This window comes from Porites lutea, chromosome 4, assembly GCF_958299795.1.
Source record: "Porites lutea chromosome 4, jaPorLute2.1, whole genome shotgun sequence".
Taxonomy (NCBI): domain Eukaryota; kingdom Metazoa; phylum Cnidaria; class Anthozoa; order Scleractinia; family Poritidae; genus Porites; species Porites lutea.
The window spans coordinates 376,539-520,717 of record NC_133204.1 but is presented as its reverse complement, the minus strand read 5'-3'; the positions used below and the strand labels follow the sequence as shown (position 1 = coordinate 520,717).

Below are 144,179 nucleotides of genomic sequence, written 5' to 3'. Positions count from 1 at the left end.
TTCATTCAAGGGAACTTTCTCTACAATGCCAACATTCTCCATACGATCTAACTCTTTCTTCAGTGGGACTCGCTTGGAGTGAGGAACTCGTCTGGGTGGGTGGACCACAGGAGGAACAGAGGCGTCAACACTAATGTGATATTTTCCTGGGAGGCACCCAAGTCCTTGGAATACTTCAGGGAACTCATCAAGAATACTGACACTTTCAATAGCATTTATGCGCTGGATTAGGCCCATACTCTCACAGGATGATCTACCCAGGAGGGGCATGTAATTTCCATCAACCACTTGAAAACATACTTGATACCTTTCCCCACGCACCCAACAAGGCAACTCACACTTTCCAACAGGTCTAATACAAGTTTTGGAGCAACTTTCTAATCTTGCCGAGGAAGGTTGCAAAGGGTTTGTTGTAATTTTGTCATATGCGGCTTTGGGCAAGACATTGCACTGGGCCCCAGTATCTAGTTTAAATACTTCTTGAACAGTTCCAAAATTGACAGTTTCAACCCAGTCTTTGTCTCCTGCATTGACTGCTCCAATGAACATAACTTCAGAGTCAGAGTCACAATCATCAAGAGTGTTTACCTGTTTCTTTTGTCTATCTGGGGTACGACACATCCTTGAAAAATGGTTCATTTTCTGGCACTTGTGGCAGCGTCGCCCGGCAGCAGGACATGAATCTCGGGCATGTCGAATACCACAACTCCTACAGGGCATTCCCCATTGAGGCTTCTGTCCTTTGCCGTCTACTACATCCACTTTCTCAACTTTGCTACCCTCTTCTTTTATGCTCTTCATGTGCTGCTTGCTTGTTTCGGCGATGCGAGCTGCTTGTAATGTTTTCTCTAAACTCTGTTCTCTCTCCATCAGTCTTTCTTTGGAAAGCGGATCCTTAAGCCCCAGGACTAACATGGATGTAATCCAAGATTCTTCTTTATCACCGAGGTCGCTGTTCTTAGCTAGTGTTTTCAATGCGCTACAGAATTCATCGACTGTCTCTCCGTCTTGCTGTTTCCGTTCGATAAACAAATAACGATTGAAGTGCCTCGAGGTTAGTGGTGCACAATGAGCTTTGAACTTTCCCTCGACGGCTTCAATTTTACCCCGATCATCCTCAGAATCCCACACAAAATTTGAAAAAATTTCCACACATTCCTTGCCAAGCACGTGGAGCAACGTAGCGACTTGAATCTTTTCATCCTTTTGATCGAGTCCGCTCGCAACTTTGTACAGGTCCCATGACATTTTCCAACGCCGCCATGCTTCGGCTTTATTTGTCGCTGTAGACAATATCAGAGCTTCAGGCGGTTTCAGGTGCTCCATCCCACTTCTGACACCATGAAGTGTTCTCCGAGAAGACACAGCATACACTCAAGATGGCGGATGCAAATGAACACACTTTATTCCAGTAGGCATGCGCTAATTATAACCGCTGACCTGATGCTACAACAAGTTATTCTTGTAGGGCGCGTAGTCAATGGAAAGAACATGGTTTACTGATGAGAAGTACAGAAGTTTTTCATTTGGTGCCTAAACCTTTACCGCATTAAGAATTTCACGGAGACAGGGATCCGAGACATCATCGACAACCAGATACTCCAAGACTGTGTCTCTGGTACCACTGATTATGTAACTTATGACAGCTGGTGATAAACCTGCTAAACCTCTGCACTGATGTAAGAAAGAATGTACAATCATCTTCCCGACCATCCCAAAAAAGCAGCTGGAAACCAGGTCGTAATCAACTGATGGAACTAGGTGGCCAGCCTCTCCTTGAAACAATTTAATGGAAATGAAACTACCTCTCATTAAATCCTGCATTAGATAGAAGAAGTAGGCTGTTGTTGGGCCACCAGCATCAACTCCTAATTCTAATGCATTGGAGCTCAGGAACTGAACATTAAGGGGACTCTGCAGCTTAAAGCTTGGATTTTTGTATTTCCTTAACACTTGGGCTATGACACTTTTCTCTCTAGAGATCACCAGATGTTCTTCAGGTGCATTTGACTGTACAGGACTGGTAAAAAACTGTGCCAGGGCCTCTTGATAGTTCCATTTTCTCATTCTCCAGGCTGATAAGGGTACATTCCAGTCTGTGCCGTCTTCATCTTCGTCTTACATGTAAAACAATTTGCATGAATCAAAAGTACATGTCAACACTATTAATAGTGTCATCTTGAAAAGTATGTTAATGTACCATAAAGTTACAATATTTTCATTATTAAAACAGATAATTAAATCAACAAAACTGTAAAGCAGCAGACTGAGCTGATATTTGTTATTTGTGCTGTTATTCGGTTGGTGTTAACTATATCAATATTTTTTGACAAATGCAAAATTGTTTTTCTCTCCCAATGCAGATTTCTTTGAGGAATACACTGAACAAGGCCCCGAGTGACCAATTCAGTGAAATGTTAAGCCAGATTTCAATCTGAATTCCCTCTTTGTATCTAAAAAATTGTCAGGTAGATTAAACACATAATTGTCACTAAGTATGAAAAAATTCAAACTCACACTTGTAAAGGAAACTATCATAATTTTCAAAATGGCACTTAAGACTCTCCAACAAGAAATATTAGTTTATTAACAAAAATGGCCTAAAGTGCAAGCTGCAACCTTTGATATTTTTAACCTGTAGTGGGGAAAGTCTGCTCTGGATAGGGTAGATGTTCTATAATTTTGACAACTCCTGTAAGCAGGTATGTGTTGTCTTACTAACTAATAGGCTAACATACTTCTACAATTCTCTTACTCTGATCTTTGTTCCCTTCCGTCAAGAGATAATCTATAGCCCCTGCCAGATCACCTTTAACCATAAGAGCACGCTCCATGTTTTCAATTGTCTGCTCAGGGAACATTTCCTTCAGCTGCCCTATAAAGGTTGCATTCCCTTCATGGCTTGATGTGCTTGTAGTGCCATCCTGCATAAAAGAGCTAGTTGACTCCTTTAAAAGTGAAAAGATGTATCAATATTATTAACAGTTTTAACTTTCACAGAAATTTTCAAATGATGGAAAAATATTGATTGTTAATTAGCTCAAACTGTAAAAATGCTGAATCTGATGTTTCTTTCTGTCATCTACTCTTTTAGGTGAAATACTTACAAGAGGTCCCTCCATGTTTTGTGCACTACTGACACTTGCCTCATGTCAAAATAAAAGTAAATAAAAATGTCCGTGAATAGAGAAGAAAATAGCTTTTTGCATGAAGAGCATTCAACTGGTAGCAGTTAAGCATGTATGTTTGGATACATTATCCTCTGCAGAATCAGACCAAAAAATTATCAGTAATGGATTTGATGCTACTGATGTCAGACAACATTTAAACAAGATAAATAAAGACTTAATTCTCGCCATCAACATTTTCGTTTAAATATTCCAAATGGTTGCATCACTTTCAAAAACTCTAGTGCACAGTGGCACAGAGAGTTGAACTTACTTAAGGATGTACTGAAACTTCACTGAGCATAGTGTTACACTTGACTGTAATACAGTTGCATGCAGAATCCACAGCTGAAAGAATTTATTATACCCTCTTACAGCAAAATACTGTAAAAAATTTTCACTGTTACTTACACAATTCAGACTGCATGTAACAGATTGACAAATGTTCTTCACATATTCGAGGCCAATATCTATTGGTCCCTTAAATGTTAACATCTTACCCTTTACATCTGTATCCCCCATATCATCCTATAAAAGCAGCAAAAGTGAAGGAATCAGTATAATTCATAGAATAAAAAAGTTTTTTTCTTAATTATCATTAGAAGAAATGCCTTAGCATTTTGGAACACTGAAGTAAATTATAGTCTGCACCAACCTGTCACTATGTTGATGACATTAATTTACATTAACAACATTATAAAGTGAACCTGCATTTTTTAAATTGTGTTCTGCTCCTTTGAGGTTGCAGCATTACTCATCAAAGAGCTACTACTTATAACAGGAAGGTACAACTTCATGAAAGTGTTGTACTCACGTTTTTTTTTTCCACTTACAAGCATATTATTGACCAAAACACTAGTTTGATGTATATTAATTTTGTTCATGAAATCATTGCTACAATAATTATTGTGATAAAGGTGAAACTCCCATATACCGGTAGGCCTTTGACAGTAGATATCTGTTAAGCAAATTGCAACTCACCTTTCGTCCTTGAGAATTGTTGGACTTTGTTTCTGATGTGCTATCACATCAAATGAAAAAAGTGTCAGTGTGGCATGCAACATAATTCTCAAATATCTTGACATCACTGTCATTTTTATCTTTTTAATAGATATCTTCCAAATTCAGGGAATGTCCAGTGACCAAAAAGGGCCAGAAAATTAGAAAATGGTAATAGGTAACAGACAGCACATATTGAAATTTGCTGCAAACAGTTTGTTTGTTTGTTATATATATATAGGAAGTCTGTGTTTCGATTTTTCCGTAGTAGAGTGCTCGATACGTTAAAGTAGAGCGTGATATAAATATTGGAAGTAGGAAAAAAACTACACTTTCATCCCGACAAGCCTGTTTCGTGATCTCTCACTCTTCAGGGGATTTTAATGATAAGAATATTCATAACCATCGACTATGAGGCGCCGGCGGAATTATAGATCATTATACGGTGCAAATAGCGACCAAAAATTCTGCATGACTCTCTGGTCTCTCTGTTGAACTTGCGGGACCAGTGACGATGTACTAGCTTGGGGTTCGCTTTGAGTTCCGCTGCTTTCATTTTTTTGGGCCTCGATAAGATCTTTAACTTCTTCAAGTAATGAAATGCACCTAGCAGGAAGATCGTCGCCCTCACGCCGAGCAGCCATGTTGAAAGTGGAATATATTTTCTTGGAGCGGGAACCTGTATGTCGAATAATCATACATTTATAATGACCAGAGCTGAACAACGTCTGCGCATGTGCAGAGACGGGAGAGGTCTGGGATGTAACCTAGTATCCTTTTCAAAGGGATTTTCAAAACATTATTAAGGTGGATTCTCATACTTTATTGAATTCTCGTTTCCACCTTCGCAATTTTTCTTCCGTTTTTTGCCATGAACAAAAGAAGATGCACGGACGAAGCCGAAAACAGTTCATTCGAATGTGTACATTCTCAAGCGTAAACAGAAATGAAAGTACAGACTGTCAGTATGTTATTAGTTCTAAGAAATCGTCCGGACATCATATCAGTGTCAGCGTTAAAAGGTACATTTCATTTATCTTCGTTTTTCCTTGAATGATGGTCTTTTAGTTATTTCTCTTGTTATATCTCGTTTGGTTTCACTATAAAAACTGTAAGAACACAAAACAATCACTGAGGTTTCGAATTCAATCAAGTTCTTTCTTCCAAACTTGTTTCCCTTTATGACTCATTCTTAGCTCAGTTCAACAGAGCTATTATAAATTTTTGTATATGACAACAGGCAAAATTAATGTTGAAAAGAGTAAATGCGTAAGTAATACAGCCGATGCTTGCTGGTAAAAGTATCAATAGTATCAATGACTTGAAGTTCTCTAAAAGGCTTCATTACAGGGAGAAGAACTTTCATTTATTTTTCTCTTCGAGGTCTAGATCTTCATTCCTTGATTCTTCTGCTTCATTCAATCCTGTCATAAATGGAAAACCTATAGTTAATACGAAAACTCACATAGAGCTGAGCCAACTTGTGATTGTTTCTCAAAACTTCAACAGCTTTAAACTTTAAAAGTTTATTCATTAATAAGCTTAAAGGTGCAAATTAAATTTTAAACAAACTTAACTGAATAAATACTGATTCTACAGCTCGACCAGTGACTCTAAGCCGGCTAGAGGTACGAAAAAGCTTCTTTCATCGCACTAAGATTTGTAACTAAGTTTATGACTTTCATGACTTCTTGTCCTTCTTGTGTCTGATGGTATCATCGCGCTCAAAGCCGGCTTTCTTGCCACCAAGAAACGGTCAACAACTGCTATCGCTCGGCCTACATTTCAAAGATTTGCTCCTCCTTAACCAGAATAAAGTAATGTTTAGGTAAATCGTTTACGTACCATCGAAGAAAAGTCGCCCAAACTCCAGCATTGCTCTTTTTTATTTTCTCAGTCATGGAGACTGGGGCTGGCATGCGTAGCGAGTAGACGTGTTTTCGAGAGCTCCGCTCTGGTTATTGAGTTAATTTTCTGGCAGCCTGCATTTCTTGTATATGGAAACCATCCTTTCTTCTTTGAAACGTACAATATCAGAGAGAAGCAATTCAGATTCGTCTGAGTCAAGTTCTCCGCAGGAAAAGCGTTCAAAGAGTTTAGCCGAGGAAGACGAGGTTCTCCAAGCCTTAAACATGGCCGGTAACGTTAGTGAAAAACTCGATAAAATTCTTGGGGAACTTAAGAAACTGGAGAAACTCGATGCAATTGAGGCAACGTTGAAGGATTTAACAAGCAGATTGGGGAACGTCGAATCAACTATCGACAAGATGAAAGAAGACGCACGTGCTGTGGAAAGTTCGATCAAAGGTATGGATAAGAGTCTTACATATCTCAACAAAGAAGTTGAAGAGCTTCGTGGAACGGTAGAAGACAAGGATAAGCAAATAGAATATTTGCACACGCAACACCTTTATCTCGAATCGTACAGCAGGAGAGAAAATCTGAAATTTTTTGGCATACCGGAAAACGAAGCCAGCGCTTCGCAGGGGAAAGATGCGGTTGGCACAATTGATGTTTTGTGTGAGTTTCTTCATGATGTCCTTGGCTTTGGGGATCCAAAGAGGAATATGGAGTTTCAACGAGTGCATCGGATCGGTAAATCCTTACGTGGAAAGCCCAGGCCGATATTAGCCCGTTTTTTACGCTATCAAGATCGCGAGACAGTGCTTCGTGCTGGGTTTGAATTGAAAGGCACTGAGTATATGATTTTGCAAGACTTCCCTCAGGAAATCATAGAGAGAAGGCGCAAACAAATGCCTAAATTAAAGGAAGCCAAAAAAGGGGCCAAAAAGTATCCTTTAGTAAATCGGAACCGGATAAACTCTTTATTGATGGCAAGTTCATTTCTGCGTAAGGGTTATATTATCTGTGACCTTTATTTGTTATAGCAAGGCTGTAAGGTGTTATCGTTTGGTTATTGTATATTATAACCATGCAGCAAAAGCTCTCTAGGAGAGATGTCGAATTATTTAATTAGTTCCATCCTCAAGGGCAGCGTTAAGCATATTTATCTTGCTGCTCTTTTAAGTTTTGTATTTTTCAGTATCTCGTTGAAATGTAATTTTTTCGTTTCTGCTTTTGTAGATGTTCTGCTTTGCTTTTACTATGTTTTTCAAAGCTATTCTGGCGCGTTAATGAGGATATATTCTTTAAAGTTTGAAGGTGCCCAACTGACGCTTAACTTTTCCCACCTAATGAAGTTGTTTTTCCCTTTGGCGAAGTAGGGCGTAGTAACGTTGATTTTAGCCTTTTTGTCACTAAATGCTCGAGGGATTCGAACTTTTGAAAAGCGGAAAGCAATTTTTAGCTGGCTTTTAAATTCTGGAGCCGATATTTGTTTTCTGCAAGAAACCTACAGTACTCAAGAAGTCGAAAATATCTGGAGAAAACAGTGGAAAGGAAACATGTTCTTTTCGCACGGTAGTAGCCATAGTCGAGGTGTACTTGTACTGGTAAGGGATAACTTAGACTTTCAAATGCGATCTATCAAGGTTGATTCTCAAGGTCGCTATGTTTTCTTGGAGGTTTCCATTCAGGATTCACCATACTTTCTTTTAAATATATACGCTCCAAACAAATGTAGTGAACAATGTACCTTTTTTAAAGAAATATCAGAAATTTTGAAAGCGGCTAGAACAGAACAGGATTACCCAATTATCGTCGGAGGCGATTTTAACGTCATACTTGACCCTGACTTAGATGGACGGGGCGGAAACAACAGAAAGAAAGACTCCGCAATATTAGTTGAAGATATGCACCTCGATTTTGATCTGGTTGATATCTGGCGTATTAGGAACCCCACTACATCACGATTTACTTGGCGTCAAAAAACTCCGGTTGTGCAGAGGCGTTTAGATTTTTGGCTTATAAGCGACAGTTTGCAAGATGAGATAATTTCAGCGGAGATTAAAACATCAATAAAAACTGACCATTCGGCAATAACCCTTTCAATTTGCGGCTTAGATGAAACTGAGAGAGGACCGAATTTCTGGAAATTCAATTCGAACTTAGTAAATGACTCGGACTACTGTGAACTTTTAACCACTTAATATGTGAATTGGTTAGAGGAATTTAAAGAGGTTCAGGATAAGCGTGTTTTATGGGATTTAATTAAATACAAAATAAGACAGCAAACAATTACATACAGTAAAGGTAAAGCCCGTGAAAGAAGAGCAAAACTACAAAAGGTGGAAGATAAGCTGAAGGAATGTACAGAAAAATGTGATATTGATCCAAATAGTGGAAATCTCGAGGAACTGGATTGCCTTCAAACAGAATATGATCAATTGTACGATTACATTACACAAGGGGCAATCATTCGCTCTAGGGCAACCTGGTATGAAATGGGTGAAAAAAACAACAAATATTTTTTGAATTTAGAAAATTCAAACAAAACTAAAAGCAGTGTCCGCAAAGTCTTAACAACTGTTGGAGAATTAACTAGCGACCCAAAAAAGATTATGAATGAATTGGAATCATATTATTCTAATCTCTATGATGGTAGAAATTCCGCAGACACGCAGACAATTTCTTCGTTTATAAATGATCTCACCGATGTTCCATTTTTAGCCGAGGAGAAGAGGAACGTTTGCGAGGGTATCCTTAGATATGATGAATGCTATAATGTATTACAGACCTTCCAAAAGAATAAATCGCCAGGGAACGACGATTTAACAGCCGAGTTTTACTTAGCCTTTTGGCCCTTGCTTGGAAAGTTGGTAGTTGATAGTTTGAACTATGCTTTCCAATACGGTGAACTATCGAACTCACAGAAACAGGCCGTTATCACCTTAATTGAAAAGAAAGGAAAAGACTCAAAGGTTGGTGAAGAATTGGCGTCCAATATCTCTTGTAAATGTTGATGCTAAATTGGCGTCTAAAACTTTGGCAAAGCGTTTGGAAAAGGTGCTTCCTGAAGTAATTCATTTTAATCAAAACGCGTTTGTAAAGGGGAGAACAATTTTTGATGCCGTCAGAACGATCGATGATGTGATTGAATATGCTAGGTACAAAGATATACCTGGGATTCTAGTAGCTATAGACTTTGAAAAAGCTTTCGACTCGCTCAATTTAAATTTTCTTTTAAGAGTATTACATGCATTTAACTTTGGTCCTTCTTTTATTCAGTGGATACGGGTCTTATATAACAACGCCTCTAGCTGTGTAATGAACAATGGTTTTACAACAGGACCTTTTGCACTAAGTAGGGGAGTAAGGCAGGGAGATCCCCTCTCTCCCTACCTGTTCATAATAGCTTTGGAGACCTTAGCTATAAAGATAAGAGAAGATGATGGCATTAAGGGCATTACGATACGAGATGAACCTGTTAAACTTTCCCTTTTCGCTGATGACATGACCTGCTTTATCAAAGACAGTAGTTCTTATACCAACCTATTCGTTACGCTGAAGACTTTTGGTGAATGTTCTGGTTTAAAAATAAATAATGAAAAAACCGAAGCCTTAGCTTTAGGAAATAGTAGTTCTCTTTGGGAGGGGTATTCTGATATGCCAAATCTTTGTGACACTATTAAAATTCTAGGCGTCTACTTTGGCTATGACGCTAAACAAAGAGATGAATTGAATTTTAGGAATACTTTGAAATCACTTAAGAAGACGATCAATTTGTGGAAATGGCGTGGTCTTTCTCTCTTAGGTAGAATACAAATTGTAAAAACCTTTGCCATCCCTAAGTTTATGTTTAGAGCGTCGGTGTTGCCAATTTCTAAAGACCTTATCAAAGAGGCCGACTCGCTTTTTTACTATTTTATTTGGAATGGGAAAGATAAAGTAAAACGAAATGTAATGATTTCGGAAGTTGAGAAGGGTGGCTTAAATATGCTCGATATTGATTCTATGGTTCGTACCAGACGAGTGATATGTATGAAAAAATATTTGGAAGACTATAAAAGTCCGTGGAAAGCTTTTTTAAATGAGAGGTTCTTATCCCCGTTGGTGGGAAGCTCATATTGCATTGTAATTTTGATACTTCTAAATTAAGAATTTATTTACCAAGTTTCTACAAGCAATGTCTCGATGCGTGGTCAGAAGTAAATGCAAAAACACCCAGCTTGCTACATGAAATTGCAAATGAAGTTATTTGGAATAACAAGCTTCTCTGCATTAATAAGAAATCTGTGTATCGTAGAGATATTGCAGATTTAGGGTTTTTAAAAATTTGCGATTTATTTTCAACTAAAGAAAATCTCAATCCTGAGCAAGGTTTCTTCATTATGGGTATTATTAACTCTATGCCTGCCAGTTGGCGCTTGACAATTAAAAGGGCAACTACTGCACCGGTGATTGATCCACTTCGGGATTCACCTGCTATCCTAATAAGTAACAATTTGGTTCCAATTCTTGATGCTTCCTCAAAGCAAATCTACCGGCTTTTCCTGGAGAAAAAACAAACAACGCCTACTGCTAAAGTAAAGTTAGCTGCAAAGTATTCAAACATTGATATTGATTGGAAAAGTGTTTATTCGCTACCTTTTCGCACAACATTAGAATCTAAACTTAGAGAATTTCAGTTTAAAATTTTAAACCGTATTGTCTTTACAAACGAAAAACTGTTTCGTTTCGGCTTGGCTGAGTCGCCATCCTGTACTTTCTGCCAAACAGAGGTTGAATCCGTAGAGCATTTACTCTTTTCCTGTAGAGTATCATCTAGTTTTTGGAAACATGTCTTGTCCTGGTTGCGCGATAATAACATCTCTGTTGATAACCTTAAAGAGGAGGACGTCATTTTTGGTAAGTTCGATATTGCAGAAGATTTTCTCCTGTTTAACCATATGTTGCTTCTGGGTAAGTTTTATATTTACTCTCGGAAATACCAGAATGGTATACCTTCTCTTCAAGGTTTTATAGCCAGGACAAGGCGTATTTATAACATCGAACTCCATATTGCCAGGAAAAGAGACAAATTAAACAATCATTTTAGAAAGTGGGAAAAGTTAATAAGCGTTTTTACGTAAAAGTGATGTTATGATTAATTTCAACAATTAGTTTAAAGTGATGTCATTGTAATTTACATGCTAAGTAACTGTATTGCTGTAATAGCTTTGTTTAGCTTTGTATTTTGTTGTTGTTGTTTGTTTGTACTATATATATGCGTGTGTGTGTTTGTGCGTGTGTGTGTGTGTGTGTGTGTTTTTTTTTTTCTCTTTCTTAATTTCTAATTTGTATGTAAACGTAAGAAATGCTTGAATTAAAAAATATTAAAAAAAAAAAAAAAAAAATTCTCAGTCATCTTTCTGCAAACTTACTGACGATCTGCATCAAAACAATGAAAAACCTTCGCCGGGACGGTCAAAAACATTTTCCTTGATCCCTGGATTACGTAACATTTTTTTCCATGAGTTGCATTTCTAACGTATTCGTAGAACTTCTCCTTCGTTGGCATTCACCAATATGAGTTTAGATGGTCGAAGATAAAATGGTCTCAGATGCAAGAATTCCACTTTGCCCGAGTGTTTCGCGCACGGGCTGGACAAGTAATTAAGGACAAGTAAACAAGTGATGTCACGGACATGCGTAGTACGTTATTCAGCCCTGTCTTTATAATGTGCAACTAGTTCCTACCCAGGCTCCACTCGGTTCGTTAATCAGAAGAACCGAAATTGTAAATTTTGACATTTTTGTTCTGTTGCTCCAATTTCCGTGCTGTCCTAAATTCCGTTCTGTCGCTTCAATTGCGGTTCTGTTGTTGCAATCTCTGTTCTATTGCTTCAATTTCTGTTCTGTTGCTCCAATTTCTGTTGCTTTAATTTTCTATTCTGTTGCTTCAATTTCTGTTCTTGTTTCCTTAATTCTGTTCCATTAAATGAATAAAATATACAGGATCTTCAAAACAGAATTTGAAATAGGATTTTGGCGCATATGACCCCTCATACTGCTCCGTTACATTTGCCCAACTATTTTATTCAACAATCTAACTTATCTATAAACAAACTATGTTTAGTGAAAACGGCTTACTCTAACTCGATGTGGCATTGGTGATATTGGCCTTCCAATTTCTACAAAATTTGTGTACCTTTTAAGTACCGAAAAAGTGCTTCGAGAAGTTATAGCCGTTCGTGGCTCAGGCTAAACTATTTTCGGATAGAAAAAAGGTAAATGAAAAGAGGAAGGATAATTCTTTGCAACTGTATGAGTCACGATTACGTTATTTTAATGATGAAGCTAGTAGTAATTAGTTGAAATGGTGATTTGAACTTCAACATCCGCGATATCGAGTTTTCCCTTTATAGTTTCAACTTGTTCAAAGTAACTTCAAGCTCGAATGATGCTATTTCGACTGCGTTCATTGGGATTTCAAATTCATATGACGAGATTTCGACATGGTTAGTCTAATTTTTGAACTTCAAATTGCATTTTATTTTCAATTATTTTTGTCCGCAAATGTACGCCATATAATTTAGCATGTACAATAATCACTTCAGCAACCACAACAAATTTAAAATCCTGGCATAATTATTCCAACCATTAATGTTCTCTTCCTCTTCATATAAGGTGTTATTTCAAAGATTTTTCCCTCAAAATATTGGTTTATTACCTAAGATTGTGACTGAAGCTCATGCTTATTTAAAGAAAAAGAAAACTACTGCAACACTACTTTGAAGCATTATGCAGTCATGGTCAAGTAAACCCCTTTGGAACGTTCGAGTCTTTCCAATCTCATTTGCTAGCCGGCAGTATGTTCCATTTATTCATCATCAAAGTTCATATGGGCTGTAGTGCATTATTACATAGTGCACATTTCCCCCCAGCGCTCTATCATTTTATGAACCGTAAAAGAAGGCCGGGTTCACGCACTCGTGCGTCTCGTCTCTCATAACCTGGCACCTATCGAGCGCATGTCCGATATCTTTCGCCAAATCATTCCTTTTCGTTTCCGCGTGTAGAAAATCTTGAAAACAGTTTTCGAAAACAGTTAGTTTAGGAATGCGGGTAAAACGGAATGAGAATCTTCTACATGTTTTTCTTCGTTTAAACGAACTCTAGCATAGCATTTTCTGGCTGTAATTCTAATTTTTGAAATAGTAAACAGTAGGTTCACTTTTGTGCTCTTTTTTTCACAATATTTTGGGCGTGCCGTCTTAAACTAGAGAATTGAAATTTGATTTGCACCCCACTCTGGTGTTCTGGTGTTTCCTCAGTCCTCTCCACTCCAGATATTTGTGGTTAAAAGATGTCATCCCTGATAACGATGCCATTGATTTGGTTACCACAGCATGCAAGGTCACGGACAAAAAGAATAAACAAAGAGAAACAACCTAAAGACAGGCGAGATTTATGAACAAAGCAATATATGCTAAATGAAAAATAAAGACTGCTGTGGTGCTTATTTTCTAATTTCTTTTAAAGGGAAAGTAACTTGAAAGGAATCTGAAAGTTGGAACATAATCCAGTTATTGACAACTCATTCTTACGAACGCTTCAGCAAAACTGGCAGTTTTTGCTTCAGCTAGAAACAAACATCCTTTCTTTACAGGGTACACGTTAGAGTGTATTATTAATCACATGACATGAAGGAAGGCGGCACGCGGAAATTATGAATGTCAACTGTGTAGAAGAAATTTTTCTTCCATGATAGTATCAATATTTTTAGCCTCGGCTCAATTTGACTGCTCAGTACATTCAGCTGAACATTTTCAAAGTTAAAAAGCTAAAATAGATCCTTTTAAAAGGAACCGGGTCATACCGTCTTCCAAAAAAATTGTCTTAGCTAGAAAATACCCTCTGGTTACTTGTCCAGATGCTCTGCCACTAGGCTACAGGAGCTAGACTAGTGGGAGCTTTCTTAGGCCACAAAACTATGGTATGTACGTACACGCAACAAACATCCTGCATGCATACTGCTAGGACTGAAATGTCATGTACTTATGAGAGGGTCGAGAGTCTTAGGTTGTCCGGAGGAGTAGCGTCGCCTTCTCTTCCTCGCCGCCATCTTTGAACCACGTGACGAGCATTGAACGCTCTGCAAAGCAAACATACGTTAGTTCAAAGGAGTTCTGACACTGGCTATTGACTTTTGAAGATTTAAAAAAGAGTGGTGGACACAGTGAGAGTAAGCCCCGTTGAGTTAAACACAGCCACGATGTCAGCTTGCATAACTTTGCTTCGATAAACCGTCCTTCCCTCGTCCAGCCCTGCAAGACGCTTCTTCGCCAAAAGACTCGAGAAAAGCTCGCGTCTTCACGACTGGCATTCTCTGCCTCTGGTCCGGGGACTTTCCCCAAAGCCAACAAAGCGTTGTTGAGAAGAAGGCTTGAGTTTCCACACGCAGAACATGTGTTTTCAAAAGCGCTATCTCCTCCGTGTGTACCGAAAGAAAAAGGAAATCGTTGTGCAGTGTTGGCGTGGCGTCACTTCATTTTATAGTGAGCTGCGAACCAATCCGAGAGGCTGTTACTAGTATGTTAGCAATGTCAAGAGTGACCAATCAAATGCGACGTTCTATCTGAGCCACTCATGGAAAGGCTGTACTGTGGGCTGCGGGATATATGGATTGAGGCAATTTCAAAATTGCTATGTCGTAAGTAGACAGACTGCAAATTATAATAGTTGCTAAAAAATATATCTACGTGTCCCAACTGTTTATCAGTAGGATGCCTAAAATGCGTGCAATTCCACAGTTGGTTTCGGCTCCATTAAGTCCTAATCCTATATCAGTTATCACCCTAGTTTGACCTAGTTTGCTTGTTCTTTCTTGTTAATTCACGCTATTGGCCAAAGATTAAGAATGGTTACGATGAAGAGTACAAAGAAATAAACAGACGACTGCGAACGAACTACTAAGAGAAAAAATACTGAGGATTGAAAAAAATAACCCGCGTGCAGACGTCTCCTACGTCGAAAAACCGGATAAAATATTGAGTATTTTTTGCCTATTTTTGCCCAATAGAGAACAGCAGCAAGGGAAAGCCGGATCTTGGTGTAGATCAGGATCATTTATATAAAATAACACTTAAAATTGAAGACAAGGCTGATCAGTTTTTACCCCCTTTGGACAAGCACGTGTTCAAAGGGATTAATGGCGTAACACACACCCTTTAGTATCAGGTGATAGGAGTTTCGTGTTTTATTTCGAGTCAGTTTTTACTTAGAGCGTAGCCTGGGACCAAGTTCCGCAGTAGGAAAAGGCAAAAAAAGAGGTGAAATAGGAAAAATATTGGCGAGAGAAGCAAGCCGAGCGGTAGTCTGGGGAGGGGAAATGGGCGGCGCTACCTTTTCCCTCCCCAGACTACCGCTAAGCTCGCTTCGCTCGCCGATTTTTTTTGCGCCCGCCGTTTTTTTCCTCCTTTTCCCCCCAATGCGGAGCCTTGTCCCAGGCTGCTGTTAACAAAACGTGCTGCGCGGCGTTGAACGGATTCGATCAGTCAATCTCTTTATTTGTGTGCGGAGACCAAGCAACCGTGGCGTATTCAACAATCGGACGCACTAAGGATAGGTATGCACGTGCCTTAACCGGTCGATCGCACGATAAGAGATTCCTTTCAGGAGGATCCTCAAAACTCTCATAGCCTTCTTTTTAGCTTCGTCACACTGCAATTGTCAACTCAACGTACATGTTATATAAACACCGAGATACTTTTGGTGGCAAGCACCGTCGAGCTGCGCATTACAAAGGGAGTAACTAAACTGGGAAGGAGAATTCTTCAAAGTGAGGGACATAACAAAACATTTTGTAGGAGCAAATTTCATCTCCTATGTGTAGGCCCACTTCTCTAGTTGATCGAGGTCTCACTGGAGGACAAAATGGTCGCTTACGGAATTAATCGGGCGATAAAGAACACAATCGTCGGCGAAGAGCTTAATACCAGATGTGGTGTTGGTAGATCGTTAATAAACATCAAAAAGAGAATGGGACCCAATACGGTTCCCTGAGGCACCGCGGAAACTACAGGCGACCACGAAGAGGCAGAACCATTAGTCACAACTCGTTGGCTACGCCCAGTTAAAAAGCTTCGAAGCCAGATGTTAGTCTTATTACGAATTCCGTAGTAGTCAACCTTAAGTAAAAGCCATTCATGGGGGAAGGAGGTCAAATGCTTTTGCGAAGTCTAGGAACACAACATTGACCTGACCGTGGACGTTTAGGACTGACGCCCATTCGTAAATGACGGTAATGATTTGAGTGTCACGTGACAGACCCCCCTGGAAACCATGCTGGTGCGGAGAGATGATGCGATTTGTTGAAAGGTGTCGTGATACTTGTCAGGATACTATATGTTCCATGACTTTAGATGCAAGGGATGTTAGAGACAGCAGTTTGTAGTTTTTGGGATCTGCTTTGCGGCCCTTTTTAAAGATGGCGCAAATATTGGCTAGCTTCCAAGCATATGGCAGAGTTCCCGAATCGTAAGATTGTTGAAAAAGGGAGGAGAATACAACGGCGAGCTCTGAAGCGGCGTCGCGAAGGATTCTAGCCGGAATCAAGTCTGGTCCACTAGCTTTATCGATCTTAATTTTCAGAAGTTGTTTCTTGACGCCCTCTGCCGAGAATTTTATATCAGGCTTACACTCGTAAGGCGAGGCGGGGGGTGGGGAGGGGGCATTAGGGGTAAGTTGCTGAGATCTTCTTCTATGAACGCACTATCATATTGTTCTCGTACAGCCTCAGCATTGGCGCTGTCCGAAGAGCATACGCGGTTGTTAGTTACTAAGGCCGGGATTACCAGGGATTCTGTTCTAAGCAACTTTAGGTACGACCAAGCACGTTTGATTTCATTAGAACCAGCATTCTCAGGCTCAGTCTCCAGAGACTCTGGGGTTAAGCCACCCATAACATTATTGACGTACTTATGGGCAACACGTAGCCGTTTGGTTGTGATATTGCGAAGTCGCTTGTATTTGGTAACGTGAACGGCTTTGCCGCTACGACAAGCCTTCTTGTACGCTCGATTACGTTTGTTCATTAAACGTTTCACAGAGGAGCTGACCCAGGGGAGGTGACGCTTTCCCTTAGACATTTTATGTGGTATGAAGTTGTCGGTGGCTTCTAGGATCTTTTGAGAAATGTAGGACCAGTTGTCGTCCACAGTGTTACACTCTGGGTGGGGGGATAGATAATCAGAAAAAAGGGTAGTTAAGCTTGCCTTTAAACCAACAAAGTCGTCCTTGTGAAACTGATAGATTTTCCGGGGGGGTTTCGGCTTGAACTTCTGGGAAATGTCAATCTCGAATATCGTGGCGTCATGATCAGAGATGCCGCAGGTGACATGACAGGCCTGAATGATACCAGGATTGGAGGAGAACACAAGGTCTAATGTACGGCAGGAAGCGGGGCGCGTCGGCGAAGACACATGCTGAGTTAAACCGTATTTGTCTGAAAAATCTAAGAGAGCTTGGTCGCAAGCTTGAGCAATATGAAGCGTAAGGTTTCGAGTCGACCAATCTATTCCCCCTCAGTTGAAGTCACCAGTAAGATGACCAAGGTGGGGAGGGGGGGGGGGGGGGATAGAGCTATAAATCCTGCTCAAGACATCGTCGAAAAAGTCCAACACGTATTTTTACGTATTTTCACAAGTTAATTATTTAACATGTTATTCACTGACTGTCCCAACTGGCACACAATTTATGTCAGTAGACAGTGAGTAGACAACCGAAGAGTCAGTTACTACTCCCATGAGAAAATTGTAAGCTAACGCTCATCTAGTGGCCTGTTAATATTTACTGCACAGCATCTCAAAATGGTGCGATCCCTCACATTAATCCAAGCACTGAAGCTACTTCTGATGTTATCTGTAGCAATGTTCCTATTTTTGCTTAGAAAAAACAAAAATGGTGGAGCCATATGAAGAAACATGCTATCCAAGGACCCGGTCTGAGATTCGTTTCTGTTTTACATGAGAACGGTATGGTCACCGGTACGGCCGGAAAGTATCTCGTGTGGGGTAAGCGACGGCAGGACTTTTCTGCGACCGGTCTGAATTCATTTTTAGGCCGGTCCCATGTAAACGCATGAAAAGAAATGTACATGATGTATGGACCGATACGAACTGATACCGGTCTGAGTTCGTCCCGGTCTCATGTGAATACCCCCTTAGTTTTAATTCCATCAGCTATTCGTAATCGACGTTTCTAAAGGAGGATGACACACTTGTCTTTTAATGGTGCCCTGTTCTTTTGGATAATTTTGGCATGGGCGGCCGGCGGATGTAGGGTAGGACAAGCCCTCCCACCCCTGGCCCAACTTTGGCTGGTAATAAAAATAAGTATCACAAAAAAATTCTTCCAACTGGAGAGCCGGCTAATCATGAGTTTTGAAAATACACGATAGCGGAAATAAAATAACCGAGTGAAATAAATCATATTTATGAACTGCAGATAATTAAAGTAGCCTGCGAAGCGCAGACGTATTTCCGGTCGTCGCTTCTCTCCCTCCAAAAAAGTTAATATTCGGAGGGAGATAAGCGACTACCGGAAATACGTCTGCGCTTCGCGGGCTACGGATAAAGATATGGACCTCGCAATTGAGTGGCAACCTAAGCGGTCACGTGACATCAGTATTTCACAATTTAGAAAATATATAAGGCCGGGCAGTGAAGCTTTGGGGTGCCGTGGCGGGGTAGGAGGGGGGGGGGGGGGGGGCGGCAAAACTCGATGACGCAGTTCCATTCTCTTTGACAAAGTGAAAAATTATAATTGGCAAAATTCTTCAATCGATGAACCCCCAACGGCGTATGAAATGCACAGCTGAAAGAGGGGTAAGCCAGGAGGCCAAGCAAAAGTGATTTAGGCAAACGGTCATACAGAACAAATCCTTTTTATTTTATTACTCTTTGTGATTGATTACCAGTTTGTTTGAGATAAGTGGTAATTTGTTGTAGTTGCATACACTTACACTGTATATAGTACTCAAGAGAATTTGAAAAAAAGCTTGATTTCATCTCACTTAGCTTCTTCGAATGACATTCAGTTGTAAACAACGTACCATATATAGGTACTGCTGTGGGTAAAGTGACCATGCTTTCAAACTTTTGGAAACAATGTAATTAGTGAACGTATTCTTGCGTTTCGAGAAAACGTGAATACTAACGGAATTAGCACTATTTGTGGCTGAGCTCACTGGAAAATACTGGAGATTATGGGATTGATGCCAAAAAATGTGAGTGGGTGAGATTCTCTCAAGCTATTTCAGCTATTTGACAAACGACTTCAGTGTCAATTCCTCAGCTTTCTTGCTAACATAGGCGTTTTCTTTTTTTTCGCCGAAAAAATGAAAACAGTTTTACATTCCTGAACTACTGAGCTATCGACCTCCAAACAGCAGAAACCATCATATATACAAAGCTGCTGGAAAGCCAATCGGCTATTAACTTCGTCGAACTCGCTGCAATATCGTTGCAATCGTCTCCAAAGCAGCATTCCACATTACAGTAGGTATTTGTTGTTGTATTTAGATCCTTTGGCTTTACAAAGCTTCTGCGGCACCTCTCTTTATCACACAATTCCTTAAAAAAATAAACGTGATATATATTTAGCATTTATTGAAAGAGGCTGCGTGGGATGTGAAGAATTATGCAGATTGAGGAGAATGTTATTCACCTCGGCCTTCAACCTTGGATAGCTGCGAACGCCTTTTTTTGGTTCACTCTACATGCTCTAGGCGGGCGCGCCTGGAAAAGACCTTGACTGATGGTCTATTGCCCTCCCATGCAGCGAGTTCCTCACCCACGTGGAGGGGGAACGCGCGTGTGATGAAGCCCTACGAACCTTCTGAGTGGGAGGATAATGAACCCGCAGCAAAACCTCAAACCACTCTCGTCATCAGACTCCCCCGCTTCTTTTGCTCACTTATCTCTATCCTTACAAAAAGGCGAGTGGCTCTGGGGACAAAAACATCTTTTCCTTTACTGCGCATGAGCAGACCATTGTCCGCAAAGTTATCTGTTAAAAGTTATCTGCGACGCGACGATAATGAGTTATCTGCAGATGACGTCATGACCTCCAATCTATCAAACGTCGGGAAAAAATAATTTGAATAAAAACACCGCAAAGCAGGAAGAAAAGGTAAAACCCTTTGGGCTTAAAGCACTGTTTGTCCTCTCTACGACTGAGGAAAGAGATGCATGTTGTCACACAGTTAAAAACTGGTTGTATGCATTCAGATTCTTACCAGAGTTACGCAGCTCTTCGCAAAGGTGTCAAACTGTTGGTTGTTCTTTCCCAGTCTAGAAGTGTGCGTTGTTTGACAAGCCCAGGTGGAATCTTCAACACCTTTATCACGGCAGGTGAAATGCCAGCTATTCTTCACGCAGTCATCCCAGGATTTTCTCGAAAAGCACGTGTGGCATCTCAAAGAAAAGCCTGAAAGAATTTATGCGTAATTAGCTAGAGGATGGGTTACTGGGGTGCCCGTCCCTCCCCACCGTCCCTCCTTCCATTGTGAGAGGTATCCCCTTCCTCTTTCCCGCAAAGCGCTTACTAGGTTGATAATGATAAACCGGGTGATAAACCAAAGTCTAAGGCGACTAAAACCGTTTTGCCTTGCTACACACAGCAGCCAGCACGACTTGGTTTTAAACCTCGTGCTGCTGCCGTGCTGAACTCATTACATAAATTATAAATACAATAGAATACAGTATAAAAGATCACTAACCACTTTTTATATTCAAGTTTTGTTTTCCGCAACAGATTTTTCATTCGACTGAGTCCTTAAATTTTACGTCTGAAACCAAGTAGTACGTTACAGTAGTGCTAGCTGGAGTCGTGCTGAATTCGAACCAGCTTAGAACAGCCGGCAATAGCACGACGTTTGAAACAGGCCTACTTTCATCCAGAGATTCGCCAACAGTCGGGACAACCTGTGTTCGGTGGCTCCCTCCCTCCCCTCAAAATTAAATCGAGTTTTTGTTAGGGGAGTAGCTACCATGGCTTGTACAGGCGGCTTGCAATTGGCATGCATAATGGTTGTTTACCGTTTACCACAAATTGGGATGTAAATGGGATGTAAATGTAAATGGGATATAAATGGTAAACGTTTTTTTGGTTCGTCCCACTGAAAAATTCCCGGGACAAATGGAAATTCTGAAAAGGTAGTCCCGTTTTCCCGATTGGGACGTTCCGAATGGAAATTTGTTTACCATTTACAAGTTGCTTGATATCCAGTGTACAGACGTTTCCCCTCCCTAGCACAGGCTAGTTGCTTGATTTCATGTTGTAACTAGAATCCAGTCTAGCGCGGCGCGACAATCCGGAAATTTTAGGCAAATGGTAAAAGACACGTACCGTTCTTACCGACCGAAAATTCCCGACCAAAATTTCCGGAATTTTTTTTGTAAATGGTAAACAACCAATTTTTCCATATTTTCTTTCGCGTCAAATGAAAACACTTAAATAAATGAATGAATGGATGAATGAATGAATGAATGAATGAAGGAAGGAAGGAAGGAAGGAAGGAATAAGAATGAGAGGAACAGCTAGTTTGCCGCTGGTGTCTCTCAAAGAGTAATAGGTGACACTGCTACGATGGGTAAATTTAGAGCGAAGACTAGATCATTCTCTCTTGGCGAAGATAATCAGGACCAACCCATTGAGTGATTTATATACGTTTGTAGCCTTTTTTATTTGTCTTTGCGGATCTTTGCGTGTCAAGTTTTCTCCACCCAAGATTTTCGATAAGAGAGTCGGAATTGGTGTCATAGATTGCCCTTTAACGGAATCCGTGCCGCTCGATTTTTAAGTTTCTAAAGTTTCATAGAAGTGGCAAAGAAATAGTGACAAATCGCATTAACGCCGCACCTATGAAAACTTCCCTGTTGTACCTACTTCTCGCTTTCTGTAGCCTGCGGGGCAGGCGCAAAAAGGGGAGGGGGGAGGGGGGAAGGGGGAGGGAGAAAGGGATCCCCTTCCCCTTTTTCCCTTCCTCCCTATCCCCTACCCCTATCCCCTACCCCTTTCGACGCCTGCTACGCAGTCTAGCTTTCTGTAGAGGTAAATAAGAGAATACGATTCAATTTTCTGCTGTGAAAATAGCCTCACCCTTTCCCTTCCCTCTCCTCGCCATTTTTTCACCCAAAACAGAGAGCCTGTTCACAGGCTACTGTGAATAAAGAAAAAACCCGTTTTTTAAGATCCTGACTGCATTTTAATTTTCCCAAATCAGCCTAAACAGGTTCCTACATATATAGTAATTAGCAGAAATCTAGGCTATTTAGTTTCATATAGAGGTTCTCATTTTCTGAAGAAAAAATGCATTATTTAGCTTTGAAATAAGGTGTTGACAGGCCAAACACAGCTCATGAGGACGTCACAGTGTAGAACGTGACCTCAGCGTTTGCTCAGTCAAACAACAGAGATTTTCCTTTGTAGATTATGCAGTACATGGATTATCATCAACTTTGAGAATTTGTCCAAGCGTACATAATTTTGTTTTATAGATTTTAGAAAACGCGAACCTTTTTCAAGCTTTCGGACCTACAGGTTCTTGTATAGCTGGAGCGGACCGGCCTAACTGGCAAATTTCCCCGGGGGGGGGGGGTACTCCCATACATTACCTATACGGGTATGTGCCGCCCAACGGGGTCGTGATTTTGAAGCTCCTGATTTAGAACGGGGTTTGTGGGTCACGGCTTTATCTTCTGCTTAAAAATGTTGCTGATTATGAAGAAGCATTTATTTGATGTATAAGTCGAACAAATAAAGAAATATCTTTTTAAAAAAAAGGGCTATTTCAATTTTCAAACTTTCTAGAACGGAGTATAAATAACTGGCCCATTTCTAGAACGGGGTATCAGTTTTAGGGCGAATTCTAGAACGGGGTGTAAAAAATGGCCCATTTCTAGAACGGGGTATCAATTTTAGGGAAAATTTTTTTTTTCAGAACGGGGTGCCAATTTGGAGTCCTGGGCGGCACATACCCACCCAAAAAATACCCAAGTGCCCCCCCGGGCAAATTTTAGCCTAAAAGGTTGCTAACAATCATGTTCTCAGGGGTTAGAGTTTTTACTGTACGTTCTTTGGGTGTTTTCACGCAATCGTGGGGAAGGACCGCGTGACGAAGCCTCCAAATCGTCTGAAACCCTTTACTCGAAAAAAGAAACTGGGTCAGCTGTTTATTTTGCTATTAGGAGCCAAATTAGCCAAAACAATTACATTTTACAACTTGTGAGGCATATTTTTTGAGTACAAGCCTTTAATTCTGAAAGAAAAAAATAAAACAAGCAAACAACAAAAACAAGTGGGCGACAGACGACCGGAAGACATCAGCTAAAGTGGCTGAAGTGAGACCGGGACAAGAGAAATATGAGAATCTCGTCTAAGCGGTTTTTATTGTTAATCAGATCTTCCAAGGATCAGTTTTTTGGTGAGGCAAAAATCGAAAATAAAATAGACGAATGCGAGCGCTGAAACAAATATAACAAAATCGTACAAGAAACGGTTCCTGGGGGTGGAGGTAGTCCCTGTAATGGCCTATACAGGGGAGCTCTGGCCGAAAGGGGGACCTTTGTGTGGATTCAGGTATATGAAAGGGTAGGGATTTTACTCGTTGAAGTATATGAAAGGGTAGGAAAATCTGTCATTAGGGTCTGTGAAAGGGCTCAAAGGGCTAACAGATGAAGTTTATGGCTTCATAAAGTCTTGAAAACGTTCTATTTTTGTGATTGATTCCTATTTAAATGACAATGCATTTACAGCAGTTAAAAGGGATGCAAAGCTCTAAACGAGGTATTTGAAAGGGGTACCATTTCTCAACAGAAGGTACACGAAAGGAGTACCTTTTTCGTGAAAAATGGTATATAAAAGGGTAAGGGATTGGACCTCGAGGCGGAGCCTCCCCGTATAAAAATTTGTTGAGTATCCCCCCGGGAATGAAGCCGCAGTACAGTTTGCAGTCGTCAAATGAAAAATGCCAAAAAATGTAAAAGAGTAAGACATTAATTATTGATACTGAATTACAGGAAAACGAATCAATCAGTTTTTAGGAAATCAATCAGTGTTTAGGAAACCGAAACGAGCCATAACGTAAAACCGTAAAAAATAACATAAACTGCACTAGAAAATAAGAACATATCAGAATACTTTAACGTGGATAGAAAGGGTAAAAGACACAGAAAAATGCCATTTACCTTCTTGAAACAGTGAAATTAAGACAGCGACGCAGATTAAAGCTAAGGAAAAGGTGTTCCTCATCTTGTTAACTCAGGCTCTTGATGAATAATGCTCTTTCTTCGATTACAGGAAAAGTGTTCACGCTGACAATTGTAGCCGCACTGACTTCTATAAAACGTGCCTTCGTTTATATAGCTTTTTTCTCATGACCTGGCACCTATCGAGCGCGTGTCCGATATCATTCGCCAAATCATTCCTTTTCGTTTCCGCGTGTAGAAAATATTGAAAACAGTGGCCGAAAATTAGGAATGCGGGAAAAACGGAATGAGAATTTTCTACATGTTTTTCTTCGTTTAAACTGACTCCAGCATAGCATTTTCTGGCTGTAATTCTAATTTTTGAAAATAGTAAATAGTAGGTTCACTTTTGTGCTCTTTTTTCACAATATTTTGGGCGTGCCGTCTTAAACTAAAGAATTGAAATTTGATTTGCACCCCACTCTAGTAATCTCCTTCATTTCCTCAGTCCTCTCCACTCCAGATATTTGTGGTTAGCAGATGTCATCCCGGATAACGATCCTATTGATTTGGTTACTTGGGCGAGGCCGGTAGTGAAAGCACTGTCTCAGCATGCAAGGTCACGGACAAAAAAATAAACAAAGAGAAACAACCAAAAGACAGGCGAGATTTATGAACAAAGCAATATATGCTAAATGGAAAATAAAGAATACTGTGGTGCTTATTTTCTAATTTCTTTTAAAGGGAAAGTAACTTGAAAGGAATCTGAAAGTTGGAACATAATCCAGTTATTGACAACTCATTCTTACGAACGCTTCAGCAAAACTGGCAGTTTTTTGCTTCAGATAGGAACAAACTTCCTTTCTTTCTTTACAGGGTACACGTTAGAGTGTATTATTGTCATTGTGAAATTTATAATCAGTACGTGAAGGAAGGCGGCACGCGGAAAAATATGAGTGTCAACTGTGTAGAAGAAATTTTACTTGGATATATTTAACTTTATACTTTGCTTCCATGATAGTATCAATATTTTTAGCCTCGGCTCAATTTGATTGCTCAACACTCAGCTGAACATTTTCAATGTTAAAAAGCTAAAATAGATCCTTTTAAAAGGAACCGGGTCACACCGTCTTCGGAAAAATTGCCTTAGCTAGAAAATATTTTACGAAAAGATAGTCAAACAAAAGCACTTGTTATCTAGGATATAAATAGTGAAAGGTTGACCATGTGTTCTCGCTAAACATTTTTTATTTTGCCGAGCAATCTAAGCAACGTTTTTGGATACACCTGTTTATAGTAATGGCATACTTGGTTATGATTAGTAAATTTAAAATCAAATAATCAACTGGAAGAAAATAAGAAGCAATGTAGTGGTTTCCATGCTTGGCACGTGTTAATATGATAAATACAAAAAGAACCACGAGGACTTCGCAAAACAACATCACCCTCTGCCGCTCTGAACTGAGCCAAACTCGGAGATTTTTGAAGAGTTTGGGCTGAGACAAAACAAAACTGAAAGAATCCTAATGAGATAAAAGGAGAGCTTGATTTAAAAAAAAGCAAAAAACAAAAACAAAAACCGGTGAATTAGACACCCCAGCGGTGAAAATTCTCCTTGGCACTTTCTCCCGCTTATAAACGGTGGAAACAGTTTAAATATTGCTTATGGTTTATTAACGCAGAAATTGGCCAAGCCTCGAAAGTGAAAGTGTACGTTTTTCTGTGAAGAAGTTTAATACTAAAAACCTTCCAAACTGATACTTATCCGTCCAATTTACGAGTGTGTTCGGCTTCTAATGTCAAATGTATTGTGTTGTGGCGGTCGTCGTCCTTTTATGTCATCTCGAGTAACTCATGTTTTCTTAACTCATAGTGCTGACTAACGCTCTAATCAAACTGGGTGGCTGCGGCAAAGCTTTTTTTGGAAAATGAACAAGTGCTGTTTCGTTTTATTAATATATGCTAAAGAAGGTTATCCCTCGCATACCATGTGCTGCCGCACTTCACTGTTAGCATTCGAGAACACGGTGAACAAAAGCGTTTTAATACCTCGTGCTCTTCTGAATACCTGTTCGTTGTGAAGCTATCTCCCAGGACACTCAAATTATTTTAACACACGCTTCAAATGATAATACTGAAGCGTGTGTTGACGGCGTGTATTGTGTATAAAAGGAAATTTTTTAGTCATCACTTAGTGGTGAAAGCATCTAACTATTAGTCTATTAGCAAGAGAGAATCCCCAATAGAGGTTTTGCGGGATTCGGGATTCCTTTATTTGAAGCTCGGGATTGGGAATTGTAAAGCTAAATCTTAGTGAGATTCGTGATTGCAAGTATGTGCGGGAGGTAGGATGCCAAAATTAACGCTCGGGATTATGGGATTGCACAAAATTTTGGATTACCAGACCCTCCTATTAATTAACGGTTGTCGCTGTTACGTTGTCAGAATTTTACCTTCTTCACCAAGTGTCAGGGATAGCATGGTTCGTGATTTTTAGGCAACCATTTTGCTCTTGCTAGCTGGCCATAAAGCCAATGAGCTCGATCATACTGCACTCAGTCGTTCAAATTGTCCTTTTGATTTTACATTCAATCGGCGCGTGCATACTCTAGCCTAAATTATTTTTTTGTTAGCTCTGCTTTGAATCTTACCATTACAAAAAAAAAAATAAACAAAACATGAGCAATAGAGTAACTGCCAAAAACATTAAATGAATGACTGGAACAGTTTTTCCTATTTTGCTTCCTGGAAGAATTCTCGTCCGGCTACTGCCCTTCAGGAAGCCGTCAGTAACTTTTTGGGTTAAAATCAAATATTGAAATAAAAATTTAAAGAGTAAGAGAGAAGGTTCAAGCTAACAAACCCGTCCATTTTGTTTTGTTAACTTTTATTGTTATCATGTTACCTGCAAAACCTTTGAAGTCTCTATCTTAAATGTAAATGGGTCCTTTAATTATCGGAACTTCGAGGAATGGGCTCCTGGCCTGGTAATCCAGCCACTAATGGAGCCGGCCGGCACATAGTTAGTGGCAGAACCTTTCCCTTTTTCTTAATACTTGCTGGCAGCGCGATATAACCGTCGGAAATGGATTGACAGTCACTAATTCCTGTTTCAGTTCCAGCATTCTCTTTCAGTTGCTGGGGAATGTTTTCTCCGTAGCTTTGAAGACGAAAACTCAAAAATATGTCCAGTCTGGTCAAACAAGAGTGAACTATAATAAATAACCCAAACCCAACGCTGAAGGAGTGACATCAGCCATGCCACGGAGTCTAGTTACAGTTCTAAAGAGAACGGAATGAGTCTCTGGCCTTTGATCAGAACGCTGTCTTATGCCGGGTGATAGGATGAACTGACAGGCTTGGCAGTGGATTAGGGTGACTGAGTAGCGTGGCAACGCAGTTAGTCTTAGCGCGCCCCAGACTTGCGATCCGAAGTTCCGTGTTCATCGAAGACCTGTCCTGCTGAGCACTAGCTAGTTTTGTTTCTCGGTAGCTTTGAGTGATCAATTCCATGGCCACGCTTTAAAAATAAAAACCAACTGGTTTACCTTCTAAAAGTATGGATTTTTACAAAGGTTGTATTTTATTTGAATATTATTAGTTATTTTAGGAATTCACTCAGCACCAACCCAGCAGCATTTGCGTTTTGAACACTGCCGAGGGTAAATATAGGTAGGAAGGGATACATTTTTTGTGATCACTTTTACATTTTTTGACTCTGGAAGCCTCTTAAGGCTGGCCAACTACAGAGTGCATGTTGGCGACAATGTACTTGTAGCCCGGGGGGGGGGGGGGGGGAGTTCTTTCTTATATAAGCCATAAATGTGTGTGCCGCCCAAAAGGGAAGGGTTTTGGCGCCGTTTTGGTCTGAAAAAGGGAATAAAATTTGCCCATTTGGGTCTGGACTCTGGTACAGTTCTCGAGTGAACTTGTAGGAGCGTATGAACGTATTCATCGTTTCAATAGGCCACTTCCGACTTCCAAAAACCCTCCTTTTCAAAGTGAGGCCAAGGGCACAACCTTTCTAGTGAAAATGAGTTTTATTTGCATGAGAATGGAGAGTCATTTTCATATCAAAGGCTGAGCACTTAACCTCGTTTTGATACAGAGGCCCGGGGGAACTCGGAAAAATGAAATTTTTTGGTCTGAAATAGGGTAAGGATTTGGAGAACAAGGCGGCACATCCCCACCAATCATTCCCAGGGGTACCCCCCGGCCAATCTAGCGAGCAAGCATCTGCACTTAAGTGTACTTTAGTATTACTTTGGCTTGCAAATAAAAGGAGAAAAATAGCTCTGCGCCACATAATAAAGCGTTCCCTGTGTAATAACTGATCCGGCGTACCAAAAATAAACCACAACTAAAATAAGGCGGGCATGTCGCTTTATTCACATATAATACTGAGGGTCTACACAGTAGTAGCAAGCTTACAGTAATCTTCAAATATAGAAGGACAATTTTTGCATTTGCATACATGTAACTAGCACTGAACAAGGCAGACGTTTCTGTCGAAAAAATGTATGCTAAGTTAAAAACCGTTATATTTTTGAAAATTCATGTAAATTAATAAATAATAATTTTAGTCATATATTAAGCACCTCTGCTATGTAACATTTTCAAGGATTGAAAAGTTTGGGCACTAAGGCCAGTTTCATGGTCTTCTCTCGTACCTTATTGTTGCTAAGGTTGCAATTTGCGGTCTCCTCGAGTCGGGAGTTTTTCGACGCGAGAAGATGGCTGACATTCATTGCCGTACATCTTCTCCTCTTCAAGATGGGCAAACTCGGGCAATTATCCTTTTCACATGATTTGTATGTCAGCGTTTGACCGTAGAGTAGCACTAATCAGAATCAATGAGTGCTATCGTAAAAGGAGCGTTTTACAACCACTTGCATTGCAATTTCTCTGTTTTCTTAACCCGTGAAGGGTACAGCGTTTTAAACACCATGATTTATAATAAAAGTGATCTTCATTTGTAATAGACCCTTCCACGGTTTTTCCAACTTTAAACATGGCGGACCAGTTGGGGAAAATCCGTCGACACCACTGGAAAGAACGCTTTAGAAAGAATAAACTTGCCAAGTTTGTGCAAGTTTGTCTCCCCCCCACCACCATACAAACGTCTGTAACATTTCGAGACTTAAAGGAGCTGTATCTTTGTTAGCGTTCAACTAATCGCTTTCAAACTTGGCACTTATACTAATTTAAAGGCGCTCTTTCAGCAAAGTCGACGGATTTCCCCTAACTTGTCCATATAAAAAGTTGAAAAAAACCGTGGAAAGGCCTATCGGCTCCTCCTTTGCTTTCCATCTGGAGGGCTATGATCTTTGACCCATCCCATACGAACTATCAATCAAAGATTCGAACCATCTTTTAAAGATACTAGTAACTACGTGCTGTTTCTTCTATAACTTTGATAAAAGTGCACTTTTTCTGACTTTTCTTGAAAGCACGAGAGGATTACTTGGAAGGTATCATTCATTTCCGCGCCTGATGGTTCACAGATCTCAAGGAGTTACTTTACCTGGCTTATCTTTACACTCGGTAAAACGTGATACCAGGTTGCCCAGACGATATAAATTTACAAGCCAAAAATGTTCAACTCACTGCGGCTCAACCTATTATGTGATATCTTTCAATTCCACGATTTTCCAGTTTCATGGTGTACTTAAACGTCTCAAATGTTCCGACTGCAGGGCAAAACACAAATCTGGCCCATCCCACTACAACTAGGATCTCTGCTAACTCAGCTTTTCGGCTGGCAGAGATTATGTGCTGTTGCAGTTCTTTACTGTATCATTACTCTAAATGAGTATTACTTAAAAAGCAAGGCCTCATCGAGTTCAAGTTGGTGAAACTTTAGGGACTCCTCAATATTTACTTCCGTTTCAGTGGGTAACCTCAATGATCTCATTCCTGCCAAGAGCACCCCCACCAATGTTAAGATGAACACAGAGGTCCGTCCGTTACCAAAGCAAAACATGGCCATGGTCCAACAACAACAGTCAAACATCAGACTCAATCGATCGTAAAGTTCTTCCAGGTGGAGCTACTCGAGCAACCTTGGAGGAAACCCAAGGATTATCAAGATCACCAGTGTTGTTATCACCACTTTGCACTCTATTTGGTTCTAGACTTGTCTGTACATCTCCTGTATTATCCAAAACTGCGGCACGTGTGTCACATGGTCTCCTTTGACCACCCACTGTCCTGTTATCATTACTGTCAGATGAATTACTACTGTCACTTAATGAAGGATTTGACGTTTGCCTTGTAGCAAGTCTACTAAGTTCTAAAGTTTCTCTCACTTGATTTAACACCGATGCAACATTCACTGTTCCTGGGTATGGTGGCAGCTCTTCATCATCCTCATCTCCATCTTGCTCATCTGAAGACAGATGATCTGCAGGTCGGGAATGCTGCGGTGTCAACTCTGCTCTTGCTAAGGGTGAAATACCCCGCTGTAATGACACTCTGGATGTACTTGGTGGTGTACTACTCCCTCGCCATGTGTTTAAAAGAGGCATGCCAATGGGTGTTCCAACCTTTGGAATCACAGCTGGTGATCGAGGTGGATTGAGTAAGCGGTGGGGCAGTGTGGGTGTTGAAACTGGTGATCCTCTTCGAGGTGTTGCAGCAGGAGTGTTGGCTAATGATCCTTGACAGGGAGTTGGAGGATAAAGCTCTGGAAACCGCATGACTGTAATGTTATACAAAAAAACAAAATTTAACAGAGGTTTAAACATTACAAAAAAGTTACACTCCAATGCAGCACTATTTTTCAGAAAAAAAGTGTTAAGACGAGATACACCTTTTCCATGTACGCGTGTACTAGTAGCCACGATACGGGTAGATTGCTTCCTACCCCGGAGAAACGTGTAGACTACCGGGTGGAAAGGTAACACCGTTACCTCATCTGCGAAATAATGGTTGCCTTTTATATAACTAAAAGGCAAATGTGGTAACCTACCCGTGATGGTAGCCAGAAACTGTGTATCTTAAGGTCTTTCAGTAGTGATCGCCCTTGAGCAATCAACAGACAGGGTAGAAAAGCTCGGCAAAGGAAAAAATAATGTCTACTTTCCTTGCCTACTGAGTGCACATGGCATATGACAAAAATTCTAGATTTCATTTTGTACAATATAGTCGAACCCCAGACACAGGGACGGACACCCGCTTAATATGGACACCTCGTTATTGCAGACAGTTTGCTTTGTCCCAGGGGAGAGAAAGCCCTTACATTTTCTCGAAATTCAACTCGCTTAGTACCGACACCTGTTAATGCAGACAACAGACAGTTATTTCTTGGCCAATCAACAAATTCTCATAGAAAGCCAACCTCATTAATGTGGTCACTTCATTATAACAAGGTAACATCAACGCTTGGCTGGTAAAAATGTTTTTTAGCTAGTAACATCTTACTTGTCACTAGCCACTAAAGTAGTAAGTGTTAAGTTGAAAAGTTAGTGTTAAGCCCCGCTGAAACCACGTAATGTTGGCTTTGTGAAGGTTGGAGAAGTTTAATTTGACGATTAAGCTTATGTCCTCTTTTATTTCCCGCTTAATATGAACACACCCCGTTAAAATGGACACTTTCTGTGGTCCCTTTGGGGTTTGACTGTAGTACCATGAGACAGTAGTGCTGAAGAGGTTTCAACTGAATAGTCACACACTCAAAATTTAGAAATAAATACAGTAGAACTGGGTTAATAGGGACACCAAACAGGACATGTCATAGTGTCCATAATGTGTCCGTATCGAGCAGGTTAATATTAGAGACTATATTTAACAATTATTCCTCGAGCCCGAATGGGCTCTGAGTCAATAGCTAGCCCACGAGGCTGAAGGCCGAATGGGCCATTGACTCAGAGGCCATTCGGGCTTGAGGAATAATTGTTTTACTAAAATCCAACTAGTTGGTCAAAACTAACTTTAACTAGCAAAACGCAATTCAGCCGCCATTGTTTTGGTTTTCAAAGCCGGCACTTTTCGCTACTTGTGGGCTATAACATATAACCTAGTAGTAGCTCAACCAGTCAGAATGTAGCATTGATAATAGACCACTAGTTGGATTTTACTACATATAATATTATATATACGGGTCTCCATAGAGTGGGGTTCCACTGTACTAAATAACTTGTACCATGTGAAAGTACTGCTGAGATGTGGTTTCATTTAAATGGTCACACTGCAGGATTTTGTCCACAGACTCAAAATTTAGAACCACCTTATGAAATGAAAGCTTACCATCATCATATGTTGGTGGTGCATTCTGCTGAAAGACATCATTATCAGAGAAGGGCATAGACTGACGGCGGGTTAAAGTGTCACTACGATTTCCCCGTAGTCTCCTTCTGGTGTGACTGAATATCATGATTGCTAAGATAGCAAATATTGCTGCACATGCCACGCCTATCACAATACCAGTATAGTGACGACTAAAATCTATCAGCCCTTTCTCATCTGATTCATCTGATGTAAACAAAGAAGGAAAAGAAAAAAAAAAATAGTATGAATGCAAGGTAGTCAAATTAGTGATGAAGGTACTTGATTGTTGAGACTGGTTATCTGTTTTACTGCAATTTAGACTGCCCACAGAACCACATTTTCCCACAAGATCATAATAATAATAATAATAATAATAATAATAATATTTAATATTTCTATAGTGCAAAATTTACACATACATTTGATCAAATGCGCTTTAAAATCATAAAAATTAGCTAAGAAATAAGTATCCTGATAAACATAGAATACAAAACGTCAATCATAAAAACTAGCTAATATTCTACATGTATATCCTTATAAATATAAATTACAAAACGTCATACTGAAATGATAAGCTAACATTGAAAGATGAATGACATAAATATGTCTTTAAACTAGATTTAAAATTGGCTTACGTGCCTGCATTTCTGATATTCAAAATTAAGGCAACTTATTCCAAAGTCTTACCCTGTGAGCAGAGGCTACATTTTCGCTGTGTGAGCTGTCATGCAAAAGGTAGCCTCTGCCGACAACCGTTCAATTTTCTATCGTGGATGTGCGAAGTTCGTCACACGTGCAAGTCAAATTAATTGTCAGCTCTGCCGTCAAGTGGCACGAGTTTCACGGGAATAAAACAGTTGCGACAACTCTGACTTGCTACGCAAGACTCACGCAATGCTCTAAACTGGTCAAGAACAGGAAAAAACCATTTTTTTAAATTTATTTGTCCAGATTTCTGAATGGATTTGAATGGTTGTCGGCAGAGGCTACTTTCGCACACCAGATCACAATGCGAAAATGTAGCCTCTGCTCGCAGGGTACCAAAGTCTAGGAGCAGTGGATGTAAAAGAATCTGATATATCCCTTTAAGTGTTCTTCAATCTGGTACTCAGTAGCTCAAGAAGTATGCCAGCATTCGATTGCAGACTGTATCTACACATCTTCCTAACACTTATCAAATTACTTAAATACTCAGGTGCAGCGCCATGAATTAAGTGCTAACAATACAGGGGGCCATCTTGGTTTCAAATGTACTGAGGGAGTCAGCCCTGGGGATTATAGTGGTTATTCTTTCACCTCCATCCATACATTTGAAATCAAGATGGCTGCTCCTAAGGGTGAGCACTCTTAGGAAAAATTAGGGGACAGATTTGAACAGTTAAGCTGGAACTTGCTTAGTTATTTCAGGGGAAGATGGGAGATTTTAATTACTTAAAACATTAGATCTTCCCTTAGCTTATCATATTGTAAAAACTGAAGAGAATTTTCAAAGAATTCCAAAGCAATGCCTAGCCCTTGAAGGCCATCATAGTGAAGTCCCTGAGGCACTTCTCTAATAGGCTGTTTATATCATTCTATTCAAGCTCTTTAATAATAACAGTAATAATAATAGTAATAATAATAATAATAATAATAATAATAATAATAATAATAATAATAATAATAATAATAATGGAAACTTTATTTCAGTTTTTCAATGTACAATTGTAAAACTCGCTACGTATAGGCAATTTACAAATGCTGCTTGAGATTGGATTATTCAGAAAAATAAAACTAAACAAAACAAAAACACAAAAAAAAAGAAAAGAAAGGAAAAGAAAAGAAATCAAAATTGCATTAATTCTGGGCTTTCCCAATTCCTATTTCTACAGCAAAAGATGTAATATGTTGCTCTAATGGCTATATTTATCATTTTCTTGTTTATATAAAGTTGCTGCTTTTTGTCAATGCCAATGTCATCCATCATGGCTAAGAATGTGGAGCATTCATCAGAGAAAATATTAGAAAATTATTGGATATATTAGCTATAGTGAAATGCCAGGACAGTTTAGATAGGACATAGCGGCTGTACAGAAGAAGTTTGTGTTTAAGATGCAGTGGCTTTATATCAATGTCATTCATCAAGTCCTGTACAAGAGAGGACAATTCAGACGTGTTGGTTGTTAGACATGTTGAAGTCAAAGAAGCGGCCTAAGTAACAAAATGATTCACCCATTTCCACACAGGGAATTAGAACTCCATTGATCAATTGTTTGGGTAAATATTGGACAGATTTAGTGCAAAGTTTCCGTATTCCAAAAGTAGAACATTTATCAACTCTTATTATCATGTTCGACCAATTACACCAGATTATAAAGCGGTTGATTAGATGTTGATTTTCTGGTTCCTGACCACTTATGACAGCAGCATTGTCAGCGAACTGGAACCAGTGGAGGGGATTTAAGAACTTGAGGGAAAAGCCAAATTGACGGTATTTTTCGGATTTAATATGCTGTAGAAACGTGTTAAAACACAAGTTGAAGAGAAGTGGGCTAAGGCAATCACCTTGGAGTACATCACAAGCAACAGATATAAACAGAGTGCGAATTTCACTTGTAAGAATAGACGTATTGAAGTCAGTGTAAAGACTTTTCACCAGTGATTTGATATGATCGGGAATGTGGTGGTAATCAATATAATAATAATAATAATAATAATAATAAAAATAATAATTTTTTGCACAAATTATTGTGTAATTGTGACTACAAATTTTAGTCGCTGCTGTGGCTGGTTATGGTTTGTTGCCCAGTCAAAGCTTTTACTTTTTACTCTTGGCATTCAGACGAAAATACAAATCCTTCACATTACCTTTGGAAATCTTGCTTGCAGTATATTCTGCAGTGAAGCCTGGAGCAGAGCGTTCCCTGTCTGTATTAAACTCCACCCTCATAACATTCCCAGATGATACAATTTCTTCTTCCCAGCCTGTCTGGCCACCACACAGAGATTTGAGAGGCTTTGACCAACTGTTAATGCCATCCCGCACAATAACATAGTCAGGGCACTCTGGCCATAGACTGTGTGACTTTTCCAAATTAAAAACCCTGTTGATAAAGTCTACGTCAGTTCTACTTTCTGGTCAATTGTTTAAAAATTTTTTATTGATACAGAACTTGGTGAGTCTAAATATTTTTTTGAGAGCAATTTTTGTGCTATGTAATTTGAAGAATGTAGATTATCATTCCAGTGGGGGTTTTAACTAGAATAGTATTTTAAAAAAGGAGAACACAAGCCAAAGGCCCAAATGGCTACAACTTATCCCAGTTTTCTTTCACTGTTCTTAGATTACTATTGTGAAAAACTGGGCACTGGCCAGTGCATGATATAAAAAGTTTTACCATTGGTGCATTTCTGAGCTCCTGTTGTTAAAAGAGCAAATGATGATCTCTGATTGAGTCTAAACGAGATCGCAAAGCAAGGGGGGGTTTTGAGCACAAAATCGCTGGTTTTAAAAAGGCAACATTTATAAGTAGTCAAAGTTTCTGTTGTTGCTGTTATTGCACAGGCTAACACTCATCATCTCCCCCCCCCCCTCAAAAAAAAAGAAATTGGAAAAAATTGCTGTTTTCTTTCATTAAAAACGTTTGTGAAATCAGCGCAAAACAGATCGCTTTCTAGCGAAATTTGCCCAGAAAAATCCCACCCACGAATTTTGACTTTTTTTTTCTGCGACCTATCAGAGGCCTTGTGTTATGAATGGTTTAACTTATAAAAGTTCTTGATCTGGTAGCCTTTTTCTCTCTCTCGCCACTTTTTCCTTTACAAACGTCAATAATGTTCAGTCTTGACCAACTGTATTTAAAAAAAGTGAACGTCTGAATTACATTAGAAGGGTAAAAGAGCAGACAAAATGTCCAACCATCTAAGGATTTGACCAGACAAAACCTATTTTTGACTGGACATTGTCTGTTGACCTGCCGTTATTTCAAGCCCTGAACACTGAAGAAAATATAGCACACCTGAACTTCAAAGTAATGATATATCCACTTGGAACTTTTATATCCCACTTACAGGCTGTATCATAAGGATACCCAGTGGGGTACCCTGGGGAGGAGAATGTTCCTGACAGGGTGCTCATAGATACACCACATGCTATCAAACAAAAATAAGAAATAACATTACAAATAATACAATGTATTTATTCTAAATTTGACAAGCATTAATGTAAACCAGTTAAAAAGCATCATTGTTATGTTCTATTCAAGGACAGAACTGAGCTAACACTTACATTGCACAGAAACTTTTGTACAGTCCACGGGAGCTGTTTAAAGGACAAAAAGCAACTGTTTTACTACACATTATAATTTACTTCACGTAAGCTTGCTTTAACATTGAGTGTAGTATCCCACTCAAAATATTACCCTAAAATATCAATAAATTCTAAGGGAAACACAAGAATTTATTGAACACCTCTCCCAGATACAAGGAATCCTTGATTTGATCTTTCTTTGTACTTCATGCTAAAACACATATCCAGATACGTGTATTCTCAAAGTTTTAAACTATTATGGTTCTGGTTATGTTACAGTTTCTAGGGTTTATATTTGCTAGTGTGAAAAGATGCCCCATGTTAAATTCCTAGTCAACTGAAATTTTAGATTCAGTGTAACCCAATTAATACAGACACTGAGGGGACCAACAGAAAGAGGAAGGGTGCTTGTATTATATGGGTCATGACTGATACATATACATCAAAAATAAAAAATTCTGAGATAGAGAATTAGAGGCAGTCATGTCAGTTTCACACATTAAGTGATCATCAGATATCAAAAATAAAAAGTTAATCATATTTCTTTCATTAAACGCTGTGGTGTTTATTGAATTTTTAGCATTATTTAAGGGTGGCATTTATTTCAACACACTGACAACAATTAGGGTAAATGATTTGTGAATAATATATGTGTAGAACAGAAAGGTGTTTAAAGTTCCAAATCCTCAATCTCTTGCTTTCTTTTCTCTTATTTGGAAGATTACTAAGTTTTGTTAAGTTTCTTTTTCTTATAATCCTTCCATGAAGTAAACATGGTAATGGGGTTCAGCTATAGAGCTATAGAGCTAAACTCCATTCCTTATATTCTGTGTCGGAAAGTAAAAATAAACTAAATTAGGTTACACTGTCCTGCTATGTGATTGACCACTTTCACATATAAACAGTTGGTTTTATTACTCTGAAATAATAAAATAAGATAATCATACATACGTTGACTACCATTGAAACATCTGTTTTTTACAGCTGTTACTTCCATGGTTGTAAGTTCTTTATCATAAATCTGTAGGCATGATATTCTTCCTTGAAAGCTTTTGCCTTCTTCTTCTCTGCCACCAATCCGAATTTTTCCATCTGTACATAATTTCAGTTTCTTTAGGTTTTTTCTCTGAACATCATTACCATCTATCCACAATGTTGCAGTGCCACTATTGTGGTTGTACGACACACCAGCATAACGCCACTTGTTGACAAGAGTGACTGTATTATTACTAAGAGAAACTGACTCTCCATTTGGTTCAACAAATTGTGCGCTAAAAGAATAAGTTCTTGATGTGTAAAGTTCTAAAGAATAAGTCATAGATGATAAGCACCTTCCTACTTCCCTGTCACTATTGCCATATTTAAATACAGACCCAGCCTGTCCAGTTTGTAAAATCCACACCAATATTGTGATAGAAGTGTCTCCATCAAAGTGCTGCAATTGTGGAATATCAATGTAACTTGTGCTGCTCCCTGCAAACTCGTAAGCAGTATCTGGTTCACTGAGTGGACCTGTTACAAGGTGAGCATCCTCGGCAGTACCACCCAGGTTACCATAGCAACTGGCATCATCAGTTTTATGAATATTATTAAGAGGGTACAATCCTACAGGATAGGGTAATACATCTAAAGAAAAAACAGATGAATATATATTAAAAATTGCAAATTACTACCACCACTAGTTTATGAAATAATGCTTCTTGCAGTACGTTTAGAAATTTGGATGGTTGATATTTTTGATAATCACAAAGAGCAAAGTCGATGGAAAACTTTGACTGGCATTTGAAGAACAGTATCCAAGCTTGTTGCCTGCCTATTCGAATTTGCAAGTTTTTCATTTAAGTCTGGATTCAGGTTTATGATAGACATGTAGTTGACTTTGTGCACGATGAAATAAGGTTTAGTTCGCAAGTGCTCTGAGGCGGTGTGTGAAAACATGTTGTGTTATTGTGGCTGTCTTGATGATCTGTGAACCTATGAATCTATGGAATCTTGTGCAATTTTGAGAACTCGAACCCTTTGGAGTGTTGTAGCCTTAGGAATTGAGCCTGACAATCCTGGAATAAATACAGCTTAGTTTAAATTTGTCTACAGATTAAAAAAATATCCAGTTTCAGTCATCTAAAAGAATTTGCCAAGCACATCAATTTAAAAAAATCCAATCCAGAGAGATCCAGACAGGGGTTTCAAAGAAAGGCATTTTTGGTGAGCTGATTCACTGTTTCCATGTAGATATATGGAAGGATGATTCAAATAAAAAGATGTGCATTAGTGCAAATATCTGCATTTGTGTGGATGGGGCTTAATGTTCTGCACAATAAAATTTACACACAATAGACGAATTTATCTACCAAATCATAACTATTAATATGGGAGGTCCAAAGCTAAGAAAATTTGGTTATCTACCCATCCGAGAAAATTTGGTTGTGGCGTCAGCATACAAGCTCCTGTCCCTACAGACTTTGGGGGAGGGGGATGAAGTCAGGAATCACCCGTCAGAGGAGGAGTATGATATAGCTGAGGCAAAACATATATGCTTGTAATTTACATATATACCAACAGTATGCTCGAATATCACTTAAATATTAATTGTTGTTTCCAAAAGCTAAACACTGAGTTATTACTACAAGCCTGTTATTAATATTAGCCTGTTTAGTTCAAAATTAAACGTGACCAAACTTCAATAAATCAAGCCTGTCTAAGCATGTTTAAGGGTTCCAAAACAATAATTATTGTGAAGCAAGTTTATAAATTTATCATGAGCACAGAACATGACAACAACGCACATGATAATCATTAAGCAAAGCATGATCTTGCTTTGGTCATAAATATCTCTCTCTATCTGTCAGTTTGGGCAAATGCAGTTGCCTAGCAACAATGCAGTGTATAAACAAAACTGCCATAAACCTGGCCCAGTTGCTTTAACGGCCGTTTAAGGGGTCAAGAAATGCTTTTAGCAATAAATTTTGAAGGCAGAAGTATCTTTTACAGAAAATGGATGTGATTTGGACCATTAGCTTGAAAATAACAGGGGAAAGCCACCTAAGAAAACATACATTTTGCATCCTACTTTGCAGATGAGCTGTACATGTGTCAGCTTTGTTAGGCATGTGTTCTTTCATTGCCATGAAATGCATTTACATTAATTTTTTACTGTCGATAGCCTGCTCATTTTCCTGAAATATACCTTTGAATTTGTATTTAATACGGCTTGATGATCAGCTCTATATAGATACATACATACATAAACTTTACTTTTCCTCGAATAAACAAAATTAAAAAAAGAGGAAGGTACAAAAGTCGGACCGGATCAACTCGGACCGCCAGTTCGGGTCGGATCAACTTGGATCGACTCGGATCGTATGTGTGCTGCTCACTAGTGTATCACTAAAATCAAGTTTCAGAAGTCCTGCAGAAAAAAACAAACAGGAATGAGAACACTCTTCAGTCTGACTCTTCGGTAACTATCTAAATGCGATCAACAGATCAGGCCTTTGATGCTTTTCTCATAAATAATTCAGTACACTTAAAAATAAGCAAATATATACATTCTAGGTGACTTCTTTGGAATGAAGCAAATGGTCGAGATTTTACCTTCCTCTAGGTCATCCATATCTGTATCCTTGAAACAGAATGCGCGTTGTGTAACGCAACCACGAGTTCATAACATGATCCGAGAGGAACTGGCGCTAGTAAAACAAAATGGCGGCTGAAAGCCACGGAGAAAAAAAAACTTTTTTACCCTCCAAATGGGTTAAATTTTCAGTTTTGTTAATTAAATTAATTTTTTTTTGTTGATCTGCGTCCACTTTTATTTTATTTTTAATTTTTTTATTTGATCCCAGTCGATCCGAGTTGATCCGACCCGGACAGGCGGTCCGAGTTGATCTGGTCCGACATTTGTACCTGCCTAAAAAAAACCTTGTGGAAAGTTGATTGAAAATAACACTACCTGTATATACAATATACTCTAACTTCTTTACTGTCTAGGCTAGCTAGTTGGTTTTCAAACTTTGCAAAATCACTGGTACACATAGAATGCGGTAGTAAGTTCCATAGTTTAGCAGCATGATAAAGAATGAAGGCCATAAATAGTAGCTTTAGGTACAGGCAGTGTTTTAATTATACTTACCATGTAAATTACGTATGTTTTCCACAGATAACGCACGACAAACATATTGGAAATAGAAAACAAACGTGTTGAAAAAAACAAGGTACACTGAGCGATACAAACTATTAAATAATTTAAATTTTCTCTTTGGAAAATTATCCTTGTAGCACACAGCATTAAACATTTATGCTTTGCACCATAGGTATCCGGCATTGCTCTTTTATTTGTACAGACTATTCATTGCCAGTAAGCTCATGCCCTCCCAAAGGACTATTTTTTCTCTCTTGCAATGATGTAATAACTCTCGATTTTCATTTATTAAAACATGACTCAATAATCGTCAAGAGTGAAAAACTTTTAGCAAGAAAATCCTGTTTCATTTAGAATAAATCGCCTCCTCAGTTCTTATCTATCTCCAAGCAAGCGAGACTTCAACGCTTTTAGAACATTCTTGTTCTTGTCTAGTCCGTATGCTTTGAGTTTCGCATATGGATTAGATGCTTTAAACAGCATTTGCTGGGGGAAGTTCCAGACTTGCGCAATCATCCTTAGTAGTGTAGTGGTAAGGAGAGGTTGCATCAAGGCCGAAGGTGTGGGGTTCGAATCTACCTTAGCGAGAACCCGTCCTATTTTTTTCTTTTTTTTGTTGTTGTTGTTGTTTTGTTTTATTTGCTTATTTGTTTCATTTGTTTTTAAAAATATATATATATTTTCTTTTACCCATTGGCTTCTCTCCCCTTACTTTCTACATCTGGTCCTTTACCTGTGCTTCTCGAGGCTCTGTGATGCACGTACTGGTCAGTATTTCTAGTTAAAATTCACTCTCTCAATTCTCAATATGACAGAACACTATCTTGAACTATCTTTTGACATTAAAAAAATATATATTTCTAATATCAGGGCAATAAAGTTTTAATAACTAAAAGAGATTTGTTATGCAAATATAAACAACTGTAAGCAGTAACCTTTAAGCTTATATTTTACGGACTGGACCGTAAAATGCCGCGTGACTACTTCACCTTGCGGGGCATATCGTTGTGATCACCATCGTTTTGGATCCTGCTTATCTACAACGCATTGTATTTCTTTTTTACAAAGGACTGCTTTCATATTCCACGAAAATGTGAATTTCATGTTGTTATAAAAATGGGCTTCAATATGGCGACCCTCATCGCAGCATATTTAGCTGCCTTATGATCGCAGCGAGGAGGATGACCAGAGATCCTTGTAGTAGACATACAGTACTTTAACTACAATAAAACGCTTTTTGTCTACAAAACCACAAACAGCAAAACATAAACAACATTGTATAAAGCTTATGCTACGCATAAAAGTAAGATTACGTAAAAATAAGCTTTTAAACTTACTATTGTAATTTTATGACCACATTTGCGTACAAAGAACCTTGATCAAGATTTAGCTGCTTATGAATTAAGTTACGGTAGCTACAATAGTCACAAATAATTATTGAGATAACAATAAACAACGCCACAGGCTGGGAGTTGTTGAAACGACGGGAAACCATTGTCGTTGACACAAGAAACTTACTTACCTTGACAAAATCCGATCAATGGAAAGGCGACGAAAACTAGAGTAAACACGGTACGATACGAACAACGCAGCCACATTTGCTCGAAATTACTGAGCCACCGCAGACCAAGATCTTTCAGGCCCAAGCAATACGGTACTTCTGCGCTGAAACCAGTTCGTGTTTCAATGCAGATGACGAAAAAGTCCCAGGGCGTATCGTTCAGACGGTCTCAAATTTCCGATAAAGCATGAATAGCCACTCGTTCTTCAGGTTGGCCACGTTTTTAACATATCTCAAGGGGTAAATCCAATATTTTACCGCACTAAAGATACTTTAAGACCAAATAAAATTCTCTTGTCCACATGAACGAGCGAAACTTGTAAACAGCCTCTCTCAATCGTTCAAAATACACCAAGGTTTGTAAACACAAAGGTCACATGTGTGACATTTATTTTCCCGCGTTCGCGAAGACAATGGGATTTATGCCCATCATATCCGGTAGCCACACTACGGATGGAAACGTCAATCACTTTACATTGGGAACCTTTCGCAATCGAATCACGTTTTTATTGGGTAGGAGGGTTTCGTGCTGAAATACATCTACATTATTTTAATTGCAGTTTAGGTGAATATTTCATACTTGTACCCTCTGGTGTACGCCTGTAGAGTATCAAAACTTTCGCGGGAAATGGGATTGATGCGTCTGTGAGCATTTTTAAGTTTGCTTGTTATGGAAGAAAAGCCGTATTAAATGTATAGGAGCCTAGTTTGTCTCGGTCATGCTAGTAAATCTTCCTTACGATGATTTGTTCGTGCCTCGCATGGGATCTGTGACTTTCGCAGGCCGCTTTTGCGGAACCCGGTGGGGGGGGGGGGGGTGGGGGGTACTCCTCCTTAACGGGAGGCTTCGCCCAAAAGGGGAATTGCACGCTCGGGGGAGACTGATACTAGTAGTGAAGTTTATAATGGCTTTCCCCTTTGTTGAGGGTTACACAGGGTATACTAAAGTTGAGTCGATAAAGAAGCAGGAATATGGATTTATTGACCTTGATCGAGCAATTCATATCCCAATGGTGGACAATCGCTGTTGCTACGCTCATAATATTCTCTGTTTATTCTTGGGGTATAGAGTACCGAAGTGTGACGTCATAGAAAATGAAATTTGTGAAATTATGGGATTTGTTAAGATATTCTGAAAGAACAACGTCCAAGACGCCTACTCGCCAAAAATTAGCAATTTGGGGCAAATTGTCTCTGAGATATTAGCCCAGTTATGCTCCGATGACTCCATACAAATCCTTCTAAATCTTACCTGGTTCCTAATCTTATGAACCAAGCCGAATTTAGAAGGATTTGTATGGAATCGTCACAGCATAACTGGGCTAATATCTCAGAGACAATTTGCCCCGAATTGCTAATTTTTGGCGAGTAGGCGTCTTGGACGTTGTTCTTTCAGAATATCTTAACAAATCCCATAATTTCGCAAATTTCATTTTTATGACGTCATCACTTCGGTACTCTATTGCACCTTTTCGCGTTCTGAAAAACACTTTCGACGACAAAGTTCCAGGACCCACAGCTCTTCCATTCATCGGTAACATGCTCGATGCAGTAAGACATAAAGGTCAGATGCATTTGCAAATTGACGAGTACTACAAAAGATATGGAGACGTGTTTGGCATGTACTTGTTGGGCAGCTTACCTACTCTGGTGATATCTGATTTAGACATGGTCAAAGAAGTCTTTGTTAAGAAATTTCAAGCTTTTCGAGACCGGCCTGTAAGTTTTGCAAATTGAGTCGAACTACTATAATAGAGTAACTAAGAGGGGCGCCGCTTGCAGGATCGGGGAAGGGTGGGGCTTGCTATGAAAAATGCTGGTATGGGAGGAGAGTGGGGGACCGGAAGAATCTGGAGCTGAAGGGGTACGAACGGCAGGAGAGAAGCCGGGGGGGGGGGACTTATGCAACAATGCTTAATATTTTGCAATCATGAAAAGGACTAGATTAAAGAGAGGACGCCAGAATAAAGAGGCAAGAACTTGGAATAAAAGATAAAGGAGGAGAGTGGTTTCAACCTTCCTCTGTCCCACCCATGTTAGATTATTAATTTATTCATTCCAATATTGCACCCAGTTTATAGTCTTCTTTTGTTAATTGAAAATCATGACATTGCAGGGCTTGAACAGTATAACTTTCAACTTCAAGTGCAGCAGGCAACGGTATCATATGAAATGTGGGGGAAGGGAAAGGATGTGGCACCAGGTGGTTTTATGCACTCAAATGGCTCTAACTTTTATAAAAATGTGATGAATGACAGATTTCGTTAAGCAAAGAATTAAAATAAAAGTACTGCCAAAAAAACTGAATTACAGTTGAGTGTTTTCAAGAAACAGTCTGACATAATTCACTGAGTTGCTCTTTTCTTTCTGATACTTGCAGGTTGTGAATAGCCTCGTAAGCATTGAGCATTTTTTGTTGTCTTTAATCATGTGTATGTTGTTTTTGCAGCTTATGGTGAAGGTTCCAGAACCCTATGACAAAATGCTAAGTCTTGCTGAAGGTGAAGACTGGAGGCGGATCCGTAACACCCTGAGTCCCACATTTAGTGCGCACAAAATGAAACAGATGGTTCCACTCATGGAACTCTGCTTGTGACACTTTGATGATAAAAATGGAAGAATTTTCGAGGACAGAAGAAAGCTTTGATGTCATGAAGTAACATGATTGTTGTTCCTTCATACTCTCCTTTATTTTCATTTTATCAGTAAAGACACTTTCTATCCTGTTTTGTTTTATACTTTCTCTGGTACTTTCAAGGTCTTACTATGGATGTGATTTTACAGTGTGCATTTGGAATGAAAGCAGATGCACAGAACAACCCAGATGACCCAGCCATAACTGCTGCAAAAAGATCAATTTAAAAAAATAGGTAGAGTTTTCCCAAGCCTGCTAACTCGTGACATGAAAGACTTGATGGACATTGCACGACAAATTGTTTCCATGAAGAATCAAACAGGAAGTTCCACACCTAGGAAGGTATCCATAACTCTTCATCAGTAGGAAGTCTAAAATGTATGCAATTCCACAATAATTTTGGTTATTCGGCTCCGCTATAATAGGGGGCAAAGAAGGTGCTTATTTCATTATTTCTGTTTACTTTGCTAGTTTCCACTGTTAATTTATCATTTCAAGTGAACAAACCCTTAAACATTAAATACCAAAACTGAAGTGTGTCATCAATGATGTACTCATTTATGGTAATCCTAACAATAAACTTCAATATGCATCATTATCCTTGAGCACCATGGTAAAAGGCCCGGGGGGCGGGGGGACTCTGCATATGAAAGGGATGAGGATGCTTGTCGGAAATTTTGGAGTAAACCCCTAAAGGAGACCGATCTGGGTATGGCCCAAGCTTTTTTTGACCTCTAAAAGAGACCATGTTAAAACACAGACGATACATATATTTTTATATTTTTTCGCAAGCAACCCTAAATGAGACCTTCACGGCTAAATATGATGGCGTTTTGCTCGGAGTCTCCCCCCCCCCTGGGGTTAAAGGGTTGTATAGAGTATCACATATTCTAAGTATTGTAATTTGTTCTTTCTTTGTCGAAAATGGGAGAATTTATTAGACAAGGGCAGGAGCCCATAACCCAATGTGTGCAACTTCTGTGTACTAGTGTTGTGGCGTTTATTTTTAGAACGATTTTTGCACAAAGTTAGAAATTATATCTTTAAGCCCCTCAGTGAGCAAAATCTACAGACCTGAAAGGTTTCATTTATTTTTTCTTTTCTATATCTAAAACTTCAAATGCTATTTAAGATAGATTGGCACTTTCATTTTGACTATTATTGCTCTGAAATGTATCTATAAAGAATAAACTGGGCTGTGAAAACAATGTGACAGTCCTAGTATGGGAGTTGCTGTATCCAGGTTATTGGCTCCTGACAGGTGTTGCTTATTTTTATAGATTTTAGACATGAGGTGCACTGTTTTTGTATAGAGATGGTATGTCTAAGTCTGTTAGAGTTTTGGAGCTGGAATCATCCCAGTCATGCAAATCATGCATTTCATTATGCCTTGAAAGTCCTGGAGTCATTAGGCAAAGTATCGGAATTCCATTTTATTGTGAATAAAAAAAATATATCATGAAGTTGAAGACAATTAAGGTGTAAATAGTTGTTGCCTTTATTGTTGTAGGACTTATTGGATGTCATGTTACTGGCAGCTGCACAGGACCCAACCATGCTGGATTCCAAAACAATGACTGTTGATGAGGTTTTGGCACAGAGTGTGATTTTTCTGATTGCTGGCTATGAAACAAGCAGTACTACACTGGGATTTGTCTGTTATAACCTGGCCACCAATGCTGACATACAGGAAAAACTACAGAAGGAGATTGACAGCGTTTGGGATGATGAAAGCAAGATGCCTTCTTATGAGACAGTAAATGAGCTACCATATTTGGACATGGTTATATCTGAGACACTCAGGCTTTATCCTGCTGGTGAGGGGGTAGTATTTGTTTACTGTCGGGGGGGGGGGGGGGAGGGGACCATTTCAATATTTTGGCGTAAGGATCGTAGGACACCTATTGCAAGATTAAGGAGACTCTGCTGATTAGCCTGGATTTACAACCTTTGCTAAGTAAAAATGTCAGCAGGGAAAAACTTTACCTTTTTTAATTTGCATACTTTCTCTTTTATGCAAATTTTCTACTATATGTTTTTTTTTGTTTGTCTCTACCTTTAAATTTCTGTTGTTGTTTAACGGTTTGTTACTTCTGAAGATGTGTGTTGGCTGAAATGCGTTTATTATTTCATTATGTGTATCAGAGTAGTTTGCTTTTTGTTTCTTCTTAAGCTAAGATGGCCAAAAACAAAAGTATCTACGTTCTTGAACTCAGTTCAGGTAAAACTTAACTTTTAAAATTGAAGCTCTTCCTCTCATTTTTTTTTTCTTTAAAGCTCCATTTAGCATTCGTACTTGCAAGGAAGACTGCATTTTGAAAAATCTGAAAGTACCACAGGGTATATCTGTGACTGTCCCAACCTACAGAATACACAGGGGCCCCAAGCTCTGGCCTAACCCTGAAAGGTTCGACCCGGAAAGGTTTTCCCCTGAAGCCAAACAGTCATGTGACACATACGCCTATATGCCATTTGGCCATGGCCCCCGCAACTGTATTGGAATGAGGTTTGCTCAGATGGAGATGAAATTGGTGCTGGTTTGCATCTTAAAGAAATACAGCTTCCTTGTTTCCAAGGATACCAAGATCCCGCCTGAAGTCACCCTGAGAATTGCCTTAACTGCAAAGGAAATCAAACTGCTGATTAAATTGCGTCAGTAACAAAACATAATTAAACATTATGGATTGAAGATGCGATACCAAGAGGAGGATTTTTTAATAGGCCATTTCTGAGTAATCCAAAAACGAGGCTAAGTGCAAAACCTTCCTTTTGAAAGTGAGTTTTATCAGGAGCCTATGGGTCATAGGCTCCTGGTTTACTTGTATGAGAATAAAGAGTCATTTTCACATTAATGGCTTCGCAATCAGCCTCTGGTTACTTTTAAACAAAAGCTTGGAGAAACTACGAAGGAAAGAAAATGCTAAAACAGAATATATGACACAACATGTGCAATAAATATATGATTGCTGCCGGGCATCAGCCGGAAGCACCCATATTCTTGAGCGATTTGAGATTTTTTGGTTCCATGGTTCCATGGTTCCATGGTTCCATGGTTTCATGATTCAATCAGCAAGTGCTTAGCTGCCGCGCCTTTTTTTCTCTTTAGAGCAACCCGCCATTTTGTTTTGTTCTCATGTGAGTTTAAGATCTGTGCAGAAGTTGTAGTACATCGGATGTTTGCTGTCTTTTTAAACAGCCTAAACGGTAAGAACAGTTCAAAAACTATTGTACGGGACATTTTTTCGTTTTTTTTTTAATGCTAAGTTTCAAGATAAGTTATAACGAGTATTTTTTGTCACACACTAGATTGTTATCTCGGAAATCAGGACTAAAAGTTGTGATCGGCGTGTACTGTACGTCTGCCTGACCTGTGAATAAACAAGTTTTGGCCTTTAGTCTTTACGTTATTTGTTCGCAACTCTTCTCGTCATGTACACGATGATTGTTCGATGAAGAAACAGTCTATCAGCACTGCTGTTGTTAAAATGAATTACAAAATCATGTTGAAACTCTGGCGAGTCAGTATCTGAATGTAAGCATATTTGTCATTGTGATCGGTTCATTTTTTGTATTTTACTCTTAGTGCATCATAATTCTATGTTATTGACTTTAAGAAAAAAATTCATATGTTTAACTGTTCTACATACTGTCTTTGTCCTATTCGCATCGCAACTCACGGCAGTACTTCCCTTCTCAATGAGAACTTCTAGTTTAAAATTAAATAGAAAAGAAACTATTTACGTGACACCTACAGAGCTTGTTTAATATGATGAAAAAAATAAATGAGATATTGTAGAGGTGGTTATAAAAAAGTAATAAAGAGACAAGGAGTAGAAACTTCGTCCCATTTTTTATTATGCTGACAGAGTTTGTTGTTCTCTTGGGAAAGGGAAGGGGGAGGGGCTCTCCCCTATTTGGCTTAGGTGGGTATGTGCTGCTGAACAGGGTATGGTTTTCAGGGTCCTCAGCCATATACAGTTTCACTATAAAAGTTATGGGAGCCAAACAAAATGCGCGGAACTTGCTATTCACTGTCCTAGTCTGAGATAGCGAACTAATCAGATTGCTTGAATCACCAAGATTACTGAGTGTGAATATACTAAATATGAAAAAAACTGTCTGAATGCAGTCAGGTCCATGCAACGCGTAAATATAACTGACTGGTCTATAATAAATCAGCCCTTTGCCGCAGTGCCAGCCCTGCATTGAGTTTTGTTGTACTAAATATGTATATATGCTTTTCAAAATGTTTGATCCAGTTGTCAATTGAAGTTTTTAAGACTATCAAAATTAACATTGAATGTTAAGAATCTAGTAACATTTAATATTTCCTTTACTTTCAAGTGGTGGGGAGGATGTCTGTGACAGACATTTTGTTTCTCCTCCTTCTGGAAATAAGCTACTGACACCTAGGAGTACTACACAGGGTTCCCAAAATTTGGCCAGAGCCTGAAAAGTTTCATGAGAAAGGTTTTCCCCTCGAGGCTAAACAGTCACGTGATCCGTATGCCCATATGCCATTTGGTCACGGTCCGCGTGATTGCATGGGAATGAGGTTCGCAGGGATGAACTTGCTTCTGGCAAGGTTATTGAAAAAATACAGTTTTGAAGTTGCTACTGATATTGAAATTCCTCCTAAAGTATTTCTCAGAGGCACTCTGGTATCCACAGAAATGAAGCTGAAGATTAACAGAAAATAACTTACATTCAGGACTACTGATGACTTTTTTGACTCTACATCAGTCATCACTTTGGTTTACAGATTCTGCCAGAGTATATTTAGTGTACAGTCAACACCGTCTTAACAGATACCTTTATAAGACGGACACCTCTGTAAAACGGACACCCAGAGTTAAGACTACGAGTAGTCCCCCATTTTTCCTCAGGGACAGTGGAGCGAACGAAACGGGAGCGCACGTGAAAATCACCCCACGCGAGAAAAGGCGACACGCGGCGGGGAAAGAGAAAAATTAAGAAAGTCATTTTTCTCTCTCCCCGCCGCGTGTCGCCTTTTCTCGTATGGGGTGATTTTCACGAGCGCTCGCGTTTTGCTCGCTCTACTATCCCTGAGGAAAACTGGGGGACTACTCGTAGTCTACCTAGAGTTGGTCCCTGCCTTTCTTTACTTCCTTTATTTGACTCTCTATAAAACGGACTTAACTCTTAAGACGGACACTTAGTGCTGGTCCCAAAGGTGTCTGTCTTAAAGTTGACTTCCATTGTCGCGTAATTTTTCCGTGCGTTAATGAAATGCAGTCGAACCTTCCTTAACGGCCACCTCTTTACAACGTCGGACAAAAAAAATCCATACATTGACTCTTGCTTAAAACCTCTCTTTCACGCGGGCCACATCTTTACAACGGCCACTTTCTTCTGTCCGGCCACTTTCTTCTTCTGTTCACATTCGATATCTCACTCGTTCGCTGCGCTCACTCGTTCGATATCGATTTGAACACTCGAAGATAAATTCCATATCTCCGCGCGACCATGTATTATTCTCTATATATGTGCATACTTGGACGTAAGTAAGTAAGTAAGTAAGTAAGTAAGTAAGTAATAACTTTATTTAACCACGGAATCCTTATCACTAAAAAGTGGTCTTCTAAAGAGCCGTGCACATTAAACTAAGACTTAAAAATAACAAACATTATTGAAAAAGTCCTATAATAAATGCTTACTAAGAAAATCTTAATGTACAATAGCGGAATAAAAACAATTTAAAGTAGTGGCCTGCTTAGCCTCAGCTGACAGGCTGTTTCATGTTACTGCGCCCCTATAACGAAAACTTTTCTTTAGGGCCTCACTGTTCGGTCGCGGAATAAACAGGTTATGTTGCGCACCTCGAAGATTATGCCTGTGAATGGTATTAATGCTGGCGAATTTATCAGACAGGTATTCGGGTACAAGGTTATTTACAGTTTTAAACATTAAAGATAAGTAAGTGTCTTCACGTAAGTGTCCGAAGTGGTTCAAAGAACGTCATCGCTGTGGTTAGTGCTGTGGTCGATGGTTTTATAAATATCAATGAAATGAACGGAGAGACTTTAACTCCTTTCCAAGCGTTTAAGTTATGCCACTCGATGGGTCCCCGTTTAAGTTTGTAAACCCTTAAAAAACTTCTCTGTTTAAAGTTTCCGTCCACATATTAAAACGAACGAGAAAATTTCTTAACTTCCTAACGATGCGTTTGAATGCGGACTGGTGCCTGACTGAATGTTCTGGCTTTAAAAAAAAATACATTGTATGACGTCGAACCTTACAAACAAAGGGTTTTAGAATTTTGAGAAAATAGTGTTTTCTCTATGGTGTTTCGGCGTTTTGGTTTCCTGTTATTTGTGCTGAGCCTAAGTTCTATCAGACGCTATTGACAAAACATGGAGGTCCACAATACTTTGCCGACCACCAGGTTTTTTTGTTCACACCCATAATTACTTCAAATTCATAACATTGTTACGGTGTGGCTCTTCTCCTTCTTCTCAACTATGCAAATTAAACCACAAAACTAGGCCGTTTGTCGTTTCAATTTAAATATTTATTTTATATATCTATCCTTCAAACGCGAATGACTCAATGTACCTTCTGGTTTGTGTGATCTATTTGGCCGCTCTAAGTGTTTTTTATATGAAATCGTCTTGAGAGGTAAGATAAACAACTTTCTTGACTGAAGGAAATTTTTTGAAAAATTTAACAGGGGCTAATTTCAAGGAAAGGGAGATGTTTTCGGTTATGGTATTATTAGTATGAAATTAAACATGCATTGTTGTTTTTTCAACAACTCGCCTCCAAAAAAATTTCATGTGATTACCCCCAAATCCAGACACCGGTTCACATAATAAAAAATTATTTCTGAATTCAAATTCGTGAAAGTTGTTTCAGTTTTTGAGTGCTGGGACGTGACTCGCAGGCGAATTAGGTTTTAAGTAATTACAACAGAACAAATGGAGAATTCTGGTGACGCGTCACTACCGCAAATTTGTGGGTACCCTTCAGAGAACCCCAACCAAATTGGAGGAAAGAAAATCAACTGAAGCTACGACAGTGTAGCTTTTTTTCCACTTAATTTTCGTCAACTTCAAAACAAAGAGGACTAATGATTAAATTTTAATTAAAGAGAATTTCAAGGAATTTTAGTCAATCAGTTAATGGTCAGTTTGTCTCTAAAGGCCAATTTCGCTTGACGGAGAATTTTTTCTTTTTTGAAACCTTGAAGGAAGAACGTGTTTTAAATATTAACATTTCGTAGTGTTTAATTAAATATTGTCAACCAAACTTGCCACTCTGTCACATTTTAAAGGAGATGAGAATTTGTCAAAATGTCGTTGGTTGTCTTCGCTAAAGTAAAATAAAGCCTACAGCAATCATTAAGTTCCGTAGTAATTTACAATTTACACGATATGCAAATGAGGCACGTCTTGAGCTTTATTCATTTTCGACAGTGTAAACAAACGGATCGTCGATGATGGCGAGTCAAGCTAGCTATAAAACTACTCGATCGAGAAGCAAACAAACCAATTGGAGATTTATCAAGTAATTTACCTCCACAACTTTATACCTTCACAAGTCACCAGTGACCGATATATAACAAAGGAAAAGAAACTACATTTTGGTAAGCTCAATTCTATCTCCTCTGCCAACCAATACTAGTTTTCTTCATTTTGAAATGGAGTTTAGATTTCACAACTTTTTAACTTGAGGAGAGGTTCCATAAGCACGTGACTTGTGACCAAGCTCTATAAACTGCCGTAAACAGTTTTTTCAATTATAGCTTCTTGGATTTATCGTTGTAGTGTCGTACTTCGCGTGAGCTAAATGATCTGTGACCTTAATCCGGCCATCGCACGACTATCACACGCAAACCCGCAATAAACACGCGAACTTTCAAGCAACTAGAACAACAACAGCTTTGGGTCAGCTTCTTTTTAATATGTCAGTTTCTTCATTACATTTGTTCTATGTTAAATGTGTTTACATGTTTTATGTGCATATGAACACAAACAATATATCACTTCACAGGACAGGTAAACGTTTTATTAGTTTTATTACTCGTTTTAATTTTTCTTTTGTGCTGCACGTTATTTCACTTTTTCAAAAAATAGGATCTGAGTGTTAACTGCCGACGGAGGTTTTAGAGTTTTAAGGTATCATCCACCCTTCAGGACTTCAGTCCTTGCGCGGATCGCGCCAGACAGCTGCGATTCTAGTCTTAGTAATCACCCCTACAAATGGTACATTTTCTAACGGTTCCAAATTACGGCCAAAATGTCCGAAATGCGTAAGAGTTTCAGAAACGACGTGCTTTTAGCGAAAGTAGATGAATCTCTAAAGTTAAGTAAGGGCTAGCCAAAAACAAACTGAACTGGCCGACTTAAATCGAATTCGCTTCTTGACACGTTTTAATACAAAAACGTGCCTCATTAAAAGCAGATGAAGTGAAGTAGAATGTCACTGCGTATTGAAAATAATAATAATGCTAATGATGACGTCGGTTGACAACACAAGAGTCCGCAAGCTATAGTGTCTCCATTTACATTAAGGAAACAATGGGCGATGAAAAGAGTTTTTGTTTCTGTTCTTGCCTGAATGTCACCCGTTTGTAATACGAATTAACAGATGGACGGAAGTGTAACTTTAATACCCGCAAAATACTATGACTGACTTTCTCAGTCTTTCTCAAAACTTTTGTCAAAAGTTGCACTGCTGTGTAAAGTTTTACACAACCTGCGGCGATAGATTGGCGCGTTGAAAAAGAAATGACCGTGAGTTTTTGAGAACACCACATTTCCTAAAGTTTGCCGCGCCCAACGTCCTATGAACGGCAGCCATTAAACGATTCGCCATGAGTAATTTTAAAGTCTAACTTTCTAAACTCTAATTAAGGCTGCCGGGGATTTGGAGTGATTTCTGAGCAAAAGGATCGAGTGACGTCACTGAGTAATGCCAATGCACGTAGAAACTGAATCTGATGGAGAAGGACATGAACGGAACAACGATGACAAATCCAACGCGTTTTCTCGGTAAGAAAAACAACAATGCCAGCGAAAACTTCTGTTTTGCTTTATTTAGTTTACATCGTAATCTGCGCTAGGAATTTCAAGCACGGAAGAACGGACAACCAACTCAAGAAACAAGAACCAAAAACGTGTTCTATCAGATGGGGCTGGATATCGCTGGCAAAAAAGGGTTGGTCCGGAAAAGGCGGGACCTCCGCGGGAAGGAGGCGAAGGGGGGAACAGCATCAGGAGATCATCCCAAGGAAGATAACTTGGCGAGCAGGATACAGTGATCAACAGTATCGAAAGCCTTTTACAAATCCAAGAATATCACTGAGATTCCCGCGCTCCATGTTACTAAGAACGCCATCGGAAAAACTTGCTAGAGCAGTACGCGTCTCGTGTTTTGGTCGGAAACCAAATTGCTTGTCGGTCAGGAAGTGTTTAATGTTCAGGTAATCATAAAGTTGAAAGTGGACAGCTCTCTCCAGGATATTGCTTAGAGTTTGCAAAATTGATATCGGGCGGTAGTTGGATGCGTTAGTCTGGTCACTTTATTTAATCTTTTTAGCAGCGGAATATAAAAGGATATGGTTAGATAGATTTGTCGAGGAATCAGCTGTTTGATCCTCCATAGAAATTTCTCTTTCATGCGTGCATTCGTCAAGATGGCAGAAGAAAATTTACGTGGCAGCAGGAGCAAACAACTTGGGGTTACAAAAAAAAGCTTAACGGTGAATGCTTTTGTCAGTTGTAGAAGTACATTTAGCTGCTCTAGCCAAGTTTAAAGGCACTCCACTTAAACAATTTGGGACAAATAATACAAAGATAACTTAACAGTATTAAAAAGAAAACAGCTAGCAAGAGCGAACCAGTTGGCTGTGTTCACATGCATGGTTGAGGATTAGAAATTAGGAAGACCGAAATTCAAATCCACCCACTTAGGGACCACCCGACTGCGAGTCCGATGTCACGCTGATCACTTAGCCATGCTGTGCGTCTTCAAATAGATCATTTACATGATGGCGTCATTTTACTACTATAACCAGAATCCTTTTAGTTTTTTCTTTCATATTTAAATTCGGTATTTGTTGGCGTGGTTTAAATAACAAAAACCCTAATTTTCACAAGAAAGCAAAATCCTAAAGGATTCTGGTCGTGGTAGGAAAATGACGTCATTGTGCAAATGGCCTATTGAGTTGATTCTAACTAAATGGGCTTAGCAGGGTTTTCAGGGGCTGCAAATTTGCGCGTTGCTCAAAGCACACATGTTTGTATCTTTTCTTAGACTCTTCTGGTAAGAAAGAGACGGTGGAGGTGGGGGTGATTGTAGTTGGTCTCTCTTGCATTTGTCTTGTGGCATGCGCACTGGTGACTCTTCAACTTCGGGCAAACAACAGGAGAATCACGGAATCCCGTCAGAGATCTGGTAACGACAGTGGTAGATCAGGTGATCGGACACGTGATCACCTTGACACAGAGGCGCCACCATCTTACGATACAGGTAAAGTTGATCTGTCATACAGTTAAATGTGCGTATTTGTGACTTAAGCTCTGACTACAACTTTTATCTCAGTAACAGGTAACCTTTCTAAGTATTGTTAGTGTCTTTCTTGTCAACTCGGCAGAAGGAGCTAAACTGGTTTGTCCCAAATATTAACAACAACAACAACAATCTTCTGTGACAAAATGCTACGATGTTATCATTCATATCAAACCTCTTAGGTAGTACATTTTCGTGGATCCCCTTTTCTTACTTTGTATTGGACAAAATGAAATGAATTTTGGCATTGACCTCCCTTATGACGAGTGTTTGTATTAACCGTTTAAACATTCTTTATATTTTCAGTTATTCGCTCGCCCCACCTCTACCCACCATCTAGAAGAACCTCTATCACACTTGATATCTGCGATACAAGACGCAGTTCAGGCTCGAGTGTTTTTAGCTTGTCCCTACAGAGTGCTCGCTTCATGCACCCTTCTCATATAGTACCAATGGGCGCATCGGAGGACAATTTATCGCAGAATTCAGATGCCCGTGAAATGGATCATCGTCGGGAGGAAAATGAAGGGCCGCCGCCCCCACCGTATCCAGGGAATATCATTCTGATAGCCCCACGTCATACACACTCTGTCGACTCTGCAGTCGGTGTTCATTCGGTTAATGAAAATAGTAGAAACCAAGAAAGTGAAACAGCAGGTTTAAAATTTTCCAGGTCTTTAAATAGTGAGAGTCTTGAGGGAAGGGACTGAACGACCAGGATGGAGTAAGGGGTAATGGCTGGACCGACATTCAGGCTTCTGGTGGTGAAATCGAGAAACCCTGGAAAAGTAGGCGCCTGCCGTTAAATAGTCAAGAACGGAATATCATTGGTCACAGAAACTCTAGAGACTCTAGGACTTAAGTGTCTCACTCACTCAAGTCATCCTTAGTCCTCCAATTTCTCGTAATCATCATTTGTGTTCCTATTTAATGAATATATCCTGCCATGTCATATAATGGAAACTTTGTTTGTGTTTTTGAATGTACAATTGTAAATCTCGCTACGTATAGGTAATTTACAAATTCTGCTTGAGATTGGATTATTAAAAAAAAAAAACAAAACAAAAAAAAAAAAAAAAGAAAAAAAAATAGAAAAGAAAGGAAAAGAAAAGAAATCAAAATTGCATTAAGTCTGGGCTATCCCAATTCCTATTTCTACATCAAAAGATGTAATATGTTGCTCTAATGGCTATATTTATCATTTTCTTGATTATGTAAAGTTGCTGCTTTTTGTCAATGCCAATGTCATTCATCATGTCTAAGAACGTGGAGCATTAATCGGAGAAAACGCCAAGGGAGCTCATGGAGAGATTTACAAATTTCACACATCTGCTACTCATTTCGTTGATCAGTCAGATATTTTTCTTTTTTACGCACTGCATTGTTGTTAAGGTTAGACTCGAAACCAACTGTTAATTCTAGAACATATAGGCACTTGGACTGGATTAGGAAAAGAAGATCTAGACGATAATTTTCACCTGTTATTACTGAGGGATTCAGAAAACCATTAACATCTGCATAGAGTGAAAAGTGAACATTAATTACAGGTTGAAGTGACTTGGCAATGAAGTTAAGGATTGAGTCGTGTCTCCAGGTAAAGCGATCAAGGTACTGTTGACAACTAGCGACAACATGAAGGAGTGATTCAGGATTAAGGCAAAAGGAGCAATTAGGACTTTGTGATAATCCCCATCTTGCCATATTCTTACGTGTAGGGAGGGAGTTGTTGATGTAGCGGATGGTAAAATTGTAAATGTTCTTGGGTAGATGAGCCTGGGCCTCTGACCAAATAGAATTTACAGATGACAATGAATACTTGATAACATTTGAGAAGAAGAAACCTTGAGATGTTAGGTGGTGTTGTAGTTTATACTCTTGATTAGAACTGAAATCTTTAAGAACTTCCTTAGAGGATTTCTACACATCATATTGAATATTAGTGTGACAGCTTGACGATTTCCAGAGATCTTTTAAGGAATCACTTGGTGACTCTTTTAATGAATTTCGGAGAACTGTTTGGCACTGAGTAAATTTAATAGAGGGAGGACAAATATTAAGACTAAATCTATTGCGTTCTAGGAAAACATTGATGATGATGATAATAATAATAATAATAATAATAATAATAATAATAGCAATAATAATAATAATAATAGTTTTAATAATAATAACATGCCTATTCATATGGGTAGAGAAATTTCTGTTAACCGCCCTGACATTGTCATCAAGAACAATCAGTAGACCTGCACATTGGTCCCCTTAAAATTTCAGGGATAGGGGCATTGTTATGTGACAATCCCTAATGTTTTCCCAGCTTGGCGCTCGTCACAGCTATACCCTCCGATAACAATACCTCCACCAAGGTTTCCGTAAAACGTTCCAAGTATAAAGATCTGGAAATCGAAATTACCAGAATGTGGCAGATGAAGACAGAAATAATTCCAGTGGTTATAGGTGCGTTAGGAGTGATTAAGAAAGGCTCAGAGAAGGTTGTCAGAGAAATTCTAAGAAACATCAACCCTTGGGAAATTCAAAAGACAATATTACTGGGAAAGGTCCTATCTATCAAATGACAATAATGTTTAATAACAAAACAATTATTGGATTCGGCTTTTGTATGATCTGAAGAATTATACAGATCTCAAAAGGTTCTATCTGCCACAGCCTTCCCCGACCATACTTCTCCTGATCATACTCAGCTTCATAAAAAAATTTCTAAATGTTAAACTGACTAAACTGAGTGATAGTGCTAGTATCATGCTAGTAAACAGTACCAAGAGGAATAGTACTAACAGAAGTAGCATGCTTCAGCATCAACATACAGTTAGAATCCCGTATGAATCGGAGAGCTAATACCGTCAGTCGGTGTACGGGTCCCGTACGAATAGCCACTGGGAGAAAACAAAAAAACCACCCAAGATTCGTGAATGAATAACATTCTTTATATTATTCTCCCAAGCCTCTGGGCAAGTTTAAATGTTAATACATGGAAATTGGTCCAATAACAAAAGATATTTAACTTTCAGAAAATCAAGCCAGCAAGGAGAAAAAGGATGCCTACATCATAGGAGCTGTTGTAGGGGAGCAACCGTGGATTCGAGTCTTCAGACGAAGTAGCGTGAACAGTACTAGTTTGACGTTTTGAAGATAATCACTGAATGTGAACTCTCAGACTACCCCGTACTTTACGAAAATAATTCACTTCTTGATCGTTACAAAAGGTCTTGTAAACAACTTAAACTTAAAATATATGACGAATTTAAAACTCTGAGCCGTATTCTGTTCGACGTATCTTCGACTGTTTTTACCAAACCTTCTTTTGAGCACTATAAACAGAGCAACATTACTGTTTCAGTTCGATACAGTGGCGCGTGTTCTGTGCCGGGCGTTGTCAATCGAATGAAGTCGGTTGGACTGTTGTTCGATTGGTTCGGTAATCAAACATAATCGAACTGGAACTTTTCGGTCAGTTCGATTATCGAACTCAATCGAACCAATAGTCGCGATTAGTTCGATTTTGTTTGGCAGAAAGACAAAACGCATCCAGTTTCGACTGAATCGAAAAGATATTTCCCCTAGTATGTATTTGAAGCAGTTTGAAAACAAAAATATTTCAATTAATCTGGAATTATCTAAAATCAATATATTCGATATTAAGAAACATGCATGCACATGCACCGGTTCACGTTGCAAATGTCCAAGTTGGCCGCGGCCATCGTCAGTTACCTTCAGAGCTGGATGTCTTCTTTTCTTCTTAATAATAAAATTTTCATCGACACTGACGGCGAAAGCGGGGACTCGAGGTAGCCTTAACCATCGTTTCCAGCAGTGTTCACGTTTTCCGCCCTCAGCTGCCCTCTGTGACATCTTTGCGTACTTGTGTTTGAAATTGAAGCCAATGTATAACTTATTTGAACGCAACGCCTTTTGTTTGAAACCAGATGAAACTGGTTTTAATTTCGATTGTTGTAGCAGAGTCTTCGATTGGCAAAATTTTGGGGTGGATACGATTAAGTTCGATTACCGAACCCAATCGAAGTCAATCGAACAATTGAAGTTCGATTGGGATCGATTACCGAACGTTCGATTGACTACGCCGGGTCTGTGCACCGGGTACTGACACTTTCTACCTTGGCTACAACAAAACAGACCAGCGGATAATTTCAGCATGCACTTGCCAGAGAATCATAGACGTGAGTTAAATTATTAAACTTACAGCTTTAAAAAACGCTGAAAACTAAAAAAAGCTAAAAGATCTCGGATCATCATGTAAGGTCATGAAAACTAAAGATGAAAACGGGTTGCAAGGTGGATAGCGAGATGCCCAACAGTGATCTACCCTTCGTCATTTTACGATGATTTTATCAGTCATAAAAGGTGTTTTTTCATGGAAGCGGGCGTTTTCTGTTCAAAGTTTGAAATTGAAAGAATACTTGAAGTTTTTTCCCGACAGGAAATTTCCAACCGAAATCTAAACCCTGTAACAACATGACCTGGAGACCCCATATCACTTGCAACGTGACATTATCAGCAAAAAAAAGGTTCGGGGGAGAAAGCCCTATTCATGAACCGCTTCTGTGACCGGATTTAAAATACTTCTTAGTAAGGGCAAGAAAATAAAACAACAATGTATAGGCGACAACGTACATTTTGCATTTCTGAGCATCATTGTTTAAAATGTGGAAAGCAAAGGATTGTTTATGTTGCATTATCTCCTACCATTTTTAAAATAGCTTATGACGGCATCGTAACGTAACTTTAGGAAATAACGTGGGGAACGGCCCCTCTTGAGGTGTTCGTGGAATTACTTAAAACTCCGAAACTACGTCTAATCAGGAATATTCTACAGAATTTTGCTGAGGAAACTGTATGTAGAATTCAGAAAAGCTAATTTTTTTAAAAAAAATGAGGTTAGAAGTTTCAGTTTTATTTGTAATTTTCTTGTGGAATCAACAATTCAAGGTTTTGAAGACTGAAAAACTTCCGAGATTTTATCCTTTTGGAGGAAATGAGGGAGATCAGTCAGTTGAACGAAATGATGATGGTAGCTCAGGAGAGGTGCCGCTATCCATTTCTTTCCCTTACTTCGATCAGAATCACAAGTCACTCTTTGTAAGTATAATTTTGTTATATCATGTAGTCCACAAGGCATACGTTTCATACAGTACTGTTATAACTCCTGCGACAGATGCAGAACATTTCTTGGAAATGAAAGTATGAATGAACACGGCTGGACACCATCAGAGCAGCTTGCAGTCTGTCAAAAAGAAAAGAATGTTGCACCGACTAAGCGCCGAACTAGATACACTGAATGTTTAATAGCAATTTCACATTTCAATGTCCAGATAAGATATAAAGGCTTTCCTGTGGAATTGATTTACAAAACCACAGCCATTTCCGCTGTTATTTCCAAAAGACAACAACTCGAGTTTAATGTAAAGCTTTCTTAGAAATCACATGATTTTGCGCACTTCTCTGATTTGATCTCCGGCTTCGATACGGTATTCTGAAAAGTATGCCCTTTTTGCATGACCTTTAGTAATAAAAATATACAAATGGGGATTTTTATAGTCTAACATAATCCGACAATTATTTCTGAAGGCTCGTTTGTTATAATTTTATGTAGCAGAAAGGGCGGTTAAAAATAGAGAGCTATCAGAAGGAGCTTTTGACAGTTCAGGAAGAGTCACTGAAGAGTGTCCCGTGACACACTGCTGGTTCAGAATGAGATTATATGGACGTCATGGTAGGAAAAAGAATAAGAGTACCGCTGGAAGAGATGAAAGTTATGTTAGAGACGAATAGTCCATAAATAGGTTGGGTATCCTATGTAAAGATCGAAGGGTAGTTGCTGTTTGTCCGTGTTGTCTAGTAGTAGATGTTTTGCAGTGTTCTGAAGGCGTTTGGTATTTTTTATTTGGTCTAGTTGTGATAGGACTAAAATATAACGCAAAATTTAGGTTTTAGTTTCACATCTGTTTTGTAATGATCATGGACTAGGAGAATGTAGTTAGCGTAGGCAAGAGTATTTATTACAGCTCTTTTCTCTTTAAGACTTGCAGAAGTCATGAACGATACATTTCTCCACGCAGGTAAACACCAATGGCGTTATTTCCTTCCTGGATCAAGTTTCTCAATTTACACCGGATTCTTTTCCCCTGGGGGATAATCGTCGATTGGTTGCACCATTTTGGGCTGATGTTGATACTCGTGTAGCGGGACAAGTGTTCTACCGAGAAACCACGGATCAAGGCCTCCTTCAACAGGCGAGCGAAGACGTCCAAGCCAACTTTGTGGATCATAGACAATTTAAAGCCACTTGGTTATTTATTGCCACGTGGCACGAGGTGGCTTTTTATGGCGCTGAAGGACCTTACAAAAATAAGGTGTGTGGAAAATAGTTCAAAAACAAAAATGATATTTGCTTTCTTGTTTTGATTGCTTACCCTCTTATTGTTTCTTTTTAGAGAAACACTTTCCAGGCGGTTCTTATTTCAAATGGAAGACATTCTTTTGTGATTTTTACTTACAACAAACTCATATGGACTACTGGCAGGTCAACGCAAAGTGGTGGAGATAGCGAAGGTATTGGAGGCATACCTGCACAGGTATACTAACTTTATGAAGTTATCTTCTTTGTGAATATGTTTTTGATACTTAACATGTTTTTTTTTGTTTATACTAATAGGCAGGATTTAATGCTGGTGACGGGTTTCGTTATTTTAATATCCCGGGATCTCGTACCAGTCAAGTACTCGATCTACCAAACAAGTCGAATGTTGGAGTGTCAGGTCGATGGATGTTCCGCATTGACAACGCTAAAATCGAAGCTGCTGGCTGTAATACAAAAGGTAGGTGTGGAGCAGCACTTTACTCGTGTTCTATTTAGGAGAGAGGTAGGGAATCGAGGCTAGTGTATATACCATTACACTGGTCAAATTGACCATAGCTATAAGGGACACTGTACGATCAAATATGGAAAAGACCCAAAGATGCATTTGCAACAAAGAAAACATTGATACAACATCTCTCATGGTAGTAAGCATTTCATATATGCAACTATGTTTTTACGTTTCTCTTTCGCCATAAGAGAAGCCATAAAAAAGGCCGGCTTGCAAGTTGATAACATCAGACTAAATTAAAAATTTTTCATTTTGCTGTCTCGGGAAAATTTGTTACATATAATACTTTTTGCTTTCCTCCTATTGATTCGCCTAAAATACATGCTGCTGGTGGCTGACGCCCGTTGAATGTACTCGTTCATAATTTTAGCAAACCGCATTTCAAGAATTAGCAGATAGTGGTGCCCCTCTAAAAATCCTTTAATGCTGTCCTACTCGGTTGCCACCCTGATCTATTATCTTTAATTTGCTTTTCAGGATCTCTTGTTGTTTCACCACAGTCGGTTATGATGCTAGGTGGTGATAACATTTTACTCTCCGGGCCTTGCTTCCAACCATCGCATCACATAATTTGTCAATTTGCTGATGGAAAATTAAGTAACGGAAGTTACATTGACGAAAATCGGGCATCATGTACTGTACCTATGCTTAACATAACTGGCAGGTTGTCAATCAAGCTATCCGTCAATGGGGGAGCGAGCTTTAATTTTCAAGGAAATTTAACAATAGGTTTTTTTTTTTTACTTATAATAAAGCCCTGAACACTCGAACAATGAAAAAAGCAAAGCGAGTAATGTTTTTAGCAAAATCAAAAGGAAAATGAAAATGAAAAAATGAATTATAAACACGCATGTAATTAAGACTGCATTGGAAAAGACTATCTGATGGCTGACGGCTTTTCTAAAAACTTTCGGCTTCGATTAACGTTGCTATGCTTTTAGTCTTTCTTTTCTTCTTTTCTTTTAGTCTTTCTCTTGAATGAATGAATAAATGATTGAATTCAAAGTGTCAGAACGGCAGTAACTGGGGACTCATAGCCGCTTTAATAAAGTACTGGTTGAAGAAGCAGAAAAACGCCCAAAAGCTATAGCGCTATGAATGAAGGTCTTTGTTACAAATAAACTGAAGTATCAAAGATACTCCATTTTAACTATGTGAGACACTCTTACAACGATACCAGTTTTCTAATTTCTCCTCGGTACAAAAACAAACTGAATAACCAAAACAAAAACTTCAAAAACTAAAACTTAAACTAAACTTTTAAGGTCTTTAAGCGAAGAACGATTCAATCTTACTTTCAGTGAGTATCATCAGGGATGAGCCTCGAGTTTTTCGAGTAGCCTCAGAATCATGGGAGGAACAGAAGCCTGTTAATATCACCTGGGACCCAGTCTATCTCGGCAAGCAGAATCAGACTGTGGATGTTCAGTTGGTGCGCTTTTCTATGAAGGATGATGATCACGTGTCTTTTCATAGCATGTTCACTTTGATAACAGAACAGTTGAATACTGGAGAAGCTCATTTTGTTGTACCAAAGAAAGAGGGACAGGGGTAGGTATTGGAACAATTAACGTATTCAAGCGCTCCCGATTCAAGATAAAAGTATTTTTTCCCGTTTTACGTTAAGTTCAGTAATTTGGAGGAAGGGCACATAAATAGAAATTAAATGTTACAGTGCTGCGAGGCTAAGAGTGATAGATTTTGGTCAGTCGCTGTTTGACAATATATCTTGGAAGATGTAATAAAATGAAGTTACTAGACATTTACTAAAAACCAGACGATAGATTCTGGACGATGGACTATGGACTATGAATGATAGACGATAGACGATCTACAATTGTTAATCTAAGGAACTACCAAATAGGTTTTTAGTCTAATCAATGCATATTTTTAGAGCTTCAGGTGAAAAGGACCGTTTTACTACGCTTGTGACAGTAAGAAGAACAGGCAACAACAGTAGCTTTGCTTCGGCCGAGTGGATCTGGAGCGATCTTTTTTTCTGGAAAAGTCAGGAGTTTGCTAACGAACGATGTTTGTACTGGTATGAGAAGCAACCACACCACATAATATATACCGGTAAGTAATGTTTCCAAATTAACCCTCCCATATGATATGTCAAAATATGGCCATTAACTTCTTTATTGTCTATTGTCGCAAACCGAGGCAGTCTTCTGATTGGTTGTATTGACGTTATTTTGCAATAATGGCGTCTCAAAATATAGGTTTATGATTGGCTCAAAGAAGTTTTGTAAGTCATGGGAGGCCGCTCGATACTCAAATGGTTTGGCAGGCACGGATCAAATAAAAGTTTACTTTTGTTGATGAACATGCGATGCATGGTGTTCAGTTTACGTTGCTTTTCAGACTTGAGTTGAACTAGTGTCTAACTCGGAAACCTTTCGATTAGTCTAAAAATTAGGCATTTCCCGTTCATATTTTGTTTCCTTAGGTATTAAACCCATTTACTGATCTTATATTAAAATATTTTAAGTAATAATTGCTTGGTAGGTTGGAAATGTCAATGAAAGGTTTTGTAATTGTTTAATTCGTTGTATTATATCATGTAATGTGTATTGTGTTTTGTATTGTATTGTAATACATTGCATTGCATTGTTGAAAACAAAGCACGGTTTACTTCATCTGGCTTCGTTGTTGTAAACGCCCATTAATTATGTACAAATTGCAATAGACCTTCATCAAGGTATTAAGTGTAAAAGAGTGTAACGGTTTCCAAAACTCTATAAACATAAATCACCCCTTCAGAAAGAATTTTCTATAATTCACAAGACGGCCTAGTATAGCCTATGATTACTCGAAGCTGAATTACTTCATTGTAACAAGGCTCGTTTAAATAAAAGACACCGAATACTAAGTTAGAGATAGCCAATTGGAAATAACTGGTTCTCACAAACAATTAGCCTAAAGATCACCAACAGCCAGTCCCCGGTTACTCAAAGGCTGTATAGAGCTATCCCGCCTACCGGATAAATCACTAACCCTTGAAAGGAAAAGTATTATGGAAACCAATTGTCTTATTCACTGAATAAAGATTTATCCAGGGGATTTAGTCATCCATCTTTGAAACCACTGGAGAAAGAAGACAAGCATTATTAGCAGTACAGTACATAGACAGCAGTAGCGGTTATCTACAGTAGATAAGCTGGTGGTTAAGGACCCTCACGGAATTTCTCCAATGAAAACTGAAAAGACTTCATCAGAAAGTCCATCCTATTTTTAAATCAAAATATGATATATAACATGAAGCAAAAGAGAATGATCTAGCTCATTCTCTCTTGCATGAAGTCATTCAAAATACACCTTTGAAGTCATGTATCTTCTTCAACTTTTGTTTCAGACGACATCTCCCTTCTTCATTGCCCGCACACTAGAGCCCAAGCCCTTGCGGATCGTGGCCGTTTCACTATCGACGAATACAGTAATCCGGTGACCGCTGATCAGCTTTATTGCGGTGTTTATTACCATGGAGCAACGCTTTGCTTTAGAACAACTTCTCCTAGGTAATTTTAATGACCAGGGATTTCTGCTTGTTTGTAAGTCTTAACTAGATCGATACGAGTTAAAATCGATTGTCAGTCATTTCCCCCCTTTCTGACTGTTTCTTTAATGAATGAAATGCCTTAAATGAAGGCCTATATTTTTATTTCGCTTATGCAGAAAGTTAAAGAACAAGTCAAATTTTACGATTTACAACTTCCAGAATGGCGACGCAAACCTGCTCGCTTACATCGTTATTTATTTATATATTTATTCATTTTCATAGTAACCAAGGTACAGGTCAACAATGCTGTTATAATGAAATAGGAGACTTAATCGTTGGCCCACGCAACGGAGGATCCCTGGATCGAGTCCATGTGGAGGCAGGAGTACCAGCTCTATCTCATTTCTTTCACGATATTGTTCCCTACTGGGATTGCTGCATGCTCTCCGACAACTGTAAAAAGTACTTTGAAAAGAGGCCTTCAAATGATGGGGCTAAGTACATACCACCAAGACCAGGTATGAAGCCAGCTGAAGTACCGAGGGACGGTGTTCACCGTGCTTTGCATTGACTCTGTTACCGGATATCAATGACAGTTCCTCATAAAAGAGGATGTAGAGTTTTTTTTCCCGTATTAAGATGATCTAAGATCCCTTTCCACAAATCACAGCGCATCCATGCCCGGCCAAGCGATTAGGGTTCCCAGATGAGCCCTATGTATTGAGGTAACCTTTTGCTGGTTATCGTTTGCCTTAGGAAAGTCACTTGTTGGTGGTTGCGACCTTTTGACGGCGTACACAGGGTCCAGAGGTGATGTGTGTGTCGTTAGAACATCAAAACCCGTCGAAAACCTCTGAAAAAATGGGTCATTTTGATCGCGTTACAGTTTCGTTACACATACTATAGACCGCAAACCAAGAGACTAAGGGCTCGCAAGATCGGCTTACAGTATAAAATACGTTTTTTTAATCGGTATTTCGTGCCTCGGTCGCCCTTCGGGCGACGTGCCGTGCGCCAGCGAGGATATGGCTTGCGGTTATTGATTTTCAAAATGGCGAACAACAATGTCGATCTGGGTCAGATAACAAGCGAAGAAATCGTTTACAGTAGATTCATAAAGATCCCATTGGGCTAATTAATCGTGCTAAGCGACGGGTATAGACATTTTTCAAGGTGAGACTTTAAATAAGTAATTCATTTATTCACACGAAACTCCTCTGGACCCTGTGCGGCGTATTGCCGGTCTTCATCAGACGGTTTTGTCGATTGGCTGTGTGGGATTAATTCGTGTATTCGCAACTATTAATAAAGATCTAAATGCACCAATCACTTGAGGCCAACTAACCATAACTTAACTGCGCTAATTAGGTTGAAGGATTTGAACTCGGGGGGCGACCAAGGACAAATCCAGCAAGTGGCCAGGGCAGGGCACCAACCCAGGACCCCCGGATTACGAGTCCGACGCACTGACCACTCAGCCACGCTGCTGCTATTTAATCAATAGTTGTTGTGGTGTAACACATTTTTTTCTTTCTGTAGCCACGTCTTACGGCGACCCTCACATTGTCACACTTGACCACGTGGAGTACACTTTTAATGGATACGGAGAGTATCAGATTCTTCATGTAACGGGTCCTGAATTTAGCCTTCAGGGAAGAATGCAGCCACTGATCACTGCAGACGGAGTAAAGAGTAATGCTACAGTTTACAAAGCGTTTGCTATGAAAGAAGACGGATCAGATCTTATTCAGGTGATGACTAACGCAAAGACTGCCGAACCTATAGGTCATTAGAGGACTAAAAACAGGGTCTGTAAATAAAGCTAAAAATTAATTTTTTTAGACATTTCTGATCTGTCACGTAACCAAGACTAGTCCCAAACAGCATTTGATCTCAAGATAGTAAGAGGTTATTTGACAAGCGAATTTTTTCTAAACCAGAAAATTTAAACGGTCTGTCTCTTAACAGGTCCACATTAACGGTCGCAATGAAATGGAGATTTTGGTTAATGGCGTCGTCACTGAGTATGCCGAGCAGTTTATGATGGATTTTAACGGCGTCGCTATCTTAAAATGTGAAAACACCTCTAAATACTCCGTCATGTTTAACTCTGGAATATCAGTTACAGTCGAAAAAGCTGAAGCAGATATATTGCAAATCATGATGCTGGTGCCTCCGATATTTAAAGGTGCGGTGAATACTAGAGATGTCTAGTCTCACTTTGATTTAACTCAAATAATTTATATCCTGACTGTGTTATCATTCTTTATCAAAAGATTTCTCCGTCTCTGATTGGCCTGAGTCCTCTGGCTAATTTTTCATAACTACCTAGCGTTGACTAAATTTGTAAGATTTTCTATTAGCGCCGGCCATGGTCGAAACTGATTGACTAAAAAAGATAGCAAAAATACAGGTAAAATTGCCTCTCGAAGGATGCTTTTAAACATTTTTTGCAGAAAATTCATCCTTTCATATCCTGAAAACGCTAAACTACAGGAAAGTGTTGTGAAGAATTATTTCGTACAAGTGAGGATGTTAGGAGCTTAGCCAAGAGTGTTGAACGAACAATAAATGAGTTCTATATGCGTTGGATTCGGCCTTCGAATAATACAGGTATGAAGAATTATGGAGCGGATCCCCTCCTCTATTTCATGTGCCCTGTCCAATATCTGTATTACTTCTCGTCTATAAGTGTAGTTTGCACTGGATCAGGTCCAAAAAGCCACAGGTCCTTTCAAAATTATGCTTGCTCTGAAATTAGTCAAATAAATTACATATGCTCATCCCAACCAGAAACTCATAAGGGGTTTGAGTTTCTGTACAAACGCAACCTCGTCCCCAGAGCCTTCTCGTTTTATACAACTGTGGTCAGCTAGTTTACCCGAAAGACGCTGGGTGGCTGAATGCTGGCGAGCGGAAGAAGTTGTGGCAAGATGACTATAAAATGTGACATGATTAACAATTTTTGCTATCTTCACTTTTCAGTATATATTTCTAACGTTTCTAAAACGCTTTATAGGAAACACAAGTGGCCTCATGGGATTCTGGGATGGAAATAAGGACCAAGAATTCTTGCTTCCTGATGGGGTCTTCCTTAACATCAATCCAAGTGAATCCAGAAGACTTCACTATGAATTTGGGCAACAGTGTAAGCACTTAAATCTACAGATATAACGCTGAAAAATTTGACTCAGGTCAAGCTTGTCTTTCTTACGAGACGGAAAACACTTTGCAAAATAGTTTATCAACCAACCAACGACGAATTTTATTTGCATGACCACACAAGTACACACAGTGTTGCAAAAGCTATTTTAAGAGGAATATACTTTTCTCTACGCTCCACAGCAAAAGACGCATTTAATAGCCCGCTTTAGACACTTGAAGCTTATTGAAGAGCAAACGAACCTTTTTTCGATCTGTTGAACATCCCTAAAGATTATAATCCTTTTAGGAAATTTTGAATTAAAAAATGCAATTAAAAATGAGGGAGTATCGACATATTGTCTCATTCCCTCGATGGCAACCCTTTAAAGACATCATTTTGAATTCCGCAAAATAGATCAAAATTAAGGATTGTAATGAATGTTTTTTCAGGCAATCACGGAAATGAACAAATAGGCAGTGCACTTAATTGCAATATAAGTGAAAGCCTAGATTAGATATACGAGTTATTAAAAAGACCTATGATTAAATTTTAGTTCTCTTTAAAAGAATTTATATTTACAATGAGTTTTTTCTATTTCAGGGGTTACAACCGACAATATTTCTTTATTTACTTACGAAGAAGGCAAAAGTCATGCATTTTACTTCGATGCTAACTACGTACCGACATTTTTGGATGAAGAGGAGTTAAGCTTTGATGATTCTGCCTTGGGTCAGCAGGCACGTGACGTGTGTGGTGATAACAGGCAGTGCATGTTTGATATCCACACTACTAGAAGGGTCAACATTGGAATAGCATCTAAACAGGCCGTGGAATCGTTTATTGAAATAAATATTGCAACACAAACTCAGGGTAGGTAACACAGTGAAGACACTAGAAATCGATAAAAATCGGATGGAATGCTATAAAGATCACGTGACAATCTTGTCAATCTGACAGATTTTTAAAAAATGTTGCAACGTAAACAAAATCTGCAACTGAACAGAGAGTGAATACTCATTGAAAAAAGCAGTTAATTAATAATCTTTAGACTAAACGCAACGGACTTTGAAGCACATCATAAACACTGCTTCAACATTGCCCAACATATGCTGCATTCCCATATGGTCAGTAATGTTGCATCTTGTTACCTGACAAGCAGAAAACAATTCTTACACGCAATTGTTTAACAGGATATGCCATGTTTGTTTATCAAAGTCCCTGTGGTTTATGTGAAAAAAGCATTTTTACTGAGCTGAATTTCAGCTTTCATCGGTTAAGTATACTGAAGATGTCGATTTGATCATTTTAATTATGTTTTTCAGGTTATGAAGCGCGATATCGTGTAAAAGTGACAACGTGTTTAATAGCAGCAGCGATCATTCTGGTCATTTTCTTCCTAGTTGGGAGTAGGCGCAGAAGACCCCTCACAATTAATGAGAAGTCGCCTTCACAAGAAGGAAAAAGTACCTCGGATAACTTGACTGTTGCATCACCCGAAGATGTTGAAGAGGATTCTTCTCCACAAGAAGTAACCGCGGAAAAATAGATTACCTACCGATCCTCACTATTTTGTCAGACCTTTTGTTATCGCACATGCGCTTTACATCATGGCAACTTCAACAAAAAGAGCTTTATTTTCGAGGAATGCGTCGTCATGATTATCTTTGTTTCTGGTTGTCTTTATAGATTTAGCTTCAGTTTTAGCTGTGCGGAGGCAGTTTGGTTGCGTTTTGGTAAATAAAGGGATTTTAAAAAGTAAATAATTATTAAGTTCAGTTACGTTCTGTGCCATTCTTTGTGTCGCAAATTTAGAATAGCAAAATAAACTGAAGAAAAAATATTCGCAACTTGTTTTCAGTCCTCCACGATCGCTTGAACCGGGGTCTTATGTCCTCAGTCTTGTGCCTTTGTGCTTTCGCTCATGTTGATTAAAAGACAAGTGGATGTATACTCCTTAGCGCATGTGAGGAACTTGATTCATCATAAAGAAACAGCAGATTGTGTTGTTTGTTTATTTTGCTTAACAGTTTTCTTGACTAAAACAAGCTGTAATATAAGATGGCGTTTTGAAAAGTCCGTGACAGAAACCGCGCCACCCTTATGCGTTTTGACTCTGCGAGCACCAGAAACGACCTCAAGCAGTTTGCTTCTTAGCGAAGGAAAAAAAATACTGAACGTTGATCGGATTCGAATCCATGATTTCACGGTGACAGTTACTTACATAGTTTGACATAGGGGCATGGGAACTTGACACATAAGGAAGGAAAAAATTAACAATTAATTCTTAATACAGGTCTTCGTTCCAAACAAAGACATCCCGGATAAAAATCTAGAGAGATACTTATCATAGCCTGCAAATACACCATACTGAAATATGCCATAAGAAAAAAGACTATAGAAAAGGAAGTAAGACTGGTTCAGACCCATGATACCTGACCGGCATGCCCTGAGTTAGCCTCTGCAAAGCAGGCGTATTTTGCAATGCGAACGATCTGGCAGAACTGACAGAGAGTTGGGGCGAGGTGAAAAGTTATTCCAAGAGGGGGCTAGAGAGGGTTACTCGCCCATCCTTCCTTAGTTTTCCAATTGCTTTCATGATGGCGGCCGCAATCAACGTACGTCTGGGTCGCGCTCTCGTTAAAAAATTAAAAAAAAAAAAACAACAAAAAACAAAAAACAAAAAACGAAACGCCTCGCTGCTCTACAATCCAAGGTCAGAGCACGGATAGGTGCCTGATCTACTTAAAGTTCCATCGTAAACCCACTACCTAAGGTTTCCCCTTCTCAACAAGGTAAATCCGATCTGAGACCGATCGCTTTGACATGCACTATCAGCTGTACTATCCCTTAGGTTATGGAGGGATTCGTGAGAAGCAGGCTTATTACTCAAATAGCAGAAAATATTGACCCCCTTCAATACGCTAGGGAAGGTCATTCTACCGCTGATACCCTAATCTACTTCTTACAGCCTATTCATGAGGCTTCAGACACTCGGGGGAATGTGCCGCGAGGATACTTATTGCCGACTTCTGCAAGGAGTTTGATCTTATTGATCATAACATACTCTTGAAGGAACTATCAAGCTTTATTGATCCCGTGCTGGTTAACTGGATAGAGGCATTCTTGAGCGATAGAAGGCAGGCTGTAAGAATCGGGAATTTTTTGTCTGATTGGAAATTCCTCAAAGGTGGCATCGCCTCAGGGGACAAAACTTGGTGTTAGCTTGTTTACGGTAGTGACTAACAACCTACGGAAGGATTGGACACTGAGAATTAAATTTGTTGATGACACCACAGCTCTCAAAATCTTGCCTAGGAATTAACGGTTGCAGCCTACTTAATCTAGTTGCTGATGACATTTACACTTTTTCTAGTGATCACAATATGAGTTTAAACCCTAAGAACAGCCTGTGAACAGCTAAGAAATGTTAATTAACAAATTCAAAATTGTGGAACATTTTAGTACCGGATTCCTTCTTGCCTTTTACCCCCAGATTCATGGAACGTTTGGTCATGTGTCCGCAGATTTTGAATCCGGAATCTAAAATAAATTCTTGTATCGGAATGAATACTGTACTCTAGGATTAGTGAATGTTGTTAATTAATGCCTACAAGATCCGATTAACCTTTACATGTAATAAATCCGAAAACTACTGTACTTCTCTTTTTCCAGCAGAACTCACAGCACTGTCACCTTTTTATTTTATATCATTTTTGGAGTTTGGATGTGACATTACCAGGCTTTTAGCCGGAGTCAGCCCACTGCCTGGTTTCTGTTGGATGAAATGAATGATAATTTATGTAATATGGTAATACTGAGTAAACCCGCCTTGCGTGACTTGACAAGGTCATTTGACTTCCATGCGCTCAGTCCAATATAGACTTCAATTGAGTCACAACGCAACTGCCTGATGAACAGCGCACATTTTCAAAACAACTTGAGCCTGAATAATGGGTCGAAAGGGAGAATTTGCGTTGTTTTTTACCATTACCATTATAGCATCATTCGTCTTTAGATTTTTGTGAGTCAATCGGTCGATTGATATGCAATTTATCCTTTCCAATATTGTTTGCTTGATTTACTGACTGATTGAACTCAAGATACTGAGTATTGAACCTTACATGTCTTTACATATATTACTCCTCAGGGTTTTGAATGGTTTTTTCACCCACATCATAAATCATTCTCCTGGACCGTGCAAGGTAATACCAGGTGAGAATTGTTTCATTTATTCTTCAAACAGAGTATCGCAAGTGTTTGTGACGGTAGCTCGGTGAACCAGAGGCAGCCCAGACGTAGTGTGTGTCAATTAAATAATTCACATGGAAAAAATGGGATGAGTCGTCGAAACTCCCATGAACTAAAATAGTCCAAAAGTCGAAATATGACAAAACAAAGCTAAGATACCTTTAACTGAACGTCTCCTTCTTCTTCCTGGCGGGTTAAAGTGGCATTTTGTTGAGTTTTGTAATCGTAGGTACTATCCACTAAAGAAGAATTAAAGGCTGGCTACAAAACTAACAGACCATCTCCACACGCCTCCACGCGAAGCGCTATAAGTTTGCGGTCATGGCGAAGCGTAAAGGTCATCACCACCATCGTGCAGTTGCGATGGGTTTGTGGAGCCAGCCGGAGCACTCGTTATCTGCAGATTAGCCGATGGCAATTTGGAGCGGATTTGTCGATTATTGTTAACTGAGGAATTTATAGCGCTTCGCTTTGAGGCGCGTGGAGATGGTCCGTTTGTTTTGTAGCCAGCCTTAAATTCTTCCTTAATGGATAGTACCTACGATACCTTCTACAAAATGCCACTTTAACCCTCCAGGAAGAAGAAACGTTCAGGGTATGGTTTGCGCACTCTAGTCTTTTTTGAAGAATTAGCTACTTCCTCATCATTTGGCGATAAGACCATTTCCCTTTTATGTTTACGCCAACTACCGTGTACGTGCCGTAACAGCCTGTCACGCGCTCCGGTCACGCGCCGGGCTCCAGGGCTTCAGGTCTGAAATACGGTATCAAATTTTTGATCATAGGGAAAATCACAGATTTTGGTTTGAAATAGGGTAAGAGTTTCAGGAAGCGTGTCGCACACCCCAACCCAATTTTTTTTGGAAGAACACCCCCGGGCATTTTTGTCGTTTTTGGGTCAGAAATGGGGGGTCATTGTGCCAGGCGTTCCTTGCGGACACCGTGGAAACTGGGACTAAGAATCGTTGCGTGATGGAGGCCACGCATGTTTTGCGAAGAAAGCTTAGGAAAGATTAAATTTAGAGCTTTTCGGAAACGTGTCGGTCCACGAAATCTATCGCTTGAAAGCGTTGATTACTTTGGAGCAAGTGAACACTACTGAGTGGTTGAAAAAAAGTAAGAATCTGAATTAGCAAAATTGTGATGGTCTTCACTGTATGCAAATGAGTCTTGGGATGAGCGTGCGATGATTGAAAAGACGTGCCATGTAAATCACTTTTTCGATATCTGGCAATGATGCTATTGCTCTGGAATCGAGGCCTTTGAATTTACGCGTATAGCCTGCGATCGCAGACGTATTTCCAGTCGTTGCTAACACGCGTACTAAATCAATTCAGAAACAAGTTAAAAGTATCGACGTCGATAAAGTAGGAAGTAAAACTGTAAGTAAAAAACATTTAGCGAGTAAATCTGTTTCGTTTCGTGTAGAATTAATCGCCCCCTCATTTCTCAATCTAATCTTCAAGCAAGCGAGACTGAATCCGCTGTAAGCGGCTTCTTGTTATCAATCAGTTACCACTGAGTTTTCCACCCTTATGCTGAATCAACATGTATTGAGGGTTTGTTGCATTCACCCCACTCTAAGAAATAAACCGTTGAGCAAAGGTCACACCACCGCACCGAAATCAACCCACGATTGATATTGCTGTGCGGATGCCTAAGTTACTAAGCCGTGGGTTTCCACTGGTTTTCTCTTGGGTTTCACTTGGTTGTGTTGATACGGATGTGTGCAGCCACTTGCTTTGGCTAAATTATCTCTCACTAAGCCGCATCGGGGGTACTTAAACGATTCTGTTTCCTGTGTTTAAGCAAATGGCTCTGAAGATATTGCTCTTCTCCCTGACGGACTTGTTTTTGTGTCTTCCGTGAGTATCTTCTTTTTTGCATTTTTATTATTTTCTTTTACACAGATCCTTCGAAAGAAATCATGCTCAGCCTTGCACTCATTTTGAGCAGTCGCAGTATGGACTAAGAAAGTTTTTTTAACGCTTCTCCTGCTGTGTGCCGTTCAATAGGATAACTGACTGGGCAGTACAATGAGCTCACTGTGCAGAATATAAATCTTACAGGCGGCAGACCTCAGGGGCTACTAGCAAATGAATGACAGGAGAAACTATTTGCAGATTATTACATTTGGGAAACGAGACAGGGTGTAGATAGACTGCGAGCAGTCTCTTTTTTTCTTCCGGTTTAGTAAGGGGAGTGCACGGGGAGTGCACGCGCGCGTGGCCATTTGTTTGTCTCGCGTTTTGCTAGACGGACTACAGAAAGAAGAGAGACTGCTCGTAGTCTAAGGTGTAGAAATTTCTTCTGGGATTAGAGTCCATTTCGGTTGCTATTCTCTTGTGTAATATCTAAAGAAGATACTGGTCATGAACTAGTGTTTGTGCAGTGTTATTGTTGTCTTCGACACTTAACCCCCTTCATTTTCAAACAGGGACTTCGCTACCAATTGACTCCTATGTACGATAAAGAGCTTGACAAACGGGAGGGTAAGCTGCTGACTTTCGACTTTAATAAGCCTGCGGAGGATCCAGTGGAGTTAACTTTAAAGAACTTCAATCGCACGGGATTTAACCCTCACGGGATCAGCGTGTACCGGGACCCAGCCACTGGCGTGACGTCCTTGTTTGTTATAAGTCACCGGCCAGACGCTGAAGCCGTTGAAATATTCGACTTCGAGAGGGAAACCCATTCACTGATACATCGCCGTACTGTGATGGACGATTTGATTTCGAGCCCGAATAATCTGCATGCAGTCGGTAAGTTGTGTTGCTCTAATTAAGTCGCGGCTTCTCTTAAGACTTTCCTCAATTTTTCCCTCCTTCAGTAATGTGATTTTCTTGCATATGCACCGCTGGCTGATAATCGATTGTTTTCTTTCAGCTTGCGGTGCGTTTTGCACGAAACCATTCAATTTCTGTTGAAGATTACAATACAGTCAAACCCCGTTAATACCTACGAACGCTCAAGGGACAACAGAAAGTGTCCATATTAAGTGGGTCATGTTATTAAAGTTAAAGACCCCTTTTAGTAGAACAAAATACCAAGGAAAGAAAAGAGGACATTATAAGCATCGTCCAATAAAACTTCTTTAACCTTCCCAAAGCCGTCATTACGCGGCTTAAAACCACGGAAATATTTAGAAATCGCTCATTTATGGTATCACTTAATCAAAACCCTTCTACGCATAACTCATTTGATGCCAAAAATTGACGTCTACAAATCATTCTAGCTATCTGTTGTATGGTAGAACTGGGAACATCAATATGCTGTCAACTGAAGGATTTTAAATAACCTTCAGCACAGCACACAGTTGATAATTAAGTGTCCCCAATTAGCGAGGTTGGCCGTTTCTATAGCTGGGCAATCAATATGTGTCCGTTGTCCGTAAGAACGGATGTCCTTATTAAGCGGGTTTAAGTTTGGAGAAAATGTAAGGGCTTACCCCATGGACAAAGAAAACTGTCTGTAATAACGAGGTGTCCGTATTAGGCGGGTGTCCGTTAGCGGGGTTCGACTCTACTATTTACACAAATCCATACAAAACCTTTCACACTTTGCGGTTCAAAAACTTGCACGGTATTTTTGTCAGTTCAAATATTTTTCCGGACCAGTGTAAACGGGGTTTTAGCGGAGCTCTCGCGCGCGCGAAGCGAGCGCCAGCGAAGCACCATAGGTAATAAAATCTACCCATCCCAGAAAATTTGGTTATGACGTGCCGTACCCCGACCGCCCCAATGAAGGACTGTCCGTCCTCACCACAGGCACGCCAATGTAAAATGACCCAATGAACAGGTATGGCAACCCAAATGCAACTCGAGGTTGAAGAGCAGAGACAAATAAAGAGTCAATAAAGACGAAAACGTATGGCGGAAATTGTTTCTCCATCCGTGTTGTCTAAAGTATTAAGCTTAGATTAATTTTCATGTCCACAAATTTGGAATATAGAACAAGAAAGACAGAGAAAAAGAGAAAGCAGGGGGCAGGCCAGCGAATCTCAACGAGAAAAGGGGCGACAGAGATCTAGGATCTAAAGCGAGAGATTAAATAAAACAAAAACAAAGGAAATATTTTTTTTAGACTGGAAGAACAACATGACTGGAAGAACAACATGAAAATTTTAGTACGCGTGTAGCGGCGGTGACAAAATGAGAAATGCTAACGGCCACCAATGCAAAGTGCAAACAAGACGCTGTGGGAGCGTATATTTGGGCGTGGTCGTAGTACGCGTGTGATACTTTGAACATGCCTTATTACAGCTAAACAACTGTCATCATATCTTACCAGAGAAGATAAATCCTTTACTCTACTTGTTTGCTGAACCACACAGCTTATACAGTATGTCCCAATCCACAACAAAAATCCTGTCACTTCATGACAATGTTTGAAAATCAGGGTTGTCAAAAAGATTTTTAGGTAGCAGGAGAATAACGGAAAGTAGCCGGCATGTGTTTCCCGGCGGTTCCGGTAGAGGAAGACATATCACTATTGATTTAAACAGTTCAATCCAGGTTAGGAGCAGCTGTCAAACATGATAGCATCGATCGATACTGCGTCTGAATTACTAAGTGAAACTTTGGTGGAAGCATGCAAAGAAGCCGGATGGAAAGCAAACCCTAAAACAAATGGTTCGATCAGGAATGCGAAACAGAAAAAGAAAACTTGCAATCCCTTGGGGGAACATTTCTCATAACATTAATAATTCAGAACTGAGACAACTACTGCGAGACAAAACGAAGAGGTTCAAACAAACTTGTAGACGGAAGAAACGGGAGTCTACCAGCAAAGGCATGTCTAATATCGATATATGAAGAACTCCAAAGAGACCTGGCGACAAATAGGAAAAATCTTTAACTTAGGAAAAAGAAAAACACATGGAGCTGAGGCAGTGAGTACGAAACAGTTTTATAAATACCTTAAGCAAAAGAAGGCGACCGTTCTCAATAATATACTAGATCTGGGGACGAATATGGAAACCCACATTAACGAAAGAGTGGAAGGCCCAATTGACTATCCAATAACTGATGAAGAGTTCGAAGCTGCAGTTAACAAACTGAAGGAAAACAAATCTCCGGGTATCGATAATATATTAAATGAAGTAATAAGAATCGGAAAGGAAGCCATTAAAGGGCATTTCGTAAATTTATTCAATCGAATCTTAGATACTGGCAAATACCCTGCTCTTTGGAGTTTAGGCCTCATTGTACCTATTCACAACAAGGATGATCGATCCAAAGTCTAAAATTACCGAGATATCAATTTGCTCTCTCTTTGCTCACTAGGGATATGCGTTTCCCAGGTAGGGGAACACATATCCCTAGTAATGTGTTTACCACGAAGGGGAAAACACATCACTAGCGATATCTGTTTACCAGGTAGGGGAACACACATCACTAGGGGTATCTGTTTCCCAGGTAGGGAACACACATTACTAGAGATATGTGTTTCCCAGGTAGGGGAACATACATCACAAAAGATATCTGTTTCACAGGTAGAGAACACACATCACTTGGGATATGTGTTTCCCAGGTAGGGGAACACACATCACTAGGGATATCTGTTTCCCAGGTAGGGGAACACGTATCACTAGTGATGTGTTTCCCAGGTAGGAGAACACATATCACTAGGGATATGTGTTCGCCAGGTAGGGGAATACACATCACTAGGGATATCTGTTTCCCAGGTAGGGGAACATACATCACAAAAGATATCTGTTTCACAGGTAGGGAACACACATCACTTGGGATATGTGTTTCCCAGGTAGGGGAACACACATCACTAGGGATATCTGTTTCCCAGGTAGGGGAACACACATCACTAGGGATATCTGTTTCCCAGGTAGGGGAACACATATCACTAGTGATGTGTTTCCCAGGTAGGAGAACACACATCACTAGGGATATGTGTTTGCCAGGTAGGGGAATACACATCACTAGGGATACGTATTTCCCAGGTAGGGGAACACAAATCACTAGGGATATGTGTTCCCCAGGTGGGGGAACACATATAACTAGGGATATGTGTTGTCCAGGAGGGGGAACACATATCACTAGGGATACGTGTTTTCGATCCGTTTTGTGAGTTTCTGTGTTTCAAGGTTCGTTGCTTGTGATCTTATCGTGACCAAACCCCGACGTTAATATTCCAAATATTTTTATAGATTTCATCCCAGGAATTCAGACAAATTTAGATGAGGTAAAAATACTGAAGATTTAGATTAGCTTTTGAGATCGTAAAAGTGCAATAAAGTGCCGCGCTAGCAGAGCTTTCTTTCCCACATGCCTCTTACTTTGTACAAGACGTTCGCATGGCAGACATTGCCTCGCTTCGCTTGTTTACTTTCCTTGTTTTTGTTTGCACGTATTGCGTGCCTATTGCACGTTTGGGTCAAAGCAAGCCGTTCCCATTACTCTATTTGGGCCACGCCCAAATAATGAGGGCAGTGAAAAAAATGTGAACGAGTACGCGTACGACATTTCCTCCAAAAAACGTGTAACTAAGAATTTTCTGGAAGTTTCACGTTGTAGTCGTGTGAATCAACGGCAAAGAAATGTACAAAATTTACATAAGAAAAGAATTCAACTCACACAAGACTGGTTTGGGACAGAAACATGGCCGCCGTTTCATTGTTTTGGGACACAAATATGGCCACCATGACGTCATGTGAAAACACACAATTGCTGTTTTTCACTGTTCTCCGGCGTTGCCCTCGCCGCTTAGTATTACACGATTAATATTTTTCTTGAACAGTCTATAAATATTATCGAGAGCTTCGCTTTTAGCCCTGGCTAAATCTATATATTAGAGTCTTGAAAGTCTTTGGAACACTAAAGGTAATGATGTCTTGATTGTGGAATGAACTTGTTGCTGTATTTGACCTTCTTAGAAGTCGGGTAACATGCCTGTGTCGACTTAACTGTTGTGTGCCTTGTAGATTTAAAACACCAAATCCGTAAGTTCGTGTATAGTAGCTAAATGGGAAAAAATTATTGTATAAGCCTTTCTTTATGTGACATTTTTGTCCGTTTAGAAGGGTCATATTTATCTGGGTACATTGTTGACTTAATCGGTTATATTAGTGATAGAGGGACAGACAAATAGACAAATGCACGGAAAGAAATGTTTCGGTTGAGCTCTGAGTCCAACAAGAAATTGTCATATTTGGTCTTCTAAAGAGTCATTTTAGCTATCCCAGGCAGACCAGTACTTAGAGGTCAAGATCACCACCGGATTATACTTTTTAGCAAACGGCCTCAATGATAGCCTGTACACAGACGTTGTTTTATTTTTCTTTTCGTTCTTTTCGAAAACATCGACGAGTGCGCGAGAACAAGTGCGTTTCCTCTTCTTCCACCCCTATCCCCTTGCGCTGGCGGTCAAGAAATCCCCCGCGGTTTTTTAATTTTATCAAGAGCATTGGACGGACTTCAAAGAGAAAATAGAGGGTCTGTGAACAGGCTACCTCAATGACACAATTTTCATTGAATTGATTGAGTCAGATTAGCCAACTCACGTTGATCGGATAGCGGCGATATTCCTAGTACAACTCCCAGACAGAGAATGCTTCCAGGAAACTTAAGTCATGATATGAGGCGGGCCTCTTTCACTTTTCAGAATTTTAAAGATTTATTTACAATTTTTCAATCATACTGATAATTGTCCAAATACACCGGCCACTGTACACGTTGTACGCCTAAAGTGTAGAATACTTATCTAATCATTAGTCGTCTTTTCCTCTATGACAGGTCCTGACAGCTTTTATCTGACTAACATGAATTTTTTCCACATCAAAAACAAATTTCTTTGCCTTCTCCATACTGTTCTTCTACATGACGTACTTCATGGCAATATCGTCTTTTTCGATGGATTCAAAGCAATCAAAGCAGTAGGTGGAATTAATGGTAACGGCATTGTTATGGATAAAGATGAAAGGTAAGGAAGTCGATGCCTCAGTAGAGACTTTGAGGCAGTCTATTCATTTGTAAATGTAGTGTTTCTAGACTTTTTAGTACAAATTAGAGGGTCTACTTCATGCTATTTGCTGTCTTTAGAAAAAAAAACGTTTTCCATAAAACTGAATTCAAAAAATAATGATCCAGTTTTGCCATTTAATACTATATTTAGGCATTGAAACTGTTTCCTGTCGTTTGTTACTACGGATGGGCAAGGACGAACATGCCCAACTTTTTCAAGTTTTTAATGCTACATGCCTACGAAAATTGCCAAAAAATAATTATTGTTGGTATTCCGTGTTGAAATTCGTTTGATATCTTCTTCAAAACTTGACTCAAAATTTCGTGTATGCATAAAGACTCCAAGTAATGACGTCATCACAGGATTGACATAAAACAGCAATATCCTGGTGACATCCTGGTCCCTTTAAGCCTGTATTAAGCGAGCCTGTATTAAGGGCCGGGCGAACTTCAATTAGCGGTCACTTGTCAAAGTCTTCGAACTCGTTTCTCCTAGTTACTGCAAAGTCCGCCTCTTTTAAGGTCTATCATCAGTTGTTTCATTGTCTTAACTTCCGTTGAATAACCATGGTATAACCAATCGTACTAGTGCACTGAATAAAGTAGATTCACACACACGCCCTACATGGTCTGTTATTTCTGTTATTTCGGCACAATAAGACTGACAGTATGGAAATCAATGATTGGATTGACAATACTTGCTAAGTTAACATATACGTTAATTATTATTGCATTTTTTGCGTTCTTAAGAAGTGCCTCGGAAAATTTCAGTATTGTAATGTTACTGCCTCGTTTACGAAATGTTATTCACCAAAGAAGTTAGGCCTAGTCTTAACACTCAGAACGACTCCATCAGTGCTAAACTCTTTGTTCAAATTGCAACACATTTTTATGTTACTTTTTCATTTTTAATGACCTGTTGTTTTTACTAGCATGTATAGAACATTCGTACACTTTTTACTTGACTTGATAATGACGACCAAGAATGTCAAAACGTTGTCCTACGTCTTTTCAACGTTTTCAAAATTTCTGACTGAAAATATTTTTATGAAAAGTTTTTTCGCTATTGTTTTATAGTTTAAAACTATAATTTTGAAATATGAATTAATGCTTATGACAAGCGCATGAGAAATTTGGCGACGAGAGAAAAGATGTCCCCGCTGTCCTCCTCTTCTCTTAAGCGCATCACTCACTCATCTTATTATCTTCTATTCTGATTGTAATGGATTATTAGAAAGAGTCAAACCAACATCAGCTCCGGATTCGTTTTATAGACTTGTTTTTGCCTCCACTTCGTCGGGCCGAAGCGTTGCAGTTTTCAGACGTCGCCAAGACAACACTTTGGAATTTTCTCAGGTAAATCAAGCTAAGTGCTTATTATTATCACATAATACGTTAAGATGTTGAACTGCGAAATTCTTATAAATCTATTCCAAAGAACTCAGGTTAATCAATTATCTTACGATGACTTAAGCCGCTGTCCTGGATTATTCTAAAAAGCTGGCTTTATACAAATTAAAAGCATAGAAACTGGCATGCTCCTGGCAGTTTTGATTTTTCGATAATATTTTTAGAATATGTTATAATTAAGCATTTCGCAGCTTTTGGGGTTAAGTTGTTTTACACAGTTTTTGCGGACAACAAGTCAGTAACTGAATGTCTCCAAGGTTTGCCAAAATGAGTCTTTAATATTCAGGAATGAACGAGCAGCTTCTTTAAAAAAGGAAGTTTGCAAGACATTTTGAAAAAAATACGACAAAAACCTTTTCTTAGCCTTCGCTCTTGCATGCCTGGCTCGCTACAATCAAAACATATTGAAACATGTGTGAGCTTTGTCTGTTTGGTTCAACTTTTTTGAGGCACACTTGTTTTAATATATTAACCTTGCGATGAATGATCGCCTTGTCGCACGGTATTTCTAAACAGTGAACAGTAAATGTTTGGCCATTAATATTTTATCGCTTTTTGTTTTTATTCAGGATATTAAGCTGGGATCATATATAGATAATATCAATGTTGACCCAGTGACGGGAAGTCTGTGGCTTGCGGGAATTCCTCGAATAATGGACGCTGTGGAGCATTCGAACAACCTCAGTTTTCCTAGTCCCTCTCAGATTTTAACGATGCATCTGGGAAAACCATCTACATCCGGGATAGCTTTTCCTGATTACGAAATTCGCGAGGTTTACAGGAATGATGGGAAAGAATTATCAGTTTCTACGACTGCAAATGCTTATAAAAAGCGTCTCCTGATTGGCTCGTTAGATAGCAACATGCTGTACTGTGAAATCAAGCACTACTAAGCTGTTTCAAAGAGAACATACAACTAACATCCGATGTTTTGTCGTGTGTTGCATCTAGTTTATTGTTCAAATGATTCATATGATGATAATAATGATTTTAAATGATAATAATGGCAGCGTCATACCAAGCATTTTTGTTTTCAGCCCTTTCTTATTTGTGGAAAACGCATCGTGTCCACTGTTTTTTCTTCTTTATTACATTTCTGGTATTCATTTACGCTATGAACTGTTTTATGAGTCACAGTTTGTTTATTCCGCACTTAACATCGTTTGTAGTTACACTTAAATAAAACTACGTCTAAAGTTGTTTCAGTAAAGGTGACCCTCCATTAAGCCGCGGCCAACCTCTAGTAAGCTACTTCAAGGTGGTACCCAGTTTCCCGCCGAGGTTACCGGTGTCTTAATAGCTGATGTTTGACTGTGTTTTATTTATACCTGTCGACTTAAAGGGAAAGGGAAGCCAGTTGAGGGTGAAAAAAGTAAATACGCTGTTTATATCATCAGTTGAGAGACACTAAAGAAAAATTTACCGTTATTCTTTCGCAATGCTATAAGTGTGAATGTTTTTGAAGTCCAAATGTTAGAATGTTGTATCATGCCAATTTTGTTACCGTAAACTGCTTCTTTTTCAGCACTATAAGCAAAAACGGCGTTAGGCTGCGCTCAGTCGTGCAGTGAGAAACACATTAGAGAGTTCAATTTGTACTACGTGACGAAGTTTTCACTTTTCTTTTCGTTTACTTTTCATTATACGTCTACAAAAAATAAGTAGCCTCATGCTAGATTCATCCACAAGAATTATTATGACCCTACAGTTTTTACCTACTCATTTCCAAATATGAGGAATTAAAATATTAATTGAATTCGCTGCTGTTACCGTTTTGCCGTAAACTTGAATCTAACAATCTCTATTGTGTCTCGGTCTAGTCTCAAATCTTCTCCCGTTAATAGTTAGCGGTTTTATCAAGTCACGACAGTAGTCATCATTTATTGATTTAAAATTCCTCTTTTTTGCTGGGTGTCTTGCTCGATATTTATCGGGTGCTTCCAGTGAAAGTCTTCTCGAGTTCAGTCCAGTCCTCGTCGGGTAAATCTGTCAAAATATAAACAAACAAATAAATAAATAAATAAATAAATAAAATAATGTTGTTAGAAACAATATTATCTTCGAAAAATAGGATGTTTAGGATGAAGCAAAAAAATATGTGGGATATTGGAAAAACAACATACAGGGTTTTTAACTCTATGACATACCAAGCAACTTAACCCAACTTTCACATCCTGGCAAAAAAATTCATAAAATACAGTAGTGGTATAGTGGGGAGCTAAGGGTGGGTGCTGTGGCTGTGTTACATTTTCTTGAGGGGAGAAATTATTTAATTGAATGGCTTTGCACTGCAGTGATGTCATCATGGTTGAGGTATATACAGTCGAACCTTTTTATACGGTCACATCCGGGACACAATTCCGTTGTGTGTGGGCAGCGGGTGCACTGATATCATTCTATTGGCATCTGGTGGTAGATTATTCCATAACACTGCCCTCACTGTTGCAAAGAACGCGTTTTAAGTTCTCACAAAAAAGTAATAGCCATCTCTTTCGCTCTTAGCCCTAATAATGAAGATCGTTAGTACGTGGTTAAAATTACTCTGTTCTATACGAACTATTGACACTATTTACACTGAAAAAGCGATAAATTGCAGATCATGTCGCGATTCAAATCTACAAGAAAAACTGTACAGTTTCAAAGTCGCAGTGGGTGAAATGTAGCAGCTAAACAATGAGTTATTATTAGTAAGGAGAAATGACAGTGATAAAAAGATTTCACACTGATACGTACTCTCAAGTGTCTTCAAGACTATTCCATATCCCTGAATGATATCTTTCGTTAGAGTTGAAAGATCCAGTATGCTCTGGCCTAAAGTGGCAGAAACAGGAATACTGCTCAGGAATTTACAGTCTTCCTCCGTTAGTGGCTCGTCAGTTAGTAATACTTTTTGGTCCTTTTGATTCTTTTTCAACAGAGCCTCTTCAAACTGTGAAGAAACAGACACACTTTTACTGGTTAATCTTCGGGTCTAAAATTGTCATTCGCGTATAAATGCAGGATATGTCTTGATGTACTTGATCTATTTCTGGCCATAAGCCATTTGATTTATGTTAGCATAGCGAAGAACATTCATCACGTAAATATCATCAGGGACAACTTGCGGCATTTCATTCATGCTTCTAGAGCTCTTGTTACCCTTTCATAAACCTGAAGCCTGGAAAAGGTAACCCTTTTGGGCGGAACCTCCCCTTATAGGGAGCTAAGCGATAGTCATATCGTCGGGAATTCATAGCTGTTATTTGAAGGCATATAATTATATGACTATGCGCATCCTTGTTGAGAGCCAAACAGATTAGGTATGAAGAAGGTCTATTAGGGTTTTCACAGGGAGTAGGTAGAATGTAAAATGATGCATTCTGGTCCCTATAACTTACCCATCTCCGATACTTGCTAACACGCGCTTTACGCTGCTCTCTGGTGGCTTCAGTCATCAAAACTTTCCTCTTTATAATTTCCAGTTTTTCGACATCATCAGGTGTGAAATACTCTAAAAAAACGTTGCTATATTCGTGATTATACATCCTTGCATATTCTAGGACATTAATAGAATTCTAAGAGGATCCAATCAATAGCCTTAAAAGGCGTCTTCTCGGAGGTACGCGTGGGTTATTTAAGGTTCCTCGGACCTGCTGATCGCTTATTTGAAATTAAAAATCCTTGTAGCGAGGCACACTGCACCCATCGACAGACGTAACTCTCACTTGGTGTGGCCATGGCCCCTGTGCTAGCGGGGGTTTTAGCTATATGATCCAGGGAGATAGTTTTGTTTTTCCAGGAATTTGAATGTTTTCCCTCAAGTGACTGTGCTTTTTATTTATCTTAACAAGATACCTCGTCCCTGACGTTTGCAGAAAGTTCCCTTTAGTCAAAAGATCTGAACAACCACTGCACTCTAACTGTTTATTTACCTCATACTGTAAAGGTTTTTTTTAAAAAAAAAAAAAAAATGATTATATGGCCATGTTATGTTAATTTGCTATCTTATGGGAGATTCATCTGAGCTGGTCAGTAGTTCTCACCTGGCAGATCCGTTTCGTCTGAGTCCAGATTGGTGACAACATCGTCCCATTCCTCGTCATCATCTTCGTCCATCCCACCTCTCGGTATTGGGCCAGATTTGCCTATATACTCTCCTTTCGGTATTTCCAGTAATCCTTTTTCTCTGTTGTACTCCACGCGGCAACATTTGATGAGAATAGGACCCGGCCAAGACCTGGTTGCCATTGCAGGAGGGATAAACACGTTCTTGAAGCCAAGCCCCATCCTTGTCGGCTTTTTTGGTGGCATTGGAAGATTCACTTGCGCGCTAAAATCTGCCTGAGTCTTTCACGGTAATAAAGCCGAGAGTGGTTAAGAAGAAAATGACAAAAAATCATATAAAAAATCCTGACAACAAATATGATAGCATGTGAAAGCACTGCCCAAGAAGGATTCTACATCAACTGAGCCAATAATTTTTTTTCTTATGGAACTCAAAGGTCGGATTGCTTTTTTTATTTCACACACTGAGGATGAAAGCTAGCTAAGCGAGTGAGCGGCCACCTCCCATAAACTATCATATTTAGTTGGAACCTCTCGTGAGGCGACTGCGACCACTTTTGGGGTTGAGGGTTTAATGAATTGCTTTTTTTAACCTCCTGAAAGGAACTACTCGCCGAATATACAAAAAAACGTTTAGTAACAACATGGAACTACAGATATCGCATCATTTGGAAGCCCTGAACTTTCTCTATTATTTATTAATTTTTTTTTTTGAAGGGGGGGGAGGGGGTTGGGGGCAGGCCATTCACTTTCCAGTTGCTTTCAGGAGGGCAATTTTGAAAACATTTTAAGATAAAACGTTCTGGAAACGAGAGTGGTGTACCAAGTTTAATTTTTTAGCGGTATTCTGAAAGGTTCCTTTCATACCTGTTCTTCTACAAAGCCATGTACTTCCAATTTTTCACTGTAGACAACTGATGTTATGAGAAGTAGTTTGGAGTCTTCAAAAGAGTTCACTTTATTATAATCGAGTGCTGTTTGGACCAATATATCACGGAGATCTGGATCGGTAATGTACTCCTGGCTAACTTTACCAAGCTCTAGGTAGCCCAGATCATCAATGGATACGACTTTTCCCTTTACCGCCTCCCCTACATCTAAATGACGTTCTCGACGGCTGAGGTACAAATGATAAAGATAAATCAACGTCAACGTCAGTTAAGAAGTAAGATAACAAGATGCACGTTAATTGAAGGAAAGATGTAAACAAACGGACCAAACAAATTAGGAAACCTAGGATAAATACTGACTGATTTCCTAAACGAGGGCCGAGGGAGAAAGCTTCTAGTAGAGCCCGGAGGGCATGCTCCCCTGGTAATTTGTTTGGATTTTGACTCCCTAAAGTTCCCTTTCCAGGGTTTCAGATTCAACTTGGAAAGTTTTATTATTATTAAAAATATTTTTATTATGAAACATCTGACCGATTTCTTGAAAACGCTGGAAACCAGTGTGGATCCGCGCCTGTGTATCGGTAAACGTGGCGAGCCTCAAAGGTAGAGGGCCAACAGTACGAAAAATTATATATTGATATAATGGTAACACATCAATAAAATGGCTCTTTGTCTATATTGCCAGATGGAACTGAAATTTGAATGAATTTTAACAACAAAGGTAGTACCGGAGTACCAGAAGAAAAACCATTCGGCGCAAGATCAAGAGCGAGAACCAACATCCCACATATGGCGTCGCCTCCGGGACTCGAAGCTGGTGGGAGGCGTGTGTTGTCACCATCGCGCTACTCTTAGGCTGCGTGCAAACGGACGCAACAACTTCCAACATTGTTGCACCAACAATGTTGGGAGTTGTTGCGTGCGTGTTGGCAGTGGTCTGCGAACGGATGCAACAACTCCCAGCAATGTGGGAAGGATACAACCCATAAGTCTTTGTAAACCATGCGTAATGAGCATGCGTGGCCCCAACAATGTTGGAAGAGCTGTGCAAACGGATCCAACATTGTTGCGCTACGCTTCGGCGATCACGGAACAAAAGAAATGTTGCGAGTTGTTGGCTGAAAAGTTTGACCGGTTTCAAACATTGCGCAACAACCCTAATAACATCCAACAACATGCAACAGGGTGTGCAAACAGACGCAACATGTAACATCCAACGATGTTGCCTCCGTTGAACGAGGCTTTACTCCCAAAGGGTTATTCCCATATATGGGCTATCAGGTATGTCTCGCTCAACAGGGTATTTTTTGACTTCCCTGACTTTGTAACAGGGTATAAAAATTACCCCTTATCCCTTGAAGAGGGTATATTTTACTTCATAAGGGTCGATTTTTTTCTCCATAGTCCCTTATTCTCAATCAAACCAAGGTGTGAAACTATCAATGCTTCTCTCGTCATTGGCCATCAACAGCCACAAGAACAGGATTCATATATATTTTGATAATTATTGTCTGAAACAGGTTCGCAAATTCATCTCTTCTGTCTGGAACAGGTCAAGAGTCTCAAAGACTCGTCGGCACACCCCATGATAAATTTAACGGATTACTAACCTCTCTCGGGACTCTTACTCCTCTTAAGATAATGATCAATTGCTTTGTTCATCAGCTTTTATTGCTATCAAGGATTTCACCTTAAAAATTTGTTGTTATTTGGTCAGTTTATGCCGAAATAGCAACTCCTCTTGGTAAGTAACAGTTACAAGATACTTTTTTAGTAATTTTTTCTTTACTATTTCTTTACTTCTTTTTTTTGATTTTATAGCGTTAATATTTCTTTCTCTTTTTTTGCTTTCCCCCCGCCTCGATTAGATTTTTGTATTTGCAGGGGAACATTAGACATTAAACTCTACTGATTGTATTGTTGATGTGTTCCTAACAATACTAAAGTTTGTTGGTGTAAGTTTTGTTGTTAGTCATGTCAGTTTCCTATAATGGTGACGGTCTCAGAGAAAAGGAAGGCTTTCAGAGATGATGCTGAACTTTAAAAGTACCACACACCTGTGTCCTGACTGACCAGAAGTATTCTTTAGTTCCGTCAAATCCTCTCGAGTCACTTTAGTTTTAACTTCTTCAAGGAATTTCTGTACTTCTTCGCTCTTCACATATTTCTCTAACCCATCAAGGATTACAAATTCTGTTCTAGCAAAAGGCCGTTTCCAAATGCACCGAGGTCGTTTTACGACCAGAGCGAATGGTTTTGTGGTTTTCATTTCACCGTGAAAGACTGGGTAATACTTTTCTTCACCAAATGTTTCCTGGGCAAACATGCGCAGTAGTTTTGATTTTGCAAACATCTAAAAGGAAGAGATAGGACTTTATTAGAAAACACTGTTTGCCGTCGAATATTTGAATACTATAGCATGTTATGTAAATGTATTTTTTTCCTTACGAAGCACCAAGGAGCTCTTGTGAGAACTCGTTCACGCCTCCTTTTGAATTCCTGATCGAACTGAAATTTATTTATGATTTTTGTCCCTTCAGATATGTATGCTAAGAAGTTTCTATTGCAGCGAATTCGCATTAAATAAAGTTAGGCGCACATTGTTTTCGAAAACTTCGCCTTAATTTGATGTATGTAAGCCTAACTTTTAGAAAATTCGGGTGAATTTTGTGTAACGTAAATTTTCTTCGCGTTGTCAACATGCATCGTTAATTTCCTATAATAAGGTATATATATAGACCCTTGGATACTTCGTTTTCGGAAAGGGTTTGGCATTACGTACCATGCGTACATCGGTACGTCCCAGGGGTATACAAGGCCAAGAAATAATAATAGGACTGCAGGTAATATGATATCTTGATAGGCTGGTATAACCATTTTTAAACCGACACCCAATCCCTTTATAAGGTATCAGTTCTTTTTGGTACAGTGGTGCGCTTTTCGTTAATGGGGTCAAACCATGCTTCAAGAACTTGAAAGTGACCTAAAGACACAAAGATCTCACTTGGTCGACGACCGATTTCTATGTGCAACAGGCAAGAATCAAAAAAAGAAAAAAAACCAGAGGGTCTGTTTCACTGAAAGTGAGATCCGGAATATTCGCCCACTGTCAATAAGAGTACTTTACAAAACCCAATTTAAACCGAATTAAAGTATTAAAACGCTTCTTGAAATCCTCAATCTGACGGTGATTATATCGACGTCTCAAATTATACAATGTACTTTGAAGTTTAAGCAATACATCACCATTACAGTACTGTTCGCCATTTGTTTTACTCATATAAAGAATGAATCTTGGATTAATTTTTTGCTATTGATTCCTTTTCGAAATCACTCTTTGGCTTTTAAATTGAAAAAATATGGAATGTTGCCCTAAAAGCGACAAAAACCCCGAAAGGTGTTATGTACCTCATGAGTATAGAACACTAATATGGCGCTAATAAGCTCTTAAAATCTTACGGTCTGCATGCGATTGAACCTCCTTATCCAGACTTGTTAAGATGAGCTTACAATCGGTATGACGGCACGCAGTGAAACTTTATGACAAGGCCGAATCGATAATACTTCTTTTTAAGTATAATGACAGGCAAAACAAAAGGCCACAAACTTTCAGTTTAATTTATTTCCTGATAACTCATTTTTAGACCGAACTTTCCCTTGCCTTAATGTAATCAGGATTGAAAACAGCAACACAAGCGGTTGGAGATGTGCAAGCTTTGAGCATTCCTCTAACATTCAAAGGGAGTTTATTATGTCAACAAGCTAACTGAGGGTTTAGTTAATCGCTGTGTTCAAATAATTTTACAAAAAAATAAATATTTTTTTCAGTTTCCATAATCCCATCTCTATAATAAGCAATAGTTTTTTGACCAATCAAAACCCGCCCAGTATCAGAGCGTAGTTGTTTACACATACAAATTATAACATTTTTTCGGTTTCGGATAAGGGGTATGACATTTGCGAAATGGCATAAATCATGCGGTTAAAGTTTGACATATTGAATAAATAAGTAAATGAACACATTTACAATTTATACCATTCCGCATTCCATATAAACAAACAAGTCCATAGCTATGGCACTAGACTGCACGCCAACGATTTTCACCTTCCTTTTTGTAGAACAAACCTTCGTACACTGTTCGTAAATTTTCTGTCAGTTTCCAAGGACCTACTTATTATAACTCTACAGAAAATAATATTAAAGAATCTAATTCTCTCCACTTATTCAAAACGAAATTGAAAAAAAATTATATATGAATTATTAGTTATAAATCTTGTAGTAAATAGTTGTATTTCTTCACATGTCTGATATTATTTTTATACTTATTGTTACATGTACCATACCTTATATTTTGTCAACTCAGTCTATGTAATTAGTTAATTTATACTTACCTTCATTGTATTTTACTTTCGATCCTGGCCTTACTGTTACTGTTAACTTTATTTTTACTCTGAGGGAGCCCAATGTCTATAAGCCTCATGGTTTCTTTTTGGGCTTCCTCGCCACTTTCATTTGCTTTTGTGTAACTGTCTTGTTTTATCGTTATTTGTATTTTGTGGTAAATCAAATAAAGTTACAAAGTAAAGTTACAAAGTAAGTTACATCCCATGTGCCGGTGACCTTCTGTAACATTCCTCCCTTAAAGTTCACCTAAGTTATCGTGATTGGATCCATTGCATCATTACATTTTAAAATCAGAATTATTTTTGCCTTTACTGTACAATAAGAATATACGTGCTTTGGTATTATTGAAACGTTTTTTTAAAATATAAAAAGTTACACTCGTAATATTATGAAAACAATAGAAATTGAAAACATAAAGACGTGCAAAATAAAACATACACACACAAAAACGTCCTTCCAAATAGTACACGCAATAAAACCAGAAATAAAGCCTAGTTTATAAATTAACAAGAGAAAACAACTGAATGAAATCAAAGAGGAAATACTTTGCAATAACCGCTTTATTAAGATCGGCGGAAAGACGGTTTTTTTTATAAAGCATGGGTTAGTTAAGGCATTTTAAGAATCAAAGACATCCTCAATGCTCACGATAACTTCCTATCTTTCCAAGACCTTAACGATACTTTCGACGTTCGTGGTACCTTTCTTGATTACGGTGGTACTTCTGGCCGCGATTCCTAAAGATTGGAACGAAATGCTATCTTACATGGCAATCAGGCACACACCGACGAACTAATGGTGACGCAACTAACCGTTGGAAATGTTTCAGCAAAATATGCTCGACTAATGTTTGCTGAGAAATCTTTCTGCCCTCCATTAACTGAATTCTATTTAAGAGAACAAAAATTCACTCCTAGTGCCGTATATGAGCTTCCATTCAAAATCACCATTGAAAATAAGCTAATAAGTTTTCAGTTCAAACTCGTCCACAATATTCGTCCAACCAACCAACGCCTTTGGAAAATGAATGTTAAATCTTTCCAAAATGCAAACAATGTGATGCTCCTTGTGAAACTATTAGGCACATCATACGAGTGTCCTGCCGTCAAAATTTTTTGGGAAAAAGTCACAGATTGGTGAAATCGTAAACGTTCTGAAAACATAAATCCCAATCCAACGGAAGTTCTTTATGGATACAAACCTGAATCTAACAGCTTTCATACTTTTAACCATTATCTCTTAATTGTTAGATATTACGTTTACTTAGCTAGAAACAAGTTTGAGACCCAAGAACTGGAGGTTTTCCGCATTGTTCTCCTGGAAATTAAAACCCAGTGCGAAAGAGAAATTACAAAACAAACGGAAATCTTAACATATACAGAAATAAGTGGACCACCTTGTGCATTTCTGATTACTGTTCATTTATAGTAATTTAGCGCGCACTATTGTTATCTTTCTATTTGTTCTTCTAGTTGTTGTTAATCTGTTAAACTTTCGTATTCCGCTTTTTTTGCTTGTGTTTTTTTTTTTTTTTTTTTTTTAACGTTTTGCCCCCTTTTTTGCCGCCCTGTTATTGTAAAATTTATTGTGATGCTATGTTGAATGATGTTAAATAAATTAATTATATAAAAAAAATAAATAAATAAAAAAAACTGAAATAAAATTTCGGGAATTTTGTCTTTGAATTTGTTTCAGAATCATTGATCGTCTGTAAAGTAATGACCCAGGCACCCAAAAGCCGAACTCCCGTAAAAGCTACTTGTTAAGTACAGCTGCAAACTGATTATACAACTTGTCGTCTAAAGCCGACTGAGTTACCGAGACCAAAGATATATTTTCTTCTCCTGGTAGCTTGTCACCTGCTTCAGCACAAAAAGAGTCTAACGTTGTTAGATTTGATGTGACTTATGTAAGAAGATTAGGAAAGTAAAATAGGGAAGGATAACGATGTATTTTTTCTGAGAAATTTAGAACACCGAAGTCAGGAATATGTTAAAATAAGTAGAACTAGAAAAAAAACTGTAAAACCGCGGTAATTTGAAATATGTTTCGCTCTTCGAGCATCGTCAGTCGTGACCATCCCTTCTCTACAAGATAGGGTATCTCATGTTGGAAATATATTTCAATTTCCCCTCGATTATACATTTCTTATTACGAGTTTTATACCGTGCTTTTTTGGAAGTCGACTGCAAAAAGACGTGGCGTCCTGTTCACCTAGTTTCTAGACGGATGTGCTCGCGGGAATACGGAGCGGGGAGGATGGGGGGGGGGGGGGAGGGGGGAAACAGAGAGAGAGTGAGAGAGGGGAAGAGCCAGAGCGCCGCGGGAGCCGCTTGCTCGCAGGCTTACTAGTTCCAGCAAAGCGACTACTTGAAGCTTAAAGCTACTGTGAAAAGGACACAACGTTAGGGAAACAACAGATCCAATACAAAGTGAGTCTGACGTACTTTATTCAAAAACAACCTCAGGTCGGGATTGATATAAATAATTTCACACTATTGATCGGCGTTCAATTCGGCGGCCTTTATGTTATCAAACACCATATCCATTCTGTCAAAAGCTTCCACCACAAGCGCATAGACCTGAAAAAAGTAAAACGTTTATCAGAATACTGTGCAAATGGCAAAAAAACAATCTTGCGCCCTTTTCTTTTGAAAGACCACAACCTCTTGTACTTCCCATAAGATAAACTTCTTTCCAACGGGTAAACTAAGGCTTGGTCCGCATAAATCAGTTCAAGTTTGTAAACGCCTATACACGTTATGGTGGTGATCAGATACTTTCGTAAAAAAAGTCTTCTAAGTGAATAAATATATCGATCTCGAACAAGTTCGTTATGCTTTTCAAACTTAAACGGACAGGACACAATGAAGATGACGTTTCGCTCTGACAAAGGACAACCGTACGAAACATCTTCTGAATCATTCTATGGCGCAGGAAACAGAACTTAATTGACTCGCTTGATAAAACCAAATTGTTATGTTCGTGTAAATATAGCGGCCTAATTGCCATATTCTGAATATACCCGGCGTCACCCGTTTCTTCAGAGAGACAACAGGGCATAAATCACGTTGTTAATAAAATAGTAAAGCTAATAACCTGAGTAAAAAACTTTTCTTTGTACTTTGCTTCTAAAACTGGGTCCACTGTAACGCCATCCACACTGGCTGGTGTCTGACAAAACAAAATAATAATCAGAGGGCAGACGCTACTACTACTACTTTACCTCAGATTAAATCAACAGATAATTCAACAATTATCAACTGAAAGACGTAGTAATACATGTGGAACAGCAATATTACGTCAGCCAATCACAGCAGGCGGAGACATTCAAAAGAACCAATAAAAACTTGAAGTAAAATAGATCCTGGCTAAGCGCTGGAAAACTGAGCAACGACCTATTTTTAGTCTCAACCGTGATTAGTTAGAAAAGTGGTGCTAGATGTTTCTAGCAGACTGAATTAATTGTTTAATATGAGAGTAGGACTTTTTGCCGGCACAAGTCAAGTGAAGAATGTCACAACAACACGTGATTAAAACATTTCTCTTCCTCTTTCTTCATATTAAGTTAACTTTTAATGAAAGACAAATCTTACCAGGTAAGGCGCGTTAGTTACAAGATACTGTTACTTCTACATGTTCTCAAGAAAAAAAGTGTAAGTGTAACGTAATAGAGGGGTCTTAATAATATTGGACCGTCCAAAATTAACTCACCCCAGTCCGCTCTGCTGCTGTTTCGCTAAGGGCTGATTTTGACTGTGACGAAGGAGTACTGGTACCTAGAAAGGATAAAGATGAAAATAGGCCAGTTGCACTAAGAGGTCACGTGGCCGATGTTTCCTTTAAACGATGAGTTGGAATCTTGCTGATGCCAAAAATTGACAGAGCACATAAAAATTATCTTACAGCCGAAATTTGAGAGGAAACGCATTTAAGGGAGATATTTTATGGCACTTTGATTTTTCAACAAAGTAGTATGATTTGTATTGGCCGCCATGTTGGAGGGCATACTCTTGCCCTCCAACATGACGGCCAAAACTACTTTTCGCTTATATCTTGTTAAACGTTTGATAGTTACGCTCAGATGTGCTGTAAACGTTACCACATTATCTTTTCAACATTTTCCTTGAACTTAAAGTGCAAAATTTGTGTTCAGAAAGATGTAATTCCTAATTTTAAAAATCACATTTTGGTCACGTGACCAGCTACGAACTTGCTCATTTTAAGAAAATGGTGCGGGTTTGACAAACCAAATCACTATTATTTTGTTTAAGATATGACCCACTAATCGTTTTTCGAAGGCAAAATCATATAACTTTCATTTTCATAAAAACCATGTCACATGACCTCTTAGTGCATATGGCCTATTAACTCGCTAAAAACTTGTTTGTCAGCAGTTTTATTTTGGACAAGGTGTGGTTAGTAAACAAAGGTTAGAAAAGTAAGTGAATGAAACATCTTGACTAATTTATTATTTTACCTCTTCCTGACTTTTTCGCTGATAACTTGGAGCGTTGCGTTGACGTAGGACGATCCTAACAAAAAACAAGTCAGATCACATGAGATCAGTCGGTTGCTAAACTAACTTTGTTTTGATGGTCAAATACGAACACCATCGCAAGAGAAATATGCTGTCAACAGTACTGTGTCGCACAGGTAGTGTGCAATTTGTTTAAGAATTACTCAAGATCTAGTTAGTAAAATGTGACACGCGGCTCAGTTTTCGTCATGTACACTATTATTATAATTATAGCTCCACGCTTCGCTTGGTTATTGCTTTAGGCCATGTTCACACTACTATCCCAGATAGCGTTTACACCGCCATGAAAATCATACTGCATAGGGGGCTCACTTCTGTATCACACACGAACAGATGTAGCGGCGCCATTTCTATGACAGAGCGAAGCTACGCCTCGCCAATTTCTAAGGTGGAGAGTTACATATCGGATAGGTGTTCATATCATGATACCGGACAGCTTTTCGTGGCTCAACATAAAACCTATCCAGTATAGTGTGAAAATACCCATATTCATCGCTCCATTTTTAGTCTTTTTAGATGGCAGCAAGCAGTTCTGACAATGTGGCGTTCGATTTGTCACTTAAAAAAAACCCCAAGCTCCGTGCTTAGAATTAGAGATATCAACGCTAGACTCTTTTTCCGTCGTTAGCCTTTTGGCGTAATCTCTATCAGCTGAGCCATGGAGACATTGCAGCGCCTTACAACGAAACTTAACAGAGCTTTGTTGATGTTTTTGACATCTACCCTCCACCGCCAAACTTCTGGAACGTGTAGTCATATTTAAGTTGTGGTCTAATGTGGAATTCCATTACTGAACGTACACACGGTTTACTGGCTAGTTTAGGAGTAAACCATCAAAAGTTTGAGTATGGTGAGAAAACGTGTTACAAGCTTTATACTACCACATGAGAAATTTCTGCAATTTGATTGGCTTAGAGCAGTAGTATTTCACCTTAATTTGAAATACCTATATGTGAAAAATACAAACCATTTGCGGCTAGTAGTATATTAAACAAATAATAGCATGATTTGGACGTGATATTTGGCTTAAATACCACTCGTGATATTTCAAAATTGTCTCAAATTTCAATCGCCTAACGGCTTGTGAAATCACAGGGAGCCCACACAATCTGCTTGTGTAGCCGATTGTTATTTTATAGTAAATGTACTGGATTTACCGTTTGCTTCACCTATAGCGATATATCGCTAACTATGTATATAAATCAATGATAAATAAACGTTGAATTACCTTACCTGTGGTATATAGTCATCTTTTTACTTCAAAAGCGGTTTTTTGAGCGATTTTGAAGGAGTTTGATTTCGCCGTTGACTGTTCTTTACAATAGAAGGACAAGGGTAGAATCCATGTTTTGAAAGGGCTCCAGTGCCGGAGCGATTTTCCCCCCAAAAATCGCATCGCTCTGCTCTCAAACCCCGTAGCAAACAGGTAGAAAGATTCACGTTTCTCCTCGTACCTTCCAATCGAAAATCCATCCAAACAGCCCGGAGCTAGCCGTCGAAGAAAATTAAAATCCCACAGTATTGGAGCGGCAGGAATGCTTAGCAAGATTCAGACGTGCCAGCCAGAAACCGTCCCGCTGATTGCCTCTTTTTGATTGGATGTCGTTAAACAACAAACGCTTACCAAGTCTTCTTCATCAGTTATTATTTAACCATTTGGTTAACGACATCCAATAAAAAAAAAGGCAATCAGCGGGACGGTTTGTGGCTGACACGTATGAATCTTGCTACGCATTCCTGCCGCTCGAATACTGTTGGAAAAAAAAAATTGCTCCGGCACCGGAAACTGCACGAAACCATTCAATTTCTGTTGAAGATTACAGTACAGTCAAACCCCGTTAATAACCTACGAACGCTCAAAGGACAACAGAAAGTGTCCATATTAAGTGGGTCATGTTATTAAAGTTAAAAACCCCTTTTAGTAGAACAAAATACCAAGGAAAGAAAAGACGACATTATAAGCATCGTCCAATAAAACTTCTTTAACCTTCCCAAAGCCGTCATTACGCGGCTTAAAACCACGGAAATATTTAGAAATCGCTCATTTATGGTATCACTTAATCAAAACCCTTCTCCGCATAACTCATTTGATGCCAAAAATTGACGTCTACAAATCATTCTAGCTATCTGGTGTATGCATGGTAGAACTGGGAACATCAACATGCTGTCAACTGAAGGATTTTAAATTACCTTCAAAAAGGAAAGGTCCTGCACAGCACACAGTTGATAATTAAGTGTCCCCAATTAGCGAGGTTGTCCGTTTCTATGGCTGGGCAATCAATATGTGTCCGTTGTCCGTAAGAACGGATGTCCGTATTAAGCGGGTTTAAGTTTAGAGAAAATATAAGGGCTTACCCCATAGACAAAGAAAACTGTCTGTAATAAGGAGGTGTCCGTATTAGGCGGGTGTTCGTTAAGCGGGGTTCGACTCTACTATTTACACAAATCCATACAAAACCTTTCACACTTTGCGGTTCAAAGACTTGGACGGTATTTTTGTCAGTGGTCGTAGTACGCGTGTGATACTTTGGGATACTTAGGGATACTAGTGATGTGTTTACCTGGTAGGGGAACACACATCACTAGGGATATCTGTTTCCCAGGTAGGGAACACACATCACTAGAGATATGTGTTTCCCAGGTAGGGAACACACATCACTTGGGATATGTGTTTTTTCCAGGTAGGGGAACACACATCACTAGGGATATCTGTTTCCCAGGTAGGGAAACACATATCACTAAGGATGTGTTTCCCAGGTAGGAGAACACACATCACTAGGGATATGTGTTTCACAGGTAGGGAAAACACATCACTAGGGATATGTGTTTCCCAGGTAGGGGAACACATATCATTAGGGACGTGTTTCTCAGGTAGGAGAACACACATCACTAGGGATATGTGTTTCACAGGAAGGGGAAGACATATCACTAGGGATATGTGTTTCCGAGGTAGGGGAACACACATCACTAGGGATATGTGTTTCACAGGTAGGGAAACACATATCACTAGGGATATGTTTCCCAGGTAGGGGAACAGATATCACTAAGGATATGTGTTTCCCAGGTAGGGAACACATATCATTAGGGACATGTTATTCCCAGGAAGGGAACACACATCACTAGGGATATGTTTCCCAGTTAGGGGAACAGATATCACTAAGAATATGTGTTTCCCAGGTAGGGAAACACAAATCACTAGTGATATGTGTTTCCCAGGTAGGGGAACACATATCGCTAGTAATGTGTTTACCACGAAGGGGAACACACATCACTAGGGATATCTGTTTCCCAGGTAGGGAACACACATCACTAGAGATATGTGTTTCCCAGGTAGGGGAACATACATCACCAAAGATATCTGTTTCCCAGGTAGGGGAACACATATCACTAGGGATATGTGTTTCCCAGGTAGAGGAACAGGGAAACACATATCACTAGGGATATGTGTTTCCCAGGTAGGGGAACACATATCACCAGTAATGTGTTTACCACGAAGGGGAACACACATCACTAGGGATATCTCTTTCCCAGGTAGGGAACACACATCACTAGAGATATGTGTTTCCCAGGTAGGGGAACATACATCACCAAAGATATCTGTTTCCCAGGTAGGGGAATACACATCACTAGGGATACGTATTTCCCAGGTAGGGGAACACATATCACTAGGGATATGTGTTGTCCAGGAGGGGGAACACATATCACTAGGGATACGTGTTTGCCAGGTAGGGGAACACATATCTCTATGGATACGTGTTTGCCAGGTAGGGGAACAGATAGCACTAAGGATACATATTTCCCAGGTAGGGGAACACATATCACTAGGGATATGTGTTGTCCAGGAGGGGGAACACATATCACTAGGGATACGTGTTTGCCAGGTAGGGGAACACATATCTCTATGGATATGTGTTTCCCTGGTAGGGGAACACACATCACTAGGGATATGTGTTTCTTAGGTGGGGGAACACATATCTCTAGGGATACGTGTTTCCCAGGTAGGGAGCATATATCACTAGGGATGTACGTTTCCCAGGTAGGGGAACATATATCACTAGGGATATGTGTTTGTTAGGTAGGGAACACACATCACTAGGGATATGTGTTTCCTAGGTAGGGGAACACAAATCTCTAGGGATATGTGTTTTTCAGGTGGGGGAACACATATCTTTAGGGATATGTCTTTCCGAGGTAGGGAACACACATCACTAGGGATATGTGTTTCCCAGGTAGGGAACACTCATCACTAGGGATATGTGTTTCCCAGGTAGGGGAACACATATAACGAGGGATATACTTTTCCCAGGTGGGGGAACACATATCACTAGGGATATTTGTTGTTTAGGAGGGGGAACACATATCACTAGGGATACGTGTTTTCCAGGTAGGGAAATGTATATTATTAGGGATACGTGTTTCGCAGGCGGAGGAACACATATCACCAGGGATATGTGTTTCCCAGGTAAGGAACACATATTACTAGGGATGTGTGTTTCCCAGGTAGGGTAACGCATATCAGTAGGGATATGTTTCCAGGTTACAGGCGGCAAAAACCTTAAAGTAGCCGGTGATAGCGTCGGTTTCAACAGGTTCAAAAGGTCGTTGTTTGTGATTTGTGACTGGTGGATTTCGATCCGTGTTGTTTCTGTGTTTCAAGGTTCGTTGCTTGTGATCTTTTCGTGACCAAAACCCGACGTTAATATTCCAAATATTTTTATAGATTTCATCCCTGGACTTCAGACAAATTTAAAAGAGGTAAAAATACTGAAGATTTAGATTAACTTTTGAGATCGTAAAAGTGCAATAAAGTGCCGTGCTAGCAGAGCTTTCTTTCCTACATGCCTCTTACCTTGTCCAAGACGTTCGCATGGCAGACATTCGCCTCGCTTCGCTTGTTTACTCTCCTTGTTTACGTTTGCACGTATTGCGTGCCTATTGCACGTTTGGGTCAAAACAAGCCGTTCCCATTACTCTATTTGGGCCACGCCCAAATAATGAGGGCAGTGAAAAAAATATGTCGTGTGAATCAACGGCAAAGAAATGTACAAAATTTACATAAGAAAAGAGTTCAGCTCCCACAAGACTGGTCTGGGACAGAAACATGGCCGCCGTTTCATTGTTTTGGGACACAAATGTGGTCGCCATGACGTCATGTGAAAACACACAATTGCTGTTTTTCAATGTTCTCCGGCGTTGCCCTCGCCGCTTACTATTACACGATTTATATTTTGCTTGAACAGTCTATAAATATTATCGAGAGCTTCGCTTTTAGCCCTGGCTAAATCTATATATTAGAGTCTTGAAAGTCTTTGGAACACTAAGGGTAATGATGTCTTGATTGTGGAATGAACTTGTTGCTGTATTTGACCTTCTTAGAAGTCGGGTAACATGCCCGTGTCGACTTAACTGTTGTGTGTTTTGTAGATTTAAAACACCAAATCCGTAAGTTCGTGTATAGTAGCTAAATGGGAAAAAATTATTGTATAAGCCTTTCTTTATGTGACATTTTTGTCCGTTTAGAAGGGTCATATTTATCTGGGTACATTGTTGACTTAATCGGTTATATTAGTGATAGAGGGACAGACAAATAGACAAATGCACCCAAAGAAATGTTTTGGTTGAGCACTGAGTCCAACAAGAAATCGTCATATTTGGTCTTCTAAAGAGTCATCTTAGCTATCCCAGGCAGACCAGTACTTAGAGGTCAAGATCACCTCCGGATTATACTTTTTAGCAAACGGCCTCAATGATAGCCTGTACACACACGTTGTTTTATTTTTCTTTTCGTTCTTTTCGAAAACATCGGCGAGTGCGCGAGAACAAGAGCGTTTCTTCTTCCTCCACCCCTATCCCCTTGCGCTGGCGGTCAAGAAATCCCCCGCGGTTTTATTTTTTATCAAGAGCATTGGACGGACTTCAAAGAGAAAATAGAGGGTCTGTGAACAGGCTACCTCAATGACACAATTTTCAGTCAGATTAGCTAACTCACGTTGATCGGATAGCGGCGATATTCCTAGTACAACTCCCAGACAGAGAATGCTTCCAGCAAACTTAAGTCATGATATGAGGCGGGCCTCTTTCACTTTTCGGAGTTTTAAAGATTTATTTACAATTTTTCAATCATACTGATAATTGTCCAAATACACCGGCCACTGTACACGTTGTACGCCTAAAGTGTAGAATACTTATCTAATCATTAGTCGTCTTTTCCTCTATGACAGGTCCTGACAGCTTTTATCTGACTAACATGAATTTTTTCCACAACAAAAACAAATTTCTTTGCCTTCTCCATGCTGTTCTTCTACATGACGTACTTCATGGCAAAATCGTCTTTTTCGATGGATTCAAAGCAATCAAAGCAGTAGGTGGAATTAATGGTAACGGCATTGTTATGGATAAAGATGAAAGGTAAGGAAGTCGATGCCTCAGTAGAGAGTTTGAGGCAGTAGTGTAGTGTTTCTAGACTTTTAGTGCAAATTAGAGGGGCTACGTCATGCTATTTGCCGTCTTTAGAAAAAAAAACGTTTTCCGTAACAACTGAATTCAAAAAATAATGATCCATTTTTGCCATTTAATACTATATTTAGGCAATGAAACTGTTTCCTGTCGTTTGTTACTACGGATGGGCAAGGACGAACATGCCCAACTTTTTCAAGTTTTTAATGCTACATGCCTACGAAAATTGCCAAAAAATAATTATTGTTGGTATTCCGTGTTGAAATTCGTTTGATATCTTCTTCAAAACTTGACTCAAAATTTCGTGTATGCATAAAGACTCCAAGTAATGACGTCATCACAGGATTGACATAAAACAGCAATATCCTGGTGACATCCTGGTCCCTTTAAGCCTGTATTAAGCGAGCCTGTATTAAGGGCCGGGCGAACTTCAATTAGCGGTCACTTGTCAAAGTCTTCGAACTCGTTTCTCCTAGTTACTGCAAAGTCCGCCTCTTTTAAGGTCTATCATCAGTTGTTTCATTGTCTTAACTTCCGTTGAATAACCATGGTATAACCAATCGTACTAGTGCACTGAATAAAGTAGATTCACACACACGCCCTACATGGTCTGTTATTTCTGTTATTTCGGCACAATAAGACTGACAGTATGGAAATCAATGATTGGATTGACAATACTTGCTAAGTTAACATATACGTTAATTATTGTTGCATTTTCTGCGTTCTTAAGAAGTGCCTCGGAAAATTTCAGTATTGTAATGTTACTGCCTCGTTTACGAAATGTTATTCACCAAAGAAGTTAGGCCTAGTCTTAACACTCAGAACGACTCCATCAGTGCTAAACTCTTTGTTCAAATTGCAACACATTTTTATGTTACTTTTTCATTTTTAATGACCTGTTGTTTTTACTAGCATGTATAGAACATTCGTACACTTTTTACTTGACTTGATAATGACGACCAAGAATGTCAAAACGTTGTCCTACGTCTTTTCAACGTTTTCAAAATTTCTGACTGAAAATATTTTTATGAAAAGTTTTTTCGCAATTGTTTTATAGTTTAAAACTATAATTGTGAAATATGAATTTATGCTTATGACAAGCGCATGAGAAATTTGGCGACGAGAGAAAAGATGTCCGCGCTGTCCTCCTCTTCTCTTAAGCGCATCACTCACTCATCTTATTATCTTCTATTCTGATTGTAATGGATTATTAGAAAGAGTCAAACCAACATCAGCTCCGGATTCATTTTATAGACTTGTTTTTGCCTCCACTTCGTCGGGCCGAAGCGTTGCAGTTTTGGAATTTTCTCAGGTCAATCAAGCTAAGTGCTTATTATTATCACATAATACGTTAAGATATTGAACTGCGAAATTCTTATAAATCTATTCCAAAGAACTCAGGTTAATCAATTATCTTACGATGACTTGCGCCTTTGTCCTGGATTATTCTAAAAAGCTGGCTTTATAAAAATTAAAAGCATAGAAACTGGCATGCTCCTGGAAGTTTTGATTCTTCGATAATATTTTTAGAATATGTTATAATTAAGCATTTCGCAGCTTTTGGGGTTAAGTTGTTTTGCACAGTTTTTGCAGACAACAAGTCAGTAACTGAATGTCTCCAAGGTTTGCCAAAATGAGTCTTTAATATTCAGGAATGAACGAGCAGCTTCTTGAAAAAAGGAAGTTTGCAAGACATTTTGAAAAAAAATACGACAAAACCCTTTTCTTAGCCTTCGCTCTTGCATGCCTGGCTCGCTACAATCAAAATACATTGAAACATGTGTGAGCTTTGTCTGTTTGGTTAAATTTTTTGAGGCACACTAGTTTTAATATATTAACCTTGCGATGAATGATCGCCTTGTCGCACGGTATTTCTAAACAGTGAACAGTAAATGTTTAGCCATTAATATTTTATCGCTTGTTGTTTTTAATCAGGATATTAAGCTGGGATCATATATAGATAATATCAATGTTGACCCAGTGACGGGAAGTCTGTGGCTAGCGGGAATTCCTCGAATAATGGACGTTGTGGGGCATTCGAACAACCTTAGTTTTCCTAGTCCCTCTCAGATTTTAACGATGCATCTGGGAAAACCATCTACATCCGGGGTAGCTTTTCCTGATTACGAAATTCGCGAGGTTTACAAGAATGATGGGAAAGAATTGTCAGTTTCTTATTTGTGGAAAACGCATCGTGTCCACTGTTTTTTCTTCTTTATTACATTTCTGGTATTCATTTACGCTATGAACTGTTTTATGAGTCACAGTTTGTTTATTCCGCACTTAACATCGTTTGTAGTTACACTTAAATAAAACTACGTCTAAAGTTGTTTCAGTAAAGGTGACCCTCCATTAAGCCGCGGCCAACCTCTAGTAAGCTACTTCAAGGTGGTACCCAGTTTCCCGCCGAGGTTACCGGTGTCTTAATAGCTGATGTTTGACTGTGTTTTATTTATACCTGTCGACTTAAAGGGAAAGGGAAGCCAGTTGAGGGTGAAAAAAGTAAATACGCTGTTTATATCATCAGTTCAGAGACACTAAAGAAAAATTTACCGTTATTCTTTCGCAATGCTATAAGTGTGAATGTTTTTGAAGTCCAAATGTTAGAATGTTGTATCATGCCAATTTTGTTACCGTAAACTGCTTCTTTTTCAGCACTATAAGCAAAAACGGCGTTAGGCTGCGCTCAGTCGTGCAGTGAGAAACACATTAGAGAGTTCAATTTGTACTACGTGACGAAGTTTTCACTTTTCTTTTCGTTTACTTTTCATTATACGTCTACAAAAAATAAGTAGCCTCATGCTAGATTCATCCACAAGAATTATTATGGCCCTACAGTTTTGACCTACTCATTTCCAAATATGAGGAATTAAAATATTAATTGAATTCGCTGCTGTTACCGTTTTGTCGTAAACTTGAATCTAACAATCTCTATTGTGTCTCGGTCTAGTCTCAAATCTTCTCCCGTTAATAGTTAGCGGTTTTATCAAGTGACGACAGTAGTCATCATTTATTGATTTAAAATTCCTCTTTTTTGCTGGGTGTCTTGCTCGATATTTATCGGGTGCTTCCAGTGAAAGTCTTCTCGAGTTCAGTCCACTCCTCGTCGGGTAAATCTGTCAAAATATAAACAAACAAATAAATAAATAAATAAATAAAATAATGTTGTTAGAAACAATATTATCTTCGAAAAATAGGATGTTTAGGATGAAGCAAAAAAATATGTGGGATATTGGAAAAACAACATACAGGGTTTTTAACTCTATGACATACCAAGCAACTTAACCCAACTTTCACATCCTGGCAAAAAAATTCATAAAATACAGTAGTGGTATAGTGGGGAGCTATGGGTGGGTGCTGTGGCTGTGTTACATTTTCTTGAGGGGAAAAATTATTTAATTGAATGGCTTTGCACTGCAGTGATGTCATCGTGGTTGAGGTATATACAGTCGAACCTTTTTATACGGTCACATCCGGGACACAATTCCGTTGTGTATGGGCAGCGGGTGCACTGATATCATTCTATTGGCATTTGGTGGTAGATTATTCCATAACAATGCCCTCACTGTTGCAAAGAACGCGTTTTAAGTTCTCACAAAAAAGTAATAGCCATCTCTTTCGCTCTTAGCCCTAATAATGAAGATCGTCAGTACGTGGTTAAAATTACTCTGTTCTATACGAACTATTGACACTATTTACACTGAAAAAGCGATAAATTGCAGATCATGTCGCGATTCAAATCTACAAGAAAAACTGTACAGTTTCAAAGTCGCAGTGGGCGAAATGTAGCAGCTAAACAATGAGTTATTATTAGTAAGGAGAAATAACAGTGATGAAAAGATTTCACACTGATACGTACTCTCAAGTGTCTTCAAGACTATTCCATATCCCTGAATGATATCTTTCGTTAGAGTTGAAAGATCCAGTATGCTCTGGCCTAAAGTGGCAGAAACAGGAATACTGCTCAGGAATTTACAGTCTTCCTCCGTTAGTGGCTCGTCAGTTAGTAATACTTTTTGGTCCTTTTGATTCTTTTTCAACAGAGCCTCTTCAAACTGTGAACAAACAGACACACTTTTACTGGTTAATCTTGGGGTCTAAAATTGTTATTCGCGTTTAAGTGCAGATGACAGCATAGGAATCGATGCCTTCTGGCCAGTCTAAACAGGATATGTCTTGATGTACTTGATCTATTTCTGGCCATAAGCCATTTGATTTATGTTAACATAGCGAAGAACATTCATCACGTAAATATCATCAGCGACAACTTGCGGCATTTCATTCATGCTTCAAGAGCTCTTGTTACCCTTTCATAAACCTGAAGCCTGGAAAAGGTAACCCTTTTGGGCGGAACCTCCCCGTATAGGGAGCTAAGCGATAGTCATATCGTCGGGAATTCATAGCTGTTATTTGAAGGCGTATAATTATATGACTATGCGCATCCTTGTTGAGAGCCAAACAGATTAGGTATGAAGAAGGTCTATTAGGGTTTTCACAGGGAGTAGGTAGAATGTAAAATGATGCATTCTGGTCCCTATAACTTACCCATCTCCGATACTTGCTAACACGCGCTTTACGCTGCTCTCTGGTGGCTTCAGTCATCAAAACTTTCCTCTTTATAATTTCCAGTTTTTTGACATCATCAGGTGTGAAATACTCTAAAAAAACGTTGCTATATTCGTGATTATACATCCTTGCATATTCTAGGACATTCACAGAATTCTAAGAGGATCCAATCAACAGCCTTAAAAGGCGTCTTCTCGGAGGTACGCGTGGGTTATTTAAGGTTCCTCGGACCTGCTGATCGCTTATTTGAAATTAAAAATCCTTGTAGCGAGGGACACTGCACCCATCGACAGACGTAACTCTCACTTGGTGTGGCCATGGCCTCTGTGCTAGCGGGGGTTTTAGCTATATGATCCAGGGAGATAGTTTTGTTTTTCCAGGAATTTGAATGTTTTCCCTCAAGTGACTGTGCTTTTTATTTATCTTAACAAGATACCTCGTCCCTGACGTTTGCAGAAAGTTCCCTTTAGTCAAAAGATCTGAACAACCACTACACTCTAACTGTTTATTTAACTCATACTGTAAAGGTTTTTTTAAAAAAAAAATGATTATATGGCCATTACACCAGCAACCTCCGAATTAAATGTTATCTTATGGGAGATTCATCTGAGCTGGTCAGTAGTTCTCACCTGGCAGATCCGTTTCGTCTGAGTCCAGATTGGTGACAACATCGTCCCATCCCTCGTCATCATCTTCGTCCATCCCACCTTTCGGTATTGGGCCAGATTTGCCTATATACTCTCCTTTCGGTATTTCCAGTAATCCTTTTTCTCTGTTGTACTCCACGCGGCAACATTTGATGAGAATAGGACCCGGCCAAGACCTGGTTGCCATTGCAGGAGGGATAAACACGTTCTTGAAGCCAAGCCCCATCCTTGTCGGCTTTTTTGGTGGCATTGGAAGATTCACTTGCCCGCCCAAATCTAACCGAGTCTTTCACGGTTATAAAGCCGAGAGTGGTTAAGAAGGAAATGACAAAAAATTCATATTAAAAATGCTGACAACAAATATGATAGCATGTGAAAGCACTGCCCTAGAAGGATTCTACATCAACTGAGCCAATAATTTTTTTTCTTATGGAACTCAAAGGTCGGATTGCATTTTTATCCTCACACACTGACGATGAAAGCTAGCTAAGCGAGTGAACGGCCACCTCCCATAAACTATCATATTTAGTTGGAACCTCTCGTGAGGCGACAACGACCACTTTTGGGGTTGACGGTTTCATGATTTGCATTTTTTAACCTCTTGAAAGGAACTACTCGACGAATATACAAAAAACGTTTAGTAACAACATGGAACTACAGATATCGTATCATTTGGAAGCCCTCAACTTTGTCTATTTATTTATTTATTTTTTTGGGGGGGGGGGTGGGGGGGGGGGGGAGTTGGGGGCAGGCCATTCACTTCCCGGTTGCTTCCAGGAGGGCAATTTTGAAAACATTTTAAGATAAACCGTTCTGGAAACGAGAGTGGTGTACCAAGTTTAATTTTTTAGCGGTATTCTGAAAGTTTTCTGAAAGGCTCTTTTCATACCTGTTGTACTAAGCCACGCACTTCCAATTTTTCACTGTAAACAACTGATGTTATGAGAAGTAGTTTGGAGTCTTCAAAAGAGTTCACTTTATTATAATCGAGTGCTGTTTGGACCAATATATCACGGAGATCTGGATCGGTAATGTACTCCTGGCTAACTTTACCAAGCTCTAGGTAGCCCAGATCATCAATGGATACGACTTTTCCCTTTACCGCCTCCCCTACATCTAAATGACCTTCTAGACGGCTGAGGTACAATTGATAACGATAAATAAAGACACTGACAACGTCAGTTAAGAAGTAAGATAACAAGATGCACGTTAATTTTGCCTCATTAAGATGTAAACAAACGGACCAAACAAATTAGGAAACCTAGGATAAATACTGACTGATTTCCTAAACGAGGGCCGAGGGAGAAAGCTTCTAGGAGAGCCCGGGGACATGCTATGCTCCCCCGGTAATTTGTTTGGATTTTGACTCCCTAAAGTTCCCTTTCCAGGGTTTCTGATTCAACTTGGAAAGTTTTATTACTGTTAAAAATATTTTCATTATGAAGCATCTGACCGATTTCTGGAAAACGCTGGAAACCAGTGTGGATCCACGCCTGTGTATCAGAAAACGTGGCCAGCCTCAGAGGTAGAGAGCCAACAGTATGAAAAATTATATATGGATATCCTGGTAACACATCAATAAAATGGCTCTTTGTCTACATTGCCGGATCGAACTGAAATTTGAATGAATTTTAACGACAAAGGTAGTACCGGAGTACCAGAAGAAAAACCATTCGGCGCAAGATCAAGAGCGAGAACCAACACCCCACATATAGCGTCGCCTCCGGGACTCGAAGCTGGTGGGAGGCGTGTGTTGTCACCATCGCGCTACTCTTAGGCTGCGTGCAAACAGACGCAACAATTCCCAACATTGTTGCACCAACAATGTCGGGAGTTGTTGCGTGCGTATTGGCAGTGGTCTGCGAACGGATGCAACAACTCCCAACAATGTTGGTACCTGCAGTGCATCGTGGAAAGGATACAACCCATAAGTCTTTGTAAACCATGCGTAATGAGCGTGCGTGGCCCCAACAATGTTGGAAGAGCTGTGCAAATGGATCCAACATTGTTGCGCTACGCTTCGGCGATCACGGCACAAAAGAAATGTTGGGAGTTTTTGGCTCAAAATTTTGACCGGTTTCAAACAAAACGAACAACCACCAGCAACACGTAACAACATGTAATAAAGTGTGCAAACGACCCAACATGTATCATCCAACAATGTTGCGTCCGTTTGCACGAGGCTTTACTCCCAAAGGGTTATTCTCATATATGGGCTATCAGGGTATGTCACGCTCAACAGGGTATTTTTGACTTCCCTGACTTTGTAACAGGGTATAAAAATTACCCCATATCCCTTGAAGAGGGTATATTTACTTCATAAGGGTCGATTTTTTCCCCATAGTCCCTGATTCTCAATCAAACTAAGGTGTGAAACTATCAATGCTTCTCTCGTCATTGGCCATCAACAGCCACAGGAACAGGATTCATATATATTTTGATAATTATTGTCTGAAACAGGTTCGCAAATTCGTCTCTTCTGTCTGGAACAGGTCAAGAGTCTCAAAGACTCGTCGGCACACTCCATGATAAATTTAACGGATTACCAACCTCTCTCGGGGCTCTGATCAATTACTTTGTTCATCAGCTTTTTTTTGCAGGGGAACATTAAACATTAAACTCTACTGATTGTATTGAAGATGTGTTCCTAATAATACTAAAGTTTGTTGGTGTAAGTTTTGTTGTTAGTCATGTCAGTTTCCTATAAGGGTCTCAGAGAAAAGGAAGGCTTTCAGAGATGATACTGAACTTTAAAAGTACCACACACCTGTGTCCTGACTGACCAGAAGTATTCTTTAGTTCTGTCAAATCCTCTCGAGTCACTTTAGATTTAACTTCGTCACGGAATTTCTGTACTTCTTCGCTCTTCACATATTTCTCTAACCCATCAAGGATTACAAATTCTGTTTTAGCAAAAGGCCGTTTCCAAATGCACCGAGGTCGTTTTACTACCAGAGCGAATGGTTTTGTGGTTTTAATTTCACCGTCAAAGACTGGGTAATACTTTTCTTCACCAAATGTTTCCTGGGCAAACATGCGCAGTAGTTTTGATTTTGCAAACATCTAAAAGGAAGAGATAGGACTTGATCAGAAAACGCTGTTTGCCGTCGAATATTTGAATACTATAGCATGTTATGTAAATGTATTTTTTTTCCGTACGAAGCACCAAGGAGCTCTTATGAGAACTCGTTCACGCCTCCTTTTGAATTCCAGATCGAATCGAAATTTATTTATGATTTTTTTCCCTTTAGATACACCTAATTGCAATAACGTTGTCTTAGAAAACTGAAAAAAGGAAAAAGGCAAATAGGAATTAAATTAGGCTAATAAGCCTAATGAATTCATTTGCAGCCATCCACACATGGACGTCGTATTTACCTGCTGAAATTTGCTATTGTTTCAAAGCTGAAAAACAATAGAAAAAATTCTAGCGAGGAAGTGGTATGGCTGCAAATGAATCCTCCCTGAGAATATGGCTTAATGAGCCTAATTAATTCCTATTTGGCTTTTTCTTTTTTTCATTTTCCTTTGACAACGTTTTTGTAATTAGGTGTATGTATGCTGAGAAGTTTCTACTGCAGCGAATTTGCGTTACATAAAGTTAGGCGCACATTGTTTTCGAAAACTTCGCCTTAATTTGGTGTATGTAAGCCTACCTTTTAGAAAATTCGGGTGAATTTTGTGTAACGTAAGTTTTCTTCGCGTTGTCAACATGCATCGTTAATTTCCTATAATAAGGTATATACAGACCCTTGGGTACTTCGTTTTTCGTCGAAAGTGTTTGGCATTACGTACCATATGCGTACATCGGTACGTCCCAGGGGTATACAAGGCCAAGAAATCATAATAGGACTGCAGGTAATATGATTTCTTGATAGGCTGAGATAACCATTTTTAAACCGACACCCAACAGCGGTCCTTTGTTGGGGTGCGCTTTTCGGTAATGGAGTCAAACCATACTTCAAGAAAGTGACCTAAAGACACAAAGATCTCACTTGGTCGACGACCGGCAACGAAAATTTCTATGTGCAACATGCAAGAATCAAAAAAAGAAAAAAAAAAAAACAGAAGGTCTGTTTCATTGAAAGTGAGATCCGGAATATTCGCCCACTGTCGATAAAAGTATTTTACAAAACCCAATTTAAACCGAATTAAAGTATTAAAACGCTTCTTGAAATCCTCAATCTGACGGTGATTGTATCGACGTCTCAAATTATACAATGTACTTTGAAGTTTAAGCAATACGTCACCATTACAGCACTGTTCACCATTTGTTTTACTCATATAAAAAATGAATCTTGGATTAATTCTTTTCTATTGATTCCTTTTCGAAATCACTCTTTGGCTTTTAAATTGAAAAAATATGGAATGTTGCCCTAAAAGCGACAGCTTTTTTACATGATTCATGCAGCAAAATAAAAAAACCCCGAAAGGTGTTATGTACCTCATGAGTATAGAACACTAATATGGCGCTAACAAGCTCTTAAAATCTTACGGTTTGCATGCGATTGAACCTCCTTATCCAGACTTGTTAAGATGAGCTTACAATCGGTATGACGGCACGCAGTGAAACTTTATGACAAGGCCGAATCGATAATACTTCGTTTTAAGTATAATGACAGGCAAAACAAAAGGCCACAAACTTTCAGTTTAATTTATTTCCTCATAACTCATTTTTAGACCGAACTTTCCCTTGCTTAATGCAATCAGGATTGAAAACAGCAACACAAGCGGTTCGAAATGTGCAAGCTTTGAGCATTCCTCTAACATCGAAAGGGAGTTTATTATATCAATAAGCTAACTGAGGGTTTAGTTAATCGCTGTGTTCAAATAATTTTACAAAAAAAAAAATATTTTTTCAGTTTCCATAATCCCATCTCTATAATAAACAATAGTTTTTTGGCCAATCAAATCCCGCCCAGTATCAGAGCGTAGTTGTTTCCTTATCAAATTATGACATTGTTTCGGTTTCGGATAAGGGGTATGACATTTGCGAAATGGCATAAATCATGCGGTTAAAGTTTGACATATTGAATAAATAAATAAATGAACGCATTTCTAACCCAAACCACACAATTTCTACCATTCCGCATTCCCTCCCATGTTCCGGTGGCCTTCTGTAACATTCCTCCCTTAAAGTTCACCTAATTTATCGTGATTGGATCCATTGTATCATTACATTTTAAAATCAGAATTATTTTTGCCTTTACTGTACAATAAGAATATACGTGCTTTGGTATTATTGAAACGTTTTTTTAAATATAAAAAGGTACACTCGTAACATTATGAAAACAATAGAAACTGAAAACATAAAGACGTGCAAAATAAAACATACACACACAAGAACGTCCTTCCAAATAGTACACGCAATAAAACCAGAAATAAAGCCTAGTTTATAAATTAACAAGAGAAAACAACTGAATGAAATCAAAGAGGAAATACTTTTCAATAACCGCTTTATTAAGATCGGCGGAAAGACGATTTTTTTTATAAAGCATGGGTTAGTTAAGGCATTTTAAGAATCAAAGACATCCTCAATGCTCACGATAACTTCCTATCTTTCCAAGACCTTAACGATACTTTCGACGTTCGTGGTACCTTTCTTGATTACGGTGGTCTTCTGGCCGCGATTCCTAAAGATTGGAACGAAATGCTATCTTACATGGCAACCAGGCACACACCGACGAACTAATGATGACGCAACTAACCGTTGGAAATGTTTCAGCAAAATATGCTCGACTAATGTTTGCTGAGAAATCTTTCTGCCCTCCATTAACTGAATTCTGTTTAAGAGATCAAAAATTCACTCCTAGTGTCGTATATGAGCTTCCATTCAAAATCACCATTGAAAATAAGCTAATAAGTTTTCAGTTCAAACTCATCCACAATATTCGTCCAACCAATCAACGCCTTTGGAAAATGAATGTTAAATCTTCTCCAAAATGCAAACAATGTGATGCTCCTTGTGAAACTATTAGGCACATCATACGAGTGTCCTGCCGTCAAAATTTTTTGGGAAAAGGTCATAGATTGGTGAAATCGTAAACGTTCTGAAAACATAAATCCCAATCCAACGGAAGTTCTTTATGGATACAAACCTGAATCTAACAGCTTTCATACTTTTAACCATTATCTCTTAATTGTTAGATATTACGTTTACTTAGCTAGAAACAAGTTTGAGACCCAAGAACTGGAGGTTTTCCGCATTGTTCTCCTGGAAATTAAAACCCAGTGCGAAAGAGAAATTACAATAACAAACGGAAATCTTAACATATACAGAAATAAGTGGACCACCTTGTGCATTTCTGATTAGTGTTCATTTATAGTAATTCAGCAAACGCGCACTATTGTTATCTTTCTATTTGTTCTTCTAGTTGTTGTTAATCTCAGTGAACTTTCGTATTCCGCTTTTTTTGTTTGTTTTGTTTTTTTTTTTTTTTAACGTTTTGCCCCCTTTTTTTGCTGCCCCGTTATTGTAAAATTTATTGTGATGCTATGTTGAATGATGTTAAATAAAATTAGTTATATAAAGAAAAATAATTTAAAAAAAACTGAAATAAAATTTCGGGAATTTTGTCTTTGAATTTTTTTCAGAATAATGACCCAGGCATCCAAAAGCCGAACTCCCGCAAAAGCTACTTGTTAAGTACAGCTGCAAACTGATTATACAACTTGTCGTCTAAAGCCGACTGAGTTACCGAGGCCAAAGATATATTTTCTTCTCCTGGTAGCTTGTCACCTGCTTCAGCACAAAAAGAGTCTAACGTTGTTAGATTTGATGTGACTTCTGTAAGAAGATTAAGAAAGTAAAAAAGGGAAGGATAACGATGTATTTTTTCCGAGAAATTTAGAACACCGAAGCCAGGAATATGTTAAAATAAGTAGAACTAGAAAAAAAACTGTAAAACCGCGGTAATTTGAAATATGTTTCGCTCTTCGAGCATCGTCAGTCGTGACCATCCCTTCTCTCCAAGATAGGGTATCTCATGTTGGAAATATATTTCAATTTCCCCTGGGTTATACTTTTCTTATTACGAGTTTTATACCTTGCTTTTTTGGAAGTCGAATGCAAAAAGACGTGGCGTCCTGTTCACCTAGTTCCTAGCCGGATGTGCTCGCGGGAATACGGAGCGGGGAGGGAGGGGAGGGGGGGGATGACAGAGAGAGTGAGAGAGGGGGAGAGCCAGAGCGCCGCGGGAGCCGCTTGCTCGCAGGCTTACTAGTTCCAGCAAAGCGACTACTTGAAGCTTAAAGCTACTGTGAAAAGGACACAACGTTAGGGAAACAACAGATCCAATACAAAGTGAGTCTGACGTACTTTATTCAAAAACAACCTCAGGTCAAGATTGATATAAATAATAGCACACTATTGATCAGCGTTCAATTCGGCGGCCTTTATGTCATCAAACACCATATCCATTCTGTCAAAAGCTTCCACCACAAGCGCATAGACCTGAAAAAAGTAAAACGTTTATCAGAATACTGTGCAAATGGCAAAAAAACAATCTTGCGTCTTTTTCTTTTGAAAGACCACAAGGTCTTGTACTTCCATAAGATAAACTTCTTTCCAACGGGTAAACTAACGCTTGGTCCGCATAAATCAGTTCAAGTTTGTAAACGCCTATACACGTTATGGTTGTGATCAGATACTTTCGTAAAAAAGTCTTGTAAGTGAATAAATATATCGATCTCGAACAAGTTCGTTATGCTTTTCAAACTTAAACGGACGGACACAATGAAGATGACGTTTCGCTTTGACAAAGGACAACCGCTCGAAACATCTTATGAATCATTCTATGGCGCAGGAAACGGAACTTAATTGACTCGCTTGATAAAACCAAATTGTTATGTTCGTGTAAACATAGCGGCCTAATTGCCATATTCTGAATATACCCGGCGTCACCCATTTCTTCAGAGAGACAACAGGGCATAAATCACGTTGTTAATAAAATAGCAAAGCTAATAACCTGAGTAAAAAACTTTTCTTTGTACTTTGCTTCTAAAACTGGGTCCACTGTAACGCCATCCACACTGGCTGGTGTCTGACAAAACAAAAAAGAATGAAATAATCAGAGGGCAGACGCTACTACTACTTTACCTCAGATTAAATCACCAGATAATTCAACAATTATCAACTGAAAGACGTAGTAATACATGTGGAACAGTAATATTGCGTCAGCCAATCACAGCAGGCGCAGACATTCAAAAGAACCAGTAAAAATTTGAAGTAAAATAGCTCCTGGCTAAGCGCTGGAAAACTGAGCAACGACCTATTTTTGGTCTCAACTGTGATTAGTTAGAAAAGTGGTGCTAGATGTTTCTAGCAGACTGAATTAATTGTTTCACATGAGAATAGGATTTTTTGCCAGCACAAGTCAAGTGAAAAATGTCGCAACAACACGTGATTTATAAACCATTTCTCTTCTTCTTTCTTCATATTAAGTTAACTTTTAATGAAAGACAAATCTTACCAGGCAAGGCGCGTTAGTTACAAGATATTGTTACTCCTACATGTTCTCAAGAAAAAAAGTGTAACGTAATAGAGGGGTCGTAATAATATTGGACCGTCCAAAATTAACTCACCCCAGTCCGCTCTGCTGCTGTTTCGCTAAGGGCTGATTTTGACTGTGACGAAGGAGTACTGGTACCTAGAAAGGATAAAGATGAAAATTAACTCGCTAAAAACTTCTTTGTCAGCAGTTTTATTTTGTACAAGGGGTGGTTAGTAAACAAAGGTTAGAAAAACAAGTGAATGAAACATCTTGACTAATTTATAATTTTACCTCTTCCTGACTTTTTCGCTGATAACTTGGAGCGTTGCGTTGACGTAGGGCGATCCTAACAAAAAACAAGTTAGATCACATGAGATCAGTCGGTCGCTAAACTAACTTTGTTTTGATGGTCAAATACGAACACCATCACAAGAGAAATATGCTGTCAACAGGACTGTGTCGCACAGGTAGTGTGCAATTTGTTTAAGAATTACTTAAGATCTAGTTAGTAAAATGTGACACGTGGCTCAGTTTTCGTCATGTAAGCTCCATCGCTTTGCTTGGTTATTGCTTTAGGCCATGTTCACACTACTATAACAGATAGCGTTTACACCGCCATGAAAATCATAGTGGATAGGGCTCAGTTCTGTTCACACACGAACAGATGTAGCGGCGCCATTTCTATAACGGAGCGAAGCTGCGCCTGGCCGATTTCTAAGGTGGAGAGTTACATATCGGATAGGTGTTCATATCATGATACCGGACAGCTTTTCGTAGCTCAACATAAAACCTATCCAGTATAGTGTGAAAATACCCATATTCATCGCTCCATTTTTAGTCTTTTTAGATGGCAGCAAGCAGTTCTTACAATGTGGCGTTCGATTTGTCACTTAAAAAAAGCCCAAGCTCCGTGCTTAGAATTAGAGATATCAACGCTAGACTCTTTTTCCGTCGTTAGCCTTTTGGCGTAATCTCTATCAGCTGAGCCATGGAGACATTGCAGCGCTTTACAACGAAACTTAACAGAGCTTTGTTGATGTTTTTGACATCTACCTTCATCGCCAAACTTCTTGAACGTGTAGTCATATTTAAGTTGCGGTCTAATCTGGAATTCCATTACTGAACGTACACACGGTTTACTGGCTAGTTTAGGAGTAAACCATCAAAAGTTTGAGTATGGTGAGAAAACGTGTTACAAGCTTTATACTACCACATGAGAAATTTCTACAATTTGATTGGCTTAGAGCAGTAGTATTTCACCTTAATTTGAAATACCTATATGTGAAAATTACAAACCATTTGCGGGTAGTAGTATAAACAAATAATAGCATGATTTGGACGTGATATTTGGCTTAAATACCACTCCTGATTTTTCAAAATTGTCTCAAATTTCAATCGCCTAACGGCTCGTGAAATTACGTATAACAATTTCGAAATATCACTCGTGGTATTTATGCCTAATATCACTACATATTATGCTATTACCTATAGTAACATTTCAATGGAATTACAAAAACACAGATTCTTGATACGTCAACAGAGGATGGAAAAAGTAAACTCCAAGAATTACTAACAAACAAGCCCTCTTCCGATTCCAAATAACTCTGAACTTCACAACGTTGTGGACTATGAATGCAGGTCTGACCAGTCTCCTTGATGACAATGTAGAAAAGCATCAAGAAAGGGAAATACAACAGATTTTGTAAACAAGTCACGAAATCTTATTTCTGTTACCCGGCAAGTTTTAGGCAAGTGAGGAACTCTAAAAACCACGGTATAGTGGATAAGTAACTTTCAACATTAAATGGAGAAATCAGAAGAGACGCGGCATAAAGCAGTTGTTTATACAGCTATCAAAAAAACAAATTAGTTTTGTAATTAAATCATGAAGTGAAACCACAAGTTTCGTTGTTGATTTCTTTCCCAAAAATATCATACTTATTACTACTCTTCATTATGCACGTGAAACTTCGCCTGGACTTTACACAGTTACTTATATCATTCACCTTTGGTCTTAAGGTCCAAAGAAATACGGCAGATAGCCATTATACAGTCGAACCCCGCTTTACGGGACATCAGCTTAATACTGATACCTCCGCGTTATTACGGACAATTATCCTCGTCCCTGGGGAAAGCAAGCCCTTACATTTTCTCGAAATTCAACTCGCTTAATACCGACACTTTCTAAGCCCCCTCAGTGTCCGTATTCAGTAACGGGGTTTGACTGTACTTTGCACGTGGGGTCCATTCCAGGCCTAACTTTAGACGAGCGAAGTCTGGCAAATTTAGAACTTATGAGCAGAAACTGATGCTTTCGGATTTAAGCATCAGTTTTTCCTAATTAAAGCAACAGCATCAGCACATCAAATAATTAAGTTCGACAAGGTTGGAAGCGGGTCTTTGCACAAGAATTCTGAAATAGGTTGGCTGAGAGATTGCCCTTAGTTGACAAAGGTTTGCAACTACCATTGCAGCGCATTAAACGAAACTGTTACAAATCAAAACAGTTAAGGTTTTGAATATCATAATACCTTTAGTAACAAATACACGAACTTACAGTGTCAGACATTTTGGCTGTTTTCTTGTCTTTTTTGTCTCCCTTCTTAGTGTCTACTTTGGTTTCAGAAGTGGTTCCTTTGCGCAGTCTCTGTGTAACTAATAATGAAACAGGAATCTCAGAAACACCAGGACATGGATACTAGTTGGTGCCTTCCACAGGCCTAGTGGCAAATAAACTCAGATTTTTCTTACCTAGTCTTTACCCTTTTATGCAGTACCCTTGTACTAGTGAGCCTCAAAAATGATCTCAACCTAACATTTTTTCGCCAAATAATTGTTTTACGATAAAACAATGACGGCACGAGGAAATAAAACAAGATTCCAAATGACAGTTGAATGTCGAGCATGGTGTTTGATGATCAAATAAATATTCAGAATACTGGCGGCTTTTTAAGATCAATGATAGTCACTTGTGATAGTCATTTGCTTTCTTGTTGGGTCTGCGTTTTACCAAATGCACACCGTAATTTTTAGGGAGTTATTATAACTCCAAAAATGGAGTAAAAATTTTAGGTACAGGATAACCCCTTTTTTGGGGTTATTTTAACTCCTAATTTAACTCCGAATTTGGGGTCATTTTTACTCCTGAAAAAGAGTTCTTTTTACTCCCAGTCTGGAGTTAAAATTACTCCGAAATGGGGTTGCTTGTACTCCTTACATGGGTTGTTTTTACTCTTTTTGGAGTTAATTTAACTCTGAAAGTGGAGTAAAAATTTTAGGTACAGGATAACCCCTTTTTTGGGGTTATTTTAACTCCTCAATATCTGGGGTCACTTTTACTCCTGAAAAAGAGTTCTTTAAACTCCTTTTTGGAGTTAAAATAACTCCACGAAAAATAACTCCACTGTAAGGAGTTAAATTAGCCCCACTAGAGGAGTTATTATAACTCCCTGAAAATTACAGTGCAGACATTATGGCAACAAGCAAGGGCTCAAAACGCTCATAGCTGTCTACGTAACAGGCAAAGAACTACTTAAGGCGATATAAATCATACCATTGTGAATGACCCTGGAGTCACTGTTCAGTCACGCTAAAAGCAATAATACCTTCATCTTGTGACGTGTCCTCGACAAGTTCCCGCTCAGGAAGACCAAGTATAGCTCGTATCATGTTGGCCTGGCCCACAATACTGTCCACCATCTCACACAGCACTTGATAACTAGAATACAAACATCCTAGCATCAAGATCCCTTTCACTCTCTACTTCAATGATTCAATTAAAAAAAAATTCCAGATTTTATTTTCTAGAATGTTGAAATCTGCTAAGGTTGAGATTTTTGTTTTAATTTTTTTTTAACTCACTATTTTAAAATCGATAATATAAGGCATCACAAATTGAAATGTTGACCTCGTGATGAAGGTACAATAACAAACAATGAACATAAACAAAACCGCCTCTATGCGGAATTCTACTACTAATTTAAGTGAGACGCACCCTGCAGCATACATGGCGTGTTTAACAGGTGTCATTGGCGGGAATGACAGGGTCGAAATACAGCTGTTTAGTGTTTGTAGAAGGCTCTCACGCTCATCACCATCCTCAACTGACATAATTTTCTAAAACAAACAAAAACGCATGCTAGTTAACCAGAGATCTCAAAAGATATATCGCAGAATCGCTTTCATACTAACAATATCAATATATAATGGATTGAACTGATTATCAATCTCAATTAACATTAATTTCAACAAGTGGTACTTGTAGTTATGGAAGGTAACCCTTCGTGTCTAAATTAATTGAGTGAGCTATTTATTGAACGAAGGGCTCACTAATTGCAAGATTTCATGCTTGTCTCTTTCCTCAAATGAAAGATGTTCTACAAAATCAAAAACGCGAATGATGTTTTGGAAAGAAATCTGAGTTCTCCCGACAGGCGTCTAACCTATGACCTTCTGGTTACTCATCCAGATGCTCTACCATGAAATTACAGTAAACTCGTGGGAGGTTCATGTGAAAGATATGTTGAATACTATTATGATTGGAATGACAAAAAGCACACCCAGCTAACGTTCTTATGATCCCCACCGCATCATTAATATCGAACGTGTAAATTTATCGACTGATTCATTAATGGCATGTTGGGATACATTGTGAGTGGAAAAACATGCCAGGTCACGAGTGCGATAGACTTAATGAATGACCTATTACAAGTGAAATAGACCAGCTGTAGAATGGAATGAACTGCTGCATTACCTGTTGAAGGGACTGTAATGACAAATCCCACTCTGTCTCCTGTTCAAGCTGTGCGTATAGTTGCTTTAATTCTTGAACAATTTCATCCTGGAAATACATCTAAAAACACCAGAAGAAAATAATCCGTTAGTTAACAAGAGTATTAAAATAGTTCTGGTGTGCAGGGTTAGATACAGGACGGTTGTCTCGTGCAGTTAACAATACAACTAAGACTTACCCCTTGGTTAGCTCTTCCAAAGATCTCTTCCTCCTGAAATTAAATAAACCAAACGCAGATTGATTTATGTTACTAAATTTATCTAAATCTTTTGAAGCGGTCAGAATTCATTTTGAAGTTCGAACATTAGTAGCGCGCACGCAAACCTACACTGAAAATTAACAAGAAATGTAGTTACATGGAGCAGTGGGAGCCTGCAAAACCATGTAAGTACTAACATTATCTACCCGCATATCATGGACAATGGTTCTTTTTAAGATGAAAAGTTAGGAAGTGAGACAAATAGAGCAATTTTCGTATGACCTTGAAAAATGGTTTCGGTAAGTGTTCGTCATCTGTTTCATGAGCCAATGGATGAAAAGATCAAAACATGGACTCTTCGTTTTCCCGCCAAAGAAAACCCTAACATGGAGAAGACATTGTTCGATTGGCCAATCGTGTTGCAGTGTGACGTCAAAGCGAAGTATCCATTGATTTCTAGAAAGTTCTCGGGCATGAAGTTTTTTCACCCGAACGTTCGCTTAACCAACCAAAAGCCACCCGCGTTTGTATCCGTTCGATAAACCAATCAAATCGCTCTATTTCCTTCGTTTGTTGTTTCTGTTTTGTTCGCGCGTTTTCATTTCAAGGTCATACGAAAATCGCTCTATCAAGCTGGGGATGTAGAACCTAGCCGGTAGTGTGGTCAGCTTTAAGCGTGTGTGAATCTATGTGTGAGTAGTGCTATAGAAAATCCAAACAAAAATGATTACCATAATGATGATGACAAAGACGATAACGATGATGATTAAGATTATGACAATGATGATGATGATGATGATGATAGTGATTAAATCGTTTCTCTTTTTCGAATTCTATTAGTTTCTTTCCTCACCGTGATGTAGGCATCCACAGGGGACCTTGCTCTTTCGGGGGTGCGAACACCATCAAGGATCTCATCAAGAATTCTCGCAGCAGCCTCTACTGCTTCTCTGTGAGCTAGTTCCTGCTCGATCTGCTGTCTGGCATCCTTATAAATGTCATCTTCTATCGCTACACCTAACAAAGACAGTACAAACTTCTGTTATACCGGAACCATTCCAAGCGACAGACCAAGTGGTGTTATTTAGGGTAAGAACTCTAAAGTTAACACTCTCCACAACACAGCCGGCGTCCGTCAGAAGAGGTTAGGCTGTTTATAACGTAGGAATTTTGCCAAGTTATACTTGGCATATCTTCAAGAACGCTTCATCATTTCAGAAGCTCAATAAAGAGGGTTTTATAAGGCATCCAAATATCTCGCTGAAGGTTTAAAATACTCGACTCTGTGTAGCACCCACATTCCTGGATGTTTCTTATTTCTGCGAGGAACATAGTGTTAAAAAATAGGTCTGTATTGTAAGTCACGTTTTCCGCTGCAGAGGTTTGGCCTACCCCCCAGGGGGGAGGGGAGGGGGTACTCCCTACAATGGGTTAAACGGGGAGGCGCCTCCCGAAAAGGGTACCTTCTTCAGGTTTCAGGTACTGTATCAAACTGTTGGGGTTTCACTGGCCTGAGTATTAAACCTCACTGATCTCACCTCTGAGAGTAATTCTTATGGGATCACCACCGCACAATGTCGGCTTAGTCATCAGTTCCCAAGTCTCTGTAAAGATCCCGGCACTTGGAGATTTGAATACAAATGGAAAGTTCAAGGTATCTCCTGGCAGAATCACGCCACTCTTACTGTCAAAGTAAAACCTTTGAGTATGTCCAGCGAGTTTCGTACCCAGCACATTGGGTTTTGGGATTTTCTGTTGAGTATAAACACAAAGAAATAACATGTACATGTTGACCGCGGGCGTAGGGTTAAAGAGTCAAAACAATTGTAATAGGCCCGCCCTTCCACTGTGTATTCAACTTCGTTAACAGAAATCCGTAAAATAACGCCTTAAAATTAGTTACGATGCCAAGTTGGGGGGGGGGGGGGGGGGGGGCAGACTCGTGCAAACTCCCCACCAGAAAATTTCGCCGCTTTGCCGAGCAATATCTTCGCTCACTTTTAACGTATCACCTTTAAACTTGCCAAGTTTATTAATGTTAGGGCGCTCTTTTCACCTGTGTCAATTGATATTCTCTAACTGTTCTGTATGAAAATTTGAGCAAAAAAAAAAAACCGTGGAAGAGTCCATTTGATTCATCCATTTTCCAATCTTGTAGCTGTCCTATTTTGATCATAGTTGATACCTTCCAAGAAAAGTAAATGGCAGTTGTCCCATCATTGCAGATATTCAAATAAGAGGTGATCCTATCTCCTACATTCGCCTCAAATATCACTCGACATGGAACTCCAACTTGACCAGCACTAGTTCCTTTACTCCTTGGTCCGTTCCACTGAGCTGTGTGGCCACCGATGGATAATGATGGTCCAAAAATGGGCTGAGGAATTACATCAGAAATGCCTGCTAAGGGATCCCTACAGGAAATTTAACAAGAATATACCATTTACTATTAAGGCCAAAATAAACGGGCAGCAATGTTTTCATACAACTTGCCGCATCAATGAAAAAAAAAGCGTCAATTTTGTATCAGCAGAGCCTGAGAAAAGTGACACTATATCGACCAGCTGCATGATCAACGTAAGCAAATAAAAAAGAACCTAAAAATATTTCATGCGAGCTTCACCAGAATTCGGACATCACACAAGAGCATTCTATGTTATTATCAGCTGTTTCATTTGCGAGTAGCTGACCGGAGGGCTCTTCAACGCAAACTTCAGCGACTGCCTTTTCGTCCTTGAAGTTCAGTGGCTCTCTTTAGCCCTGTTTTTGACAAAACAGTAACAAGTTCAAAAAAGTTCGATTAGATTCTTGATCGGAGATCACTCTGATTGAAAATCCAAAGGATTTTTTAACGTGAAAACAGCAATGGTGGGGACCAGCAAGAGGGTGTCTGATCCGTTTTCACAAGAAGACCGCTTACGAGATGTAGTTTGTTCAGATCCGGCAAACAAACGCCCAGGTCATAAAAAGAAAAAAAACGAATTCACTTGGGATGGATTCTTGAGATTGATAATCCACTCTCCGATTTAGTAAAGAAACCAAAAATCCGGTTTTTTTAATTGGATTTTTCCAGGGAGACGTACTCTTAAGTTCCTACTATGACTATTTATTCAATTAGTAGTCGAGATAAAAGATGATGACCTTTCATTCATGGACTCGTTGAACACATCAGGTTCCTCTTCTTCTTGTACAACAGACATCATGTCAAACTTGGATGAACGACGAGGTTGGTTTGTGCCAATTACCTCCAGCTCATCGATATACTAGTATGTAACAAAGTAACAAGAACAATTTATTACCATTTGACGGACATTCATAGTTATAACAAAAGCAAACCGTAAGTAATGGGCTTAAAAAGAAAAGTCTTGGGATAAATTCGCATTTTTGGCGCTCTTTTTAAACTACACATGCTTTAAGATGGCACCCTAGAAAATACAGGTAATTACGAATACTGCATGACCGTCCCATCGACCTTTGTCCAGGACTGTGACAACTTAAGAATTTCAAGCCAGTTGTTTTCTTAGAACGTGCATTCTTTTTGCTGCTTATCAATATATTAGCAGACCTAAAGGATACAGTTAAAATGCTGTGACAGGTGATTACCTTTAGCTACCTACCAGGTATTTGGTATCTGATCAGATGTCTACTACCCTGGGCTGGCAGTAGGATAGAGAACACCACCTTAGGGACGAATTTTTGATGTGCGCAAGACACACTGAGAAGAGCGAAAAAAGAAGCTTCATGGCCCTTTACCTGAAACCTTTCCAGGTGCCCTTGCGTCTTCAGGCGGCAGGATTTTTTGGGACAGTACACGCTAGGTGAACGCCTCCTTACCAACTGAATGAAAGTGTCTTAACTGCTATTAACATTTTGTAATACATGTGAGTTCTTTCCATTTTGAGCATTTAACTCACCGGCTGTTGTGGATCGAGCTCACGTAAAACATTTTGCAGCTGTTTTGTTCTTTCCTGCAAATAAGATGATTTCTGCCAGGGATAATGAACAGACGCTGACCTGTGTGTACTAGACCACTCAATACCTGTAATCAAATCAAACTAATCAAACTTGTAACTATTTAAAAATCCGCCAACAAAATTTAGTGATAAATCTTACTCTTGTTAATATCTCGATCAAGATCAATGATGTTCATAGTATGACGCGGTCTGAGTACTTGAGCTCCATAAATCACAATAAACTGGTGAACGTTTGCTTAAAACTCTCCCACGAATCAAGAACATTTTTCTTTTCTTTACTTTCTTTAAATTCAAAATAATAATAATATAGTAAAAACACGGAGGAATAAAACGTGTTAGAGTGGCAAGGTTAGCGTTTGCTAAAAGTATTTGGTATAAAGGCGCCAACTGAAGGAACTATAAAAGGGAAGAGTGACTCATACAAACTGATCAAAAGTATTTTATTGAATCGTAACTAGTGTAAGATTTACAACGTATTTACATAGTCAACAAGCATCAGTGTAACAAGTTTTAAATGACAAGCAAAGACAAGTAAAGAAAACTGGTACATACCCATTTCATTCTTAATGTAAATAGGTTTGGCAATGTGCTCAACGGCTGGAGGATAACCACGCTCAGTCTGGGTAAGTGTCATGCTACATGTAAATAAACAACAACAAAGCCACTTTTTATCAAACCCGGCTACATATGTTTGAATCAATGTAACCTTCACTTACAACCCCCACAACACAGCGTACATTATTTATTGAGAAAAAAAGTTGAAACACAGCTAACAAGAAAACGTGCTGCTGACATGCAATAACTCAGATTACATGCCTGTTGTTGTTAGCTCGGTATGAATTCAGGTGCAGATTGATGATGACTAACTATGCTGGATTCATTATGATATTCAAATAACGCTCTCATTGCAAGCCTACTTCACCAACTTTTTATAAAAATTTGAAAAGCTATTTTCCCCGCCATCCACTTCCACATGTGCTCAGTCCCACCCCTTGCAGTTCAACCTCACTTACGTGATTCCTGTCTCATCGTCTCCTATCTGCTCCACCTGCTTCCAGAATTCACTACCAACACGATCTACATTATTAACATAAGAACATCTCCATTACTTCAGGGGAATTGTTTACCCTAAAGCCACTATTCAACTTTCTAGCAAAGCTTTGCATGTGCCAAAGGCTGTCGTGAACAGATCTCTCAAGGCAGAAATAGATGATAACTGAGGACACAGCAGCAGCAGGGCACCCTGCTTGTTTATAGGCTTGTACTACAACAAGTGATAAACGTTATACATGTAATAGCTGCTCAGTTGCTCAGTTGCAACTCTTGTAACAGCAGTTTGCCTAAGTTACCAGCCTGGACTATGTAGCTCAGCCCCTTATTTTTCTGCTTGAGTGTCAAATTTGAGATCACCAGGTGACAAAATTGGAGGATAATGGAAAGTTCTAACTGCCTATGTGAATTAGTACCAAACCTTCCATTATGAAAACAGGTACTGAAGTAGATAACATGTCATGAAAAATTAATGCTTACATCCTTTTCCATAGTCCATTGATGGAATTGACCTGTCAATCGCATCCCTACCATAAAAACAACTCTTACAAGTTACCACTCAATAATGACTTCAGTTTTCACTACAACAACTGTAAGTATTAATGCTGTAAAGAAATGTTGGGCCTATAATATGAAGTGAAGTTTATCTCACTTCCAACCACGCACAAACTATTAAACATAAATGAATAAAAATTTTTCAGTAAGATATCTGGTTCAAGCTATTCATACTTTAATTTGCTTAAACATGTTGTCCTTTAGCTCCAAGCAAGCTCTCTTCATTTCTCTCAAGACCATCAAATCATGAACCCAATTTTCCCTGCTGTTAAATTGCTATCTGCTAACATGCTAACGGAGGGCTAAGTTTCTCTAAACACACCTTCCAAATTGAAGAAAAATGAGAAACAAGAGATTCCTAAGATGCACAGAGAAAAAATTTTTTTAATTACAAAATTTCTGCAGTTATGACAGACTATCTGATCTATCTGATACCTGTTTTCTTGAATTTGTCTGTAGTCCTCACTCTGATTCATTACCAACATGTCTGTTGATGTGTTCAACATATCTACAAGAATTAAGGGATTAAAAACAAAACAAACCCCTGACACATGAGTCATGAATAAGTTTACATATTAAGAAAGAAACAGGTACAGGTAGACTGTAGGTAGTCTTTCATTTTTATTCAAATTCTTTTTTTGTTTCTTGATACATACATACAAATTTATTACATTTCCCAAAGGGGCATTACAAAGACAATATAATAAGCTATTAAGTACAGAAAAAAGAACAAAAATTAACACACTAATACTAACTATTGCGATAAGAATAATAACAACAAAAAGAGAGAAAACCTACCACGGAATAAATATGAATTAGTTTTAGTGGAAATCTACAATATATATAAATGTTCAAAGCCGAGAAAATTAGGTCTCATATAGTTCCTGCAATAACTTAGATTTTAACGACTGTTTAAAAAGAGAAAAAATGCATGATGTGAGAGACATGCAAGAGATGCATGAAACAAGGGTGTCAGCCTGAGAAGAAACTGCTCCCATGACCCAAGAACATGTAGTACTTTTTTATTCTCTTGCAAATTTTGCTTCATAGACTACAAATTCAATCTTTTAAAATAATTGTAAGATCTCCTCTGTGAGGTATGCAATGAGGACTTGTGAGTTTGCAGTCAACCATCAAAGTGGTGGCTTGCAAAAAAAACACTAACAAAAGCCTAATTCTTAGTAAAATATATGCAGGTTTCCTGACTTACTGGATAAGTGCTGCTGTTGCCTTTTTCTCTGCAGCATCTGTCGTTGCCAGTTTGACAGAGCATTGCTTTCATTGATCTGCGTATAATAACGACAATTATGCAAGTATACTCCTGTAACTTGTTAATTCAATGTCCTGTGACATTTGTACTAATATAAGGTTTTTAAAACCATTTTGGCAGGATAACTATTAATGCATCAAGATCTAGGGATATCTGTCCTGCCACTAAAGTATATACCAGTATGTACCTTATTTTAAGGCCTTGTAAAAAACAAGCACAGGGCTCACAACTAATATACACATTAGGTAATTCAAAGAAAAACAGACATGCACAAGTCACACTGAAATACTGTAGAAAATGTAGGCTACTGCTGTGTAATTATAGGCATGTACAATCCATGTAAATCAAATGAATGTTATATATTCTATAAAAGTTTAAAATGTAAATATCCTGATGCTGGTTGAATTCAAAATTAAATAACTTAAGTACATATTAGATTAATCCCTTGCTCTCACCCTTGTTTGCCAAACATGACTTGAAAAGCTCTTTTCCTTTTTTGGCCCCTTGGTAGTTGGTCTAACTTTGCCAGCACCAAACTACATACAGTTAATGAAAAAAAGACAATTATTTTACTGCCTATATAATTATATATGTACAATGTATAATGTTGGGGTAAATGTTTTTCCTTTTGTTTTTTCGTTTTCTCACTTACTTGTTATCGTGTATTATTTTCCTTTTTGCTCTCCCGTATTTCGTTAATTACGCTCCTTTGTTACGTGCTGTATGTAAATTTCGTTATAGTTTGTTATCTTGCCCCTATTTATTACCAGTTTTACGGATCTATTAGCGTAACAACATTCGTCGAAGTAGATTATTTTTTTTCCTCGGTGGCCCTGACCACCAACCCTGTCATCCTCAGCATTTGGTAAGCAGCTTTGTTTTCATCATTTTTCATTAAATTCATTTTGCAGTCGCTTTAAAGTAGTTTTTCTGTATTGTAACTATTATTTTTTCGCTCTTTGTAGGAATTTACTTTTTTTTATGGTTTGGTAATAGTAAAACATTTGCTGATCGTGAGTTCACGTGCTGTGTTTTGGAATTGGCCCTTGCCTGTTCATATAATAAACAGATTGTAAAAGCATAATATGTGTAATGAGTTTAGACGGTCCTGAAGTGATTCACAAATCTTTTTTGAGGATGCACAAACCTTACCTTGTAACCAGAGAAGGGTGGTAGATTCTGGAAATAAAATAGAGAAATAAAAAAAATAATAATAGGTCTGTAATTCCACAGCCTGATTTAAAATAAACTTGTTGAATATGTTATGAGCAGAGAGATCACCTAGTTGCCTTGGGCAGTTTTAACATGATGTTATTTTATGTTGCATATGTAGCTAAAGCAACTGCATGTGTTCTAGGCATTACATCAGAGGAAGGTAGATCACAACAGTTAAACCTAATTAGGCTTTATCAAAATAAACTAATTATATATTTTTGGTAAACCAGAATTTAATTTAAGAATGCTTCAGAAAAATCACAGCTTTCAAAATAGAATAGTGACATTTTTTTGAGAATGAGAAAGAAACATTCAGATGTCATTTGAGTACATTACAACAATACATTACTACATGCACAAGAAGGTTTCAGTATTTTTCTTTTTTGTGCAAAATAATTCTCACCAGCACTTTTTTGCAAGGAAAAAACAAAGAGAATTCTGGTAGTTGAGGTGAAGTGATGTTATCACAAAGATGGCCTATCAAAGGAAAATAAGTGTCAGATGTATGGACTGAGTCAGCTGACACCACTTTACTCGGGATTATACACAAAATACCTCTATATCCCCTCGTTTTATCGCCTCTTGTTGAAAATCCTCCCATGAGCCTAATATTGTGTGAGTCAACACTTGTCCATCTTCATCAAACACAGGACCAGTGGAACCTACATGTACAAAGGAATCATGAACAATGGATCTACAACTGACGTCTCAAAAAATGTGCTTCTGAGCAGTCAACAGCAGAAGTGAACAATTTATTATAACAATAATAACCATAGTAGACCAAATCATTTGTCCAATAGAACTCCATGTCTTCTACACATCTCAAACTATCAATAACAATATGTACCACTATTGAACTATTTCCCCATCCCAGACAAACATAGAAAAGTTTCAAGAAACTCTTATATATGCTCCCTTGGTGTCTTGTTCTTTGAGAAGCGAGTGATGAAGCCCCTCACGTAGCCAAGTATTTTGGTTTGTAACGCAAGTGGAAAGAATGTGAATAACAAAGTGATGCACTGGTTAAACACGAGTTGGCTATATATGTTGTGGTTCAATTGTATCCTTCATTCAAATTTTATTTCTCTTTGTTTTAAACTCATTATCATACATAATACCATGCCCCAAAACAAAGGGAAATAAAATTTTACCCAAGGATAAAACTGAACCACAACATAATTATACATCTATATATAAATCAGCCTCTGATTATAATTTTTCAACTATCCACTGGATAAATCACCATATGCATCCAGTGGATAACGAACCAATTGTGTTATCCAATGGATAGTGATTTATCTGATGGATAGCACTATGCACCTTTTTTCAATGGCAGAGTATTTTAAATACAGAGAACACTGAAGCAGATTGTACCATTAACTTTTAATTAGACCAAAAAATCGACATAAAAAAAAATGTCAGTGATTGCGTCTCACTTCGCACATGACTTTACTTCTGTTGGCTATGCCTATTTTCCTTTCGTAAACAGTTGTTGCCATTTTTAAAGGTAAGTACCACCATTGGTAACCAAGCCTTTAGTCATGAGATAGATGCAATATATTCCCTGGATTGAGTTACAATAAGGCAAATTACGTTTTTGAATGGTCTTAGAAAGAACGACATTGAAGTCCAAGTTGAATTTACATTCAAAGTTATGGAAAGAGCCGCTAGGGTCACCTGTTATTGATGTATCCTCACCCCTTACGGGGCTTTTCAAAATGAACCAACAATTCAAGTGCAATATACATTTGCACCACTATTTACCAAAATGTTAGGAGGCAAACCAGTTGCTATTAATTTACAAGCGCGGCCAAGGATTTGAACTTGGGACTACTGAGAACAAATCCAGCCGGTGGTAAGGGCAGGACTTGTACACAGTGCCTTAAGATTGTAAATTTGTCCAGCGCTCTAGCTGCTTGAATACACTCCTTCCAAATGAATTGTAATAACTTTAGGTACAAGTTATCATTCACTAATGAAAAGCTACAATTAAGTTCTGGTAACTAGGTTTTCTTTTTAAAATATTTTAAATCAAAATTATTTTGAACAGGTTTATTTATTTTATGTTTGTAAATAAACAGCTTATTTCTCACCATAAAGAGGAGTGGTTACCAGAGGAGCATCAGGTGGTGCTGGCCGTGCTACAGTCAGACTATTGAAAATACAATTAAAAAAATTAACATGTTTACTACACTGTCTTGTAAAAAATCACAGTCAGATACGATAATGCTATTTTATAACAAATTCCTTGACTTTTCATTGATTTAACACAATGTAAGATAGTACCAACCATCAGCTGTCCTTAACAGCCCTTTATATAACTTTTTAATTATCTAGTTCTAAGAGGAGAGATCACCTTTTTCATCAACAACAACAGACATCCCTTTACATTACAACTGTAACCTAAAAGTGTCTTCCAGCCTTCAGTTTTATTAAATAAGAATTTTTTCCTGACTATTTCTGGACCTGTAGCCTGAGGAAACGACCATCTCTCCTCGCTCCTCACCACCAGGGACATTTTAGCAGGAGGGATGTTTGTGCATCAGCGACAGAAATTTTACATGTAAAGTGATGACAGAAAATCTTTCCGCAATTTGGTCAGGAGGTCTAATTAGTTGATGTAGCAGTTATACAGTTTCGGGTATCGTTTTAAAGTGACAAACAAAAGACAAAAGGCCACAAAAGTCAAATGTAAAAGAGATGAACCTAGTACAAAAAATATATATATATATTCTTCTAGCTTTTAAAGAAGCATCTGAGTTTTGCTTGAGCTTGTTCACAGAAGAATACAGAATTTTACCATAATCAACCAGGAGAACCATAAAAACTGAATTAATTTACCGGATAAAATTATGGTAAACATTGATTTATGTGATAAGTATGGAGTTTCTGATGCAGAGACAGAGATGTCCCTCCTTGCGAATTGTCCCTGGCGGCGAGGAGCAAGGGAAGACAGCTGTTTTTGCAGGCTGCCTGTCCTGACTGGCTACAAACTATGATAAAGATAAATGAGGTCTACTTGTCTAAAAGGTGACAAAGTTTTGTTGAGTTTTCAAGGACTCAATGCAACACGCAGGACTTAGCATAATTATAACTTAGAATTAAATTTATTTATGTCACATGGTCTAAACTCTCAGTTAATCCCTGATGAAGTTTGAGAGAAACGCATGAAAATAATATTTGAACCCTAAAAATTTGAATGCTCTGAGTCAGGAAATTTTTAATGTTTTAACTATCAAATATTCATGCACCTCTTTCCAACTGGCTGGTTTTGATCCAGTGATGGTTTGAGCCTCGCCTTACGTACAGTAATGGCTGCCGATGGTTTGGGAACTGATGGTTTTTTAGGAGGATGCACCTGTAGAATTTTTAACATAGAATTAAGAGTTTAATTAATTATTATGTTTTCTGATGTGCACTGAAAGAAGGAGATAAGAGTGGTTTATCTGGAAGAAGCAACCTGTTCACAAAAGCATACAATAATTGTTATTATTCATTCAAAATACTTTGCCATTTCTGATTGGCTCCAATCCCCTGGCTTATTCCTCATAACCACTCGGCACTTACCATAATAGATTGTTTTCACTGTCACACAATAAACACAGCACAAAAAAATACATTGGAAACCATAAAGACATCTTCTAATACTTGAAATGGTTAAACTGCTGAAATATAAGTTAAGTTAAGAACTTAGAAACATTGTGAATAAAACAATTATTGAATGCGGCTGAGTATGATAAGAAGAATTATGCAGATCAACATCCTTTTCGATCCGCATACTTCTTCACAGACATGAGACTTAGCTTCATTGTTAATAGTAACAATAATTTTTGAGTGGATATTAATATACAGCTTTAGATTAATGTAAATCTAGACCTTTGAATGGAATGGCCCACATTGAAAGACGGCAACCACAACCTTTTCTTGTGGTGGGAAGCGCATAAATAGCCACAATGACAGCAGTAATAGGATATATATGTTAGCCATATAGAATTTTACACTGTTAGCAAACAAGCAGCATTTTATAATACATAAGCAGTTTGTCACTTTTCTTTCTCAACCCACCTACTCCATAGGCAGTTGTGATTTTGTGATTTACTCTTTCGATGGGCCTTAGGTATTATTAATATTAAATGTATGTTAGGGTAAAATACAACTGTAATTCATCATCTGTATGATTAGGATAATTATAAATTATTATAAAATAAGTAAGATAGAATGCACATTGTGATTGGTTAAAAACCTATGGTTTATTGTGCCGGTAAATTCATATAAAACTTAAAGTTATTTTATAAAAGCAAAAGATCACACTTTCTATGGGTTTACCCACGTGATAACCCACTTGGGATGTTGGGAGAACGCTTGAAAAGCTTGTAAATCACTTGCCTTCAGCTCGTGATTTTCAAGCTCTTCTCATGTTCTCCCAACATCCCGCATGGGTTATCACACTGGTAAACCCATAGAAAGTGTGGTCTATTGCTTAAATAAACTGCCTGAATCCAATGGTGTTGCAAGTCTTCTCTGGGGGTTTAGATTTACTGATCACGCATCTCTTTTTGTATGGGCATCATTAGTTTTAGTCTTTTTTTACTGTGCTTTTCACAAACATGCAAACTCTTAAGTTCAAAAGCCGCCTTCACAATTGCGTTTTTCGCTGCCGTCAATCATAATTACGATCACAAGCAACGAATCTTGAAACACAGAAACACCCAAAACGGATCGAACTCAACCAATCACAAATCACAAACCATGACCTTTTGAACCTGTTAAAGTAAAGTTTTGTTTCCTAAGAGGTTTGTTAAGATGATTGACGGCAGTGAAAAACGCAATCGCCAGTTGGGTTTTGAACTTCAGAATTTGCATGTTTGTGAAAAGTGCAGTAATTAAGTACAACTCTGAGTCCAGAGGACTGCATGCACTTACTTTTTTCAGCTCATCTAAATTGATTGCAAGAGAATCAATGTCATCACCACTGATAACTTTTCCAACAGACGGTCCTGTACACACTTCGTCCTGAATATGCACAGCTGATCCAACTGGTGAGCCCATCTTATCGGGGGTGCCACCATCTCTCTTTTTTGTCTTTGCACTCTTATCTAGAACACAGCCAGACCGTCTTTAAAATGTATTCAGCCTGCATTAACATGTACAACTAAGGACTACTTCAGTAATTATACATGAATTCAATATAATGATTATACATTTAATTGATTATGAGAGTTGCCCAAGGCCTGCAAAAAGTTATAATAATATTCTTTTAACAATAGCAGCTGGGATTGAGTTTCTTTTTCAGTGAATAAATCCTCGATAAATCTAATTAAAGTCGTAGTTTGAATTTATCACGAGAAATTTTAACGTCAGAACATGAGAACTGACTGGAGTAGCAATTGCGAACGCAAGCTCTGCAGTGTGTAAAGATAATCTTACCAGTGGATCTTGGCCTGTCCTTCTTAGACGGCTTGCTAGAAAGCTTGTTACTCATAACGCAGGCGTCTTCCACTCAAGAAAAAACTCTTTCCAGCTAAAAAAAATAAAGAAATACGACAGATATCAAACCGAAAATATCCACTGGGTTTTCGTAGCAACAGCCGCCATATTGACAACAAATTATTGTTGATTCATACTTACACGAGGGAGGGGTAGGAGCTTCCATTTTTTTCGTCTTCAAAACGAGTCATCCTTATGCCCAGGCTTTCCTTTGTAGGCTTTCCCGATATGAATAATAATGCACCTATCAATGTAAAGCCGGCGGGGGCGGGGGAGGGGCAGGGCATGGGGTGGGGATTCGATAGTCTTTGTTGTCCCTGGGGTAGGGCATTTGACCGATCTTGTTCTCCCGGGGGAGTGGATATTTGAATCTTTCTTCGCCCGACGTGGAGATATTTGACTGCCGACTAGGACGAAAAAGACTGAGACCGAACATATGTTTCCCGCTTCCACGCTTCACGCATGCGCCATACGGTTTGAAAAGATCAGGAAGTCATGGAGGCCAATGAGAACAAGCGAAGGCTGAGTGGATTTCACTGTTTTGTCTTCAAATGTCGTTTGTTTTAGCGTGTTTTTGATCAATTGAACCTCTTAAAATACTGTGGAATCAAAGTAAACGGAAGTAAAGAAAAATCAAGTCGATTTTTGCAAGTACAATTGATTAGTGTATGGCTCATTCGCTACAATCACTGTAAACTTGTAAAACTGACGTTCTTTGTACCCTTTACTAAGAACGGTATATTTAGACTTACAAAATGTGGATTTTGTCCTAAAAGTTTAGGTATTCTACGCAGTGTAACACGGATTATGGTTAAAACGTATAATTGCAGCCGTAAAAGATTGCAGAGTTTTATTTGGAGATATTTTTATTGTGCCTTTCTTAGGTTCTGCCTTGGGATTGACAGCAATGTGCAGCCTAGGGTGGGGAAATTTGGTTACATTTGACTGGAATGATTTGCCCGTGGGCAGGGAATTTGATTGCGAATTTTGGAAAAAAGTCAAATCCCCACCCTATGCCCTGCCTCCCCCCCCTCCCCCCCGCCGGCATGACATTGATAGGTGCATGACTGCCACGATAAAGCCAGTCAACTCCCGTTTATATGGGGTAAGATAGGCTTTGAAGGATTGGCGAACAATTATTGCAAAAGGCACTTAGCCAAACATCAGCGAGGGAGCCACTGTCCATTTACTCAGGGAGGCGTCTGTAAAGCTAACCTGAGATCAGGCTCTATTTTCGAAACGAAGATAGAATTTTAGCGGTAGCCGTTAGAGAGAATGTTTGAGAACTGCTAAAATTGGGCCTAATCTCAGGTTACTGTAAAGCAGAAACTCTTGTGAAGGCAAAACAACAGTACAATCAGTAAAATGTTTAGGCCCGATTTCCACCGCTTTCTCGGGTCTGCCCCTTTCCCGAACAGCGGCTGATAACTATTGACCCTATAAAATCCTTAATACCAAATATTAAGATTAAAACAGTAAAAAACAACAACAACAATTTTATTTATTTGAAAATCTTGGTTGCAAAAATAAAATAAAACACTGAATCCGCAAGTAGCAAAAGCTATTTTAAAACTGATCCTTACGGCAGTAAAAGTGATAGAAAAAATAAAGAAAGACGGAAAACAAAAATAAAATGGTGAATTATATTTCGGTTTGCAACACAAACCTTCAGTGGTGGCTAAGAAAGAAAGAAACACTGCAAAGCAGTGTTGGCTGAAGCTAATATTTTGTAACTTTTGGTTTTTTACAAGCACTTATCGAAGGAAATGTCAGCTATCAAATCATTATAAGGTTTCAAAGCAATTTGAAAACTATAGACGGCCCATTGATTTGTCTAAAATCCTTCAAGAGTCCTTTATGTTTAATTTTCAGGGTTTCTATTTTTATAGCTTGATAATGGGCATACTAATAAGGCATTATAAAGTGTGTAATTAATAGCTACCCTATAATTTAAAATAATTTAGTACTTGAAGTCAAAATAGACAAAAACAGATACTATAGACAAAACAAGGCAGGAACTAAAAGCACTTAAAAGAGCGTATCTAATATCAAGCTTTGAGAAATTTCGATGGGTTACAGTACTCACAAAAATTGCGAACGCCAACAAAGAAGAAATGGTTATATTGGGTATAGAAACAATAATTACCAACCAACGAAAACTTTCGCATGTAAATAGAATGGTGCAAATTTATTCATAGCAGGACTGAGGACAGTTGCCTACAGCGTAGATAACTCGACAGTTACCCAGCTCTTTTAAATTGTTCATGTCAATTTGTATATATAACCACAGTGCCTTGAGGTTAACAATACAATACAATACCAATACAATACCCTTTATTTAACGTGGTCAATGTTCTTAGCTAATTAGCTGCTTTACAGACATGCCACAAAAAATAAATAAATAAGCTAGAAATAATAATAGAAAGAGAAGATTTCTCATAAAAACTTATATAAAAATATATAAATACAGTTAAAAATTATTAAAACTACAAGTAGATCACAAAATTATTACATAATGATGTTAAAACTAAGCAAAATGTATTTACATGTATTTGCGCGATTAAAATGTAAAATTTGAGAAATCCAACTTAGACATTAAGTTCTTGAATGTTCCGATATTATTAGCGGCACGAAACTGATTCGGAAGAGCGTTCCAAATCGTAGCTGCAGTATAACGCCACGATTTAAGTCCATAGGTGGTTGTATTTACTTTGGGTAGCTCGAGAATGTGTTTTCCTCTAAGATTATAACTAGCTGATCGTTCATGCAATTATAGCTCTCCTATTCCTCTAGGGACTTTATACCCATGGATAGCTTTGTAAACACCGGTGACCATTTTAACAATTCTTTAGTTAAGTGGGGACTGCAGGTTTAGTTGTTTTAGCAACGTCTCGAACGTGGTTGACTTGTCACGGGTCACAAAGCGAGACCGGCGGCCAATCGCAGCTGTTCCATCACATGTAGACTTACCTACAAGTCGAGCTCCCATTTTTTTCCTCGAGCGTGAAGCCCGAGCGGTAGATTTTTTAACCAGAACCGGAAATGAGAATAAAAGGACTTTGACGGAAAGACTACATCACATGGTACAAAAAAAGGAACGCACTGCAGGGAACCTTGACAGAGAGCTTCCATTATTTAGAGTGATAACATATATCGTCTTTCTTTGTTTTTTCCTTGTGAGTTTCTAATTAACGCCAGTGTCAAACATGAGACGATCCTAATGAGCCAAAACATTAGCATTGGGTTTTGTCAAATATAAAGTTTCGACAGTTTGGCGCTGGCCTTACTCTCCCGAACAGTCAGGGCTGAAGCACCGTAACAAAACAGAAGTACTGGTCCGAATGGAGCATTTGCTAAGCTATAAAAATTATAAACAAAAGGAACTAATAAGCAAGACTAATAGTAGAGGAGCTAGATATTATTGCGACGTCGAAATTTTTTCGGCAGGTGTCTGCTGTTTCATTTAGGGTCTCTTAAGAGCAATACGTTTTTGTAGCACGTGACTGATGACAAACTGAAAAGGAAGCCTTGTTTGTAAACGGAACATTTCGCCGAAATTGGCCCCATCCGCCATCCTGGGTAGTCCTTTCAGCTTACCTGCGTTTATGAAACTTTTTAAAATCGCAGACTGGTGCTGGCCGGGTTGCAGGTGGGTTTATTTGCCGCGCGTGTCCCAGTGACGTCAGATAAGGGCTAGCTCTTGTTATCAACCCATCTGACACATGCTGAAGACGCCGTGAAGTTGATCCAACGCGGTTTCCGCATTATATTGACTTTTTTGAAATTTGTTGAACACATGCTCGTCAGGTAACGATCCCTCTTAATTCTGATCACGCAGCAGTTACCTTAGCTTGGTAGTCAACTTTTTTGTCCGTATTTCCTTTGGTTACCGGATACAAAATTGTTGTCTCCTTCGCAAGCTGTTAAACCGAAACAACCTTAAGAGCTGGGAAAATGTAAATTACTAAAAGAAATACTGGCTTAAACCGTGAGTTATTCATACTGACATGAAACAATTTCTTTCGTTACCAGTCGGTACTGAATATTATACTCAATACCTTTATCATCACTGGACATCCACAATATTAGATAAACGGAAAGGAAGTTGATTCTTAAGCTGACACAGGTGACTCATTTTTCAGCTGCACTTTTTTCCTTCAATTTATGCTTTTTCCTTTAAGTGTACTCGCAATGAAGATATCAGTTATAAAGTGGCCCGGCGAAGCACTCATTAACTCAGTTACAACGGCAGTTCTGTTCAGACGGAGATTGTATGCGTGGCGCTGATCATTTAAGCCATCGACTGAGTCTGGCTAAGTTTATATTGAAACTGCTTTTCGTTTTCTTCTTCACAGGCTCTGATCATAAGAAAGTAGCAGACATGTCATATTCGTCTTACATAGTTATCTGCGTTCTCAATGGCGTCCTTGGTTGTATTGCTGTAGTGTTTAACTGTCTGACAATCCATGCCATCAGAAAAATTTCATCTTTGTCAGCTGGTTCACAGCCCGCGTTACCAGGTTCGTCGGCCTTGCCAATACCACTGAAAATATTGCTTCTTAGTATGGCAGTTTCTGATCTTGGTATTGGCTTGTTGGTGCAGCCTTTAACCATTGCCGTTTATGTTTTAGACATAAAAGGTGAGAGCACATTAACTGTCTTGCATGAATCCATAAACCCGTTCTGTCTCATCCCCGCTAGCTTCTTTACTTACGCTTCATTCTTTAGTGTTACTGCTCTAACCATAGACAGATTTTTGGCTCTTTATCTTCACCTAAGATACAAAGAACTGGTGACTCGTAAACGTATCGTTTCTGTGGTGATTTTTATTTGGATTCTCAGTGCAGTTCTTTCGCTAGTTTACAGATTGCGTTTGATCGAAACAGCGGATGGTTTTTTCATTGCAATGGAGGTTCTTTGTCTTGTAGTCAACGCTGCGATTTATTGCAAGATACACGGAGTCGTACGAAGGCATACCAAACATCTTAAGACCCTACAAGTTCAACAAGAAACGCAAAGAAGTGATATAGCGAATGTTGCCAAGATTGTAAGATCAACAATAAGTATATTCTACGTCTTTGTTGTGTTTTCAATTTGTTATATACCCTGTGTTACTATTCACGTAGCTTCCGCTGCAATACGTACTGAAAGCTCTGGCCAAGACACATGGATTGAGCAAGTACACCCTTATACAGGAATACTGTTGTTTCTTAATTCATCTCTAAATCCCTTCATTTACTGTTGGAAAATGAGACGCATTCGATTTGCGATTAAGTCTCTCATTCTTCGTCCGTCAGTTAAAGAGAATGGCCAGCGCCGCTCGCAACAAGAGGACTACTACTTGCGTTAGTAGGATCTGACAATGAGACGTAACATACTGAGATCAAAGTCGCCTTGTCTAAAACACTGTTTTCCATACAATATCAACACTTCGAAAGAAGATATTGAAGACAATTATCATTAGAAACAAATATAAGTATACAGATATTGGGTGGTTAAACGAAGAAAAAACCCAGATTTAGGTCACTTCTTGCATTTTTCAGGCTCCTGCCCTGGCGGGCAACACGAAGAATGTAACTGGTACATTCAGCTGGATAATTATCCACGATTTTGAGACCTTATTTGTCCTTGTCGTTTAGTGTTCAGCCACTTGCTGCTGCGGTAGGCCTGTCTCCAGTTTGATTAAAACACGAACGAACAGATGACACAAAAAATGAAAGTGTTTTACTTCATTTTTAACTTTCCCACAAGCAAGACAAAACTGGAGAGAAAGAAGGCGGAAAAACTGCGCTGGTATTAGAATCCAATTTTCTCTACAGCTAACAATTTTTGCTTTAGTTTCTTCGCATTCTTCTCGGCAACACCTCTGAGAGAGGAAAGGTCAGGTAACGCATCTTCGGTTTCAAGGAAGTCCTCAAATGCATTTTGGTACTGAACAGAAATTGAGCTGACCAGTCTCGAAAATGAAAAACTCTAACAGCTAACGTTCTTGAGCTCTTCAGCGGGGGCATCAAGCAACACGAAAATATCATAAGAACGTAAACATAGACGATAATTAATTCGAGATCCAGAAGTGCGGATCAGGCCTACGATCAGAAAAAAAAATGTGCAAACAGATCAGTACGTGCAAAGCTGTTCTCTTTGAGGGAATTAATGAGGCCCAGCAAGGATTTCCAAATACGGTACTTAGAAAAATGAATACATGTAGTCGCGATCGCCCATTGAACTCGAGTTAGGGATCAATCACCAATGCCATGCAACTATGATTAATTAACAAACAAACTGGAGTGCGTCTGGTTTTGTTTTTGTAATTTTTTTTTGCCCGCTGCCCGCTGCCCGTCCCGATTAGCTTCAGCTAATTACGGGCATCAAGTACCGTAAATGATCGATTAAGCGCCGCTGCGCTTGTTTTATTTTCCCTGTTATAGGTGCGGCACTTATACGAGAGTGGCGCTTATTTCAGCTACGGGTAAAACACCGAGAGGAATATAGAGAGAATTAAGTGAGGCGCGTACTAGGTATGCGCAATTTAAATTATATAAATATGTACACCTGGAACTGTTATATGAACCCGGTTTCAAGAGTTGGTCGAGGTCTTATACAGCGATTTGGTTTTGATATCTCTCTATATCAAGCGTCGTAACCAGGGCGTGGGCAGGCTACAAAGGTGGGGCGTTAATTTGTAAATTCCCAAATTAGCGCCGCGGCGCTTATTCGAGAGCTGCGCTTATTCGAGTAGCGGCGCTTAATCGATCATTTACGGTATTGTCTTAGTATATAATTGAAAGATTTAAATAAAGTTTTTGTTGTTGTTGTTGTCATCTGCGTGTGCCAATTCATGTTTATTATTAGTTTTTAACACGATCTTATTTCATTATTTTTCTTGTATAAGTCATTAAATGACTTGTTATCGCCAAGCTCAGTTTCCTCCTCAAGCTGTTTCAAGTTTACGCTGACGCGAACACAAGGGGATGAGCCATCTCGTTCCCAGGAATCCGAGCGCCGCAGTACCAAGAATAGCTCGATATATTAAAATTCTAACATGACTTCGAGGCTTCAGGGTCAAAATTGCAAATTTTTCAAGACTCCATTGTCTCGCAATTCCCAGAAAAGACTTGAGCACAAAGAAAGCCAAACAAACAAAAAAAATGACCGAAAGCCTCGGAGTCATGTTAGAATTTTAATATATCGAACTGTGGGCTATTGCTTCACCTTTTTGTTGTCTCGCCCCAATCCCTTTTGGCTAAAAGCGTTTGTGCCCCCAGCTCGACGGATCTAACAGAAAAGGCGGACTGTACGCAGCCTACGAAAAGGATCAGGCTGAAACCGCATTCTAACGTGAATTATCTACCCGAATTCGCACATCAGTCCCGATCCCAAATTAAAAAACACCACTCTGGAGCGTGGTTTCGGTCAGCGTGTAAAATATGCGTTTTTAAAAAGTATCCAGATTCGTGGGGGTGGGACCTAAATTAGCAATGACGAAAGATCTCTGGGACCGCAGGAAAAAAAACTCAAGATTTTCGGGTTTTCGCCCGCTGCTACCCGCACGCTTTGCAAAAAAAAAAAAAAAGTAATGGATTGTGCAAAGAACATAACGAATTCCAAAACTATCCTTAGCTAAAAATAGACTACCTCAGGATGCGATTATCGGCTGCTCCTGACTACCGTTAAAAGTAATAACCACAATGTAATAAGAGCTAAAAAGGAAATTCCGAAAACATCTCCAAAGAGCTAATCTTCGGCTTCATGATATCCTCATGTTGATCTCGTCTGTCTCCTTGACCTGCTGCACGGTTTTAGTAAAACTAGAGGTTCCATATTGCAGGGGCAACCAAAGGATCTGAATGGATCAAATTAAACTTTGTTTTTTCACCAATTTAATCAGCCAAAAGTTCCGTGACTCAGCGGTAATATTGGCTATAGTAGTGTCCAAGCGTTGCACTCAAGACTTGCCACTTGTGAATACGCAATGCAAGGCTCAAAATATCTGTTCTTCAGGCAAATTTTTGCTGGTTGGGAGTTGGGAAAAATAATATGTCCTTGGAAGGAATGTGTTGCTGGGAAATAGACAATTCAGGGTGTCTGAGGGGATTTCGATGTCTAGAATAGCTGCTATGAGCTATTTATCAGAAACCTCTCTTCCCTTCCCCCCTTCCCCCCTTCAATAAAGCGGGGAATTTCGCCCCTTGGCCACACCCAATTTCCTATCTTCCCCCCTCCCCCCAACACACTGAAGGTCTGAATTTTGCTCTATGACCACACTCAAACTGGCCTGTAATGTCTGGACATATGTCTGCGGGGAAACTTCCCGGTAAGTCAGGTTAGGTTGTAGGTGCACCTTGCTGGCTGGGAACTCTTCCATTTGTCTTGCTGGGGGTTAGGAACAGATAAGTTTTTCCCAGCAATCTCCCAAAATGCTTAAAATGGCTTCAGAAAGCTTTATTTATGCTTTGTTGTTGTTTTAGGTCTTTTAGGCAAAATTTCCTGTTGGGTGCCCCTGACATTGGAAGTGAACTGCCGCCCCAAACTTTTCTTCATCGTGATGTATGAGTTTTTAAAAGGCAAAATAGTTTAAAATAAACGTAGCCTGCGAAAACATCGGTTTCTCCTCTCTCCTCGTCGATGGGGACGTTTCGCGCGAAACGTCCCCGGCGGCGAAGAGCGAGGAGAAACCGATGTTTTCGCAGGCTAAAATAAACGCCAACACAGAACATAATGCCAAATAATGAATGGCTAAAGATTTCAATCTA

General features: G+C 39.0%; 8 protein-coding genes and 1 pseudogene across 12 annotated transcripts; 5 read left to right on the top strand and 4 right to left on the bottom strand.

Moving 5' to 3' along the window:
• Positions 1-28,604: 28,604 nt before the first annotated feature.
• LOC140935094 (uncharacterized) lies at positions 28,605-42,857 on the bottom strand. Its single transcript, XM_073384629.1, has 7 exons — positions 42,458-42,857; positions 37,755-38,420; positions 36,768-36,806; positions 36,505-36,637; positions 35,354-35,589; positions 32,486-32,710; positions 28,605-30,938 (listed from the first exon to the last, which is right to left on the bottom strand). The coding sequence occupies exons 1-7, from the start codon at positions 42,531-42,533 to the stop codon at positions 30,244-30,246; spliced, it is 2,070 nt and encodes a 689-aa protein (XP_073240730.1). The 5' UTR covers positions 42,534-42,857; the 3' UTR covers positions 28,605-30,243.
• A 579-nt stretch (positions 42,858-43,436) lies between these two features.
• LOC140935093 (cytochrome P450 3A4-like) lies at positions 43,437-48,081 on the top strand (annotated as a pseudogene).
• A 3,595-nt stretch (positions 48,082-51,676) lies between these two features.
• On the top strand, positions 51,677-56,692 carry LOC140935090 (uncharacterized). Of its 2 annotated transcripts, none has more exons than XM_073384627.1 (4): positions 51,677-51,770; positions 54,009-54,145; positions 55,410-55,625; positions 55,971-56,692. In XM_073384627.1, exons 2-4 carry the CDS (start codon positions 54,094-54,096, stop codon positions 56,372-56,374), a joined length of 672 nt encoding a protein of 223 aa, XP_073240728.1. In that variant the 5' UTR covers positions 51,677-51,770; positions 54,009-54,093; the 3' UTR covers positions 56,375-56,692. The 2 variants fall into 2 exon arrangements, with proteins under 2 accessions (XP_073240728.1, XP_073240727.1); XM_073384626.1 differs by lacking the exon at positions 51,677-51,770 and adding an exon at positions 52,568-52,737.
• A 3,805-nt stretch (positions 56,693-60,497) lies between these two features.
• Positions 60,498-70,995, top strand: LOC140935091 (protein mesh-like). The gene is made up of 14 exons (XM_073384628.1): positions 60,498-60,776; positions 61,757-62,050; positions 62,132-62,272; positions 62,353-62,515; positions 63,044-63,295; positions 63,868-64,117; positions 64,461-64,642; positions 65,922-66,084; positions 66,348-66,583; positions 67,605-67,816; positions 68,034-68,253; positions 69,085-69,213; positions 69,811-70,080; positions 70,533-70,995. The coding sequence occupies exons 1-14, from the start codon at positions 60,570-60,572 to the stop codon at positions 70,754-70,756; spliced, it is 2,943 nt and encodes a 980-aa protein (XP_073240729.1). The 5' UTR covers positions 60,498-60,569; the 3' UTR covers positions 70,757-70,995.
• A 2,090-nt stretch (positions 70,996-73,085) lies between these two features.
• Positions 73,086-83,954, top strand: LOC140935089 (serum paraoxonase/lactonase 3-like). Of its 2 annotated transcripts, XM_073384624.1 has the most exons (7): positions 73,086-73,231; positions 73,358-73,422; positions 75,268-75,323; positions 75,896-76,220; positions 81,207-81,393; positions 82,709-82,790; positions 83,414-83,954. In XM_073384624.1, the coding sequence occupies exons 1-7, from the start codon at positions 73,161-73,163 to the stop codon at positions 83,735-83,737; spliced, it is 1,110 nt and encodes a 369-aa protein (XP_073240725.1). In that variant the 5' UTR covers positions 73,086-73,160; the 3' UTR covers positions 83,738-83,954. The 2 variants fall into 2 exon arrangements, with proteins under 2 accessions (XP_073240725.1, XP_073240726.1); XM_073384625.1 differs by lacking the exons at positions 73,086-73,231; positions 75,268-75,323.
• LOC140935086 (uncharacterized) lies at positions 83,914-91,358 on the bottom strand. The gene is made up of 7 exons (XM_073384621.1): positions 91,238-91,358; positions 89,836-90,131; positions 87,756-88,005; positions 86,867-87,170; positions 86,222-86,334; positions 85,578-85,773; positions 83,914-84,830 (listed from the first exon to the last, which is right to left on the bottom strand). Exons 1-7 carry the CDS (start codon positions 91,244-91,246, stop codon positions 84,772-84,774), a joined length of 1,227 nt encoding a protein of 408 aa, XP_073240722.1. The 5' UTR covers positions 91,247-91,358; the 3' UTR covers positions 83,914-84,771.
• A 3,253-nt stretch (positions 91,359-94,611) lies between these two features.
• LOC140935085 (MYCBP-associated protein-like) lies at positions 94,612-135,524 on the bottom strand. 2 transcript variants are annotated; one of them, XM_073384619.1, is made up of 26 exons: positions 135,367-135,524; positions 134,863-135,035; positions 133,191-133,297; positions 132,033-132,091; positions 130,495-130,601; positions 129,877-129,903; positions 129,180-129,260; positions 128,665-128,740; positions 127,890-127,962; positions 127,380-127,426; positions 126,863-126,926; positions 126,402-126,484; positions 125,790-125,914; positions 125,017-125,138; positions 124,061-124,289; positions 123,414-123,627; positions 122,729-122,892; positions 121,855-121,887; positions 121,638-121,736; positions 120,879-121,000; positions 120,490-120,602; positions 119,442-119,539; positions 117,176-117,230; positions 95,898-95,962; positions 95,283-95,357; positions 94,612-94,765 (listed from the first exon to the last, which is right to left on the bottom strand). In XM_073384619.1, exons 1-26 carry the CDS (start codon positions 135,419-135,421, stop codon positions 94,679-94,681), a joined length of 2,553 nt encoding a protein of 850 aa, XP_073240720.1. In that variant the 5' UTR covers positions 135,422-135,524; the 3' UTR covers positions 94,612-94,678. The 2 variants fall into 2 exon arrangements, with proteins under 2 accessions (XP_073240720.1, XP_073240719.1); XM_073384618.1 differs by lacking the exons at positions 94,612-94,765; positions 95,283-95,357; positions 95,898-95,962 and adding exons at positions 115,692-115,845; positions 116,360-116,434; positions 116,976-117,040.
• Positions 105,379-112,968, bottom strand: LOC140935088 (uncharacterized). 2 transcript variants are annotated; one of them, XM_073384622.1, is made up of 7 exons: positions 112,888-112,968; positions 111,160-111,455; positions 109,282-109,528; positions 108,375-108,678; positions 107,725-107,837; positions 107,039-107,234; positions 105,379-106,295 (listed from the first exon to the last, which is right to left on the bottom strand). In XM_073384622.1, exons 1-7 carry the CDS (start codon positions 112,894-112,896, stop codon positions 106,237-106,239), a joined length of 1,224 nt encoding a protein of 407 aa, XP_073240723.1. In that variant the 5' UTR covers positions 112,897-112,968; the 3' UTR covers positions 105,379-106,236. The 2 variants fall into 2 exon arrangements, with proteins under 2 accessions (XP_073240723.1, XP_073240724.1); XM_073384623.1 differs by having other exon boundaries at positions 112,837-112,951.
• A 4,283-nt stretch (positions 135,525-139,807) lies between the features above and the next one.
• On the top strand, positions 139,808-140,776 carry LOC140933096 (adenosine receptor A2b-like). The gene has a single exon (XM_073382611.1). The coding sequence runs from the start codon at positions 139,808-139,810 to the stop codon at positions 140,774-140,776; it is 969 nt and encodes a 322-aa protein (XP_073238712.1).
• Positions 140,777-144,179: the final 3,403 nt, after the last annotated feature.

Coding starts and splice junctions, on each gene's coding strand:
- LOC140935094 (XM_073384629.1), bottom strand. CDS start 42,533: ATGTGGCTGCGTTGTTCGTATCGTACCGTGTTTACTCTAGTTTTCGTC. Junction 36,638..36,767: donor AGTTTCTGTGCAATGTAAGT/GTTAGCTCAGTT, acceptor TTTGTTTGATAG/CATGTGGTGTATCTATGAGC. Junction 35,590..36,504: donor ATCATTACTTTGAAGTTCAG/GTGTGCTATATT, acceptor CTTTATCAACAG/GGTTTTTAATTTGGAAAAGT.
- LOC140935090 (XM_073384627.1), top strand. CDS start 54,094: ATGGAGAAGGACATGAACGGAACAACGATGACAAATCCAACGCGTTTT. Junction 54,146..55,409: donor AAATCCAACGCGTTTTCTCG/GTAAGAAAAACA, acceptor ATCTTTTCTTAG/ACTCTTCTGGTAAGAAAGAG. Junction 55,626..55,970: donor GCCACCATCTTACGATACAG/GTAAAGTTGATC, acceptor TTATATTTTCAG/TTATTCGCTCGCCCCACCTC.
- LOC140935091 (XM_073384628.1), top strand. CDS start 60,570: ATGAGGTTAGAAGTTTCAGTTTTATTTGTAATTTTCTTGTGGAATCAA. Junction 60,777..61,756: donor AGAATCACAAGTCACTCTTT/GTAAGTATAATT, acceptor TTCTCCACGCAG/GTAAACACCAATGGCGTTAT. Junction 64,118..64,460: donor CCAAAGAAAGAGGGACAGGG/GTAGGTATTGGA, acceptor GCATATTTTTAG/AGCTTCAGGTGAAAAGGACC.
- LOC140935089 (XM_073384624.1), top strand. CDS start 73,161: ATGGGTCGAAAGGGAGAATTTGCGTTGTTTTTTACCATTACCATTATA. Junction 73,232..73,357: donor TCATTCGTCTTTAGATTTTT/GTGAGTCAATCG, acceptor ATTACTCCTCAG/GGTTTTGAATGGTTTTTTCA. Junction 76,221..81,206: donor GAATAATCTGCATGCAGTCG/GTAAGTTGTGTT, acceptor CCTCTATGACAG/GTCCTGACAGCTTTTATCTG.
- LOC140935086 (XM_073384621.1), bottom strand. Junction 88,006..89,835: donor TCTGGTCAGTCAGGACACAG/GTGTGTGGTACT, acceptor TTTGTACCTCAG/CCGTCGAGAACGTCATTTAG. Junction 84,831..85,577: donor AGTCTTGAAGACACTTGAGA/GTACGTATCAGT, acceptor ATATTTTGACAG/ATTTACCCGACGAGGACTGG.
- LOC140935088 (XM_073384622.1), bottom strand. Junction 107,235..107,724: donor TTAGCAAGTATCGGAGATGG/GTAAGTTATAGG, acceptor GTTTGTTCACAG/TTTGAAGAGGCTCTGTTGAA. Junction 106,296..107,038: donor AGTCTTGAAGACACTTGAGA/GTACGTATCAGT, acceptor ATATTTTGACAG/ATTTACCCGACGAGGAGTGG.
- LOC140935085 (XM_073384619.1), bottom strand. CDS start 135,421: ATGAGTAACAAGCTTTCTAGCAAGCCGTCTAAGAAGGACAGGCCAAGA. Junction 120,603..120,878: donor CACGCCATGTATGCTGCAGG/GTGCGTCTCACT, acceptor TTTGTATTCTAG/TTATCAAGTGCTGTGTGAGA. Junction 95,358..95,897: donor CAGCAGCAGAGCGGACTGGG/GTGAGTTAATTT, acceptor TTGTTTTGTCAG/ACACCAGCCAGTGTGGATGG.
- LOC140933096 (XM_073382611.1), top strand. CDS start 139,808: ATGTCATATTCGTCTTACATAGTTATCTGCGTTCTCAATGGCGTCCTT.